The following is a 140234-nucleotide window of genomic DNA, read 5'->3' as shown; positions in this document are numbered from 1 at the left end:
TGTTGCAGAGTGCCGTTCCACTGTATAGATAGATCACAACACGTTTATCCATTTACCAGTTGATGGACATCTCAGTTGTTGCCAGTGTTTGGCCACTGTACATAAAGCTGCTGAGGGGAGCCTGGGTGGCTCAGTAGGTTGAGCGCCCCACTCTTGATTTTGGCTCAGGTCGTAATCCCAGGGTCGTGGGATTGAGCCCTGCATCGCCTTGTGTGCTGGATGTGGAGCCTACTTGGGATTTTCTCTCCCTCTCTTTGCTTCTCCCTCCATCTCTCTCTCTCTCTCCCTCTCTCTCTCTCTCTCTCTCTCTCTCTCTCACAAAGAAAAAAAAAATACCCAAACTGCTGAGAACGATCTTATACACATGTTCTGGTGGATATGGGTGCTGAACAGCCGCAGTTTCTAAAGCAGGAAACCTTGAGAACCACCGACTTCAAGGAATCTATAAACTCCTTTTGCTGTTGCGAAAGATGGAAGTCAGAGTCGGGGTCCCCTGAGCCCCCGGGGGCTCCAGGTTTGACAGGGCTAAACTGTGGCTTGTAAAAATCTTTTGGTTGCAGTTCCTTTCCTTTTGAGGTTCTGGAGCCTTTAGTAGAATCTGTGTCACGGCAGAAATGGAGGGAGACCTGGGGAGCAGCGCCCCCTATGGCCGGCGCGGTGGCCTCTATTTCTGAGTCTTTGGAAACAGGGTGCACAATGCCCTTTCATGGCCCAGGTAAGGTGATGCACAGGCTGTAATAGCAGTGAATCACACGTCGCCTTCGGACACCTTGGGCCTCACCGGTTCCCTGCATCTCCCTCCGCCGCATCTAAAATAGTTTTCTGATCCTGTAGCCTGTTACCTCCTCCCACTCCTGAAGAAACCTCCTCAAAAGAGCCATCTGTGCTGCAAAGCTTCATTTATAGCTCCCACAGCATATGTGAGTTTGTGATATGTAGGTGGATGGCTGCGAATGCTTTCCCGGACACACACACACACATATACATGCATGTGCATACACGAGTTACCCACATCTGGCGCCATGGGGCTGACGGTGGGATTTCTCCTCTAAGTGGGGCCTGACCGTGTGCTTCATGTGTGCATTAGGGACAACCTCCCCCTCAGTGACTGTCACCCCTTTGCCTGTCATTGTTTGGGGCAGCTCCTCTGACCTCACCTGCGTGGAGCAGCCGTGATTACTTTCCCAAATTATTTGATAGTGATCAGTGTTGAGACAAAAACAGTAGGCTGAGTTCAAGGAATGCCACTTACAGCCTGTTGGATCTGTGGCCGGTCGTCTCTCTCTTGTTGCTGCCGCAGAGATGATCCACGTTGCAGTCAAGTTCTGGCTCCTCCGCTGCCACCTGTAAACCTCTGAGCCTTTCTCGTATTCCCTTGTTTTCTTTCAAACTGCCTCATTATACGTACCTGTTTACCTGTTTACGTCAGGAAAAACTGCTGCTTGGGAAGCTTTGGAATGTCAGGTGAGGATGGCAGGGATTCCCGCCAGCAGCACTCAGAGCTGGGGAGCTGGTGTCCCAGCAGCCTGGACAGGACCCGGCACCCGGGAGGGGCTCAGTAAAGATTTCTTAATAAACAAAGCTTGTGGTGTATTCTGTTTTTGGAACTCCTGGCTCAGTATCCTCTCCTACTGACCTTCCCTCCTCGGCTCAGTCCAGCCAGACAAGCAAGGTAGCTACTCCCCCCTCTCGAGAGCTCCCCCCCCGCCCCCGCCTGGAGCCTCTGTTTCCCTCTACTTGGTCTGCTGCACATCTTGGGTCTGCCACTGTCGCTGTAGGGCCTTGGGCAGATCCCTTAGCCTTTCTGTGCCTCAGTTTCCTCCTCTCCTTTGTGGGAATAACAGTATTACCAACCATGTGGAGTTGTGGGAAGGATTATGAGTTCACCCAAGTGATGCATTTGGAGCAGTGCCTCACACATCGCATGCACTCAAGAGATGTTAGTTATTAGTATTTTAAATATTTTTAAATTTATTTTTTACTATTTCATTATAAAATAAAACCATACAGGAAAGCACAAAAAATAAAGGTACAGTTTCATGAATTTTAAGAAAAGATTATTTATGGGGCACCTGGGTGGCTTAGTCGGTTAAGCGTCTGACTTTCGCTTGGGTCATGATCTCGCGGTTCGTGGGTTCGAGCCCCGCGTCGGGCTCTGTGCTGACTGCCAGCTCGGAGCCTGGAGCCTGTTTCAGAGTCTGTCAATCCCTCTCTCTCTGACCCTCCCCTGCTCACGCTGTCTCTCTCTCTCTCCTAGAAATAAATAAAACATTAAAAATAACTTAAAAAAAGAAAATATTATTTATTTGAGAGAGAGAGAGTGGCAGGGAGAGAGAGAGAGAGAGAGAGAGAGAGAGAATCTCAAGCAGGCCCGCTGTGGTCAGTGTGGAGCCTGATGTGGGGCTCAAACCCACAAACCCTGATATGATCTGAGCTCAAACCAAGAGTCAGATACTTAACCGACAAAGCCATCCAGGCGCCCCTAGTTTCATGAACTTTTTTTTAATGTTTATTTATTTGAGAGAGAGAGAGAGAGAGAGAGAGAGACTGTGTGTGTGTGTGTGTGTGTGTGTGTGTGTGTGTGTGAGCAGGGGAAGGACAGAGAGGGAAGGATACACAGAATCAGAAGCAGGCTCCAGGCTCTGAGCTGTCAGCACAGAGCCCCACATGGGGCTCAAACTCACAAACCGTGAAATCATGCCCTGAGCTGAAGTTGGACACTTAACCAACTGAGCCACCCAGGCATCCCATCATGAATTTTTATAAGGCAAATGCTCTTGTAACCACCATCCTTGTCAGGAACTAGAACTTTGCTCTGCCCCTCCCCCATCAAGAAGCCTCTCCTTCCCTTATGCCAAGTACAGCCCCTGGCTCTCTCCAGTAGTGCCCACCAGCCCGGCTCATAGTGTTCACTTCCATAGAGCATTATCACCTATGTGTGCATCCCTAGAAGCTGTAGTTCACTGCCCCGTTTAAAAATTAACTTTATGGAGGTGTAATTTATACCCAATAACATTCAACTAATTTTAAATGTGCAGTCCAATGAGTTTTGACAAATATATACTGACATATAACCATCAATCACAATATAAGAACATTTCCATCACCTGAAAAATTCCCTTGTGTCCCTTTGCACTCCACCCTCCTCCCCACTCCTGGGTCCAGGCAACTACTGATCTGCTTTGTCACAATAGATTAAATTTCCCTTTTCTAAAATTTTGACAAAAAAATAAAACTTTGTAGACATGAAGTCATATACGGTATATTCATTTTTGTGAATGGCTTCCTTCATTCAATGTAATGGTTTTAAAATTTATTCGCTTGTGGGGACACCTGGGTGGCTCAGTCGGTTAAGCATCCAACTTCAGCTCAAGTCATGATTTCGCAGCTTGTGGGTTCAAGCCCCGCATCTGGCTCTGAGCTATCAGCTCAGAGCCTGCAGCCTGCTTCAGATTCTGTATCTCCCTCTCTTTCTGCCCCCTTCCCCACTCACACTCTCTCTCAAAAATAAATAAACCATTAACAAATTTAAAAAACTTATTCACATTATAGCCTGCATCAATATTTCCTTCCTTATTGTTACTATGTAGTATTCCACTGAACAAATACATTGAATATGTTTATACATTTCTCTTTGATGGACACCATCAAAACACCAGTTTTTGTCATCTGAAGAAAGCTGCCGTGAACATGCATGTACAGGTTTTGGTACAGACATAAGCTTTTCATTCTCTTGGCTACATACCCAGGAGTGGGATGGCCAAGTTGCCTAAGAAGTGTGTGTTAAAATTTGTGTGAAATTGCCAGATTATTCTCCAAAGCGGAGAAGGTCTCATCAGCAATATATGAGAGTTTCAGTTACTTTGCATCCTTGCTAGCGTTTAGAACTGTCAGAGTTCTTTTTCAATCTGTTGGTTTCTGTTTTTTTGTTTTGTTTTGTTTTGTTTTGTTTTGTTTTACCCACTCTACGGTATGTAGGTTATAGAGCAGTATCTCAGGATAGTTTTAATTTGCATTTCCCTAAGGACCAATAATGTTAAGTGTCTTTTCATTTGCTTATTAATCATTCATCCATCTTTTTCTTTTCCCTCCTGGCTTCACTGAGGTATGATTGACAAATAAACATTGTCTATATTTAAGGCATACACCCTGGTGTTTTGGTACCTTATTTTCTGAAAGGTCTTTTTATCTTTTGCCCATTAACATTTCCTTAAATTGTGGTAAAATATACATAACTTACCATCATAACCATTTTTAAGCATGTGGCCAGTCTTTTGCCTGTTTCTAAACCTGGATAATTTTTCCTCTTATTGAATTGTAGGAGTTATTTATATAATCTGGATACCAGTCCTTTTTTCAGATGTATGTGCTATGAATATTTTCTCCCATTTTGTGGCTTGTCTTTCCATTTTCTTAACATTGTCTTTTGAAGACCAGAAGTTTTAAGTTAATTAATTAATTATTAATAGTCTGTTATTAATTTTTAACAACGCTGCTTTTTGTGTCCTATCTCAGAAATCTTTGTCTACCTGCACAAGGATTGGCTCCTATGTCTTTCTTTAGAAGTTTTGTCGTTTTAACTTGTACACTTGCATCTCTGATCTATTTCAAATTAAATGTTGGGTGTGTGTGTGAGGATTGAATTCTTTTTGTTTCCAACAGTCATCTAGTTCTTCCAGTGTGTTGAAAAGATTATTCCTTCCACACTGAATAGCTTTGGCACCTTTGTCAAAAATCAATAGACCATAAATTTGTGGATCTACTTCTGGACTCTCTTTTCTCTTCCACTGTTACCTAGGGCTGTCCTTACACCAGCACTGTCCTTCCTGGATGCTGTTGCTTTACGGAAAGTCTTGAAATCAGGTAGTATAGGTTTTCTAACTTTGTTCTTTCTTTCTTTCTTTCTTTCTTTCTTTCTTTCTTTCTTTCTTTCTTTCTTTCTTTCTTTCATTTTTAATATTAAAGATGTGCTTTAATTTATTATTTTTGAGAGAAAGCACATGAGCAGGGAAGGGGCAGAGGGAGAGAGAGAGGGAGAGAGGATCGGAAGCAGGCTCTGTGCTGACAGCAGAAAGCCTGATGCGGGGCTCAAACTCATGAGCCATGAGATCATGAGCTGGGCAGAAGCCAGATGTTTAACCAACTGAGCCACTCAGGTGCCCCACTTTGTCCTTTAAAAAAAATTTTTTTTTGTTTTTGTCTCCTTATTAACAAAATGTTTTTGAGAAGCATCTTAAAGACCAGGAAAGACTTACAGATTAAAGGAAGATGAAGGAAAAATCACAACTAACTGCAGTGTGGGATCCTGGATCAGATCATGGAAACAAAACGGGACATTAGTGAAAAATTCATGAAATTAAAGTTCCGTCTGTAGTTTAATTAGTGCTGTACCTGTGTTGCCTTCCTACACAGAGTAGGTGACACAGAGTAACACTAAGAGAAGTTGGTGGAGGATATAAGACAACTCTGGGTACTATTTTTGCAACTTTTCTCTAGGTCTACAATTAGTTCAGAATGAAAAGGTGTTTAAAAAATTTTTTTTAACATTTACTCATTTGTGAGAGAGAGAGAGAAAGAGAGAGAGAGGGAGAATGCAAGCAGGGGAGGGGCAGAGAGAGAGACACACAGAATTGGAAGCAGGCTCCATGCTCCAAGCTGTCTGCACAGAGCCTGACACGTGGCTCGAACCAACAGACCACCGTGGGATCATGACCTGAGCAGAAGTTGGGTGCTTAACCAACTGAGCCACTCAGGCACCCCTAAAAACGTTTTTTAAATGTACAAAAACTGGGGGTGCCTGGTGACTCAGTCAGTTAAGTATCTGACTCTTGATTTGGGTTCTGGTCATGATCTCACAGTTTTAGGAGTTCGAACCGCACAGTCCGGGCTCTGTGTGGACAGTGCAGAGCCTGCTTGGGATTCTTCCCCTCGTTCTGCCCCTCCCCTGCTTGTGTACTCTCTCTGTCTCTCAGAATAAATAAATGTAAAAAAAAAATTAACTGTACAAATACTGATTATAACAACTGTACCGGGGCACTTGGGTGGCTCAGTTGGTTAAGCGTCCGACTTCGGCTCAGGTCATGATCTCATGGTTCATAGGTTCGAGCTCCGTGTCAGGTTCTGTGCTGACAGCCAGCTCAGAGCCTGGAGCCTGTTTCAGATTCTGTGTCTCCTTCTCTCTCTGACCCTCCCCTGCTCACACTATCTCTCTCTCTCTCTCAGAAATAAATAAAACATTAAAAAATTTTTTTAATAAAAAAACCAAAACAAACAAAAAAACCCAACTGTACCAATCTGGTTGGGGAGGCAGGGGCTACATGAGAACTCTACTTTCTGCTCAATTTAACTGTAAATCTAAAACTGCTCTGGGGCACCTGGCTGGCTCAGTCAGTAGTGTGCACCTTTTGATCTCAAGGTTGTAAGTTTGAGCCCCACATTGGGTGAAGAGTACTTAAAATTAAAATATTTATTTTTAAAAATGTTTATTTATTTATCTTGAGCGAGAGAGCTAGAGAGCAAGTGGGGGGGGGTGCAGAGAGAGGGAGACAGAGAATCTCAAGCAGGCTCTGCGCTGGCTTCACAGAGCCTGATGTGGGGCTTGAACGTACAAACTGCAAGGTCATGACCTGAGCTGAAACCAAGAGTTGGATGCTTAACCAGCTTAGCCACCTAGGGGCCCCTAAAAATAAAACCTTAAGAAAAAACTGCTCTAAAAACCAAGGTCTGTTAGAAAAAAAGAGGGGAAAAGGTGCAAATAGAAAAGAATGAGAGAGGAAAAAAACTTGGTAAGACTTTTTGGGGAGCAGGTATTTTTCTCCCAATTTTTTTGTTGTGGTAAAATAGACGTCACATAAAATTTCCTGTCCGAACCATTTTTCAGTGTGCAGTTCAAGGGTCTACAGTACACTCTTTGTTGGGCAATGGTGGCCACCATCCATCTCCAGAACTCTCCTCATCTTACAAAACTGAAACTCTGTACCATTGAACGTTAACCCCCCATTGCCCCCTCCGTCCAGCCTCTGGCAACCACCATTTATTTTCTGTCTATATGTTTTCGACTACTCTAAATATCTAATATAAGTGGAGTCATACTATATTTGTCTGCCTGTGGCTGGTTTATTTCACTCATCATAATGTCCTCACTGTTACAGCACACACACATGCTTATGCCCATGCACACACAACAAGCACTAATAAAATGAATGAGAAAGAAAAAAATTGATATGTCTTTAATCTCTCTTTTAATCTATAGGCTCTCTCTGTATTAGGTTTTTTTTTTTAAGGTTTATTTTTGAGAGAGACAGAGAATGAGCGAGGAGTGGCAGAGAGAGAGGGAGAAACTGAAGAAGGCTCCAGATTCCGAGCTGTCAGTGCAGAGCCTGAAGCGGGACTCAAACCCATAAACCGCAAGATCACAACCGAACAGAAGTCGGAGGCTTAACCAATTGAGCTACTCAGGCGTCCCTGTATTCGTTTTTCTATGCCATGCAACAAATTGTCACAAATTTAGTGAGTTAAAAGAATGCACATTTAAAAAGTTATTACCTTCCCTCTTAAAAAAAATAAAAAAAACAAAAAAAAAATAAAATAAAAAGTTATTACTTTACGATGATTTAATTTAATTTTATATATTTATTTTGAGAGAGTGAGTGAGCAAGCTGTGCACGTGCAAGCAGGGGAGGACAGAGAGAGAATCCCAAGCAGGCTCCTCACTGTCAGTGCAGATCCTGACTTGGGGCTTGATCCCACAAACTGTGACATCATGACCTGAGTCAAAATGAAGAATTGGAGGCTAAACTCACTGAGCCATGTAGGTGCCCCAAAATGTTTTAATTCAAGTGTTGTTAACATACAGTGTTTTTATATTACTTTAAGTGTATAAAATAATGATTCAAAAATTCTGTACATTTCTCAGCGCTCATCAAGGTAAATGTACTTTTTTTCTCATCATAAGTACATTCTTTAATCCTCACCTCCTATTTCTCCCGTCCTTTGTACCACCTCCCCTCTGGTAACCATCAGTTTGTCCTCTACAGTTAAGAGTCTGTTTCTTGGCTTCTCTCTCTCTCTCTCCCTCTCTCTCTCTCTCTCTCTCTCCCCCTCTCTTTCATTTGCTTGTTTGTTTTGTTTCTTAAATTCCACATATGAGTGAAATCCTATGGTATTGGTCTTTTTCTGATGGATATTTCGCTTAGCATTATGCCCTCCAAGCCCATCCATGTCATTGCAAATGGCAAGATTCCATTCTTTTGTGATGCTGAGTAATATTCCATTGCATATACGTACCACATCTTCTTTCTCCATTCATCTGTCTGTGGATACTTGGGTTGCCTCCATATCTTGGCTAATATCCTGCAATAAATATAGGGGTGCAGACATCTTTTCAAACTAGTGTTTTCATTTTCCTTGGGTAAGTACCCAGTAGTGTGATTACCAGATCATACTGTATTTCTAGTTCTAATTTTTTGAGGAACCTCCATACTGTTGTGCATAGTGACTGCACCGATTGCATTCCCACCAACAGTGCAAGAGGGTTCCTTTTTATCCACACCCTCGCCATATTTGTTATTTCCTATGTTTTCTATTTTAGCCATTCTGATAGGTGTAAAGTGATATCTCGTTGTTTTAACTTGAACACACAGTTATTATCCCACAGCTTCTGTGGGTCAAAAGGCTAGGCTTTTTGTGTTGGGTCCTCTGCTCAGGGTCTCCTAGGCTGCAATGCTGTTCTTGTCTTGTCTGGTTGTTTGACTAGGGAAGAATCCATGGCCAACCTCATTGCAGGTTGTTAGCAGAACTTATTTCCTTATGGTTGCATAACTGTGAGCCCCAGCTCTTTGCTGGATGTTGAATGAAGCCGCCTTTAGGTTTTAAGAGCTGCCAGAAATTTCTTACCATGTGATCCTTTCCATTGGCTATTATTCTTAGCATGGCTGTTTTCTTATTCGAAACAAATAAGTTTCTCTCTCTCTCCTCTTAAGGTGGAGTCTCCTATAACAAAACAGTCATGGTAGTGGCATTCCATCACCTTTGCCATATTCTCTTGGGGAGGAGCGAGCCACAGGTCATGCTCATACTTAAGAGAAAGTGAGACAGGACTCATTGGGGTTCACTTGGAGTATGTGGGCCACATTCTTCACTCATTTTCCCCCCTTAACACATAATTTGTTGAAGCATTGGGTTGTTACTGTGGAGTTTCCCAGGCCAGATGTTCTGACTGATGCACAGTGCAATTCAACACGTTCCTCTGTCTCCTGTGTTTACGGCAAATCGGCAGCTGGACCCAGAGGATTGATCTGAGAAGGACTCTTTTGCCAACATTTGGGTGGAGGCGTGATACTCCCTCAGGAGGCGCCTGATGTCTGGCTGTCTCCCTTTTTGTGACATTTTTGCCATTGATGCTCAATGCTTACATTCATTCACAGGGTGTAGCAAAATGGTGATGTTGAATTTCTGTGATTTCATGTATTGGTTGTAATACTTTTATAAAGAGATGCTTCCCCTTATCTATTACCTGGCTACCCAGTGGCATAGTGCATCTGGGGAAGGCAGGATAAATGCTTGAGTCATTTCTTCTATTTACCAATTTCCAAGACAATGAATAGGTTCTGTCCCAAGGAGGCCAATGATTGCGGGGGTGAGGGGCACTCCGCTTTTATTCCCAGAGCCATGGCCACTCAGTGATTTTGTGTGCCAACCCTGTAAAGGACAAAAACCCAACATCTTTTTGGAGTAAACCTTCAAAAGAAGTGGAACTGCACGTTTTCAGACTTTCCCAATCTGGCTGGCAACATGCAAGGTCAGGTCGTTCCGAGAATCAGGGCACAGCCAATTATTTTTTAATAGCATTGTGAACCCATGGATTTAAACATATTTGATTTGAATCTGTTGTATTTCTTCTCCTTATTAAAGCTCACAGGGTCTAGTGGGAGCCTCTTCAAACTGGTTACTGAGTCCTTTTGACACAATCCTATTAGTCTTTTTTTTAATTTTAAAAAACGTTTATTTATTTTTAATAGAGAGAGAGCAGGAGAGGGGGAGAGAGAGGGAGACACAGAATCAAGAGCAGGGTCGTGACTCTGAGCTGTCAGCACAGAGCCTACATGGGGCTTGAACACACGAGCCATGAGATGAAGACCTGAGCTGAAGTGGGACGCTCAACCGACTGAGCCACCCGGGCACCCCTGACACGATCCTATTAGACTTTGAGAGCTTCTGGCCAGTTGTTCCATTGAGGCTCATCACCTAACTCGCACTTACTACCTTCCTGCTTGAAACTGAAGAACCAAACCAGCGCCATGACAGGCTTCAGAAGGCCCCAGAAATTAAAAGGCCCAAGTTTCTGAGGCATGACTCAGCAGGCTTAAGCAACCGTCCTTCCCCCTGCTGGAACCAATCACCGGAGGTTGGGAAAGTACCGGACGGTCCCGCCACTTTTCTGGCCCGCGTTGTTTTAAACCCACCAATCCCTCCGCGCCGCATCAACCTCTGCCGTCGCCCTGTCCTATCACATTGTAGGCTCCGCCCATCACCCCTTTCCCCGCCCTAACTGTGATAAAAACCCTACTCCTCCATTGTTCCGGGCTCTCAGCACGGATCCACTGCGTTGGTGAGGTCTGGGAGCCCGAGCTTAAGCCCGAATAAACGCCCTTTGCTTTTGCATATGTGACTCGGACTCCGTGGCGGTCTTGGGATTTTGGGGAGATCGCGATCTGGGCATAACAAAACCAGGCATTTCTCCCATTTTCTCGGGAAATGATATTTCAAGACCACAGTCTGGGCTTTCAGGAAGCCTGTAGCTGTTGGGTTGATCCCTGCATCTAGCTTTTTCGGTGGAAAGACTAGGAAATCTATGCGCTTCCGTGTGACCTCATCTGATACGGAGAAGAAACGAGGTGTCAGAGCTGAGAGGCAAATAAACTCATGACCGGCAGACCCACTTTTTATCTGGCCCTTCTCTTTCCTCCATTACTGTGGTCCTTGTCCGGCAAGTCAATTTTATCCCATGACCAGCGGTTTCTCCCCAGTGTGAGGTCCTGTCCCACCGGGCAGGGAGCCTTGGATGGTCTCCCCAGGAGTTTATAAGAAGTACAGCCTTCCAGCCTCTTCAATCACCTTGTGTTTGGTCACGCTCCAGCGTCAGCTGCTCTTCTCAAATTGGCTGCCGTGCTTTCTGTGAATATCTGTTGCTTATTTTGGGGGGTCTCCTGTTTTCAGGTCACCAGATGCTACTCTGTTGCTTCCCTCTGCTTCTTCCCACAGATGCAAGTCTTGTAGCTGTCTGCGATTTGTCCTCATCCGCTTGCATTTTAGGCTTCGTGGAGGCAGCTTGTCACCTGTTGTGTCGTGAGCACTTGTCTGTGGTTTTGGGTCACAGCTAGGGTCCCTCATTCAGCTGATAGCTGGGTCAGGTTGGAAGAAGCTCCAGGAAGCCTCGCTCAGCTTTTCCCTTCGTGGCCTCTCTCCCTTCGTGGCCTCTCTCCCCACATGGCGGCTCTGCATCTTGTCACCAAAGCATCTTTGACGCACGGTGGTGGCTTCCCATGGAGCAGAGAGCAGAAGCTACTAGCTCTCCTAAGGGGCACCCGCACTGCGTCCGTTGGTCCAAGCAAGTCACAAGTCCCGCCCGGATTCGAGGAGAGGGACACAGACTCCCGTCCTGAAGGGAGCAGCGGGTGCATGCAGAGGGAGATGGATGGGGCCATCTTTGGAATCCCAGTGCCGGCTTGTCTGACCCAGGGCCCAAGCAAGTACCATCCCCAAACCTTGCAAAGCTCACCTGGGGCTGACAGCAGCCTGTACCCGTCACTGTCACTAAGGGCTAAAGCAAGGAGGGAGGATTGGGTGGCTCTCGGCCTCTAGTCCCAGAAGGGAATTCTTCTGATCCAGCCCCACCGTACTCCCCCCATCCCGTCCACTTGGGACTTTCTACCTGGGGCTCTGGGGAGCACCGGGACGGGCGGGCCCTCCTCCCGCGGGCCAGCACAGTGACAAGGGAAGGAAAATTAGCTCTCATCTTCCTCCCCGCCCCTGGTACTCACAGGCCCCCCTGAAGGCTGGTAGGACAGATGGCCCTGCCGGTGGTAAGTCAAGCCGGGAGCCCTGCCAGGGAGGGCCAGATGGAGCAGTAGGAAGGAAGGCACAAATCAGCCGGCCTGGCCGGCACCACAGATAACACTGCTGGGCGCGGTGGCTGCTCTGCAGGCCCATTTCAGCGGCCCTGGAGCATCCTGGAGGTGCCCTCCCTGGCCTCCGGCACCAAAGCTCCTTGCAGCCTAGGGGAGGGGCGAGGCCAGATGAAGGGGAAGGCAGAGCAGTTGAGGCCTCAGGGCCACTCCAGAAGCCACCATTTTGTTCCTGCCTTGCTGCCCCTCCAAGTGTGGGCGAGGCCGCCTGGCTAAGTTTGGAGACAGTCGCCTCCTGGAGCCCTGGCGTTGGGATGGATGAAATGGCAGGTCATGCCCCTCTCTGATGCCTCAGCTTTTGTTCTGGGGCCGGCTGTTGGGGGAGGGGGCGACAAGGCTGATGCCATATGGCGGGTCCACTTCCTCAGCGACAGAAGTGGGTTTTTGCAAATTGGAGAGCAGGCGCTGAGCCGCGTCCCAGCTGCCTTCTGTGCCTGGCTTTTCCCTTCAAGGTGAAGATTTGACTTTCTGCCTCCAGTCAAATTCTTTGATGGGAGCCTTTCATCCTTAAGAATCAGAAACAGGGAGGGGCGCCTGGGTAGCTCAGTCGGTTAAGTGTCTGACTTCAGCTCAGGTCATGATCTCACAGTTCATGAGTTCCGAGCCCCGCGTCGGGCTCTATGCTGACAGCTCAGAGCCTGGAGCCTGTTTCACATCTGTGTCTCCCTCTCTCTCTGTCTCTCCCCCACTCACATGGTCTTTCTCAAAAATAAATGTTAAAAACACTAAAAAAAAAAAAAAAAAACACCCAAAAGAATAAGAAACAGGTAGAGTTCCTTCCGGAACTCCCCGAATACCTTTGCTGTCAGGCTCAGGGCAGCTGTGGTGTCTGGAGGACCAGAGGGGATAAAGATGAGCCAGGCTGAGCGTGGCGCCCCTACAGGCTGCGAGGCTGTGAGCCTCCCCCCTACTGTCAGTCGTCTCCTGGTGCTTGCTGTCCCGCCCGCCCCCCCTCCCGTGCTTCATGTCACTGGGATTTTTGAACTGGGAAACATCGTAGCGCTCAGATTCTCAGAGTGTCGCCTGGTCCGTGTGGGAGTCACCTGGGGAGCTTTAGAAAATCTCAGGTCCCAAGTAGAAATGCAATGAAATATCACTTCATGGACACGAGCATGGCAACGATCCCCAAACCCAGAAGACAGCAGGTGCTGGCAAGCGCGTGAAGGGGTTGGAACCTTGCACGCCGTTGGCGGGAGTGGGAGGTGGTGCAACCACTGTCGAAAATAATATGGAGGTTCCGCAAGAAAATGAAAAGTAGGATTGCTATTGGTTCAGCGATCCCACTTCCAGTATGTAACCAGAAGGATTGAAAGCAGGGTCTCCGAGAGATATTTGCACATGTCGTGCTCATTGCAGCCATCATTCCGAGGAGCCAAGAGGCAGAAGTAACCCAAATGTCCATGGTTCAAAGAATAGGTGGAGAAAAGGTGGCATCCACACGCGAGGCAATATTACGTGGCCTTAAAGAAGGAGGAAATCCTGTCCTGTGCTACAACGTGGATGAAACTCAAGGACACTATGGCTATATTCCCAGTGCCCAGAACGGTGCCTGGGACACAACAGGCCCTCAGTACTTGGAATGAATGAAGAAATGAAGCATGGCTTGGATAGAATACTGCTGGTCTGTATTTGTTTCTCGGTGAGCCCATGAGTAAAACCACACAGAACCTATTAGACAGAGAGGCAGAGAGTGAGAGGGAAACAACACAAGACAGAGAAGGGTCCAGGGCCCAGATGATGGGACCAAGCCATCCCAGTCCACACTGAGGATGAGCCACGCTCCAAAGAGCTCCCAATTTGGCCAGGGGGACCGATAACCAACAGAGCAGCCTGTGTCCCACTGTGTGATTGAGCGGTGACACGTGGCTTAGGGGCAGCAGGGCACATTGTCAGCACGACCACTGCTGGCGCCTCCCAGACCATCAGGGCAAAAGGAGAGACGGAGAGAGACAAGGAGGTGGAGCTTCGACCACCCTGGGGCCGTGATGGCTGTTGTCGCTGGAGGCTGTGCTGAGGAGCCTTCCAGGGTCTCTGCCTCTCTCCTGCCATCTGCCAATTGAACACCATGGTGCAACGGCACCACAGCCAAGGGCTGGGCCCCGCGAAGAGCAATCACCTTAGGGCCTCCATCTTGGTTCTCCGTTGCTGGATAACAAGCCACGCCAAGGCTCAGTGGCTTCGACCAAAACTGTTATTTCATCTTCTGATGCTGTGGGTTGACTCTGCTCAGCTGGGTGGTTTTCTCACTTGCGATCTCTTGTGTGTCTGTAGTCAGCCTGCTGCTGGGGCTGGGGTCTGCTGAAGGCCTGACTGGTCTGGAAGTCCAGGACCACTCTCTCTCTCTCTCCTGGCTGCTGGCTGTCAGCCGCAGCAGCGACAGGTAGCAGGGAGCCGAAGATGCAGGCTGGTTCGGGGCTGCCCTGGGAACGAACGGAGCCTCACTCTTGCCACATCATCTTGGTCCAAGTAGTCACTGGGCACCCGGATGGAAGGCTGGTGGGGAAACAGACCCCACCTCTTCCTGGGGAGACAGGCAGAAGGGCCTGTGGGTGGGAGTTACCGTGGGGCCGTCTTCGGGAAGTACGCAAAGTCACAGCTTCAGGACGCATTGCGGTGCGGTTCTGCCAAGACCAGCAGAGGTTTCCCACTTTTCAGGGCACTGTCAGCTTTTTTTTTTTTTTAATTTTTAATGTTTTATTTCTTTCTGAGACAGAGAGAGAAAACCAGTGTGAGCAGGGGAGGGTCAGAGAGAGAGGGAGACACAAAATCTGAAACAGGCTCCAGGCTCTGAGCTGTCAGCACAGAGCCTGACGCGGGGCTTGAACCCACGAATGGTGAGATCATGACCTGAGCCGAAGTCGGACGCTTAACCGACTGAGCCACCGAGGCGCCCCAGGGCACTGTCAACTCTTAGGGAGTTGGTGTGCCCACATCCATCACAATTCCTGCGGGGGATGTGGACCAGCAGTGCACGAAGAGGTGGTACCGCAGTGGACAGCCAGCCCACCTGGCTCTGCGTCCAAGTGCCACTGCTTTCTTCCTGCCTTCCTTCACCTCTAGAAGCCTCGGTTTTCTCATCTGCAAAATGGGATAATGAGGATGCCTCCTTGCAGCTTCATTGTGACAAGAGAGGTATCGGCCATGGGGCACTTGTGAGTGGTGATTATGATTATTACACCTTCCCCGCTCTACTTATGCCTATCTTTAGGGTGTCTGGGTGGCTCACTCCGTAAAGCATCTGATTCTTGGTTTCAGCTCAGGTCATGATCCCACAGTTCACAGGTTCAAGCCCCATGTCGGGCTCAGCACTGCTGGTGCAGAACCTGCTTGGAATTGCCTCTCTCTCTGCCCCTTCCCTGCTGGTGCTCTTTCTCTCTCTCTCTCTGTCTCTCTCTCTATCACAATGAATAAATAAGCTTTAAAATATGTGATTTAATTTTTTGGTATTAAATTAAATGCTTGCATAGTTCACATATCAAAGGGGGAATAGGAGGGTCCAGAAGGCAGAGGCTTCCTGCCTGCCCCTCGCTTTTCTTCCCAGGAGGCAGTTCCTCTTTCTAGGTCCTGTGTCCTGCCAGAAATACCCTCTGTGTTTACAAGCAAACATGAGTATATATTCTTCCACCACCACTTAAAATATATATGGTAGTGACTATACTCACTGCTTTGCACCTTTTTCCCCTTAAAGTAGATATTTGGTGTTTGTTTCATATCAGAACATCAAGAGCTGCCTCGTTCGAGTTTTTTTAAGTAATCTCCTTACCCAACGTGGGGCTCAAACCCACAACCCTGAGATCAACGGTCACATGCTACACGGACTGAACCCAGCCAGGAGCCCCAGCTCTATTCATTTTTATCGGCTCCATCATACATACTCCATTGTTTGAGGGATGCCTGGCTGGCTCCGTTGGTAGAGCATGCGACTCTTGATCTCGGGGTTGTGAGTTCAAGCCCCACGTTGGATGTGGAGCTTACCTTAAAAAGGTAAAAAAGAGGGATGCCTGGGTGGCTCAGTTGGTTAAGCATCCAGCTCTTGATCTCAGCTCAGGTCTTGATCTCAGGGTCATGAGTTCAAGCCTCACATTGGGCTCTGCGCTGGCACGAAGCCTACTTAGAACAAAATAAAATAGCTTTCCTTTAAAAAGGAAAAATACTCCATCGGTTGGCCGTGCCGTGGTGTTTCTAATACATCCCGTGTGGAGGGGCACTTGGGTGGTTTGCAGTCTACAGCTCTAACACACTACTCTGTGCTCCATACCCATTGTGTTGGCAAGGAGACTGAGGTTTGAGAGGTCACGTGGAGAGTTGGTGGCAGAACCAGGATCAGATTCCAGCCCCCAGGCTCTACATGCCATGAGCGTATTTTCACCTTGGCTTGGGCTTCCTGGCTCTGGGGTGGGGGGACCAGCGTGAAAGGGGACAGGTGGCAGGAGGGTGGGGGTGGCGAGCAGACAAATCTACAGTGTCATTTTTTTCTCTTCCTTGGCCTAGCACTGGCTGAATGAAGAAGGAGAACCATTTGGAAGGAAGACCTCAGACCCCCAGACTGGAAAGCAGCAAAGCAGAGACCATGGGCTGAAGGGGGTGTTTTGCAGCAGTGATGAAGCCTTTGCATAAACCTTGGTTTTCCTTCTGGTAGGATTTGCTTTGGAAGCTAAACCACAGTCCAGGATTGGAAAGGAACTCAGCCTTATAATTCAGGAGACTGTGATCCAGACCCAGGCCTACCACTGACTCATGAGATCCTTGGGCAAGTCATCTAACCTCTCTGGGCTTGGAAGGTGGGAGTTTGACCCAATGGGGCCTCTCCAATCACAAGATACAGGCTCTGGAGCCACTAGGATTTGGTTGCAATGACAACTCAATCAAGGTTCCCTTGACAAACCTCATTTCCTCATTAAAAATAGTAGGAGTCAAGGGGCACCTGGGTGGATCAGCCAGTTAAGCATCTGACTTCACTCAGGTCATGCATGATCTCATGGTTCATGGGTTCAAGCCTTGCATTGGGCTCTCTGCTTCAAAACAGAGCCTGCTGCAAAAATTGTCCCCCTCTGTCTCTCAAAAATAAACATTTTATTTTATTCCCTGGGGTATTTTTATTATTATTATTTTAAGGTTTTATTTATTTCTGAGAGAGAGAGAGAGAGAGGGAGGGTCAGAGAGAGAGGGAGACACAGAATCTGAAACAGTCTTCAGGCTCTGAGCTCGCTGTCAGCACAGTGCCCGACATGGGGCTCAAACCCACAAACTGTGAGATCATGACCTGAGCCGAAGTTGGACACTTAACCGACTGAGCCACCCAGGCGACCTGAAAATAAGCATTTTAAAAAATAGTAGGAGTCAAAGTAGTACCAGATGTGGTAAGAGTCAAAGGAGATAACGTATACCAAAGTCTTTGGATAACTAAAAAATCAAAACACCATGTAAATTCCTCTCCCCTAGGTATTAATTTTAAAGCTGATATTACACATGGTGAACTCTGCCCATTACCGCGTCTTCAATATAAATGATTATTAGGGAACCACATCTCTCTGTTGTTCAGGATGCAAATTAAAACCCAAAGCCGAGGGGCGCCTGGGTGGCTTAGTCGGTTAAGCGTCTGACTTTCACTTAGGTCATGATCTCGCGGTTCGTGGGTTCGAGCCCCGCGTCGGGCTCTGTGCTGACTGCCAGCTCAGAGCCTGGAGCCTGTTTCAGAGTCTGTGACTCCCTCTCTCTCTGACCCTCCCCTGCTCACGCTGTCTCTCTCTCTCCTAGAAATAAATAAAATATTTAAAAAAAAAAAAAACCAAAGCCGAAACACAAAATCTTTGTTGGGTGTTGAACTTGATAACCCAGCATCTGCTTCGGTAGTCTGCTGCATTTAAGGTACAGTGCCACTAGGTGGCGATGGTGTCCAGGCCACTGTCGTGTGTCTTTGACCGTGTCAAAGATCTCCTTTCTTATACTTTGTGAGAGGCCTCTTCAAAGGAACTGGCGAAACCTCAGTTTCCTCATCTGTAAATTGAGGGTAATCGTACTAAATGAGATCCTGTAAAATCCTCCGGTGCACAGTAAGACCCTCAGAATAAGTGTTTGCTCCTCTCCTAAGAGCTAAGTGACTAAGAGCCTGGCTTTTGGAACCAGACTGCCTGGGTCTGAATCTCAGCTCTGTTGCTTACCCGCTGTGTGACCTTGGGCAAGTTACCTAACCTCTCTGGGCCTTTGTTTCCATGTCTGTAGTAATCGTACCTATCCTCACAGTTAATACGTGTAGAGTGCTTACAAGGTTCCTGGTCTAAGAAAAGTGCTCTGACTTTGCCATTGTTTCTGTATGTCCTAGGGCGAGCCCTCGCTCATGCATAGTGTGGGTCCTAGCTCTGGGCACCTCCCAAGACTGAGTGGCTTGTCGAGAGAATAGGTCTTCAGAACATTTTTTACCCCCCTGGCATGAGTCACGGACAGAGAACGCTACAATTCCAAGACTCCCGACACTTCCGTCTCCAGATTCAGGGCACAGCTGGCAACAGCCTCTGTCCACCGGCAGGTGATGGAAACCAATTTGCAAGTGTGAAGCCAGCTGGTGCGAAGGTACAGAGAGGGCAGAAGGGGCCGTGAGGCTGTTTTTAAAGTACTTTTGTCCCTTGGGAGTGTCTTGCTCACCTATGTGCCTGCCGTTGGGAGGCAGCTCAGAAAATAAAACACCATGGGCTCCTGGGCCAATGGCTTTCCCCCTCTGTCCTGCCCCACCTCCGTACAGGTTTGCGGGGGAGGTAGAGGAATCTGGTGACGACAGCACCCGACCGAAAGTCAGGAGATCTGTTTTTAGCCCAGCTCTGTCACCGATGCACTGTGTGACCTTGACGAGTCGCTTTTCCTCTCTGGGCTTCAGAGTCCTGCACTGCCAAAATTGGGACACACTTCCTGCTCTTCCTTTCCAACCAGAGATGTGGTGATTACAGAGAAACTCCTCAAACGTCATCTCCTCCTCGAAGCCTTCCATATTGGATGGAACGAAAGGGAATCCAAATCTTTCCCGTCTCCCCTCCACTGCTCCCAGGCTAACCGTGTGATATTGATCACTACTCCATTATTCGCTCATTGGTTGATTCCACAGGTTTGTTCACTGCTGGTCTGAACATGTCCTTTTTGTCTTGTCCGTGTTGGAAACTTATCTGGGGAGGGCTGTGCCTGCCTCCTTGCTCAGTAGGGCACGCAGACTCTAGCAGAAGAGGCTAGGGTGACCAAGGCATGGCTTGGGGCTCTCAGCAGGGAGAAGGGTCCCATTGAATCCCAGAAGTATCCGGAACTTAATGGGACTGAGAAAAGTGAATTGTTGGGGAAACAAGAGATGTGAAAAGTGCCTTGAAGAGTGAAACAGATGAATGCTCTGGATGGGGCACAGAACAGTAAGAGTGGGGGAGAGAGATGGGGGTGGTCAGCTCTGATAAGCGTAAGTTTTACAATCAGAAAACTGAGTAGGAAGCCAGTTCAATTTGAAGAAGCATGGAAATTCTGTGTCAATTTCCAAAATAAAATGTTATTTATTTACGCATGGGCAGGCGCGTGCGCGTGTGTGTGTGTGTGTGTGTGTGTGTGTTCCACTCTCTCTCTCTTTTTTTTTTTTCCAGGGCTTGGGCCGCTAGCGTCTTAATTCTAGGCTGGGCATACCTCAGCTTCAAAGGGAGTAAGCCCAGCCTGTCTGCTTCCTCACTTCCCTACCCTTCTCTCCATCATCTGCCTAATCAGGTCTGCGCCTTTATTCTCCTCCCCACAACTGCCCTAACTGGTCCAGCTTCCATCAACCTCCGGCCCCCCAGCTCTTCTTAGCCTCAGCATTATGACCCATCCCCTGGGAACGCCCACACCCTTCCCACTCTTGCCATCCTCCACCAAATGCCTGGCTGCCAAGGGACACTGAGCGTCTTTTATCGGTCAGTGTCCCATGCTCTGGACTTTACTACCTTTTTAAAACATACCCGTCTTGGGCTGCATTCCATCTACATCAAAGCCCCCTGATGACACACTGGGCAGGCTAACGTAGCGGAGGGGCAGGTGTTGTAGTCTAACCATCCCAGATTGCACTTTAAGAGCTCTGGGGGGCAATAGCCTCTTCACCTTAAGAAAATTCTGTCTAACGGGAACTTCACAGCACCATGGTAGACCAAAAGCGGAGAGATTGGGGGGGACGTGTAGTTTATGGTAACAATAGCCACAATTTGTTGTACACCTGTTGTGTTTCAGGCACTTAGCTAGGTGCCTTACATCCTTCGTCTAATTCCAACAACCCTGTGAGGCAAATGTAATTATCATGATAACAATAACAGCAAAACTCTCCGAGTACTTATGTGCTAAGCAATTCATCTTTATTGTCTTGTGTAACGTTCACAGGACCTATGTCGCAGGTGCTGTTGCCTTGTCCGTTTTCCAAACAAGGGCACCAAGGCATAGATCAATTAAATAAGTTGTCACATAGCTTATTAAGATAAGGAAGTCGAACTGCAGAGGGGTTAAGTAATATGTCCTTTTTTACCCAGCAAACAAGCAACTGAGTGAAGTCCACGATTTCCCCTCTACATGCTCAACACATCTCCTGGCAATGGGAAATTCCAGGTAGACGAGAGGATAACTGGGGGCAGGAACTGCTAGGGTGTGGGAGATGGTGGGATTTCTTCAGCTCCAGACAGGAACATTTCCCTTACATGGTGTCCAGGACACGCTGGGACCCCAGCCCAGTCCCCTGCCAATGTCTCCTGGCTTTGCAGGCCTGTCTCAATGACCCTCTGCTGCCTCTTGCCCCATCCGGCTCATCAGAATCCCAGCACACTCATCGGAATGATGCCTCCTTCAGGAAGCCTTCCTGGATGGCCCTAAAGCAGAGCCTTTGGACCTTCTCTGGGACACTGTCCACTCCCCTGGCTCTCCTCTTCATCCTTGGGGTAGGCACCGTCATCTGGCCTCCCTAACAAGGTGTTGAGTTCCTCCAGGTTCTCACACCTAACAGGAAGTCAGTACTCAGAGAATTCTCATTGAATGAATAAATGCTGCACATGGGCATTCCCCTGGGTCACTGGGGTCATGAATTTGAGTGCCTTTGGTGAGGGCGGATGGGAGAGGGATGGCAGGAAACACCTGTGATCAGCCCAGGGACAGACACTAGGGAGTGGTGAGGTCTGTGGCAAAGGAGGGTTTGCAGGACCACCTGAGGGACTTACAATCAAATTCAGCCAATGCTGAATAAATGGCCGGGACCTAATGGCCCTGCGGACACTCCCATTACCTTCCCCTTCCCTAGCTTTATTTTCCCACTTTGTGCATACAATCTTAAAATATCTTCTTTATTCTATATATTTATTATATTCAGCATTTTCCCCCCTCACAAATGCTCTGCCTGAGGGCAGGGACTTGGTCTGTTTTGCACTGGGGGTGGGTTGGGGGGCATCCCCAGCGGTGCCTGGCACACGATAGGCTCTCCAGAGATTGGTATGGAATAAATCATCAGCCCCTGCCTCTACCTACAGTGAAGAGAGCTGCCCCAGTCTCCCTGCAGTGGCCACGCTCCCGGAAACATTCCTGGTTCAGGGCCAGAAGAGTGAGGGGTCAAGGCAAAGCCGGAGGGGGTTACAACAAGCCCCGCCCCCCAGCCCAGCCCCGAGGAGATGCCGAGGGTCTATCCTGGTGACAGCAGGTCCAGCAGGAACTAGGGTACGATGTTTAATGGCTGCCCCGTGGGGTCAATGGGGCACTTCTGGGCGAAGGTATGTGGGGGCAGGGACGGAGGGGATGGGGAGGAGCGGCCGTCCCTCACGCGCGCGCGCGCGCACACACACACACACACTCACCGTACAGGCACTCGCTTGTACCAGAACACGTAGGATTAGGAGAGGCCAGAAACCAACAGACAGACGGACGGTCAGGGCCGGAAGAATGTCCCAGAAGGTGTGGGAAGGGCAATGAGGGGGAGCGGCGCGACGCCCCCGGCTCCGGAGAGCCCTTGCAGGGGGACTGGGGGGACGAGGGTTGGGGGGGTGCTCCCGGCGCCCGCTGGTCCTCCGAAGAGACCCGGTGCGCCAGCCGGGAGCAGCCCCTGGCGGCAGGCGCGGGACGAGGACCTGGGGGAGCCGCCCCCCTCGAGAACTGGGGGAGCCGCACCCCCCCCTCCCGCGCCTGCTAAGCCTGGAGCTGCCTCCTCAGCAGCCGCGGCGCTGCCACCTGCGCAGGCACCGCGCCGCCCTGCGCCGAGCTGCCATTGGCTCGCTAAAAATGCCTCTCTAATCTGCGCCCATCTGTGCACGCCTCCTCCTTCCTCCCCCCGCCTCCTCGGCTCTGACCTTCCTCCTTCCCCGCAGCCCGGCGCGGTCCGGACAGACGCGGCGGCGGCGGCGCAGCCTCCTCTTCCCCCGGGAAGCCGTCCGGGCTTGAGGACGGGCCCAGACGCCCCGCTCTGCCCGGTGGCGCCGCCGATGGTGCCGGGCGCTCCAGCCCCCAGGTAGGGGGTCTAGCCCTGGGATAGAGGGTGCGGAGGGAGGGGGCCAGTTAGGGATGCGGGTCTGTGGTGGGCGCAGAGGCTGATACCTCGGGGGTTGGGCAGTTCACCTGGAGGGAGGGGGGCGCGCGCGGAGGCTGCTTGGCAGGCACCGGGGCTGGCGGGCATCACCCCGGCAATGCCAGGATGCCCCTGCGCCCGGCTCGTTGGGAAAGGCAGCTGGCAGCGGAGGCCTTTACCCTGGGGAAAAGGCAGGGATTAGGTTCCTTGGGAAAAGCTGGGAGCCGGGCCCGGGGATTCCGAGTCTCTGGCCTGGGGCGGTCTGGTACCAGCAGGGCGGGTGGGCTCGTGCCCGCGTGGTGCTAAGCTATTTATGGATCAGAGTGGGCAGGGAGAAACACAGCAGTTGATGCGCCCTATGCTGTGCCTGGTTTACAATGAGAGATATTTTCTTCTCTCTATCCCTTCCCCCATAGCTGGGATTGGGGGGCGGGGGGGGAGAGGAGAAGGAGGTGATGCTAAATAGCCCGCAAATACAGCTGAAGCCGAAGCCTTGGTCTTTCTGACACTGCTCTCCTCCCCACCCCCCAGGCCACTTGCTGCCTGTTGGAACCCTCTCCCTCTTATGTTTGCCTTAGGAGGGCATGAAAGGATTAAAAGGTCGTCAGGGTGTGAGGGACCCAGTGGCAAACCCCAGAGCTTGGCCAGACCCAGCTTCAAGCCCCACCTGCCCCCTACCTGCCCCCCCAGCCCAGCACCCCACGTGTAGTCGCACATGTGGCCGCTTTTCTCTGGGCACGACCATAAATAACCTACATTGGCCTGGCTCTGGCACAGCCGGGGGGCAAAGAGAACTGTCTGTCAATGATTTTGGAGGTTCTGTGCCTTACCCACCTGACCTTCGCATCACACGCACATCCCCGCTCACAACCCACCCCCCTCCAGGAAGCTCCCTGCTACCGCAGGTGAGATCCTTGCCTCCCTCCTGCATTCCTCACCTAGTCTGCCTTGTGCTTTAGTTATTTACGTCTAGTCTGTTGCCCTCTAGACCAGAAGTGCCTTCAGGGTAGGAATCTGATTCACTTCTGTCACTGACCCTGAACCTGACCAGGGTCTGGCACCAAGTAAGCGTGTGTAGATGAGTGAATGGATGAATTTGGACTGTGGGAAGTAGCCCGCAACCTGAAGCTGGGGAGTGAGCCTCCGCTTGGGCTTCCTTCCCATCCTCCAGGACCAAGAGCCACCAAAATCAGTCCCATTCTGGCCCTTCCTGGCCCTGCAACTGATGGGCAGTGATGACCTTTGGAGATGAATGTCACAGTCCTGATGGCTTCAGAGGGTCATTTTGGGCCCCTGCTTTGAGTGCCCTGGCCTAATCTAGGCTCGGTAGAAGGCCCGGTGCAGGTGTGACTTTCCTCAGGCCCCTGGGTTGGCATTTTCTTCCTGGGGTGCTCAGCCCAGACCAGGGGTCTCTGTCTCAGCCCTTGGGAGAGTCCTGGTCAGCATCAGGGAGTTTGGGAAGCCCCAAGCCAGGCCATCTTTAGCTTCTGTGGTCCTCCTAGCAGGCTCAGAGCAAATCTCATGACTCCATTGTGTGGAGGAGGAAACCCAGGCCAGAAGAAGAGGCCAAGGGTTTGGGGGTCTGTGATCGATGTGAACATTTGCAGAGTTTTTTTCTGGCCCTTGTTGCTCCTTGGACAGCCAAGCCGTCTGCAAGATGTTCTTGTTCTGGCCTTGCAGGGGGGGAGACTGAGGTCCAGAGAAGGTCAGCAGCAGAGCCTATGGCACTCAGTTCCTAGCTCCAAGTCCAGTGCTGTCTCCACTGGGCTCTAGGGAGCTGGGGTGAGCCCCCAGATGCAGGTCAGAGAGTGATTGTTCTAGAACCCAAAGGTTTGCTCTCCCTGACTATCTTGGCCCCTAGTAATGGAGAGAGTAAGGGAGCGTGGAGGGGTGCGGTGCTGCAGGGATACAGGGAGGCGAGTGGGGGGGGTGTTGGTGCCATCAAGGGGTTGGCCCTGGGGAGTTCTTGAGAAGAGGGGTGCAGTAATAACAGTAGAAACTAACAGCACACAGCCTCCATCGTGTGCCAGGCCTTTTCCAACTATTAACTAATTCAGTCCTCTCCGTAGCCCAATGAAGTGGGTACCTTATTATCCCCATTTTACAGAAGGGGAGACTGAGGCACAGAGAAGTGATCTGTCCAAGAGCACCCAGTTTGGAAGTGGAGGAGCTCGGATTTGAACGCTGGCCCCAGTGTCCCTGTTCTTAACCCGTATTGCCTCCTGCAAGGCAGGAGGGCTGTGGAGCTGGCTGCTGGGGGCTTGCTGTCTCCATGGAGATGTAGGTTTCAGGTACTCAGTGGCTAAAGTTCACGCCTGGTGGGTGGGAGGCGCATGATCTGATTAAGTGTGACTGTGGGGTGTGGCTGCTGAGAATACTAACGAATCTCAAGGAGCAGGAGCACCACCTTTGTAGGATGCACCTGCTGACCCTGCTCCTCATCCCTTGAGGGCTCTCCATTGCCCTGAGGATAGAGGGCAGTGTCCTAAAAGTGACCCCGTCGCCCTCCCCGAGCCTGTGTTTCCTCTTTCTTTTCACCCTCCCTGTACCCTCCAGCTGCTCTGAACTGCCGGCAGTTCCTCAAATAAGTCATGCTTCTCTCACCTGCAGGCCTGTGCACAGGCTGTTCCCCCACCAGAACACTCTCCCTCCTCCTCCCTACACATTCCTTCTCACCCTGGGGTGGCTGAGACTTCTGTTCATCCCAGAAGCTTCTCTCCCTGGGCCTGCTGCTCAGCACCCCCTCCCCCACAGGCCCCTGGGGTCATTTGGTTGTTGCCCCTCCTCCCACCCCCAAAGGCTATGAAGTCCAAGGGGGCAGGGCCTGTGTCCTGTTCCCAGTGTCCCCAGTGCCTGGCACCCGGTGGCCCTAGCTCCTTTGTAGAATGAGTGAATGTGGCCCCAATACGTACAGGCATTTTTCTTCCTCCCCTCTGGAGTTGAGGAAACCACTCATAAATTTGCATATAGCCCCACAGCAAGGATCAGCTGGTGGTAGAAAGCCTTTGGGAGACGTGAAAGGGCCTGTGGACCTGGTGGGACAGGGGAGAGAGCATTTGGGGTGGGGGAGTTCACCGATTTGGGGGAAGGCTTCCTAGGGAAACAGGTGCTTGGTTTGGTTTTCCATTTTTCTTAAATTAAAAAAAAAAAAGCTTTTATTTTCTTATCCCCAAAATAATATTTGCTTGTTGTGGACAGTGTAGAATGTACTGGAAAGACAAGTAAACTCCATTAGCCAGCACCAGAGCCGCCCGATGTAGGCAGTTTGGGGCTGGTTTCCTGCCAGGGGGCAGCGGACTGGGGCAGGGGTGGGAGGAAGTGGGGACTGAGGACTGGAAGGGTAGAAAGTGAGGGGGATTAGCGTGGGGGGGGGGCGCACGTTTGGTCCCTGAGCGGCAGGGAAGGAAGCAGGCAGGATGGGGTGAAGGTAGAGGGGAGCTCCGATGCAGGCCCGATGGACAACCTCAGGGACCCACCGTGAGCTCTGGAGCTGGAATGGCCCTTTCGAGCAGAACTCTACGGTCCCTAGACCTCAGCACCCATCAGGCGCTGGGGGAGGCAGGGCTTGCCTTTAGGCAGGGGGCTCTGGCACCCCCATTCCCCCTGCAGCGGGGGCCAGAGATGGAGTTTACCACCAGAAAGGATGGGTGGGAAGGAACCTGCGTGATGGGCAAGGGGAGACCAGCAGGAACCTGGCTCTGAGGGGGACAGAACTCCGATGCCAGGGAGGTTGGTGGGGCCGTCTCCAGGTGGGGAGGGGTGGTCGTGGGAGGGGGTGCCTCCCAAGACCTCTTGGCTGTGAGGGCCAGCTGGCCTCCTGATAGCTGGGAGGCCAAAGGAAGCCTCGGCTCCTATTTAAAAATCACTTGATATTGGGGCGCCTGGGTGGCTCCATCGGTTTGCCGCAACTCTTGATTTCAGCTCAGGTCATAATCTCACAGTTTCATGAGATGGAGCCCCCGCCCCGCCCATTGGGCTCTGTGCTGACAGTGAGGGTCCTGCTTGGGATTCCCTCTCTCTCTGCCTCTCCCCTGCTCTCTCGCTCACACACTCTCTCTCCAAGTAAATACATAAACATTAAAAAAATAAATAAAATTTAAAAATCACTTCATATTAAAATGCTGGGTGGGAGCTGTAGTAGACTCACCGGTAGGATGCCCCGTTACTTTTGACCTTCAGATAAACCACAGATTTGTTCAGTACCAGCATGTCCTAAATATTGGGGGGAATGCACTTGCACTAAGAATTTTATTTGCCGTTTATCTGAAAGGCAAATTTAAGTAGGTGCCTGTATTTTTAGTTGCTACCTCTGGCTCCCCCACACAGGGAAGGGAGAGACGTATAGAGAAAGAGAGAGGGAGGGGGGGGGGTCCTAGTTTTCTCTTCTTTTGTACCGTTGGAGGGGTCAGTGGCTATTTGTTTGAAGTTGACAGTTAAAAAAAAAATGAAAGTGTCTCTTGCTTGAAATTGACAAGGTGTTTCAAATTTTGTGTCTGTAAACTGTGGATTTTGGTTCTCTGGCATGGCTCAGAAGTACTAAAGGGCACTGCTCTCATTTATTCAGAAGGGACAGAAGGAGATTGGATGATCCAGGGCAGAGTCACTATAATTATGTTGATCCATTCGAGAAATAAACGGGTCCTCATCATAATCAAGCTCTTATGTGGCAGAGGGTGTGGAAACGGAACTCTCACATCAGCCACATCAGCTGGGCAGAATAGGTGGGCAGTGCCTTTCGGGCAGTAGTGATCAAAGCTTTGATCTGGCAGCTTCTCCCACAGGTGCCGGCTTAGAGGTGCAAAGACAGCTGGGTGGAGATGGCCAGTGCAGCAGAGCCAAATAGCCATCAGGAGGGCCAGTGGTGTAATTAGGACCTCTGCAGCCCGTGTGATTTTAGGCAGCTGTTGGGTCCTTTTATTTGGTCAGTGAATATCCACCGCATGTCTCCTGGGTGCTGGGCACTGTTTTAGGTGCCTGGGGATGCTGACCGGAAAGAACAGATGGTCACAAGGTATAGCAAGTTAAGGCAAGTGACTTCTAGAATAGCCTATTTCGTATGAGCCCATTTAAAATATATATACTTATGTATCTCTGTGTTCCTACTGCATAGAAATGTCTGGAAGGCTGCGTACCCAATTATTAGAGCTTACCTGTGAGGGCCGGTGTCAGGAGGCTCTGTGCCAAGCAAAATGGGGAACATTTCCTTTTTATTTCCATGCTGTGCTGTTTGGATTTTCTGACAGCAAATGTCATTACTCATAAAAACATAATTAAAATTATGCTTGATAATATCTGGGATTTTTCTTAGAAATCTTAAAAAGTGAGCATTTAAATTGCTTTCCTCTCAGTTGGACAGCATTTTTGTCAGATGCTGCCACTTGGGTTTAAATTTTTATCTGTGGCTGGTTTTGAACCGGCCTTCTCATGGGCCTCTTTCTCTCATTTCCTTCCTCATGTTCCTGAGGTGGATGAAACCTGGTGGGATGGGCAAGGGGCTGAGGTTAGTCTGGGTGCTGGGAAGGCAGAAGGGGCATTGCAGAGGCCAAGTCTCCATGAAAGTGGTGTTGAGCACCCGCCGTGTGTGTGGTACTGGGGTGTCCTGGGGGGAGACGAAGGAGGGAGGCAGGCCCTGGACAGCAGTGCCAGGGGGCCCCGGGGGGAGGGGGGGCTGAGGTCCACTGACACGTGCCAGGCAGTTACATTAACCATATTTATTAACTCATTTAGTTTTCCTTGGTAACCTTATGAGGTTATACCCATTTTACAGGTGTGGAAACTGAGGCTAAATGACTTGCCTGAGGTCACATTGCAAGTAAGTGGCCGAGGCAGGATTCGCACCCACGCTGTCTAGATCCAGAGGCTCTGCCCTTAACCTCTATGCCCTGGCACCTGTTGTTAGGGGGTGAAGAAGAGGAATGCTCATGAAACCAGTGAGTCTTCTGTAGGAGGTAGATCTGAAAGGAAAAGATGGTAGCTTCACAGAGGTGGAAGGTGCCTTCCAGGCAAAATGATAAGGGGACAAAGTTGCAGAGGCTGGAGAGGCGGGCTGGAGGGCTTTGGGGAAGAAATCAGAACCTGAGGGAGGAGGTGGGAGATGAGGCTGGTGGGGAATATGCCAAGTATTTGAAGCCATTGGTCTCATTGGACTTTCAGGGACGGGTGGCCCAGAACCCCTCAGCCCCCTTCTGTCCCACCTGGCCCCTCCCCAGGGCTCACACACCCTGTCCCTGTCCCGCCTGGGTGCAGCCTTGACCAACCACTGGAGGAGAAGAGAGACAGCTGAGGCCAGGCAGGAGCATGGGCTGGGGCAGGAGTGGGGGCAGGGTGAGGTCCTGGCCCTTCTACTGACTCACGCAGTGGCCTTGTGCTATTCAGCACCTTGCCTGGGACTCAATTTCCTTTTCTGTGCTCTATTTTTAAACTTTTTATTATGGGAAAATATAAGCATTTACAAAAGCAGAGAGAATAGTATCACAAGCCGCCATGTACCCATTGCTCAGCTACAACTGTTATCACTTCATGGCCAGTCTTGTTTCATTTCTGCCCCCCCCCCCATTTCCCCTTTCTCCTAATAATTCAAACCCGGTGGGATCACTCCGAGGCATCATTTCATTACAGATGCATCAAGATGCATCTCTAAATGATAAGGACTTTTCCTAACACAATCACAATACTATATTGTACCTAAGAAGAAACCTTCCTTTATATTGTCGCATATCCATTGAGTACTCATGTTCCCAGTTATTGCAGACATGTCTGTCTGTCTGTCTTTCTTCCTTAAACTCATTTGACTCCAGATCCACATAAGATCCACATATTGTTGGGGCGCCTGGGTGGCTTAGTCGGTTAAGCATGCGACTTTCACTTGGGTCGTGATCTCACGGTTCGTGGGTTCGAGCCCCGCGTCGGGCTCTGTGCTGACTGCCAGCTCAGAGCCTGGAGCCTGTTTCAGTCTGTGACTCCCTCTCTCTCTGACCCTCCCCTGTTCACGCTGTCTCTCTCTCTCTCTCCTAGAAATAAATTAAAAAACATTAAAAAAAAATCCACATATTGTTATTGGTTGATACACGTGTTAGTCTTTTTTCCCTTTTTAAAAATGTTTATTTATTTATTTTTGAGAGAGAGCGCGTCAGAGAGGGGCAGAGAGAATCTCAAGCAGGTTCTGCGCTGTCAGCACAGAGTCCAGTGCGGGGCTCGAACTCTCAAACTGTGAGATCATGACCGGAGCTGAAATCCAGAGTCAGATGCTTAGCCGACTGAGCCCCCCAGGCAGCCCCCGTCTCAGTCTCTTTTAATCCACAGTCTCCCTGTCCACCTTTTCCTTCCTCCTCGGCAATTTATCTGTGGGAGAAACCGGGTTATTCGTCCTCTGGAAATTTCCCGCAGTCGGATTTTGTCGGTTGTGTCCCTGTGGTATAGTTTACCATGTTCCTCTGTTCCCCCTGTAACATGGGTGGTTGGATTCGCCTGCCTCTGACTCGCCTTGCAGCTGCCTGCAGGGAACCCTCCTGCCTCTACCTTCACGACGCCCAGAATCTGATGACTTCTCACCCCGTCACCCATTGCTGCCTCCCTTCCGAACCTCCACGGTCGCTTTCCTGGATCAGTACAGCAGCCGCTGCCTGGTCTCCCTTGCCTCCCTCCTTGCCCTTACAGCCAAAGAGACCCTTTTAAAACCTAAATCAGGTCACATCCCTCCTCTGTTCAAAACTTCAGTGGCTTCCTCTTATTTGGAATAAAACCCAAAGTCCTATAACAAGTCCTCCAACAGCCTACAGGCCCCTGCGTGATCTGACTACTCAGTACTGCTGACCTCATCTCATGCCAACTCCTTCCTCACTGGGCTCCCGGTTATTTTTTGGATGTATCAGATATCCTCCTGCCTCAGGGCCTTTGCACTGCTGTCCCCTGTGCCTGGCTGCAGAGGTCGGCATGGCTTACGACGTTCACATCTCTGCCCATGTCACCTCCTTCGAGAGGCCTTCCCTGGGCATCTCATTTGAATAGGTGCCATTGTTCTCCACCCCCTGCCCCTGCTTTAGTTCCCCTCATAGCCCCTACCCATCCCTGATGTTTCCATGTTGTTGGTTCCTGCCTGTCTGGGAGCTCGTGAGGACAGGGCAGCACGACTGCCCACCGAGCAGACCTCCTCTTCCCCTTACGTGGTTCTTGGCCAGCTCCTCTCTTTTCAGCATTTCCTGGAGCATAAAACAGTGCTTCAGAGTTTTACAGAATACTTCCTGTCCTAGGTCAGACACAGGAAGCAAAACCAGAGACAGGGATTCCTGGGCCAGTGACTTCTTGCCAGCTGCTCATAGAAGGGAGGGAGGGAGCCTGCAGAGCGCACGAGAAGGGTGTAGCAAGCGCCAGGGATGAGGTCCTCCTGTCTCGGGGCAAGCAGGGGGCCAGGCCTCCGTGTCCCCTCTCACCAGGCAGTCATTGGCTGCTCCCCCGGGAGGGCATGCTCTCTTGGGCATCTGGGGCGAGGCTGCTCACCCAGAAGCCCCGGGCAACTCCCCGGGGGGAGGTGGGGAACGGTCAAGGGCATCCTGCACACCTCCTCTTCTACATCCAAACCCATTTGTGGCTCTGAGCCTGGCCGTCAACGGTGAAGGGGGGTATCTATTAGTGACTGTTATTCCTGCGTGATAGATGAGAAGTCGAGGTCCTGGGGGCGGGAGGGTGGATGGCACAGCCAGGAAGGGCAGACCTGGGACTGGAGCTCGGATTCTTTCTGGGGACCCTCTGACTGGCTGATCAGTCATCTTAGTGGCTGCGGGTTCCTGGTCTTCCTCTCACACGTTTGTTCCGCAAGCAGGTGCCCAGCAAGCAGGTGCCCAGTGCCGTGTGCCCTGCTGAACCGGGTGCCGGCCAGTCACTGGCGGGTGAAGCCCCCCACCCCGTTGTCCACACCCTGCGCTCCCCCAAGGAACCCCGAGCCCTGGCCTCTGCAGTGATGACATGGACAACACGCGGGGCCCCTTGAGCACTTGCTGTGCTGGGCACTGTGCTGGGCTCCCCCAGCGCCCCACTTCAGTGTCCCGGCACCCCACTTCACATGGGCACGCTGGGGCTGCAGAGGGGCCTCGGGCCAGGGTCCCTAGCGACTCCGTGATAGAGCTGGGATTCCAACAGGGTCTGAACACGACTCTCTCACTCCCGCCTCCCCTCCCTCAGCTCAGCCCACAGCGGGATATCCGGTGTCATCTCTATCATCAGCTCCATCGGACACCAGCCGCTACCCCTGCCTGCTCCCCAAGTGTTGGGTGACCAGCTGCCGGCTCACCTGCCCCACTTGGCTGGGCCCCAGCCAGGGCACGTCTGACGGGACGTCTCTCGGACCCTACAGGGCCTAGGGTTCCTGCATCCGCCCCGCACCGCCTCCCTGACCCTTTGTCGCCGGTCCTGAGGTCCTGACAGTCCTGACAGTCCTGACGGGCTGGGTGGGCCCTTGGGCTAGTCCCCAGCAGGCCTGGGCATTGGGGGCCCCTCCTCCTCACACCAGCTGGCCTGGTAAGCTGCAAAGCTGGCTTGGCCTGGCTGCCCCTGGACAGGGCTGGGGGCGGGGCAGCAAATCACAGGCTCCCTTCACGCCTCACCACCCCCCAAACAAGGTCAAGGGGAGCCCAATAGGGAGAAACTGAGTCAATGCCTGAGGGATGTAAGGGCGGGGAGGGACCCCATGCTACCTTGGTGATGGGGGTCTGTGAAGCAGTAGGATGGGGGTGGGGTGCTCCGACCTGCATCAGCCCCAGATCCTTGAGACCCCTGCTCCCGCAAGGACCCTCTTGTACCCCATCCCCAAGCTGCTTGATTGCTCAGCTGAGCTGGGGACTGGAGGCCAGGCTCTGTCCCAGCCTTAGGCCTAGAGGCTCCCTTGGGGCAGGGGCTGTGCCCTTCCCAATCCCCACCCCGGCAGAGCTCCAGGCATATTTGTGCAAAGCTGGACATGAAATAGCATGGAGAGCACATGCAGATTAGTCTGTCCCCTGGTTGGTGCAGCCAGTGGCCTGCATGGCTGGGGTGCTACGGTCTGCAGGCTGGTGAGGTCCCCCCACCGCAGCTGGAGGGGCGCAGGGGCGGTGAGCGCCCCCAGAGCCGTGACTGCCCCGCCTTTACTGCAAGTTAACGTCTGATTTCTATCACATTTTTCCTCCTCACCAGATGGCGATTTTCTAATTTGATCATTTTGTTTGCATCAGCTAGACTTCTGTAAAGAACCTTGCCTCTTCCTTTATTTCGTTCTTCTGAAATATGGTATGTAAATTAGGATAAAGGCTTGATTCTTCCCCTTTATCAGTTATAAAGTCAATGAGTTGGTGTTCTAGCAACCTCCAAAGGAGACCAGTGAGTATTTTCCCCATTTTAAAATATAAAAGTATGTAAAATAGATTACTCATTTTAACAGAATACGAAGCCAACATCTAAGTCACTACCATGTAGGTAAAAAAAAAAAAAAAATTGCTATAGTTCCAAGAGACCCACCCCGTTCTCCCTTCTCCAATGGGACCCTCTCCCCCTCTCTGGGAGAGGGGCCTACCATTCTAAATAGTGTTATTAGCTGCTTGGTTTTTGGTTTTACCATATAAGTGTGCATCCAAAACCAAATAGTTGTGTCTCTCTGAATTTTAATTAATGGAGGGGCGCCTGGATGGCTCAGTCAGTGAACAGTCCAACTCTTGATTTTGCCTCCGGTCATGATCTCACAGTTTGTGGGTTCAAGCCCCGCCTTGGGCTCTCTGCTGGGGAGCCCACTTTGGATCTTCTGTCCCCCACTCTCTCTGCCTCTCCCCACTTGTATTCTCTCTCAAAAAATTTAAAAAACTAAAAATGAAAAATGAATTTTAATTAATGGAATTATTCTTTCACGGCTGTTTTTTTCTCAGCATTTTCTTTTTACTGTGCATCTAGAGTGTTCTTTGTAGTAGTAATCCTTTCATTTCTGTATAGTGTTCCAATACGTGGATAGACTGAGATTTTCTTATCTAGGCTAGTGTTTACATGCATCAGGGCTGCTTCTGATTTGTGGCTATGGTGAAAAATGCCACTCCAAACATTCTTTTTTCTTTTTTTAATGTTTATTTCACTTTTGAAAGAGAGAGAGAGAGAGAGGGAGGGAGCAAGCGGGGGAGGGGCGGAGAGAGAGGGAGACACAGAATCCGAAGTGGGTTCCAGCTGTCAGCACAGAGCCTGACGCGGGGCTCGAACTCATGAACCACGAGATGAGCCGAAGTTGGACGCTCAGCCGACGGAGCCACCCAGGCACCCCACCACTCCGAACATTCTTGCATAAACACGTTCGTGCTTTCCAGCAGGGCTCATACCTAGGAGTGGAACCGATGGCTTTTCACACTGGATGGTGCTAACCTGTCATCCAGAGTGGTTGTAGCGGTACACGCACCTGCAGGCAGCGTGCGCTGGGTCCCAGAGCTCTGTTTTCCCGCAGAAGGCCATTGGCCGACTTGGAAAGGTCTTTAGGTGCTGGTTTTTATTATCGTTGTGGGTGTTCGTAAACGTGAGGAGAGTCAGCCCTTGTGTTCATTGGTCTTGTTGTAATGCCTAAGTTATCCCGTCTTTGGCCAGTGGGAGCCTCTTCACGCTGACCCTGGCATCCTCTTCACACAAACACACTGGTGTTTGTAAGTGGCCTTGCTTTCTGGAACGAAGATGTTCTAGGTGCCACTGAGCTGCAACCAGCCATTTCTTTGAAGATATATATACGTATGTACATATACATATACATATCTCCTAATTATATACGTACATATATATGTATATATATCTCCTAATTAACTGATATATAATTATTTAAAAATTTTTAATGTTTATTTTTGAGAGAGACAGAGTGTGAGTGGGGGAGGGGCAGAGAGAGAGGGAGACACAGAATCTGAAGCAGGCTCCAGGCTCCGAGCTGTCAGCACAGAGCCTGACATGGGGCTCGAACCCATGAACCATGAGGTCATGACCTAAGCTGAAGTCAGACGCTTAACTGACTGAGCCACCCAGGTGGCCCTGAGATATCATTCTATACCATAATTTTATCCCCTTTAAAACATAGAATCCAGTGGCTTTTAGCACACGCACAAGAGTTGTGCAATGCCCCACTATCTAATTCCAAAACGTTTCCATCACTCCAGAAAGAAACCCCAGACCCTTGAGCAGTTAACTCCTCAGTTCCTCTTCTTCAAGCTCCTGGTAATCACCAGTCTCCTCTCTGTCTCTATAAACTCACCTTTTCTGGATAATTCTTATGCGGACTCCTACTGGTCTTTTCTGGCTGGCTGCTTTCACGTAGCGGGATGTGTTTAAGGGTCACCTGTGTCGTAGCAGGGAGCTGCTTTGTTCCTTCCTATGACTGAATAATATTCCGTCGCATGGATACACATTCTTCCATTACTGGACATTTGTGTTGTTTTTACTTTTGGCTGTAATGAGTAATGCCTCTATGAGCATGTACGTGTAAGCTTTTGTGTGGACTAACGCTTTCGTTTTACTTGGACATAAACACGGGGTCACATGGTAAATCGACTTTTTACGGTTTTGAGGAAACTACCAGGCTGTTTCCCAGACTTACATTTCCACCAGCAGCGTGTGAAAGTTCCAGTTCCTCCTCATCCTCACTAGCGCTTTTTATCATCTGTCTTTTTTTTTTTAATGTTTTTATTTATTTTTGAGAGAGAGACAGAGCATAAGCAGGGAAGGGGCAGAGAGGGAGGGAGACACAGAATCTGAAGCAGGCTCCAGGCTCTGAGCTGTGAGCACAGGGCCTGACGTGAGGCTTGAACTCACTGACTGCAAGATCATGACCTGAGCCGAAGTCGGACGCTCAACCGACTGAGCCACCCAGGCGCCCCAGCCTACTATTGCTTATTTTGAATGTCAGTTGTCAAAACTTAGAGGTAACCAAGATGTCCTATAATAGGCAAATGTATAAATTAGCTGGTATGCCCAGACAGTGGAATATTAATCAGGACTCAAAAGAAATGAGCCATGAAGCCATGAGAGGCTTGGAGAAACTTCAAAGACATAATCAGTGAGAGAAGCCAGTCAGAAAAGGCTACATACTATATGATCCCAACTATATGACCTTCTGGAAAAGGCAGAGTTCACAGGAACATGACCTCCATGTCCCCATGAGCTCCATAAAAGGGTCATGGTTGCCAAGGCTTTGGGGAAAGGGAGGGTGGGTGAGAGGGATGGAGGGGTGAATGAGTAGGTGACTTTTAGGGCAATGAAACGATTCTGTTTGATACCGTAGTGGTGGACACACGTCATTATACGTTCGTCAAAATCTCTAGAATGTACAGTACCCATCGTGAATGCTCATGGGATCTCTGGACTGTGCTTGGTAATGATGTGTCCGTGTTGGTCCTGGATGGTAACAAATGTGGCACATTGATGGGATGTTGATGGTAGGGGAAACTGGGGGTGGGGGGTGGGTAAGTGGAGTATGTAGGGATCCTCCATATTTTCTACTCGGTTTTGCCATGAACCTAAACTGCCCTAAAAATAAAGTCTGTTAATTAAAAAAATAACATCAGGGAGGGATGAGTGTTACAAAGGGAAAAAAAACGGAAGTAAGGGGCTTGGGAGTGACAGAGGTGGGCTGGCTGTTTCAGATGGGTTGGAGGTCAGAGACATGGATTGGAGACCTGACAAGGCAGGGAAATGAGCCTTGTGGACACACCAGGGGAGGAGCATCCCAGCACAGGGAGTGGCACATTCAAAGGCCCTGGGGCAGGCAAGAGCCTGGTGTGTGTGAGGGATGCGGAAAGGACAAAGTGCCTGGCAGGGAGTAGGGCATGGGGGAGTGGATGGAGGTGGGGGTGAGCAAACAGGTTGGGGCGCTGCGTGTGCCTCCTGCAGGCCAGGCAAGCCCTGGGATCCTTCTCAGCGGGATGGTGAGTCGCTGGAGGGCTTCAGCAGGGGTGCGACATGTCAAAATTGTATTTGCGATTTCCCCGGAGGAGTGTCTGGCAAACAGATGGTAGGGAGCAAGGGGTGGGCGGGAGAGCTGCGAGGGGGCCACACAGCCCTCCAGGCGAGCAATGAGGGTGCTGACACGCCGTCCCTGGCAGAAGGGGTGCTGAGTAGCTGCGCTCTGCGTGTATTTTGAAGGGAGAGGCTGTGGGATGTGGCGAGACAGGGAGTGGAATCGGTATCGTTGGTTCGAGCATTCGGGTGAGCAGTGGTGCCATTTTCTGGGATGGAGATGCCCCAGTTGGAGCTGACCCCAGAGTTCCGTTGTGGCGGTGCCTGTGGCTCAGTTGGTGGAGCGTCTGACTCTTGATTTCAGCTCAGGTATGGTCCCAGGGTCCTGGGATCGAGCCCTGGTTGGGCTCCATGCTGAGCATGGAGCCTGCTTGGGATTCTCTCTCTCTCTCTCTCTCTCTCTCTCTCTCTCTCTCTCTCTCTCTCCCCCTCTCCCTCCCTCCCCTCTCTCTCATGGAGCCTGCTTGGGATTCTCTCTCTCCCTCTCTCTCTCTCTCTCCCTCTCTCCCTCCCTCCCTCCCTTCCTCCCTCTCTCTCTCTCTCCCTCTGCTGCCTTCCCTGCTTGTGCATGCTCTCTCTCTCTCTAAAAAAGGAGTTCTGTTGGGGTCAGGTCAACCTGTTAGACATCCAGATGGGATGTTGAGGAGGTGGTTGGATTTATGAGACTGGAGTTCAGTGCCAGAGTTGCGGCCTGGGGTATAAGTAGGGTTGGGGGGGCATTTATAGCCACGGGCCTGGAGGAGATCACTTGCAGAGTGGGTGCACCCGAGGAAGAGAAGAGGCCCCAGGGCAGAGCCCTGGGTGTGGGGGCACATGGAGGTGGGGGAGCCAAGGAGAGATCGAAGTAGGAGTGTGACGTCAGAAGCAGGAAGGCCACAGATGTGAGGGCTCATGGGGTGACAGCCCTGTGGCTGTGGGAGGGGGTGAGGGAGGGGCTGGAGCTTTGGCCTGTGGGAGCCAGTGGTGGCCGGTGAGGGCCGGAGCCTGGCTGGAGGGGCTTTGGGAAGGAGTGGGGAAGGGGTGTCCAGACCACCTTCCCAAGAGCATCCTCCGCGGGCTTACAGGGTAGGAACTGAGGGCGGTGTGCAGTTCTGGAGGGGGGGGGCTTTTTGTTTTATTTTTTTATTTTTTATAAATTTTAAAAAGTGTTTTATTTATTTTTGAGAGAGAAAGAGAGTGTGCAAGCGGGGAGGGACAGGCAGAGAGGGAGACACAGAATCTGAAGCAGGATCCAGGCTCCAAGCTGTCAGCACAGAGCCCTACGCGGGGCTTGAACCCACGAACTCAGAGATCCTGACCTGAGCTGAAGCCGGACGCTTAACGGACTGAGCCACCCAGGCGCCCTCCCCCCTTTTCTTTTTAAGTGAGAGGAACAGCACCCTGTTCCTCCCTTTATGGGAAGGATTCTGGATGGAGGGAAGCCCTGAGCCCGTGGTAGAGCAGGGTCATTGCAGCTGGAGAGCCACCAGGGCAGGGGCTGGTACCCCGTGTGGTGCGAGGGACTCAGAGCTGGGGTGGGCAGGCGCCGAGCGAGTGCGGGGGTGCTGCCTGTAGACTGCTCGCTCCCATTTTCTCCCGACTGCACAGGCGTCAGCTGGGGGCGAGGAAGCGGGAGGTGTCAGGAAACATTGGTGTTGGTGGCGGTTCTCACGGCCGCCGTGCGAAGTAGGTGCCGTCAGCCCTGCTTTTGCAGAAGATGAGAAATGAGACGGTGGGCCCAAGGGTGACTTGCCAGGAAAGGGCGGGACTGAGATTTGAGCAGAGCCAAGTGGATTCCCAGGGCGCCTCTCCGGGTGTGGACATCACCATGTGAGTCTACACCCTGCTCTTCAGCCTCTCGGCCTGTCCGGCCCTTCACCTGCAGCGTGGACAGCGGGGCCCATGGGGGGAGGGCGACCGCCCCCAGGTCATACAGGGTGACACAGGGTGGGAATCTCTTTGTCATCTGGCTCCCATAGGTTCCCCCCGAACAGGGGCCCATGATGACCATTTGGGTCCCTGGGACTGATACCTAGCTGGACCCTGTATCGAAAGGTCCCCGAAATGCCTGGGTATTCCTCGTTCTCCAGAGCTGCTTAGCCGAATAAATGGCCGTGTAAGCCCCTCTGGGGAGGGATTGGTAAAGTCAGTACCGCATACGTTTGTTCTGGACCCCGTCTCAGCTTGAGTCACTTGGATCTGAAACCTTGCTCAGGTCTGGAAACTGGGCAGAGGATCACGACCTCTGTTGACCCCCATACCTTGGTTTCTTTCGATTGTACAGAACGGGCAGTGTCCTTGTTGGCCGCCCTGCGGCCTGTCCTGGGGCCACTAGGTTCCGTGAACCATTTCCATAGCTCTGCGGGTTGGGCATCCGGCTGCAGCAACCGCACCCACCTTACTGGTGACGACTGCGTGCTGCCCCCCTCCCCAGCCTCTTATTTGGGGGTCCTTTCATCTCATCGCTGTCAGGGCGCCTAGTTCTGTATCAGCAGCTCCTGGGGTTGGGTCTCCAGAGGACACTCACCGCCGAGCTGGTCAGGCTGCTGGGACCCCTCCCAGCGCTGCTTTCCTATGGCTTCCAAGTCCTGCTCTTGCCCAGGCCTGGCCTTGATGCCACAGACTCATCGTGGGCTGAGAATTCAACCTTCTCTGACATTCTGCCCCCCTTATAATTAAGCTGTATGTCTAGTCCTCAGCTCTTCCCTCCCCTCCAGCTGCGGGGGAGAATTTACATGCAGCTAAGGAGGCCCTTGGCTTTCACACTTGGCCTTGAATTAGTGATTACTCGCTCTCAGTCCTTCACTGTCTTTCTCTGGGCACGAGCGCCCCCAGGAACAGCCGCCCCCTTCCGTGGGCTTTATAACGAACTACTACTCCCCCAGCCTCTTAGATTCCGGAGGTACTGTGTGCTCCCTTCCACTTCCAGCCTGGGAAGGTGTTGGCACTTCTCTGCCCACCCAGCCCTGGTCCTCACTGCCGGCCCCCAGGGGGGACCCAGCGCCCGGTCCCAGCCTTCAGGGGCTGCTTCCTAGACCCACTCTTGACCCCGCTGGCCGGGTTGGGTTTCTGGAGAAACAGACTCTGAAATGATCTGTGGCCGGTCACTGGGAAATGTTCTCAGGAACACCCCTTGTAGGCGGCGAGGAGAGTGGGACTGGGCAAAGAGGAAGAGGCTGAACTCGGGTCTTCCTTGATCCCAGGGTGGGGTGGGGGTGGGGGGCCTCTGAGGCCGTGGTGGCACATCACGCGTCCTGCATAAAGGCAAAGGATCCGGGTCTGGTGGCCACAAATCAGCTATTAGGCGTGAGCGCCTGCCAGGAGGGGTCTGTAAGATGGAGGGCAGTTCTTGAGGAGGGACTGAGAATTCAACAGTAAATACTCCCCGCAGCTGGGGGAGGGGACCTTTGTACCGAAGCAGAGCTCTGGGCAGCGTAGCACATGCCGCTGCACACAATCCATTTATTCTTTCCACCGTTGATAGACATTGGGTGGATTGGAGCTAATATGAGCAGCACCAGTGTGAGCATTCGTGCACGAGTCTGTGGTGGCCATGCGCACCCATTACTGTTGGGTGGGTACCCAGGTGCGGAAGTGTTGGTCTAGGGCAAGCGTGTGGTGGGCTTTGGTAGACACTGCCAAACAGTTTCCCGGAGTGGCCTTTTCCACCCCCACCAACAGCATTTGCCAGTTCTGGTCGCATCCTTGCCAACACCTGATATTGTCTGTCTTTTTATTTTAGCCATGGTGGTGGTCCGGACAGCACCGATTCTTTTTCTTTTCTAAAAATATTTTTTTAATGTTTGTTTATTTTTTGAGAGAGAGAGAGCGCAAGCAGGGGAGGGGCAGGGAGAGAGGGAGACAGGGAATCCAAAGCAGGCTTCAGGCTCCGAGCTATCAGCACAGAACCCGATGCGGGGCTTGAACTCACAAACCATGAGATCATGACCTGAGCCGAAGTTGGACGCTTAGCTGACTGAGCCACCCAGGCGCCCCAGGACAGCACTGATTCTGATGTGCAGTCAGGGTGGGAGGCTGCTGCTCCCTGGCAGGTGGGTGGGTGTGAGATTTGGGGAGCCTGGGCCACCCCCACCTGACTGTCCCTGGTATCCCTTCCTAAGCATCTTTTTCGAATCCTGGCAGATGCATTAAAACAGTGTCAGAAAATAAATAACACCCTCATGAGACTCTGGTTGGTCCAATCCCTGGGAGCCTGAGAGCCCAGCTTTCCCCATTTTAGGGTGATGGGAAGGAAACAGGTGAGCCAGGCTTACATGGGGTCCCCTGAGGCCGCCAGGACACAGTGGTGGTGACTCACTGTTTAGTGCTTCACCATTTCCAAAATGCGTTTTCATCGCAGCTCCTTCGGGCCTCACCACCGCCCTCTAGTTAGTGGCAAAGTGAGCCACGCACCCAGCGATGGATCCCAAGTCAAGGGCCCCAGCGTAACTTCTTCATCTTACTGGCCCATGGCCCTCCCCCTTCCTTTAGAAAGCAGCTCAGTGAGGTGTGACCCCTTCTTCCCTGTTCTGCATTACCTCCACTTGTTTTATGAGGTGGCCCTGCCCGTTGCCCATTACTGTTCTCTTAGAAGCGGGTAATTCCCAAAGGTCTCCGGGGCTAAGTGCTAATTGGATCAGAGCATCTCCAACCTTGATGTGCTCAGGAGTCTCCTGGGAACTTTGCTAGAAGATTCAGAGTCAGGAGGTCTGGTGGGCCCAAGATGCCGCGTTTCACACAAACTCTCAGGCAATGCCAGTGCTACTGGCCCATGGACCACACTTTGAGCTGAAGTTAGACCCCGCCCTAGCTGTGGGCTGTGTAGGTCCATCCTCATGCTGTGTCTGGCGTCGCCCGGGAAGCTCAGGCAGACCCTGGTTACTTCCTGCCTGGACTCTGGCCTGAGCGTCAGTTATTACAAAGCTGTCTCTGGTTTTCCCATTATGAGATGTACCCGTCAAGCCATTTGGCTCAGTTCAAAGCCTGTTACTCTTGGTATTTTTCTTGGGAGCCTCTCTATTTCCTCCCTCTTTCTACTCTCTTCTCTTGTCTCAACACTCCTAATTCCCATCCCCCTCTTGCCCCAAATGGGCAGAATCTCAGCTAGACATTAGGTAGAAAGCTGGCTGAGTAAACTTATTTATACTAAAGTATGAATGACTCACATCTCTTCCCTTAACTGTTCTAGGGGTTAGTTGGATGTGAAAGAGAAGGAGATTTTGGTTGTTAGAGAAGTTGACAGTGAGGGAAGGAGCAGAAAATATTCAGGAATTCTTTCCTGCACCCCTGAACATTTTCCAAGCTTGGGATTATTATTGAAATCATATATGGGAATTTAAAACAAAACAAGACGGGACACTTGGGTCTCACCCCAGAGCCACAGACTCCAGAGTCTCCAGGGTGGGGACCAGTAATATGCATTTTCTTTGAAAGAAATTTTGTTTCTCATCCAGGTTTAGAAATGATTTCCCTAAATTATACCATGGGTGCAACTCGTGATTCCATTTCCCCTCTGTTCCTAGAGGAGAACTGCTCAGAGGGTCCTTTTGTCTCACCCAGGAAACTGTTGGGGGTGGGGCCCAGATGACATGTTCAGGGCTAGCATCCGCCAGAACTCAGCTGCCTACGGGCCACTCGTCCCCAGTGAGGAAGAGCCTCTGTCTCCTCATCTCTGCAGTGGGGACAAACCCAGCCCACTCCTGTGGTTGCAGTGGGGGAGCAGAGATGCAGTAGATGTTGGCACAGGATGGAAGGCAGGCTGGGGGTTGGGGAGGCAGGAGCCAGGGCATGTTGGGGAGCCCAGCACCTGCGCTGAAGCCGGGTCACAGTGGCTCATCGGGAGTAATTGCTGTGGTAATTATGAAGATTGTACAGGCAAATGGATCCCACGTTGCGTTCTGCTCCCTGGCAGAGGTCGTCTATGATCGTCTGACTTCCTCCCCTGGGTGGGTGGGGGCGGGTAGGCGACTGCGGTGGGGGCCTGCCAGGGGTCTCTGGGATGCAGGCCCAAGCTGAAGGGAAGGGGGCCTGGGAGCCTCTGCTAGGCTGGGGTGGGAGGCAGGCCCGTGAGCTCCCGGTGCAGAGCTGCTCTGCCCCCTCCTCCAGGAAGACACCTGGCTCCCTACTGCACTCTTAGTTGAGCTGGCCTCGGTTTGGGGCACTTGGTGCTTACTGACTCATGGGGAGACTGAGGCCGACGTGGTGATCTGTCCTACCCATCAGTCCATCTGGAAGGCCCAGCCCCAGACGCCCCTCAGCCTGACACACTCTGGGGCTTCGCACCGTCACCAGCCTTCTCTGGCTGCCTTTCTCTACAAAGTGAAGGAGACGCAATGGCTTTGGGAGGCTCTTTCCAGGTCTGGGTTCTAGGACTCTAGCATTTGTCCCCAGGTTCTGTGGAAGATTCGTGCACGGCTTTGGAGTCAGACAGAACAGAGTTTCAACCCTGGCCCATTCCTGCTGTGTGCCATTGGGGCACTGACTTGACTTCTCTGATCCCCCGTTTCCTCTTTGAAAAGATAGAGAGAATAGTGTACATCGCTTAGGGTTGCCGTTGAGATAAAGGAGGTGATGATAAGGAAATATCTAGTTGGCGCTGTTGACCTCTGCTTCTGGGTCGAGCGTGGTTCCCGGGGCTTTTACTGTCCCAGGTCATGTAATCCTCCCAGCCGCCCTGTGGGCCACATGCTGCTCCTCTCCCCAGTTAAAGAAAAATTTTTTAAATGTTTATTTATTTTTGAGAGACAGAGACAAAGCATGAACGGTGGAGGGGGAGAGAGAGACACACACAGAACTCATAGCAGGCTTCAGGCTGTGAGCTGTCAGCACAGAGCCTGATGCGGGGCTCGAACCCACGAACTGTGAGATCATGCCCTGAGCCGAAGTCAGATGCTTAACCAACTGAGCCCCCAGGCGCCCCTGCTCTCCCCAGTTTAAAGATGAGGAAACAAAACAATGGAAAGCACGGGCCGACGGGGCTCCCAGCAGAGGTCAGCGCTCGTACGGCTACTTCTGTCCTCTTCCGGAAGCTTCTCCCGCAAGCCTTCCCCATCTGCTCCAGGTGTTCTCACCCATATGCCTCTGTGGAGCTCCCCCTCCTATGTGCTCCCCCTCTTCTCCAGCCCTCCCCCAGCAGCCAGCCCTCCCTGACTCTGTGGTGTGGACAGCTTGGCCACGCTGTGTGGTGCCCTGGTGCCGTCTGACTCAGTGGTCTTTCCCGAGTCTCCTACCCACCTCTCCCTGGAGCTGACCCGTGGCCAGTTCTTGTTTATCTCCTTAGACGCGCCTGGCATAGCGTGGAAGGTACTGGAGAGCTGTGTGTTTGGAAGGTTCCAGGGCCAGAAGCGTCCACAGTCCCCCAAGGGCTGGCATAAACCCCACTGAATACCTCCGTGGGCCACACCCGTACTAGAAACTGGGCCAAGACCAGTACCAGATGACTTGGGACCAAGATTTCAGGGCCATAACACAGAGGTTCTGCGCCCAGCACATGCTTGGGAATCACCCGAGGGGCTTTGCTCTCACGGATGCCTGGGCCCCACCACAGAGAGGGGTGAGCCTGGCCTGGAGGGATTTTAAAAGTGTCCTAGATAAGAAAATTGGATATCCACATGCAAAAGAATGAAATTCAACCTCATATCCTATACGAAAACTCACTCAAACAGATCAATGACCTAAGTGTTAAGAACTAAAACTTCTAGAAGCAAGCACGGGGCAGCGAAAGTCTTCACGGCAGTGAATTTGGCAATGATTTCTTGGAAATGTACCAAAAGCGCAGGCAACAACAACAAATTACATAAATTGTACTTCATCAAAATTTAGACTTTTACACATCAAAGGACACTATCAAGAAAGTGAAAAGAAAACGTACAGAATGGGAGAAAATGTTTGCAAATTATTTATCTGATATGGGGTTAATATTCAAACTATATAAAGAGCTCCTACAACTTGGGGGCACCTGGGTGGCTCCATCAGTTAAGCGTCCAACTCTTGATTTCAGCTCAGGTCATGATCTCATGGTTCATGAGATCGAGCCCCGAATTGGGTTCTGTGCTGACAGTGTGGAGTCTGCTTGGGATTCTCAGTCTTGCTCTCTGTCCCTCCCCCACTCGTGTGCTCTCCCAATCTCTCTCTCTCTCTCTCTCTCAAAATAAATATTTTTTTTATAAGTTAAAAAAAAAAGAACACCAACTCAAAACAAAGAATCAAGGACTGGTCAAAAACAAGCAAAGTAGGGGTGCTTGGGTGGCTCAGTTAAGCTTCCGACTCTTGATCTCAGCTCAGGTTTTGATCTCAGCGTTGTGAGTTCAAGCCCTGAGTTGGGCCCCACTGTGGACATGGAGCCTACTAAAAAAAATAATAAAAATAAAAAATAAGCAAGCAAGCCAAGGACTTGATATTTCTTCAGAAATGAGATGCAGGTGGCTAATATGCACTTGAAAAGGTGTTCAACCTCCTTAATCATTAGGGAAGTGCAAATCAAAACTACAATGAGATACCACTTCACACCCATTAGGATGGCTATTATAAAAAACAAAACAAAACCCAGAAGTAATGAGTGAGGATGTAGAGAAATTGAAACCCTTCTGCATTGCTGATGGGAATGTAAAATGGTGCAGCTGCTGTAGAAAACGGTTTGGCAGTTCTTCAAAAAAGTTAAACATAGAATATGCTAAAGATTTCTACTTCTAGGCATCTACCCAAAAGAAACGAAAGCGTGAACTCGCACCGATTCTGAAACACAACGTTCACAGCAGCATTGTTCTCAATAGCCAAAATGTGAAAATCAACCCACTGTCCTTTGGTGGGTGAATGGATAAAGAAAATGCGGCGTATACATTACGGTGAAATATTATTCAGCTTTGAAAAGGAGAAAATTCTGACACGTGCTTCAACATGGGTGAGCCTTGAAAACATGCTGGGTGAAAGAAACCAGACACCAAAAAAATGTATATTGGGGCATGAAAGAAACCAGACACCAAAAGTATATTGGGGCACCTGGGTGACTCAGTCAGTTAAGCGTCTGGACTTTGGCTCAGGTCATGATCTCGCAGTTCATAGGTTCAAGCCCCACAGTGGGCTCTGTGCTGTTAGTGCCGAGCCTGCTTCAGATTCTCTGTCCTCCCACTCTGTCCTTCTCCTGCTCTCTTTCTCTCTCTCAAAAATAAACATAAAAGGAAGAACGTATATTGTGTGACTCCACTTAAAATGAGGTCCCTAGATTAGGCAAATTCATAGGTCTAGAAAGTAGAATGGTAATCACCAGGGGCTGGTCGAAGAGGGGCCATGGACAGAGTTTCAGTTTGGGATGATGAAAAAGTTCTCGAGATGGAGGGGCGCCTGGGTGGCTCATCGGTTAAGCGTCCGACTTTTGCTCAGGTCACAATCTCATATTCCGTGGGTTCGAGCCCCACATCCGGACTCTGCTGACAGCTCAGAGCCTGGAGCCGGCTTTGGATTCTGAGTCTCCCTTTCTCTTCGTCCCTCCCCTGCTCACATCTCTGTCTCTTTCTCTTTCTCTCTCTCAAAAGTAAATACACATTAAAAACATTTTTAAAAAGCTCTAGAGATGGATTGTATGTAGTGATGGCTGCATAGCAATGTGAACATACTTAATTGTATACTTACAAATGCTTAAAATGGTAAATTTTTTGTTATATGTATTTCTCCACAATTAAAAAAAGTGTTCCAGATAATTCTTATGTGCATCTGGATTGAACAGCACTTGAAAGGGGCCAGCAAATTGGCATGAAAATGATAGTTACAGTTAAATCTTACGGGTGCTTTGATAGATAGGAGTATGTATGTGGAAAGAATGAGGAGCTCTGTGCGGAAAGGTCAGGGGGCCAGGGAAGATTTGTGTCCCCAGGAGGCAGCCTGCTGTAATGATTAAGAGGTCGGTTCTAGGCCAGACTGTTTGTTTTCAAATCCCCCGTGGCTCAGTGAGTTTTGTGCAGTAACTTGGGCAAGTTACAGCTGTGAATCTCAGTTTCCCCATCTATAAAATGGGAATAATAATAAAGAGGCAAGCTGTGAGGTTAAACAAGGTAATTCACGTAAAGCATTTAAGGCGGTGTCTGCTCAACAAATGTTAGCTAATGTCATTGTAACCTGATTATACCATAATTTATCGGTTTCGCCAACAATGGACTTTCAGGTTTTCTTCATTTTCCAATGTAACGATTGCAAAGGACATTCTTGTGTTTGTTTTCTTGAGCATATATTAGTTTTCCCCAAGAGCCTATGCCATTAAGAGGGATTTCTAAATTGTAGGCATGGGCATGGTCAACTTAGGGGACATGGCCGCAGTGTTTTGCAGTGTTGGGAAGACTGTTGAATGATTTCAGTGCGATTTAAATATGTGAATCCTGTATTCAGGTGTGTTAGCCCTGTAGATGGTAACAGTTGGGATGCCAATAACAGAAAGACCAACTTGGGGCACCTGGGTGGCACCTGAGCCAGCCAGGTGCCCATGCACCTGTATTTTTGTTGGCACCTTCCAACGCTGTCGGGTTTGAATTTTCTGCAATGATGGGAATGTTCTGTATCTGCGCCGTCTAGTGTGGCAGCCACTGGTGGCTATGGAATACACGAAGTATGACTGAGGAATTCAGGAATTGAATTTTCAATTTTATTTAATTCCATTGAACTTAAATTTATATTAAAAAAATTTTAATGTGTAGTTTTGAGAGAGAGACAGAGCAGGAGCGGGGGAGGGGCAGAGAGTTGGAGACACAGAATCGGAAGCAGGTTCCAGGCTCTAAGCTGTGAGCACAGAGCCCCATGTGGGGCTTGAACTCACAAGCTGTGAGATCATAACCTGAGCTGAAGTCAGACTCAACCGACGGAGCCACCCGGGCGCCCCATGTTGACCTTCAATGTAAACAGTCAAATGATACTAATGACTTCTATAATGAATGGGCAGTGCATCCTTAGACACCCTGCATTCTTCCCAGGGTGCTCTGCAGGGTGCTGGCTTGCGGTAGGCCTGGAGAAGCACTCAGCACCCAGAGTACTCAGAACTAGATGGGTTCCTACTTAGTGGGTGCCCTGTGCAGTCCATGTCGGCCGGAGCCTTCTGAGATTCCAGAGGGGAACTCGGCCCTTTTGAATATTACCAAAACTGTACCCACAATGAGCATTTCCCAAACTGAGGCAGTCCAGTCTATCCAGGACCTCCGGGTGCTTTGCTTTTGGTAGGGATTTGATCAGCTCAGTGTAGAAATGTCAGTAATGCCGTGCTGATCAGAAACTCTATCTGGTAATTAATTGAGTAAAAAATAATTTGTTGCCTAGTTAAAAAAAAAAAAAACTTCCGGGGTGCCTGGGTGGCACAGTCAGTTGAGTTTAGTTGGTTGACTCTCGATTTCAGCTCAGATCATGATCCCAGGGTTATGGGATCGAGCCTTGTGAAGGCTGCTTAAGACTCTTTCCCTCTGGGGTGCCTGGGTGGCTTAGTCGGTTAAGCGTCCGACTTTTGCTTAGGTCATGATCTTGTGGTGGGTTCGAGCCCCGTGTCGGGCTCTGTGCTGATTGTCAGCCCAGAGCCTGGAGCCTGTTTCAGAGTCTGTGACTCCCTCTCTCTCTGACCCTCCCCTGCTCATGCTGTCTCTCTCTCTCCTAGAAATAAGTAAAACATTAAAAAAAAATTAAAAAAAAAAAGACTCTTTCCCTCTGCCTCTCCCGCACATATGCTCTCTTTCAAAAATGAAATGAAATGATAAAACCAAATAAAATATTTCTTAGCTCATGCAGTTTGTTTGGTAGACAAAAATCTTTCCAAACGCGGAGTTGGGTGAAGAAATATGTAAATGGCCCCCGGTGGTGCATAGGTTAGAGATAGTTAATCTGGCCCACCCCCCCTCACTTTGAGGAAGGCAAGCCAGCACCTAGAACGGGAGGGACCTGTGTGGGGCCACCTGGCTGGAATGGGGCTGAGTCAGGGCTAAAAGCCAGGGTCCCATGCTTTTTGGAGAAGCTAATATCTGAACATTGTTCTTGTGACCCCGTGTGTGTCTGCCCTGGGCTGTCTGCACCCCCAAGGCGGCGATTGTGTCTGTGACATTCCCTTTGATCGGTGATCGTAGTAGTACGTGGAGGTTTAAAAGCCTCTTTGATGTTGGGAGTTCTAGAATCGGTGTAGGAGTAGGATGGTCCCATCATAGTGGGGGCTACCCGGAAAGAAGGTCATGAAAATGCAAGTTTTGGGGCCCCACCGCTGACCTTACTGTGGTGGTCTGGTACAGTGCTGCTCCCTGCTGTCACCGTGAACCCCACCTCCTGCTATGCACACCCTGGTGTAGCACCCCCACCCCCCACCCCGCCATTGACCACTGACTCTGGACTTGCCACGTGACCTGCTCTGGGCAATGACACATCGGCCAGCATGGGAGAAGCAGAGAAGCAGAGATAAGATAACTTGAAAGACAAGTGACACATTGGAATTTGTCCTTTTGGAATGTTTGCTCTTGGAGCCTGAGCTACCAGCAAGTAGGTCTAGGGTACCTTGCTGGAGAGAGGACAGCCCAGGGGGAAAGACAGGGAGAGTCCCGGGAGGGGAGTGGCAGGCCAGCCCGCCCAGCAGAGGGCTCCGGCCCGTCGTGTGAATGGAGACGCCTTCGCCTTCTCGGGTGCTGCAGCCCCAGCTGAGGCCAGTGTGGAAGAGATGAATCACCCAGATAACCGCGGCCAACCCCTAGAATTGCCAAATATAATACATCATCATTGTTTTAAGTCACTAAATTCTGGGGAGCTTTGTTATGCGGCAACAGAGGACCAAAACCCCCTGCTGCATCAGAATTTCTGTGGGCCGTGGCCAGGCTCTCCACTGTATCCCAGCTGCCAGAGGATTCTGGCTCTGTGCTAATGTCATTCTTGAGCCCACAAACTGTGAGATCATGACCTAAGCCGATATCAAGATGTCTGATGCTCAACTGACTGAGCCACCCAGACGCCCCGCCCATTTTGGCCCCGCCCCTTTAAAAATCCATCCTTTCTCTGTCGTGCAGACTGGGTAGTTTTTATTGTTTTATCTTCAAGTTCACAAACTCTTTCCTCTCTGTCTCCACTCTGCTGCTGAGCCCATCCAATGACCTTTCAGTCCTAAATTTTCAGTTTGACTCTTTCTATCTTCTATTTCTTTGCCAAGGCTTCCTATTTTTTTTTCATTTGTTTCCAGGGTGTTCCTAATTGCTTGTTGAAGCATTTTTGAGCCTGCAGCTTTAACTTCCTTGTCGGATAATTCCAGTATCTGTGTCATCTTGCTGTTGGCCTATGTCGGTTGCGTTTTCTCCTGCAGAGTGAGATTTTTCTGGCTCTTGGTACGACAAATGATTTTTCTATTGTATCCTGGACATTGGCCTATTACGAGACCCTGGCTCTTATTCAAATCTCCTGCCTTAGCAGGTCTCCTCTAAGACTGCTTCTGCTGATGCCAGGTCAGGGTAGAAGTCCAGCTTCGCCGGGGGCTCCTGGGTGGCTTGGTCAGTTAAGCATCTGACTTTGGCTCAGGCCATGAACTCATGGTTCGTGAGTTTGAGCCCTGCGTCAGGCTCTGACAGCTCAGACGAGAAGGCTGCTTCCTCACTGCTGGGCAGGGGTGGCAGTTCTGGCTTCTCACCAGACAGACCGCAACTGATACCTCCCTGCCTGGGAAGGGAGGGGTAGTTCATTACTGCTCCCCATGTGGTCTCCACTGACCTGTTACTGCTAGGGATGGCGACAGTCCTAACTAGGCCTCCTAGGTCCCCACCCAGCCTGGAGGGGGACAGGTACCTTGATACCACTGGGTGGGGATGGAAGTCCCAGCTCCCCACCTGTTCTCTGTAACCACGTGGGGGGGCAGATGTGCGCCCCTGGTTACACCCACGCACAGCTCTCCACTAGGTTTCTGCTCATGCCAAGGGGACGGGGCTGCGGTTTTTTCCACGGTGTTCGGCTAGAGAAGGGCGTTTATTGTTTTAAAGATTTTGACTTGCTAGACAGTACCTTTCTTGGTCTTTCCGATAGGGAGAAGAGGCTTTTCTTGAGACTGTCTACACTCATTGGTATTTCTGGGTTGCTGACTTCTCCAGCTCCAAATCTGAGATATTTTGGGCAAAAAGAAAGTGCAGAGAACTCACTGCTGTGTTGTTCCTTGAGCCCTGAGATCCCTAGTCAGTCCGCCTTCTTCTCTCCCTTTTTAGAGTCTTTGTAGGTTTGTTTTATATATAATGTCCAGGATATTAGCTGTACTTTCTGGGAGGAGCAGGGAGAAGTATATCTATTCCATCTTGTGCAGGAACCAGAAGTCAAGATTTACCTGTTCTTTCTCTCTCTCTGAGCAAGCATGAGCAGGGGAAGGGGGAAAGAGAGGGTGGGAATATCAAGCAGGCTCCCTGCTCAGCATGGAACCTCACGTAGGGCTTGATCTCATGACGCTGGGATCATGACCTGAACCAAAATCAAGAGTTGGATGTTTAACCGACTGAGCCAGCCAGGCACCCCAACATTTACCTGTTCTTCTACTTCATATAAATAGAATCCACTACATATGTCCTTTTAAGTTTGGCTTCTCTCACTCAACATGATGTCTTCAGGTTATCCACGTGGTTGTGTATAGTCAGCTGTTTTTCATTGTTGTATAAGGTCTGGCTGCGTGAACAAGCCCTAGTGTGAATTTGCCCAGTGGAATCCTATAAAGCCACGAAAAAGCAGACCTCCCTCTCCTGTGTGCAGTAAACCACACAGTCTGCTCACAGGTCCTTCTGTGGATGCCATGTGCTTTGCTTCCAGTTTGCAGCTATTTTGAACAAAAGTGTTTGCAAGAGAATGTGCTGGTAGGGACAGCTATTCTCGGACATGTGTTTTAGCGACAACAGCACTCGCTTCCGTTGGGAGTAAATATTTCAAAAGCCTCTTAACTGGGCTGCGTCTTCAGCCCTTGCCTCCTTCTACTCACTTTTCCATAGAAAAGTTACAGCGATCTTTTGACAACATAAATTGCATCTCTTCTCCCCCTTGCTCAAAAATACCAACGGCTTGGGGCACCTGGGTGGCTCAGTCGGTTAAGCCTCCAACTTTGGCTCAGGTCATGATCTCACGGTTCGTGGGTTCGAGCCCCGCGTTGGGCTCTCTGCTGACAGCTATCTCAGAGCCTGGAGGCTGTTTCAGATTCTGTGTCTCCCTCTCTCTCTGACCGTCCCCTGTTCACACTGTCTCTCTCAGAAACAATTAAAAATATTAAAAAAAAAAAAAAACAAACCCAACCAATGGCTTTGGGGCATCTGGCTGGCTCAGGTGGTGGAGTGTGAGACACTTGACCTTGGGGTTGTGGGTTTGAGCCTCATGTTGGGTGTAGAAATTACTTAAAAAGAAAATCTTTTAAAAAAATACCAATGGCTTCTCTTCATCTTTAGAAGGTGGTAGAATCCTTCCCATGCCCTACAAGGCCCTGTACGATCTAGCCCCTGCCTGCCTCTTCTTTGTTCCTACCTAATTTACTACCTCTCTCTACTTGCCATTCCTCTATCTTCCCACCTGTTCATCCACCCAAACATCCATTCCATTTTGGGGTGCCTTCAGCGTGCCTCGCTTACTCCCGCCTCAGGACGTTTGCCCTTGCTGTTCCCTCTGCTCCAAAACACTGTTCCTGCAAATCATCACCTCTCCTTCCCCCTTTATTTAAGTGTCTGTTCAAATGTCATCTCTTCAAAGAGGGGTTCTAAAGTGTCTCCCCATTCATCCTCTGTCTTTACGCCACGTTCTTCTTCTTTTTATTTTATTTTATTTTTTATTTTTTTATTTATTTCTAGGAGAGAGAGAGAGAGACAGCATGAGCGGGGAGGGTCAGAGAGAGAGGAAGACACAGACTCCGAAATAGGCTCCAGGCTCTGAGCTGGCAGTCAGCACAGAGCCCGACGTGGGGCTTGAACCCACGAACTGTGAGATCATGACCTAAGCAAAAGTCGGACGCTTAACCGACTAAGCCACCCAGGCACCCCCGCCACATTATTCTTCTTGATAGCACTGATCACCCCTTGAACTGCTATTGTTTCTTTGTTGTGTGTCTCCGCTTTGGTGTGAAATGTCCAGGAGGTTATGGATATTGTGTGTCTGGTTATTTCCCGGGTATCACTCCCTAGAGCGATGCTGCGCATAGGAGGTACTCAGGAGAGATTTCAGGATTTGCTCAGACACACCCCAGTTCAGGCACCAGCGTCGTCTTCCGTCTTCCAGTTGTGTATGGAAGGGCGAGTCCCTTAACCAGTACCCCTCCCACTTTAGTCTCCTGGGATCTTGTGACATTGCAGATTCTGATTCAGGAGGTCTGGGTGGGACCCGAGATTCCGCCTTTTTCTCCCAGCTCCCACGCGGTCCAAGCTGCCGGTCCTGGGATTCAGGTGTTGAATAGCGATGCCTTCATAGCTCTGAGTCTCAGTTTCCACATCTATAAAATGATTCCTTGTGAAAAACAAGTGGGTACAGTGCATAAAGCACCGTGCACAGTGCCTGGACTTAGGAGGTACTTGGGACATACCTAGGTGCCCTTCTGCATCTGAGGCTCGAAGTTGCCTCCGTTTTCTCTTCCCCCATCCCTGTATGCTTAGCCCCTACAAAGACCCTCAGTGGAATTTTCTGAGCTGGCCAGCCCTGCCTGTTATGGGTAGGGGTTTGGGGAGGGTTCTGGCATTTTGACAGTCGTGGGAACATTATGCAAATGAGATGCAAAACAGCAGCTAATGAACCCTGATTGCATTGGCCCTGGTGCTGGGGAACTGTACCATAGCTGTGCTGGCCTGAGAAGAGGGGGTAGTGAATGTTTTCTGGGTTGGACGAGGAGGTGGTGACAGAAGGGTCCAGCCCCCTCCTCCTATGTTGAGTGGTCCTGCATGTGGGACTGGAATCTGGTTAAGGTCCAGGAATAGGGCTGAGGTCAGGCATGGTGTGTGTGTGTGTGTGTGTGTGTGTGTGTGTGTGTGTGTGTGTGTGGTGCAGGGTGTCCCTGAGCCTGTCTGAGACCTGCAGGTGGGAGGCTACAGGGCTGCACACCGGTGGCCGGGGGACCCTCTCAGTAGCAGAGGAGACCAGATCAGGCTGATAGTGGGGGGTGGCTCTGCAGGCAGAGAGGGAGCGACAGGGGGTCACCTCCTCCCACAGAGCCTGTATGAGCATGGGAGGGAAGAACTTGGGGGTCTGCCAGGCAGGAGGTGGGGCTGGATCAGGCTCACGGAGCAGGGGAGGTGGGGGGCAACTATGTTTGGAAACCCAGGATAGAGCTGGATCTTTAGGAGAAAGATGGTCCGGGGCTGGGGGCCTGGCAGGTGGGCAGGGGGCTCTGTTTACAGTGCCTGGGAACTCAATCCATCCTCGCCCTCAGCCAAGGTCTCCCCACTCTCCAGGGGGCCCCAGCTCTCAGGTGCCAGCCATCCCCACCCTCTGCCCTGGGCCTTGACTCGACCCTCTGTTGAGGAACTCCAGGCCTAGGGATGACTGTCAGGCTTCTGGCTCAAGGATGGTCAGGCTGGAAGTCACCTCTGAGGTCATTTGGGGGTTGTCTTCACTCATGCCCACTTCTTTTTAAAATTTTTAAAAAATTTTTTAAAATTTATTTCTAAGAGAGACAGAGAGAGAGAGTGCGAGCAGGGGAGGGTTGGAGAGAGAGGGAGACACAGAATCCGAAACAGGCTCCAGGCTCTGAACTGTGAGCACAGAGCCCGACACGGGGCTTGAACCCACGAACCGTGAGATCATGACCTGAGCCTAAGTCGAATGCTTAACCGACTGAGTCACCCAGGCGCCCCCACACATGCCCAGTACTTGACTGGCCCTTCAAATGCATATGACCCTGTCCTGCCTTTGATCTAAGGATGAGAAGCTCACTTGGCTGTGAAACTTCTAGAAAATGGGTCGCTGTTGCCAGGTGTCCTAATCAGATCTTAATGAAACCGATGGGGAGCATTGGGAAAAGCTTGGCAAAGCAGTGGGTTTGAATCCCAGCCCGGGGATTTACCGGCTCTATAACCTTGGGGAAATTGCTCAGTCTCTAGAACTTGTTTCCTGTCACTTCTGCGCCCTCAGGGCTGCCGTGACGGCCAGGGGCGCTGCAGGGGGACAGGAGCTAGCACATCCACAGGCTCAGCACCCTCGAGGGCAGACACTGTGTTTTGCCCCCGGCTGAGTCCCAGCCCCTAGAACAATCCCTGGTACACGGTGGGTGCCTAGTGAGTATCTGCTGACTGAAGGAGGTTCCCTATTTCATCTGGTCCCAAGATGATTTTCCCCCTCGCAGTGGACGGCTCTGATATTTGGATGCACCGGACAGCTTATAGCCTTGGTTTAACTGGCATCGGTCTCATCATTGAAGGGATCTCACATGGGATGAAGTGTGGAAGAGGCTATTATTTATTATTATTATTATTATTATTATTATTATTATTATTAACAGTTTTTCCTTGATTTTTGGTTGGCTTCTGGGTCTTTTTGATAGCCTCTGCCTTCCCTGGGCTGAGCGAGGTCCCTGAGAAGCACGCTGGGGGGCGTGGGCGCTGCACTGATCCTTGCCAGGGTCCTTCTGAGGCGATGCTGGGCTGGGGACAGTGCGTCTTGGGCCCCAGTCCCCGCTTGACGTCCTCACCTTGCCTTCACCAGATGCTGTCCCGTCCTCTCTCCACCCCCACCCCAGACCCCTCCTGCAGTAGGGCCGACACAAGGTGGGCAGATTAGTGTCTGATCTCTAGAGGTCAAGTGCAGAGCAGAAAGGTCCTCTCCTAGAAGTGGATTCTGGTTCAGTCTCCCAGTTGGGACACTTGACATTCTGATCCCCTCCCATGGGGCTGGGGGCTGGGGGCTTACATATATACCCATTGCTTTCGTGTAGAAAGGGTTTGTGTGTTGCATGTTCTGGGTCCATGTAGATGCGTGTACATGTGTCCTGAAGGTATGTAAGTGCTGATATTACTACTATGTCTGTCCCCTGTGCACATGGAGGGAGATGCACAGAGTGTCGAAATGCATGTGTGCAAATACATGTCATGAGTGTTTGTGTTTGGGGTGCTCATTTGCATCAGAGCATGTAGATCACACGTGCATGGCGTGAGCCTAGCTGTTTGCTCTGAAGGGTGTGTGATAGCCATGGCCCGTGGGAGTTGGATCACAAGGCATCACTCCTGGTGACCAGCCCAGGAGACTTGGATGCTCAGATGAGTTGTTTTACTACCGTGGGCCTCAGTTTCCAATCTGTAAAATGGGTATGGATTCTCAGGGGATGAGATTGTAGCCCAGCATCTCATACTTGGCCTGACCCAGAAAAGGCTCAAAATAAAATTGTGAGGAATGACTGAGTGAGAATGAACGATTAAGCACACAAATGTTTACAGAGCAGCAGGCAGTGAATTATAAAGGCCTGAGGCAAGTGCAAGGGCAGGTGCCGCTTACAACGTCATGCAGGGATGTTGGGAGGGAGGGTCTTGGGGAGAAAGAGGGGAGAGGCGCTGGAGCAGGGTCCCCCGCAGTCAAGGTGGCCTTGTGAGCCCCTCTGCTCACCAGCATCTCCTCGAAGGTGAAGTGTGCGCGCCCCGCCTGAGCTGACGTAGAAGGCGGGCGTCCCCTGGTGTAGGGGAGGGAGGGAGGGAGGGAGGCTGTGCAGCATTGCCTGGTTGCCATAGAAATGAGCAGAAGGAGGTGGGTGGCTGGTGAAGGAGGCGGGTCGGGATGAGGGAGGGGAGGAGGCAGCCGTGGGGGGCGGGGAGCTGGCTTCCGCAGTTCTGGCGCTGCTGCCTTCCTGAGCCAGCGGTGGAGGGAACCCGAGAGGACAGAGCCCCCTGCCCGGGCGCCAGGCCCCCTCCCTGCCCGCCACCACGGAGACGGAGGAGGACAGCCAGCCCCTCCGGCCCTGGCCCGGCCCAGCGGGGGCAGTGAGCTCCTACCTGCCCCTGGCTTGGAGCCCAGACAGGCCCAGGTAGGCATCCCGATGGGGACAGCTGGCAGAGGCCGTGTGGAGAGTGCCTCCCTCCCTCCCCGAGCTGCCCCTGCCTTCCTGCCAGCCGAGCCTGGCAGGAGGCATACGGGCAGGGCCAGGGGACCTGGGAGGGGGGTGGAGAGCAGCCTGGATCCCGGGAGGCCCTCTTCAGAATCAGCATCCCCCTCAACAGGAGGACCGTCCCCGCCGCTGTCTTCCTCTTCTGCACTGCTGTCCCTCGCCACCGCTGCCACAGGTCCTGACTGTAGAAGTGCTCCCCTCTCCAGGGGAAGCGGGCTGAGTGGGGCCAGGACTTCCGGGGACCCCCAGTGCTACCCCTCCCCAGGCTGAGGCGAGAGGGGTTGGGCAGGGAGAGGTGAGCATGCCCTCTGCCCCCCCACTCAGGGCACCGCTAAGCCCTGCCCATTGGGGAGCAGCAGACCCACGTCCCGTCCTCCACACCCCACACCAGCTGCCTCTGTGCTGGCCCAGATGCCCTCAGGCATTGGGCATAGAGCCCCCTGCTCAGGCCGGAGGCATCTGTCTTCTCCTCCTCCAAGCGCGGGCCGTGTCCCTTCCTTGCTCTCCCTGCTGACCTGGAGCCCTAGATCTTCCAAGGGACCCTCGTCCTATCCTCGCGAGCCCAGGGTCTCCATGCTGGGGGATCGGGTGGGGGTGCCCGTGGCTCTCCCTGCCCCCCTCTCTGTCCCTCTGCTGCGTTGCTCCTGGGGACAGGCTCCGCGCTGCCGGGGAGCCCGGGCACTGCGGAGGAGTCCGCTGCTCAGGAGGGGGCGGGGCTGGGCCCGGGAGGCCCTGCCGCTGGCGGGCCTGCGCTAGTGCAGTGCCTGAGTGGCCCCTGCTCCGGGTGTGCCCTGGGACAGAGCCGAAGGGCCTTGGCCGGCATGGGGAGGAGATCCTAGCCCGAGGAGGGCAGGGGATGCCTGAGTGCGACCCTGAAAGTGTGCTTCACGTGCCCGGGCAGCGAATGGTCAGCCTCCTGCCACCGCGAGAGCTTGTCTGGGTCCTTTGCCGGGACCACACTATGCGGCTTCCGGTTTCCCTGGGTCCCTGGGGGTCAGAGTAGCCCGTGCAGGGGCCGGGAAGAGATCTTGGGGCCTGCGACGGGGTGGGGAACGAATACTCACCAAGAAGCTGACGTGGCTCGTTCATTTCTGCAAACGTTAGTCGCACCTGCTGAATGCGAGGCACAGGGGGCTTCTGCTTTGGGGTGAAGGGCCCAGGAGGGAGAAGGCCAGACGAGGTGGGGGATGTAGATCTCCCCAGGAACCAGCAGCCAAGTGACCCGGATACACTGTGTCACTCTGCTCCCAGCTCCTCTGAACCCCACCACCCTTTCTGCTCATCTCTCTCCTTTAGGGGGAGCTAGAGACGCCCCCTCCCACCAGGGCCTGGGACAGGCATCTGTCCTGCCTCCATCCGGGCCAGCACAGGGGGCTGGTGAGGCCTGGAGGCCTGGAAGGAGCTGTTCCGTCCCCAGACCGTCCACACCTGAGGCCACAGATGCAGAGGGCTCACCACAGGCCCTCTCAGAGGAGCCCAGTGTGAGATGCCCGGCCTCCGGGAGAGAGAGGCACCCGGAACAGAGAGGGCAGGGGCCTGTTTACCAGCAGCTCCAGCTCCTGCCCTCTCGCCTGTGGGGTTTCAGCTTGCCCCCTCCCCAAGAAGCTGACCCTGAGATAGGATACGATGAGAGAGGCTCATTTGAGGGGCGGCCTTTGGAAATACTGAGAATATGTAGGCGAGACGGGGGGGCTGGTCCCTGCTGTGGGTGACTAGGGCTCAGTCCCGCTGGGGACCTCTGGAGCCACTGGAGGACCCACCCCAGGCTTAGCCCCCCGGGAGGGTGGGGGGCTGGTGCCTATATACACCATCCCCCTCCCCCCCATCCCGCCCCAGGATCTCTTGAGGCTGCTCCTTCCCCCCCCCCCATACCCTGCCTAACTTTTCCCTTAACTATTGTCACCACCTAGCGAGCGAGGTGATATTTGCACTCCCTGTGGAGGCTGCTGTGGGGCACAGGCACTGGATGGGTCCTAGAGGCTCCCTGGAGACAGACAGACTGATGGACAGGCCTAATGAGATGCTTCCTGCTCGCCACCTGGAGCGGGGTGGGGGGGTAGGGGAGGTAGGGGGTGAGGGGGATGCAGGGTGGGGACCGCCTTTAGGGATGATTTTCTAGAGGAGGGAGAGAGGGTCTGGGGCTGGAGGAAGAAGGAGAGGGTAGAGAGGGTAGGAGGGTAAAGGCCAAAAGCTGGGGTCTAGGGAAGGGGTGGGGGGGAGGAGAGGCCAGCCAGGATGGCCAAGGTGCAGTGGCTTTAACTATTGGCTTTAAGCATTTTCTGGCTAGGACGAGCCTACCTCGTCCCCTCTGCCCTGGGTCTCTCTGGGACCCCCAGAGTCAAGTGAGACCCAGGCTCTGTCTCCTCCGGTTTCCCAATTTGCGTTTCCATCTTCTTCTTTCCTTCCTACCTCGGGACTCCTTTCTGAAGGGGGGGCCCCCATGGGCCTTACCACAGAGGAGATGGAAATTGGGCGGTCTGGGTTTTATACCCAAAGAAAAAGGCAAGAGGAAGTCAGGCCTGGGGTCTTCTTTTCGCAGGTCACCTGGAGACCTGGGGGTCCCGGGTGAGTCATGGAAGGGTGCGAGCAAAGTGGCAGAACCTGGAATGAGGAAGGGGTACCCATCACGGGGAGGAGGGGGAGGACAGCATGTCACAGCTGACCCCGAGCCTTCCTGCTGCAGCTGAAGCCCCAAGAGAGGCTGGCAAGAGCCCCGTTGTGGCCCCAAGTCGGTGCGGCGCCCCCATCCGGCGCGGTGAGCCCGCCCATCTCGGGCTAACGTGAGGAGCAGGGCCACCGCTGGGAATGTTTGTGGGGCCCGAGACCCACCCTGGGTGAGGGGGAGGCGGCTCTGTCTTCCTGTGGCCCTGCCCGGGGTGGAGCTGAGCCGCTCCCTCGGGAGAATGTCTCAGGCCAGGGGGCCCGGGGTAGGGCTGGGCAGCTGGGGGGGGGGGGCAGGGGAAGGACTCACCCCCCGAGTCTGGATCTGACTGTGTCCTCCCTGCTGTGAGACCTTGGACAAGTCAGTTCGCCTCTCTGAGTGTCTGGGACGGCAGGGGAGTCACTGCCCCCTCAGTGGGCTGATGGGATGGGAGACGCGGTGTATGAGGAGGCTGGCATGTCGCAGGTACATGCCATGACGCAGTGATGGCGTCACAGTTGATATACAGGGAGAAGGAAGAGAGGGATAAGGGAACAGCCTCTTCTATCCGTGTACTGTGGGTCCCTGAGGAGGGAGTGCACCACCCTGAGGGCAGAGTCATTGTGGGGGATCAGGGAGGAAGAGACCCTGGAACTGGACCCTGAGGGTTGGCCCGGAGGACAGGAAGGGGATACCAAGAGAAGTACGGGGCCAGGGAACAGAGGACAGGTGGGATCCGGGAGCCCTCCTCGTGTGAGATTCTGGCTTTTGGTTGTGTCACCATCATTATCAACATATATTGAGCGCCTGCTGAATGCAGGGGATGACATTTGGCTCTGAGGTACAGAATCCAGTATTTCTGCCATTTAATGAATGAATAGAAGATGCTTGGCATTTACTCATTCATTCAACAAAAAAATACCGTATACCTAACTGTGTATCAGGCCCTGCTCTGGATGCTGGAAATATGGCAGAGAACCAGACAGACAAAAACCCTCCATCTTAGCAAGCCGATGTTACAGTGAAAGAGGAAGACACAAATATGATGAATACTGTAATGTTGGGAGCCTGGCATGTGTTAACATGTGCTGTGGAGAAAGAACAATAAAGAGAGAAAAGGGAGACAGGAGAATGCTGGGGGTAGGAAAAGAGTGTCAAGGTAAATAGGGGGAGGTCAGGACATTTGAGCAGACCTGGAAATGTTGGGGGGGGGCGGCATTCCTAGTAAGTGCAAAGGCCCTGGGGTTAGAACAGCAAGAGGTTGATGGAGCAGGCATTGCAGGGCCTCCTGGGAAGGAATTAGACTTTTACTTGGAGGAAACGGGGTCACAAGAGGATTCCGAGTAGGGCAGTGGTGGGATCTGACCTAGGTGTTACCAGGGATCCCCTGGCTGCTGTGGTGGGGGACAGACTGGAGTAGGAGTGGAGGTGAGGGACAGAAAGTCAGAGGCAGGAAGGCCAGTGAAGAGGCCACTGGGGACAGTGATGGGGCTGGGACCAGGGTGGTTGAGAGCAGAGCCCAGGATCTGCTGATGGGTTGGCTGGGGGTGGGAAGTGAAAAGGGGTGGGGTGACTTCAAGCCCTGTGGCTGTTAGTGACTCACAGTGTAGGAAGCCTCATGCCATCTTTGTCCACAGCAGCCGTGCCCTCTCTGGGCTTAGGCTTTTAATCCCTCTGTCCCTCTTCAAGCGGGGGGCAGGCAGAATGTGACCAAGGCCCCCACCCTCCAGGGTCTTGTAGAGGCAGCTGGGGCCTGATGAGGGACCCCTATCTCCTTGGGGCTCCTTTCCCCCTAAAGGAAAGGTCAAGGCCACCATTAAAACTTCACACTTCCATAATGGTCTGTATTCTTCAATAAGAGCTTACTACCCTTTTATCCCTTGTGTGTCCCACGAGACCTGAGTGTTGATTTTCCCATCCTGTGAGTTAGAAAAACAGACCCCGTGACAGGACTCGCCTGAGGTCCCATGGGTAAGTGATAGGGCCGGAACAGAGCCCACACCCCCCGTCCAGCATGCTGAGGGCGACACCATCTTTGTGGGCGAGAAAGACCTGGCCCCTTCGCTGGCTCTACCACAGCCGCCTCCCTCCCTTGCCGCGGGACTGCCGCCCCCACTCCAGCAATAGTGACAAATCCGTAATTAGAGTCGACAGGCTCTTTCAGATGCGTCCCAGCCTCTGGGCGCTGTCTGCAATGTGGGGTGATAGTAGCACCTGCTGAATAGGGTGCTGGCAGGATCTGATGCGTTAAGACACACGAACGGTCCTTGGCACCAAGTACGTGCTCCATAAATGCCAGTTATCATTATCAATGATAAAGGGCTGCCAGGGCCGCAATAGCTTTACAGCCGCTGGAGAGAAAAGTCAGACAGGCATCGTGCCCATTTGATAGGTTCTTCTAAGAGCATGTCGGGCTTGACCACGGGCACCACGGATGCTGGCCACACTGCCTTCCGGACTCTGGGAGATGCAGTGTTTTCAGCTACTGACCACCATTCAGGAGGGACATGGCATTTGACCAGAGCTACACCCCAGGGTGGGCATGTGAGGCTGACTTTCAGGAGGCAGGCGCAGGGTGGGGTGGGGTGTCTGGCCATGCGCTGCTGGGGGGCTCACATGCCTCCTCTTGCACCCTCTTCTGGGTCCTGCCTGCCTCTCTTCCTGAGCCCGCCTCCCTGCACCCTCCCCATTTCATCCATCCTTTGAGTTGGGTTGAATCAGCCTCATTTCCCAGCAGGGCCCAACAAAGTCACGTGAATTGCCTAAGGTCACACAGCAGTTGGGTGACAGAGCGGGGACCCCCCAAGGCTAGAGGTACGGCAGCTGGGAGCCCGGAGACCCGTGACTTGCCTGCACTGAGGGAGGGACCCCAGCAAGTCCTCCCCCCCCCCAACCCCAGGACCTGGACAAAGTGGAGATTGGTCTCCGCCATTGTGCATTCCCATCTAGCCTGACACGCCAGGTCTTAGCTGTACCGTTCCCTTGCTCCGTATTTCCAGTGCTCTCTGGGTCCTGGCTCCCAGCTCCCTCAGCTCTCCTCCGACAGGGGCTGGAGGGTTTAAAAAAATGTGCAGTTTATGCACACAAGGCAAAATTTAAACGGCATAAAGGACCAACAGTGAAAAATCACCTTCCCATCATGGCCCCCAGCTGCCCAGTTCCCCGAGGTCAGCCACCACTGCCAGCTTCCCGTTTCTTGCTTCAGTATTTCCTCCTATACAAATGGAAGCGTCCGCAGGCCCACTGCTCTGCACCCTGCTGGGCTTGTTGCAGAGCCACAGCTTGGGGAGGGTTCCCTGGGCGCCTGCACCATCATTTACCTACACAGTCCCCTGGACGCGCATCTGGGATGTGTCCGGCCTTTGGTTTTTACAAGTAGGGCTGCAGCTCATGGAATTAGGCGTCCTCAGTTTGCCCCGCTGGCTGGAAGGTAAATTCCTGGGAGCAGCATTGTGGGGCAAGGAGGTGTGCCTCTGTAGTGGGGAGAGGGGACGCTGTCCCAACCCCCCATCCTCCAGTCAAGGCTAATCCAGTCACTTCCCCACACCAGGGGTGGGCTCCACCTTCACTCTCTTGCGGCTCGCCCGCCCCCTCCACCCCGCCTGCCCCCACCGCCAACCTGCTGACAGCCGTGCGTTATTTGGATCCCGAAGAACACAGTTCTGGAGGACTTCACCGGTTCTAGATGGGGCTCTGGCCCCAGAGATACTTACCTAACCTGGCTGAGAGTCCTTCATTAAATATCCCCACCTCTTGCTTTCCCTTGTCTGTATGCAGTCCTCTTCATGAAGGGAGTGCTGCTCTATAAGTGAGCAGGGTCCGATGCATAAGGAAAAGAACGCAGACATGTTTCTTGGTCCCTTGATGAATTCTAGCCACCTTTCCTCCTACCCATCCCCACCGTGCACAGGTTTGGGGGGAAGTTTGAGGTTTTGCTAAGGGGCAAGGAACCAAAACTCTTTAGTGCCTGGGGGGAGCAAGGAGGAGGCGGTGCTGGGTTATTACTGGGAACAGGGCCCTGGACAGATAGGGAGACTGAGGCCCGAGAGGGGAGGGCCATCCTTGACCAAGGATCCACACGTGTTGGTGCCACCTGCCCCGGGCCTGAAGGTTAGCTGCTATAAGGGCCGGGCGTCCCTGGATCCCCAGGTGGGACTGAATTTTCCAGAGGCTGGCCCTCCCCAGTGTGCTCATTGCATAGGGCACACAGCCCCTGAGACGGCAGTGCAGAGTCAGGGAGGCATCCCCCGGACGTCCCCTGCCTGAGGCGGGCACCTCCCAGCGGGGTCGGTCCTGCCCTGGCCTCCCTGCCCCTTTGAAGACCAGGTGCCTGGCCCTTTGGGTCCTGTCTCCTGACCGCTGAGCTATTCTTGTGTGGGGTGGCAGTGAGGCCTGGGTGAGGGTAGGGAATCGGGCAGCGTCGCCAGCCCTGGGGCAGCACATGGCCTAGATTGGACAGCTGTGATGCCTGCCGACAGATCCAGGCCACACGGAGCCGCTGCGCTGCACGCACAGATCACAGTGGTCTGACCTGTAGGGCAGGAAGCCACATGCCTGGGACTCTTATAAGGGGACACGTAAGTGGCTGATGGAGGCTCTGGAGGCTGGGCATCAGGGCAGCCAAAAGGGCGATTTACAGGGGCCCAGCCCCGGCCAGAGATGGGAGGGGGCTGTGCTGCCAGCTTCCCAGGGCACTTGGGCCCAGGCGGGGGATTTGCAGAGGTTCTAGGGGCTGAGACCAGGGTCTCTGCTGAGGGCGGCGGGGCTATTGGGTGCCAGGATTCGGGTGGATCAGAGTGGGGGCAGTGCCAACGGGGGGTAGATTGAGAAGCCAGCTGGGGTTCGCTGAGCCTCAGTTGGCCCCACAGGGTGCCCGGCCCTGGGGAGGGGGAGCAGGACATGCATAAAGATTAGCCTGATTGCTGGCTTTGTGTGTGTCTGTGAGGCAAACAGCAGGTTTATGTAAAGCAACTATATATAATCATGGGGCTATAACTTTTAGCCCTGAGTCCAGGAGCACAGAAGCAGTTGTGTGAGCGCCTTGGGTCTGGTGGTTGGGGCAGGCTTTTGAGAAGAGGTGCCACACTGGAGCTGGAGGCTGGATTTGGGGGAGAGGGAGGCGAGGATATGGAGCCGCGGGCCTGTGGAGGAGAGGTTCGAGGGGTGCGCACGAAGGGTGCTACAGGCTGACTCTTGGGGTTACCCTAGGGCTGGTGAGCCAGTCCCCGGGCAGGGAGTCCCCATCCTGGTGCAAGGCTTACACCTATGGAGTTGGGGCCCCAAGCCTAGATGGGGCTCGTGGGGCGCCTCGCCCCTCTGCAGGGATCTCTCTCCGCCCTCCCAGCGCATGAACAACCCAGCCTGCTGACCGCCACTGCACACCCACCCGTCCCCCTCGGCTACACCATGTCTGGCTCCTACGACGAGGCCTCGCTAGCTCCGGAGGAGACCACGGACAGCTTCTGGGAGGTGAGGCTCTGATGCTCCCCAGGTCCTGGGGACCAGACAGCTGGCCTTGTGGCAGCCCAGGCTCCCACCCACCCACAACCTCAGGCCTTGCTCCTCAGCCCCTCGGATCCCTCCCGAGCCCTTGGTGTTCAGCAGGCCGGCTGGAGGCATGAAGTGGGGTAAGACTACTGCCCACTCGGCCCAGAGCCCCTCTGCCCCACACCTGCACCCAGAGAGATCTATCGCATTTCATGATGTGGACTGTCATCTCTGGGGGCCTCGATCAGAGGCATGGCCTTTCACAAAGGCAGGTACAGAGCTTTACAGCGTACATAGCCTTTTACAGCTGCCCCCAGCCCCCTACCCTGTGGCATGAGTTCCTGAAGCCCCCACCCCCACCCCGGGCAACAAAGAGGGGGAGACAAGACTAGAGCCAGCATTTCAAGAGCCTCCCAAACTATTTGAGACCCAAAAAATAAAATGTTTCGATGGGCTTCCAAAACCCAAAGTGAACTGCCAAACCTAAATTAATAAGTGTTTAATGAGATGTCTATACAACATAATATTATGTCAAGAAGCTGCAGCTCGACTCAACACTTACATGCCTCTATAAATATGATACATTCAGCTCACAAGAACAAAATGAATAATTCATTCTAGTCTGGGTCCAAATGATCAAAATCCCACACTCTGTGGCAGCGAGGAAAATTATGTTGAAAGTGGGGTGAAGGAGTGTCAGGTATGATGCAGGGTGCTGAGGCGCCTCGGACATGTGAGGGTGGGGAGCCCCCAGTGCTTTCCGCCAGGCGGCAAGGCGATCAAGGTGGGAAGATGGGTGTGTCGGGCGCCCCCTGCAGGACGCGGGGACTCTGCAGCCTCGGCGGACGGGGGGAGGCGGGGAGCCCGCGGGAGTCGTGCTCGCTCCTTGGCCGCCAGGTGGGGAACTACAAGCGGACAGTGAAGCGCATCGATGACGGACACCGCCTGTGCAACGACCTGATGAACTGCGTGCAGGAGCGCGCTAAGATCGAGAAGGCATACGCACAGCAGCTCACCGACTGGGCCAAGCGCTGGCGCCAGCTCATCGAGAAAGGTGCCCCCATGCCCACCCCGTGCGCATCGCCCAGGCCCTGACCGGGTCCCCACCGCCTGGGTTCTGGGAGCGCTCAGCCACCTAGATGCACCTGCAGCCTCAGGCCACCGGCCCTTGGAGGGCACCGTCCCCACACTGTACTCTGACCCTCCCAAACCAAGCCAGGTCTCCCTGTCCCTGCTCAACTCGACTTTGTGCAATGTCAGGTTGGATTAAACAAAATGGAAACCAAACCAAAACAACCTTTTTCTTTCAAAATAATTTTAACTTAGGGAGAAGTTGCAAGACTAATAGAGAGAGCTACATAGTCTCCAACCCGATTCGCCAGTTAACATTTCACAATGATTGTTTGTTCCTCTTTCTTCTGTGCATACTTGCTCTGAACCGTTTCAATGGGAGACGGGCCACCTCACTCTAAGTCCTTCATGTATCTCCCAAGAATAAATTTGCTTACATAACCATGGTTCAACTATCAAATTCAGGACATTTAATACGGTGCGTATGCAAATTTGTTTGTGTCTGGGAGCCAATCCAGAATCACATACTGCATTTAGTTGTCCTGGCTCTCAGTGCCTTCAATCTAGAACAATTTCAGCTTAGGCTTTACATGTGATCATTAATGGGTTTTTTTTTTTTTCTCTTCCACGAGACTCTAAACCCCATGAGGGCTGAGTCCGTACTGCCCGGCACAGTGCCTGGCACAGAATTGATCCCCATACACAGAGGAACAAATGACTGGAATGACTGGTCCCAGTGGCCTCCTGGCTTCTGTCACCGGCTGGTAACAGTCAACATTCCTGGAGCACCTACTGTGTGCCCGGTGCTGTGCTGGGCTTGTGAGAACTCACGGAGTGCAGGCTGACCCCATGGGGCTCACAAGCTGACAGAGGAGATAGAGAGTCGGCACAGAGGCAGATGCTATAAGAAGCGTTCCGTGAGGGCTGCAGGCAGAAGCCTGTGAGAATAGAGCAGTCAGAGAAGTCTTCTTGGAGGAGGTAGTCGGGCCCTGAAGGATGGACAGAACTATAAACAGGGTGGAGGAGGGCATTTCTGCGCCCACGGCGTGTATAGGGAAAGCCTCAGAGAGAGGAGGCATGAGGGAGGTCTCTGGGCAGGGGGTGCTGAGGGCCTCGTGACCCCATGACCGTTTCCTCAGGCCCACAGTATGGCAGCCTGGAGCGGGCCTGGGGGGCCATAATGACGGAGGCGGACAAGGTGAGCGAACTGCACCAGGAAGTGAAGAACAACTTGCTGAACGAGGACCTGGAGAAGGTCAAGAACTGGCAGAAGGATGCCTACCACAAGCAGATCATGGGCGGCTTCAAGGAGACCAAGGAGGCTGAGGACGGCTTCCGCAAGGCCCAGAAGCCCTGGGCCAAGAAGATGAAGGAGGTGCCCAGTGGGTGGCTCTGCAGATGGGGCATGGGTGGGCAGCTGAGCTCAGCGGGGCCATCTGGTCAGAGGGAGAGAGTTTACAGATGGGGCGGGCCTTGCAGGGCCCAACTGAGGGGTGTCCGCAGAGGCAGCAGGCAGTGCCGGGGGGCATACACCCACACACGGCTGGGCACGGCTCCCAGATACCTGGAGCTGGGCCTGTACCCCTTCTGCCTCGTAGGAACGTGTGCTCACTGCCCCCGGCAGGTGGGAGGGCTTGATGAGCGACTCATTGGTTCCTGCTTTACAAGCAGGAGCTGTGCCTCCCCTTCCCCCGTCCCCGCAGCTAGAGGCAGCAAAGAAGGCTTACCATCTGGCCTGCAAAGAGGAGAAGTTGGCCATGACCCGGGAGATGAATAGCAAGACGGAGCAGTCGGTCACGCCCGAGCAGCAGAAAAAGCTGCAGGACAAAGTGGACAAGTGCAAGCAGGATGTACAGAAGGTGCTAATGGGCTGGGGTGCAAGGGGGTGAGGTGTGGGGTGGGGGTGGCTGGGAGCTGCAGGCTTGGTCTCACCCTTCCTTTACCCTGGTGTCTGTAGACGCAGGAGAAGTATGAGAAGGTGCTGGACGACGTGGGCAAGACCACACCCCAGTACATGGAGAGCATGGAGCAGGTGTTTGAGCAGTGCCAGCAGTTTGAGGAGAAGCGCCTGGTCTTCCTCAAGGAGGTGCTGCTAGACATCAAACGTCACCTCAACCTTGCTGAGAACAGCAGGTAGCTGGGCGTGGCAGCGTGGTGGGCACAGGTGCCCACAGCGGGGGGGGGGTGGTGTGGGGGGCGTCCTGGGCCCCCTGTTATTGGGACAGGAAGGGTGGCCAGAGCCGCAGGGGCAAGAAGGAAGGGGCTCCAAATACAGCGGCTGCCCGGGTGCAAGGCGACACGATGAGGCACTCGAGAAATGTGCTCGGATGATGGATTTGTGGCCAAGGTGACGACAGGGGAGGGTACCTGCTAGAGCTGACCACAGGGAGATTGCTCTTTGGCAAGCCCACCTGATTCCTAGCTGGGGGCACGCCAGCACCCTGGTCCCCTGAACGGGCTCCTTCTGGCCCTCACCGAGGATGAGAAGGGGCCGTGGTGCATCTTGCCCCCAGCCCCTGATCTCCCCTGTGCACAGCTATGTCCACGTGTACCGGGAGCTGGAGCAGGCCATTCGGGGGGCCGACGCCCAGGATGACCTCAGATGGTTCCGCAGCACCAGCGGCCCAGGCATGCCCATGAACTGGCCCCAGTTTGAGGTGAGGAGGTGTGGGGACGGGGAAGGGAAGACAGAGGAGGCTGGAAGGGGCCTCGGGGGGCAGCCCCCCTGCCTCCCGCTCCCCTGGTGCCCACCAGGAGTGGAACCCAGACCTCCCTCACACCGCCACCAAGAAAGAAAAACAGCCCAAGAAGGCAGAGGGGGTGACGCTGACCAATGCCACTGGAGCGGTGGAGTCCACATCCCAGGCTGGGGACCGTGGCAGGTGAGTGCCTCCCAGGGGGCTTCCTGGGGGCCAGAGGGGCCCACAAACTGGGGCACATGAGTTTGACCTCAGGAGACCAGAAATGATCTGCATCACAGCAACCTCGTGGTCCTCTCAAAGGTAGTGGTGGGTCATCCTTTGGGAGCACCCATTGTGTGCCAGGCACTGTTGTAAGCATGTTCCATATAGTAAGCCACTGAAGCCTCCCAACACTCTGAAAAGTGCGTGAAGAGTCCCATTTTGCAGATGGAGAAACTGAAACCTCGAGAGATTAAGTGACTTGCCCAAGGACACATAGCTAGTTAGTAAGCCTCAGAGCTGGGGTATGATGGATGTCCCAGAGGCCACGCTCCTTAACTGCTAGGTGCCCTTCTAAGATGACAGGTCTGGGGCGCCTGGGTGGCTTAGTCGGTTAAGCGTCCGACTTTCGCTTAGGTCATGATCTCACGGCTCGTGGGTTCGAGCCCCGCGTCGGGCTCTGTGCTGACTGCCAGCTCAGAGCCTGGAGCCTGTTTCAGTCTGTGACTCCCTCTCTCTCTGACTCTCCCCTACTCACGCTGTCTCTCTCTCTCTCTCCTAGAAATAAATAAAAATATTAAAAAAAAAAAACTTTAAGATGACAGGTCAGATATTCTCAGGGGACCCCTTCAGCACCCCCTCACTCAAAGGCTGGGTAATAATGCTAACAGTCCAGCCTCACATTGGTCGAAAGAGCTGTCAGTGAGGGTCACTGGCTTGGGAGCCCCTCTTACAAGGCCCGTGCCTGTTCCAGCCTTCGTGAAATTTGGGGCCAGGGCTCTGATTGGAGGAGGCGGCAGCCCTAGGGAGAAGAGTAGAGGCAATTCACGCTGGGTCCTCTCGCTGTGTTTCAGCGTTAGCAGCTACGACAGGGGCCAGCCTTATGCCACCGAGTGGTCGGATGACGAGAGCGGCAACCCATTTGGGGGCAATGAGGCCAATGGGGGCTCCAACCCCTTCGAGGACGACGCCAAGGGTGTGCGTGTGCGGGCACTCTACGACTACGACGGCCAGGAGCAGGATGAGCTCAGCTTCAAGGCTGGTATGATGGGCTGCGCTGGGGCGGCGGGGCGGGACGTGCAGGCAGGGGACGCCGGGATTTGCTGGGAACGCGGCTGGGGGCGGGGCCTAGTGCATGGGCGGGGCCAACCCGGAGTGTGACCCTGCCCCCTGGGCTAAGACTTGAATTAGAGTGCAAGGGCAAGGCCTGAGAGTAGCAAATGGGTGCCAGGCGGGCGGAATAGGGCGGAATCGGGACCTGAGAATAGGGTGGGGGCGGGGCCTAAAGGCTGGGGCTGCCTGGAGCAGGGACAGGATTAGAAAAAGGGAGCCAGAGGCGGGGCCTGGGTTTGGGAGGCAGGACTGAGACCCGGATTAGGTGTTCAGGTGGGGTGCAGCACGTGGGTGTGGGGGTGTGGCTGCGGCTGGTCTCCAGGGCCAGCTTGGGGCAGTCATGGGAGGGCACTGGGCTGGGCCTAGACTAATAGTATAGGAGGGCTAGGAGGGCTTCCCTAGCAGTGTGAGACTAGGTGGAGCTCTCTCTGAGCCCCCATCAATGAGCTCCTCTGTGTCCCCTTCCTAGGAGACGAACTCACCAAGCTGGGCGAGGAGGACGAGCAGGGATGGTGCCGCGGGCGGCTGGACAGTGGGCAGCTGGGCCTCTATCCCGCGAACTACGTGGAGGCCATCTAGATGCCCTGCTCCCCTCCACACTACCCCTCACTCCTCGCCCACTGCCTCCCCTCCCCTCTCTCTCTCTCTCTCTCTCTCTCTCTCTCTCTCTCTCTCGTCCCTCCTCCCTCGCCATAGAGTTCCAGACATATTTTCCGATCAAGCTTTTATTTTTTTAAAAGTCAAAACAGAACAAAACAAAAAATACAGAGACGGAAGCATTTGCAGGGCCGCCTGGAGGCCAGGGCGGTGGTGGGACTCGGGGTGACGGCCCCAGGGTAGGCGAGGGTCCTAGTACTTAGCCCGACAGAGACGTTACAACATCTGTTCTTCAGATCCCACCAAAGAGTCTCCTGAGCCCTGAGGGATGTCTCCCGGACCCTTCTCTCCTGCCTCGCTCCCCCAGACTACACCCCCCAGCCTCCACCCCCACCCCCACCCCAGGCTGCCAGCACCCGTCCCCCGGCTCTTCTCTGGGCTCACCTTTCTGACCTCTTCCTCTGCCTCACCATGCTCCCCTCCCTCCACCCTGCTCTCAAAGGCCTCCCCTCCAGATCCCAGGGAAGGGGGGCCTCCCAGTCTTTAGTCTTCCACTTTGCCCTGGGGAGTGCCCTCCTCCTGGCCTCACCCCTAATGACTGGTGGGGCTGGAGGAGGGGCAGTCACTCTCCTCTCCCATAGATGTTTCCCAGGACCCCTGGACTCCCCCAGACATGACGAGGGGTGAGCTGGAGTTGGAGGCCGTGTCACCGGGGTGTAGGAGGGTGAGCAAAGGGGGCGCAACCCCAGGCTCAGCTGAAGGACCGAGACCCTGCTGGGGCCCTTCTTTCCGGCTGTTAGCAATCTGGGTGCAGGCTCTCAGAGCCATACCTCTGGGTCACTTGGTTACTTGCGGAGACCCTGGCCCCCTCTCATAAGTCCTCAGGCCGAGAGAGGGGCCTCACCCAGGGCAAAGCCAGCAACAGTAGCAGCCTCCTCCCACTTTCTGGGGGGGGAGGGCACCTTGCCCACCGCCTCCCTCCCTCCATGCCCATCTGCAGCCCTAGATGCCCTAGGCTCCGCCAGCCTGCAGGAGACTAAGCCTTGCGGCCTCCCCTCCTGCTCCCCCCTTCTCTCGCCTGTCTGGGAAGACGCTGGGAGGTCCGAGGGACCTTCTAGCCTGGCACCAGCAGGGGCACTGCAGCCAACGGGAAAGACAGGGGTGTGGCAGGAGGGAGGAGCCCAGGCCCTCAGGAGCAGGACAGTCACCCTTTCTTCCTTGTCCCCTCAGCCGGCCCTTACCCCCGAAGCGGCATCCCCCCTGCTAGCATCCCCTCCGGATCTCTCTCCCGGCCTGGGTACCAGATACAGGGTGTTGAGGGTGGGAGGAGGCAGAGGGCCTGCCCAGAGCCCGAGCGTGTCCTGCGGTGGGTGAGGGAGAGCCGTGGTGGCTTACGAAGCACTAGTACCGGCTACCAGCCTCTCCCATACGTGTGGGCTGGGGGCGCTTGGGAAGCAGACAGGGCAGGACAAAGCCGCAAGGTGTGAGGACACGGCTGGAAGAGGAGGCTCTTGGGAACCTCAGAGGTGAGGCCCCCGGACTTCTGGTAGCACCAGGAGGGGCCTGTGTCTGGGCCTCAGCGCTGCAGACACCCACCCCCTTCCACAGCACCTGGCCCCCTGGCCTCCAGGTAAAGACAGTAGGATACCCCAGCCCTCTGGCACCCCTCAGTCCTCTTTGGCTCCCTGCTTCTTCTCCCGACAGCGTACTCTTAGGTCGTGGACCCCAGCCTCCAGGCCCTGACCTTGTTCACAGCGCAGAGGGTCCCAGGAGATCTGGTAGGGGCCTGAACGGGGCCAGGCCTCCCTCAGGGCTAGGGGAGTTGGAGGGCGGGGATGAGGGCACCCCCAGGGACAAGCAGACTCCCCCCGCCCCAGCGCCCCATTTCCTGTCACTATCTGCTCTCTGGGCATCTGCTGCAGCCTGAGATGTGCCCTCGGCCGCTCAGAGCCCGAAGCCAGATTCTGGAAGCTCTCTGCCCTCCCAGCTCCATTCAAGAGCCTCTGCAGTCTCTCCTCCCGGTGGGATTGCCGTTGGAGGCCTCCGCCCCTCACCATGTACCCTTGGAAGGCAGGAATCTGGCACATCTGCGCCTTGGGGTCTGGGCTCCCCCTCTCTGTGCCAGTGGCTTTCTAGCACCTGGGGAGGGTCTGCGGTCCTGGCTGGACCCCAGGCCTGTCCCCTTTAGCACTCTAGCTGTCCACCCCCGTGGGGCAGGGACTTGAAATCCCATCCTTTCTGAGCAACCACCTCCATGGCCCAGTTTGGGACCACTCTCCCTCAGTCCCCAGACTCCTCAGGACCCTGGAGTGGGAAGGTCTCCCACCTGGCGGTCCCCCCCGCCCCCCGCCCTGAGCTCTGGGGGCCCAGCCCCGCCTGCCAGTGCTGGTGTCAGGGCACTCAACCACGGAGCGCGTGGGGGCCGCGCCCACCACCTCCTGTAGCCCCCTACCCGCCCCCTTGATGCTGCACGGGCCCACCCTGTGGGGCTCGGCGACTAATGTGTTTCGTCCCCAGTTAACCACCGTCGTGCAGCCCGGCTCTGCAAGGGGCCAGGGCTGCCCTGCCGCCCGCCATCTGCTGCCCTAGGCTTCCTGGCTCCATTAGTCCGACACTTGTGAAACTCCGAGAAGTGCTGTGGTCTCAGCAATGCACCTGTTTTTGTACATGATTGTGTAATTTAAAGGTATATAAATACAAATATATATATATCAGTTGTGATCGTATGACTGTGGATAAAATCCAGAACTGTGTCAACCTGGCTGGGCGTGGTCCTCTCGAGTCTTGTGTGTCTCTCCAGCTCTCTGAGAGTTCTCTGCGGCAGGGACATCTGTCTGGGAGGTGGTGCCCAGCGTGCTCTGGGCTGTCCCGGCTGACCGCCAATGGGCTGGTGGCAGGCCTCCTAACCTTCCGGGACCCTAGGTCCTGCACAGGGAGGGTGACAGATGGTCTCTGAGGCCCTACTGTTCTGCGTGCCTGGTGATGAGCACTGGCCCAAGAGCACTGGGGCGTTTGGGGTCCCAAATCACAGTTCAAGGGTGACCCCTAAATAGATTTGAACTTTTTTAAAAAAGTTTTTTATTTTGAGAGAGAGTGCATGAGGAGGGGAGGGAGACAGAGAGATGGAGAGAGAATTCCAAGTAGGCTCGGTGCTATCGGCACACAGCCTGACATGGGGCCCAGTCCCACGAACCCATGAGATCGTGACCTGAGTAGAAACCAAGAGTCAGATGCTTAACTGACTGAGCCACCCAGGCACCCCCAGGTTTTAATTAATTAATTAATTAATTAATTATGAGAGACAGAACATGAGCAGGGGAGGGGCAGAGAGAGAGGGAGGCATAGAATCTGAAGCAGGCTCCAGGCTCCAGGCTCCGAGCTGTCAGCACAGAGCCCGATACGGGGCTCGAACTCACAGATCGCCAGATCGTGACCTGAGCTGAAGTCAGACACTCAACTGACTGAGCCACCCAGGCGCCCCGTTTTTTTAAAATTCCTGCCTGGGCCCTGCCCCAGCCTCCCCACCCCCGGTTAGGTCCTCTTGGCCAGGGTGAGAGTGCCGTTCCGGGGCCAGTTCTGCCTCCAGTTTGCCACATCCTTACCCGCGCCCCGGCCTTGGCTTCCCCCAGTCGGGTCAGATGCCTCTCTGAGGCCCCCCTGGCCCCAGCAGCCTTGAACGGCCCTGACACAGACCCATTATTCAAGGAAAATACACTGCAGCCCCCACCCCGCCCTGCTGCTGTCCCCTGGCCTCGGACGGGGAGAAAAGGTCAAGGTGGGGGGTGATCTGTTCTCCACCTTGTGTCCTTTATCCCCCAGATCCACCTGCAGTGACAAGCCCCTGGCTTTAGCCCAACGGAAGAGGCTTCAGATAAAGACAAGGGGTTGCTTTATCCTACTTGTACAGCCTCTTCCGTGCAGCGGTGGGGAGCACTACAGGCAGAGTCCCGCGAGTAGGGTCAGGGACCAGGCTGGATGGAGTGCCGGGCAGGTGTGTGGAGGAGGAAGAAGAGGACTCTGAAGTTTGCCGTCAGCAGACAAGTGTCACTGGATGGCTGTGTGCCTGCCGAGGGGATGTGTCCCTGGCCACGCGGCAGGGACCTGCCTCACCCGGCCCCCCACAGCTCTCCTTTCTGGAGTAGCTCCTGCTCCCCATTCCTAGCCCCCAACCCCCCTCTTTTCCTCCCTCCCAGCCCCAGCCTGAGACCCCAAGCCGCCCCAGGTTCGGGTCAAGCTGGGGACCTGCAAGCAGGTGGCTCCAGGGACTCCCCTGGGGCAGGGCAGGAAGGCTGGAGAGCGGAGGGGAGTTCTCGCCAGCGTCCCAGGGGGCCCCCTCCCTGGGAAGAGGCAGACAGCCGAGACTCAGGCCCGGGGCAGGGCCCCCTCCTCCTGCCCGTCCAATCCCAACTGACAGATGCCAAGGTGGTGTTTGCTCACCGCCAGAAGTAAACTTTCTTCTAGAGACAATAAAATTGCTGAGGGCAGAAGGCAGCAGAGCAGGGCAGCATTTAACCCTCAGTGGTCTGGGCCGCGCTGACTGCCTCCCAGCCCCGGTCCCCCGGGAGCCTGTCATCAGAACCTGCGGGTTATGGAGGCTAAGGGTGCCAACCAGTCACAAAGCAGGGAGCGTGGAGGGGCAGAGAGCGGGCTGTCCTTGTGGGTCCCGCTCCTGGTTCTGCCACTGACTGGCTGTGTGACTCCGAGTAAGTTGCTTCACTGCTCTGAGCCTTAGTTTCATTGTCTGTAGAACAGGGGAGGAACGCCCACCTCACAGTTTTGTCCGGAGGGTTAATGACAAAAAAGCCATAGAAATGCCTAGGCATGTTGAGGAAGCTGAGACAGTTGCTGCCCCCAGGAGAGTAGGTGGTGGGTCCCCTCTCCCCCCAAGCACACACACAGACACTCTGACCCCCACCGGTGACCATCACGTGGCATTGCAGAGGTCTGTGACCCTCTAAGAGAGACACCGCAAACAAATCCACCTCCCTTCCAACCCGTTTGCTGCAGAGCCAGGGTCCCATAATGGGGGCTGACGTGCCCCTGCACCCCTGCTGCCCCTCCCAGAGCTATTCTGATTGGCCAAGCAGAGACCAGGGCTCAGGGCTCAGGGGCCCCTCCCAACCCCCCCAAAAGAGGGTTAGCACCCTGGTCATTTCATCCAGAAAGCCCCGATCTATAGCACGGCAAGAGGGCACAGGGGATGCCACCTTTTTTCCATGCCTAAGTAGGTAGACCCTCTTCAGCCCCAGCCCCGTGCCTTCCCACCGGCCCCCACGTGGGTGAGCAGAGATGAGGGCCATTCTAGCCCCTCCTAGGCCTTGAGGACTCACTGTCTCTCTCCCACAGCTTCTACCAATCAATTATCCCTTTCCTTTTAGACTCAGCTCAATGCCACCTCCCCCAGGAAGCCCCCCGTGATCACCCCAAGGCCAATGTGACCACAACCACTTTGAGCACTGGTGGCCTCAGGGTTGTGCCACTCACTTGCTGCACAGACACTGGGGCCATGGTAGTTCTCTAGCATCTTTATTATCCGTTCCCAGGAGCACCCCAGGCTCCCCGACTCGGGGTTGCGGATGTCTCCTAGCACCACGCCAAGCATGGTGCAGGATGGGCGGCAGGGAGGGCTGGACTGCTAGCGGCCATGGCTAAGTCACTGTCATTCCAGGCTCGGCTCTGGAAATTCTGGGGTCAGAGGCTGGGGTCGGGGGACGGCCTTCCCCGGGGAGCCGTGAACACGGAGGACGGCCCAGGCTTCTAACATCCTCCAGCGGACTGAGCGCCTGAGCAGTCAGCCCCGAGCAGGAAGCTCTCCCACCCTGGGGTCCCCTGGGCCCGGGAGAGCTCATTTATGCCCCTGGAAGCAGTGGGCCGTGCCCTCCCGGACCTTACACTCCGTTGCCAGGAGACGGCGCTCTCTCTCAGCTCAGGGACTGCGGGAGACGGGGTGGGCAGGAGGGGGCCTGCCGAGGGCGGCCCGCAGCCCTCAGATGGGGTGCACAAACTGGTAGACTAGGCGCTGGGAGATGTCTGGTTTCCGGATGATGCCCTTCTTGTAATACTGGCGGATGGAGCGGCTCAGCTTGTCGTAGTTCATGGCCGGCCGGTTCTTGCGGAGGCCCCACAGCCGGGCCACCTGAGCCGAGTCCTCAATTTTGAAGATGCCTGGGGGGGACGGGAGGGGGGTGCCCAGAGAGCGCCAGCGGTGGGAGGCGGGGGCGTGGCAGGAGAGAGAAAGACCAAAGCCAGCAGGTCAGTGTCAGTGGTGGGGGGGAGCAAGGGCCAGGATGGGGGGGAGGGGCATAAGGCGGGGGAGGGGGGCGGGGCATACTGTCCACTCCCAAGGTTGCGGCGAGGGTTAAAGAACTGTGCAGTGTGTCCCAGGCCCCGGTAAGTGATAAATGAGACTAGGGAGCCACAAACTGCCTGAGTGCAGGGGGAGCCTGTGTACTTTAGTGGGTTATTTGGGGCCCGAGGGCCCGGCCCCTACCAGCCTCTGCTCCCATTATCGGGTTTGCACACCCTGCACAGAAGCCCTGTGGGGCTCTGCAGCTCATGTGTCAAGGTCATCCCCACCTCCACCCCTACCACCTTGACCAGCAGTTCCCAGGCCTGAAAGACCTCTCTGCAGGCCTCAGACGCTGAAGCCCAACACAGCCCTTTCTGGTAGGATTAATTCAGAGCAGGTGGGGGAAAGTGTGGATTTGGAGCCTGTCCCTGCCATATTCTGCCTTTAGAAGCAGTGTGAGGCCCCTTCCTCCTGGGGGTGGAGGGGGTTGTAGTGGTAAAAGAAAGTGTTCACAGCGGGAAGTCCCCCTTGGGAGGAACTATTACATTGTTAACAATCTCAGATCTCCTAACCCTCTGGCAAAACCCAGGCCAGCACACTCCCTCCAGGAAGTCTTCCCAGACCACCTTGCCTTCCCTGATCTCCTCTCCCTAGAAGTCTATCATGGAACCGCCTTCTCAGGACGGGGCTCGCATTAAGTCTCAAATATACATGAGGGTTACTGTGCCTTGTGCAGGAACTTCTCTCCACCCCCTCGGCCCCATTCGTCCTTCACACTCAGCCCAAGTCACCTCTCCCAAGAAGTCTTCCTGAACAAGGCGCAGCTGCCCCCCACCCCCCCAGCACCCTGTCGCAGTGCCTGCAGACTCTGTACACCAGCTCATCTCACTGCTGGTTCTCCTATAAACGTCAGGTCCCTCGAGGACAGGGTGCAGCTGAGTCCTCCTTGCACCAGAGGGACACTTACTCTCTGTAAATGTTGGCTGGGCAAATGTAGAACCAGAGGACGTGCTCAGCGAAGCTTTGTTGGGGGAATGAATCCAGCCCATTTTATAGATCAGAAGACTGAGGTCCCAATACCCATAGCTACTAATGAGAGGATGGGGCCTAGAACCCAGGTTTCTTGGCTCTGAGTTTTTTCCAAAACACACACGCGCGAGCGGACACCATCTAGTCCTGCACTGTATAGTGAGGTAGCCGCTAGCCATACATGGCCCTTGAACACTTGAAATGTGGCTAGTCCAAATTGAGATGTACTACAAGTGTCAATTACATGCCAGAGTTTGAAGACTTAGTAAAACTATCTCATCAGTAATTTTACATGGATTATGTGTTGAAAATTTAATAATCTCTAATATTAGATTAAATAAAAACATTATTAAAATTAAACTCATCTGTTAAAGGGCACCTGAGTGGCTCAGTCGATTAAGCGTCTGACTCTGGATTTCGGCTCAAGTCATGATCTCACGGTTTCATGAGTTCGAGCCCCACATGGGCTCTGTGCCAATGGCACAGACCTGCTTGGGATTCTCCCTCTCCCCCTCCCCCTCCCCTACTTGAACTCTCTCTGTCTCTGAAAATAAATAAATAAACTTTAGAAGTAAAATTCACCTGTTATAGTTTGTTTTTTTAACATGGCCTCTTGGAAATCTATTACTGCGTATGTGGCCACGTGGTGTTTCTCACTGGGCACATCAGGCTCCCTGATGAAGCTATGGTGTTTTGAAGGCAAAGACTGTGTCCAGTTCCCAGCAGAGTACTAAGCCCTTAGTGTGTCCCAGGCCCTGGTGGAGCTGCGTGCCCTACAGAGGACAGAGCTTGGCCGGAGACACGGCGGCTCACAGACCCCGGGCCGGCCCAACGATGGCAGCATGTCTGGCGTTCAGGGCAAAAGCAGGGGGGCAGCTCTCCCACCCCCCCACCATCCCTGTGCCTGGCAGGAGGCCAGCGGTGGGGAGCAGCTGCGTGGGGAGCCTGGCTCACCCTTCTCCTTGTTGAGCCACCGGATGAAGCGGCCGTAGCTGTGCGGCTTCAACAGCAGCTCCTTGAGGAACTGCCACAGGTGGATGGGCTGCCCGGAGCACGAGGAGTCCGCCTCGCTGTCGGTCCAGCCGTCCTCGCTGGCGGAGGCTGGACAGCCAGGGAGGGTGGCGGTGAGCGGGGGCAGCCACCCCTCAGCCCCGCACCCCCGCCCCTCCCTGCCGCCCGGGCTCACCGCAGCAGTGAATCGCCCCAGGAGAAGTCCTCTCTTTCATCCAGGCCGCTGCGGGGCAAGGAGAGAAGGTTGAGACCCAGGGCAGACCTCAAAGGCGGAAGAAGGTGCTTTGGGGGGGGCTGCGGCTAAGGCCAAGTGATGGGGGCAGAAGCTAGCCGCCTCCACCCACATCATCACCGCCTGGCTCATTAGCCGGGCGCTTGCTGGCTGGTGGGCGGGGGCAGGACCCGGGTTCTACTGGTCACACATACGAGTGGGTCCCGTGCCTTTACTCATCCCAGGCCCCGAAGGGCAGGGCCCTTCACTCACTGGGCAACCACTGCCTCCCCCAAAGCTCCGGGTGGGGCACACAGTGGGATACGGGACGACTTGGGCATTGAGGGGCTGGCGCACAGCCATTAGAAGTAGGGCAGCTGTGGAGACGCTGTTGGGGAGCCAGATGCAAGATGAACCAAGAGCAGCACAGTGTGAGACTCTGGCACTACCCGGGTTCCAAACGGGTGAAAACCACACATGCACATTTGCTCGGTGCATGCCCAGACTCTCGCCAGCAAGGTACCCAAGAACCCCATAACCGGGGTTGCCTCCACAGAGGGGGACTGGAAGACGGGGGTCGGGGGCGAGCGGGAAAATTCCTTTCCTCGGTACTGTTTTCCCTATGGCCTTTTTAGGTCATTCACGAGTACCTCATTACTCCTTTAATGAGAAACAACACAGAACAAGCAAATGCAGTTTCAAAAGGACAAAGGAGGACATTGTGGTCCCCACAGTCCCCATCAACGATGCAGTCCACGCCCTCACAGCCTGACTCCTGCCTTTTAACTTCCCACACGTTCTGCCCTAAGAGCTGTGGGTTTGCCCAGGGCTGGGGCAGGTCGGGGCTGGTGAGGTGGATCCGGGGCTGCAAGTGGGGCTGAGATTTAGAGCAGAGCCCAGCAGAGAGAGACCCTGGTGGGGGTCCCGGCCTAGCCGTCCCCCTCGGGGTCCCTGGTGTGGAGCTTGGGAGGTGCCTCTCTCACCCATGCCATGTCCCACCTGATTTCCAGATGTCCAGGTGGGCGTGCAGCACGTCCCCACCCAGAGGTGAGCGCTGGCGGAACTGCTCCTCCGACAGGGCGCACAGTTCCTTGCCCCCCAGCTCCTGGAAGGCCTTGCCCACGGGGGGCAGCCGGTACTGGTGCTCCGTCCACAGGAGCCACTTCTGCACGTTGCCAGGGCTCCAGTCCATGGGGTCTGGACAAGACATACTCCCTCAGTTCCACAGGCTACTTGAGGCCACCGCGCCGAATGTGGCTGGCTGTGCTCTGGCGCGGCACCCGTGGGACATGGAAGCTTGTGGCCTGGACCGCGTGCTCTTGGGGTAAGAACAGGCCGGGCCAGACAGGTCTTGAGGGGCCCCGTGGAGGGGCACCCGAGAAGAGAGGGGAGTGAGGGGCAGGGACCAGGGCCCTAAAAACAAACTTGGCTCCGGGCAGGGTAGCCTGGGGTCTCTGCACCCCCTGCCTCGCCCAGACCTCAGGTCCTCCCAACCCCTCCAGTCCCTCCAAAAGGCCTTTCAGGAAGCCCCTGCCCTGGAGGGGACAGTGACATCAAACCAGAGACCCCTGAGCTTCTCACTCAGCTGTCTCTTGCCTTCCCCAAGCCCTTCAAGGAACCAGGATAAAAAACCCAACTGGGAATTAGTCCTGCAGCCCGAACCCTAATCCCCACCGCATTTTACAGATGAGGAAACTGAGGCACAGAGAGTTGAAGCCCCTCATCCGACACCTAACAAAGGGCGGGGTACGTACTAGCAAGAGCATTGAACGGATAAATGGTGGTTATGGGGCAGCTCTCTAGGCCTCAGAGGCTAGGAAGAGAGTCACTGGCTAGGTCCCAGATGTCCCCCGGGGGCTGCTCTGGGGCGAGACTGGCGGGGCCCTCAGGTGGAGGCCAGGCTGGAGGCAGTCACAATGGGACCCCCAAGTGAACACTGTGGTCTAAGCTGGTGCCCTAGCTGGGTGACCTGCAGGCCAGGCTGCCCCCACTTACTTAATAAGCCCATTTTCCTTCCCAGGGTCAAGGCCATTTGTTCCTGTCCCCATTGTTCAGAGGGTAGGCCCCTCCCCAGCCCGGGGTGAGTGAGGAAGCAGGATGGGAAAACCTCCAGGGGCGGGGACAGCAGGGGCATTGGGCACCTGGGGGACTGGGGTGGTGCACCAGCTGGGCCGGTTGGGGGCGGGGCCGGGCCTGGATGACTGAGGAGGAGGGGCTGGGTCTGAGGGCCACCCGAAGGCTTTTTGTGCGAGTGGGACGCTCAAACGCCAGGATCCCGGGACCAAGGAGATGGGCAGGCCTGCCTGAAGCTGGAGAGATGATGCGGGAACAGGAGGCTGGAGACCCAGCAGCCCCTCAAGCCACAGCGGCAGCCCTGCAACCGCACCTTCCAGGCGCTGGCTGACACACGTATGCCCGAACTCCTAATGCCCCCTCCTCCTCAGAGCCCTCCTCACCATCAACGGGGCCACACGTTTATCTATTTATCTATGAGCCGTTTCCCTCTCTGTGATGTCAGCTCAGCGGATAAAGGGGCTTTTGAGTGGTGCTCACCACTACATTCCCCCAGTGCTGGAACAGAGCCTGCCACATTCAGAAGCTACTGTTTATTGAGCATCTATTTATGCGAGCTGTCATTCTAGAAACTGGGGAGATAGCAGTGAACCAAACAAATGAAAATCCCTGCCCTTGGGGTGTGTACATTCCAGTGGGGGAGACAGACAGGGAATGAAATGGATAAATAAAATACGCAGGGTATGAGACCATACACGTGATGAAAGAAATAAAGCAGGTAAGGAGGAATAAGAGACGGTGGTGTGGACAGTGATTTCAAGAGCGGGGCCAGGGAAAGCCTTATCAAGAGAGTGCCATCGGAGTCAAGATCTGAAGGAGGCAAGGGGCGAGCCAAGGGAATATTTGGGGGAAGGGCGTTTTAGATGGAGAAACCAGGAGATGCAAAGGTCCTGAGGTGTGAGGGTCGTGGGCACACCAAAGAGCAGGTGTAGCGGGGGGAAGGGTAAATGAGAGCGTGGAGATGAGTCCGAGGGGAGGGGGAGGGCCAGGTGGAGAAGAGCCTGATTTCATTGCCTCCAGCAGTTGGGGCACAGAGAGGGCAGGAGCCTTCCCCTGCTCACAGCTGCTGTGTGCCGTGGGCTGACCGCTCATGCAAGATCACCAGCGTGTCTGGGGTTGCAGAGGCAGGGCCGGGGGTGGCCAGAGTGTGCCCTTACCCCCCCCACCCCCGCCCCCGGCGACCTCAGCCCTACCTGGGACCCGCCTTACGGAGGTGGGCGTGCAGAAAAGCTCACCCGCTGTGATGTTGAGCAGCTTACAGGCCGTCTCGATGTCCTTAAGCACTTCGCCCACCACCATGCTCTGCACCTGTTCCAGCGAGTGCTCCTCCAGGGTCAGCCCCCCCGGTGCCAAGTCCAGGCTGCCCCCGGGGGCTTGGCTGTCGATGACCGGGCACTGCTCGGGCTCGTCCGGTGTCTCCTCCCGAGCACCGGCCCCGGGGCCCTTGGTGGCCCAGGTGCCGTCCTCAGGGTACAGCATGTCAAAGTAGGAGAGGTAGAAGGCAGACAGGCCCTGGTCGGGCGTGGCAGGGGGGCTGGGGCTCCAGTCCCGTCTCTCAGGCCCCACGGCCCCCGCTGCCACCTTTTCCAGGCCCGTCCGCAGCACAGCGTCTGGGGGCAGCAGGAGGCGGCTGGGGGCCACGCTGCTCAGGCCCGGGCTGGTGCTGCCCATGCTGCCGTTGCTGGGGCTGGTGGCTGTGTCTGCAGAAATAAGAGAGGAAGGCAAATCAGGGTCTGGCTGCTTCCCCATCCCTGTGGGGGCCACTAAGCTGGTTATTGGGATGAGGGGCCCACTGGGCCTGGGAGAGAGTTGGGGCTTCCGGGTCACTGGGCAGTTAAAGGACAGGGCTGGGCAGATAGGCCTCTGGCTGGGAAGGAAAGGGAGATGTCAACAGCTTCCCCCTCCCCAAGAAAGCCGGGTTGGCTGAGAGCAGTACATCTTCACATGAGCTGAGCCGTGTGCTTACAAGCTTCTGAGGTTCTCGACCTTATTTAGTCCTCACGATGGAGGACATGAGTAGCCCCATTTGGTAGATGAGCAAACTGAGGTCCGGACAAGGAAACTTTCATGTCCAGGCCTCTTTCCCCGGGGCCAGCCCAGGCCCAGATCACCAGTCCACTGTCCTGTGGAGGAAGTTCCTTTTGAGAGCTAGCCTAAATCTCTCTTGCTATAGCAAAGCTTGTTTTCTTTTATTCTTCCCCTAAAGACTGTGGCAGGGAAGGGAGGTCACCGTCTCCTTCACCTGGCAGGTGAGGGAGCAAGAAGCACGTGGGGGGGGGGTTGATTCCCCTCACAAGTCAGGGAGGCGGGCCCTCTTCCCTTCCACAGCCATTTAGGGGGTGTGGATAAATTAACACTGCTGAGGCAGTCACGGAACACCACGGCTCGGCTCGGGACTCGTTCCTGGCACCCACCCAGCGCATCCTCCTCAAAGGCACCGCCCCCCGCCCCTCCCAGTGCCCAGGGCCCTCTCCTTTCCCCTGGCCCTGGAGGAGTGTGGGCTGAGGAAGGGCAGACCTCCAGGCCCAGCAGGGGAGGGGCGTGGGGAGGCGGAGAGGGGCAGAAGGAGAGTAGGGGGTGTGGTGAGAAGGCCCACGCTCTGGGGAATGGCTGAGGCCTGCAGAAATTCAGACCCATATTCCTCCTGCGCCCCAAGGTCCCCCCAGGGGGCTAACAATTGTACTAAAAACAGGAGCTAGAGGTCTCTTTCCACATGGGTCATGCAGGCTCTGCTTTGCTGGGGGCCCTTTTCCTCTGCGCCCCAAATTGGAGCAGGCGGCCTGGGTGAGGCAGGGGCCTCTGGAGAAGTGCAATACCAAAACACCAGGGTTCCGGGGCTATTTCTGCGATCTGGGGGCCTGGGACCCCAGCATGAGTCAGGAGCGAGGTGGAAGGTTAGCAGCAAAGATAGGCTCCTAATGCGAGTCCGCAGGGGGGAAAGGAGCAGATAAACCTGCTAAGGGCCAGTTGATGTGTGTGCATGTGTTTCTTACAACGTGATGCCTGAGGCGGCGGCAGCAGCGCACCTGGGAGCTTGGTAAAAATGCAGCTTCTCAGGCCGACCTCAGAGCTACTGAATCTGAAGCTCCGGGAAAACCCAGCAAAGCGTTTCAACAGGGCCGCTGGGTAATTCTGACACATTCCCAGGTGAGAATTGCCACTTTAAAGGCATCTGGCCAGTCAGAGGGAGAGGCAGCCATCAAAGGACTGTTACTGGTGGCATTTGCTGTGCCGCAGTGGGACAGTGGGGGCCCCCCGGCCCACCGTGGGTCACTGCGGGGGACTGACCGCTTAGCCTTGGTGTGCAGCGGCATTTACCCCTGGAGGGGGCACGGGGAAAGAACCCAGTGGGGAAGATCCTCTGGCTCCTCTGGGCTTGCCGCTGGCCCATCCCACACCTTCAAATATCTCAGAAACGAGCATTCTTGCTCTCCCGATGGCGGAGCTCGGGGAATGGAGCCCAGGACGAATTTCAGCTCCCTCTCGCCCCCTCCCTTGTGCAGTGCCCAACCTTCCCAGCTTCAACATGGCAGCCGTACAATTTCCTGTGGTGGGGAGAATGCCAGCGAGCGAGAAGGGTGTTCCCTTTGATTTCGACTCTCCCTTTCAAGAGCTCCTTTAAGTGACAAGGAAGGAAAGGTCAGGGTGGGGTGGGGTCGCGGGGGACAGAGGGCAGGCCTGGAATGATTTCAAGGCCTTCTGTGCAAACATACGTGTGTGCTGTGGGCCCAACATTATTTACCCAGGCAGTGCCAACAGGCCGCTCTGCTCCTGGGTCCCCACCCCGGCCTCTGCCCACGCCCTACCCCCAGGAGGCCCCACCCCTGGAGAGCCCCTCTCGGCCCCCCACCTCGTCACCCCTGCCTGCCTCCTGCCCTGTCCACGTCCCCAGAACTCCCGTGCCTGCCACGTTAGGACCGACTCTGCCAGCACCCTGGGCCATGTGCCAGCGAGACGGAAAGCTTTTCCAAGAAGCAGGAGAACTTGCTTTCCTCATGGTCCTCCTGTTTGCGTGGCCGCAGCCACAGGCAGGATGGGAGGCACAGCTGCCGCGTTTCGGGGCGCAGGGGCACGAGGGGTCAGTGAGCGTGAATGGGTGGGGCGGGCGGCAGCATTTGCTAAGTAGGGATGTGATGACACAGGCCTGACGCATTGAGCGAGGGCCCCTTGAATCCATCCTTCCCTGGAGAGAGGCTGCCCAGGCCTTAGTCTCACTCCCATTTTGTGGATGGGCAAGTGAAGGTGCAGAGATAAGTGACTTGCCTCCAGGTCTTTGGACTGCGGGCCCAGTCGAGTTCCCGCCTCCTCCCCACCCTGCCTGTCAGCTCCCCCTCACCTGCTCCTAAATGCCAGGGAACCTGCTCTAAACCAAGGCTCGGTCCCAGCTCCCAATACCTCCCTGGTGCAAAATAAGTTAATAATTAACCGTGCAGGGGGAGGAAAGATCTGACTCCCCACAGGTGGGGAGGTGGTGGGGAATGCTCTGACCCCCGCAGCTCAGATCTGGGGGGACCTTGGTTTTCTGGTCAGGGAGCCGGGGGTGAGGGGTTGTGTCCGGCCTGCAACTCTGGTGTCTGGCTCCAGGGCCAGACTCGGGAGGGAAGAGAGAACTGCTCAGTGAGCACGTCCCCAGAGCGTTCACACCCGTCACAGCCTTTACGACCCGCAGCCCCAGGGGACGTGGGCTCAAGAGCCCTGTTTTATGGAGGTGGACAGGGGGACACAGAGATCTTAATGCAGCTTGCCAGAAGTCCCCAGCTGGCCACGTGCAGGCTGTGCTCACTGTGACACATTCCCTCTGAGGCTGGCCGGTCCATTTTCCCAGGGTCCTGTCCACCTCCTGATTGGGCAACTTGATCCTCCAAAGTCCATTCCCACATCCTGACTGCTCACTCCACCCCTCTGTCTAGCTCATTTCCCTTCAATACCCCTTCACCGGGCACCCCTGTGCTCCCCATTGCCACCCTTATGCAATTCCAACGGCCGGTGCCCATGTCTGAGCCCACCTCCTACCCAGCCCAGGTGATCAGAGTTGGAAGGGACCATATGTTATGCGAATGTTTTATAGATCGCATACGGGGAAGGGATTCATTTGCTGGTCAGTGGCAGGGTCTGTGGCAGGGTCTGGACCAGAACCAGGGATGGAGCGACGTGGCGGCCGTGTCCGGGCTCTAATGACAATGGCGTTTCTCCCCTGGCCACAGTGCTGTGGGCACACCATGGCTATTTTCTCTTGGCTTGCCATCCCCCTGCCCAATATGCCACTTCGCTTTGATCACAGATTCACATTCAGCCCAAAGCCCCTCCTCCCCCCAAAAGCCCTCCTCAACAGGCTCCTCCTCTGACTTCCCACCTCTTCCCACCTGTGCCGTGCCATTCAACCAGGATTATGTCCACAGGTGATTGTTCGCCTGTGGAGACGCCTGTGCACCAGGAAAAACAGGGCTCAGAGAGTGGCAGGGAAGTGCCCATAGTCATGGCAGAGTGAGGACCAAACCTGAGGCCTGCTGACCCTCGGGCTACAGCTCCTCAGGCCAGGGTCCGGGGACAAGCCCCTCACTGGCCAAGTCCAGGTCCCTGGGAAGGCCAGCCCAGCCCTCTCACCGGCCTGCGCAGGCCGGGCCCAAGGGCTGCCCGTCTCCCGAGCGATGCCTCCAGCTCCCAAACCTCGAGCTGATCTTTTCTGGATTAAACCACATGTCTGGATTAAGGCTCAGCATGTCCTGGCTCCCTCCTGCCCCAGAGCCTCTGGCTCAGAGTCCAGACAAAGGAAATTTGGTAACAGCTGGTAGAGGCCAAGGACCAGTTATGGGGCCGGACCGGTGGGGCCGCGGCCAGATGGATTAGCCACCTCAGGGGCCCTTCTCTCGGCACCTCCCACTCCCTCAGGAAAGCAGATCAGGGAGAGCGGGCAAAGGGACCCAGAGCTGGAGATTTATAGCCACCGTTTCCCGCCACTCCTCGGCCTCCCAGGCTCTCGCTGCCACCCCGACCTGGCACCCAGCAAAAGATCGCCTGATACCCCTGAAGCCGCATCCGCAGCCTCAGGAAAACGGAGTTCCCAGCGAGGTCTTTGCGAAGGCTCCGGGCCCTCACGGGGTTGGTGCCTGTCTCCCCGTCCTGCTCGGTGCAGGCTCCCAGATTGTACCCCTAGGGGGATTGTGGGTGGGATAAATGTTCTTGAGCCCCTACCTCAGTCGTGAGACCCAGCCTCAGGCTGCCCAGAGCCTAGGACCCCGGCAGCAGACCCCAGAGAAGAGCGCCAAGGGAGAGTGGGCGGGGCAGGGTGACAGAGCCTGCCACTGAGCTCTGAGTTGGCCTCTTTCCACCGGCTGGGGCAGACCTTCTCCGGCTTCCTCCCTGCGGCCCACGGTCCTGGCTGTCAGCCTCTCTCTCCCTCCATGCAAGGCCTTCCTTCAATGGGTTGGCGTCGAGAGACCGTGGGGGTGTGACTAGGGCCCAGCCAGGGGACATGCAGAGTGGGTAGGGGCCACATGAGCCTGCCTGCCAGTCAGCTGGTCAGCACCTTGGAGAGAAGCTGGGCCTGGCCAGGATGCAGGGAAACTGAGGCTGGTGCCCGACCCTCCCGCCTCTGGACCCAGCCTCTCCCTGTTCCTTTCTCACTCTTCCACTCTTCCTCCGGCCCCCTCACTTCTCAGATGCTCCTGCCCTCCATGGAACCTCAGCTCCCTTCAAACACACTGGACCCAAGAAAAGGACCCAGCCTCCTCCTTACCGACCACCCTTCCCTGCCTAGAGTGCCGCCTCTCCCTACTGGACAGGTTGCCTTCTCACCCAGCATGGTGAGAAGCTGAGGTCGGCCGCTTCCAGGCAGCTCTGGCCTTCCTCAGGCGCCCCAGGTGCCTGCTGCCCCTGGGGTTTCCAAGGGCAGAAAGTAGGGAGGTGGGTCCATCGGGGTGACCGGGGGAGGACTTGTCTATCTGGGCCTCAGCGTGAGAACAGGGTGTAGGTTTCTTTGAGGCCTCCTGGCTTCCTCCCACCTCCTCAGGTCCCAGTCCCGGGCAGAGCCAGCCAGTGGGCCCAGGAAGTGTGTATGGAGACTGGGGGTGTGTGTGTGCAGCGAGGCTATTGGAATCAGAGGCTGAGTAGGGAGTTGGGGATGCAGGGCCAGCAAATAGAGTCAAGGGAACATCAAGGCATCTGGTCTAATCTGCCTTTCCCACAGTTGCCTCGGGCAGCCAGGAGCCCAAAGGCAGTTTTGTACCAGCGACGCCTCCCAGCTGGTTCCGCTGCACGGGTACTGGCGTCCATACATGCAGCCTCACTGACACTGCTGGCGACACCGTCTGGGACAAGGTGAAGGCCAACTAAACAAGCCACTTCATGGGCTCTCACAGCGACCCCAGGGGGCAGCCGCGGTTGCTCACGCCCGACAGACACGGGCGCCATGACCTCTACCAGGCACCTGTCTGTGGTGACCAAGCAGGGACTGGAGCTCGAGACTGGACACTCCCCTCTTCTCACAGAGTGCTGTGGCTTGGCGCCTCCCAGCCGCTAGGGTCCCCCTGCTGCCCACCCCTTTCACCTTTGCTTAGGCCTCCCGCTGCCCCCACCCCTGGAAATGCCCCACAGAGGAGCGCTGGGTGGCACGGACGCCAGCAGCCTGGAGATGCCGACACCCACCTCAGCCCCAAGCGCTCCCCTGTATTTGAGTTTGCTCCAGAGGCAGGGGGGAGGGGGGCGGTGTGGCCTGGGAAGACCTGGAGGCGGCGGCATCTGGAAATGTGGGTCCTTGTCCTGTGCTGTTCGCACTGTATGTTAGGCCCTGGGCAGCCCCTGGTCCCCTCTGGGTCCCAGTGTCCTTTTCTGTTCCCTGAAGGGATAAGCCACTTCTAAGGGCCTTTCTAGCCCAGACACCGTCTGGCTTCTATGATCCCACGCCCCCATCTTGCCCCTCCACCTGACTAGGAAGGTGGATGGTGGATATACAGAGGTGGACACTAGCCTCTCCCCCCCTCCCCCGGCAAGGAGAAACATAATTCAGGGTGTACATTTGGCAGAATAAGGGGTGTGGCTGCGTCTCCTCCCTGCCCCCCTCCTCGGGAGCAGGTGGTGTCCAGAGCCTCTGAAAACCCCGGCCCCGCCTTCTGACCAAGCAGGGACCCCACCAGGCTGCCTCTGGCCTCACACATGGTGCATCAGACCGAGGCCCAACCCCTGCAGCATCCCCTCCCCCGCCCTCTTGGCGGGCGGCCAAGACCCCAGCCAGGTTAAGGGGTGGTCAGGCCACAGCCCCGATTTCCAGCCGTATCAAGTTCAAGTCTTGCCTGACTTTCAGGGCTTCACAAAACTGCAGGTCACGTCTTCATTCAGCCCTTGTCGAGACAGGCCAGGTCTCAGTACCCCATGGGGCTCCTGTGCCCTCTCTCAGCCACCTGAATACCACCTTTGTCACCCAGCGCCCCCGGGGCTGTCCCGCCTCCCTCTGGCACAATTTCCCCTGGACCCCACACATCGTCCCTCCTCCCTGTGCTCCTCCAGCACCTGGGCCCCGTGCTACCCCCAGCACCTCCTGCAGGATGCTGGCTTCAAAGTTTCATGGGCGTCTTGTTCCCAGCTGGGCAGCCGAGTCCCTGAGAGTGACAGAACACATGGCTTCACCCGGCTCCTACCTGTGGTGCCTTGGCCGGTCCCCTTGGCTTCTGCTTCCTCACTGGCGACACATGGACTCAAAAACAACTGTGTCTCTGGGGTTTGGCCGGCCTTTGCAGTCTCCCAGAGGCGTGTGCACACGTGTGTCACCCCATCTCTAGCCTCACGTGTCTCAGCGGCCTCCCCCAGGCCAGGCACAGCACTCAAAAGGCAGCCCCACAGACGGGTTGGTGAATCTATGAAGTCTTGATGGGGCTGAGGGAGAAAACGTGCCCCGAGCCCCAATCACAGGGCGGGGGCACACCCTGAGGTTTCAGGACTAAGCGAAGGCACTCCAGCACTACAGGAAATGACAAAAGTCCAGAATAAACTGTCCTGAGAGGCAAAGAACAGAAATTGCCTCAAAAGAGGTTTCGGTGGGCAGGCATGGGTTCCTAGGGGGTTACTGGGGCCCAGATCCCATCTCTGACGTGTTAGCGGAGTCACATTGCCCTTCTGTCCTTGAGCCCTGTGGAGGGGGGTGGGAGTTGGAGGCAGGAAGAACTCGGTGCCCACGAGCAGACGCTTAGGCCCCCACCAGTGTCATAAGTCCCTGGGGGCTGATACCCTGGCTGGCCAGTCGCCCCCAGGCCCCTCTCCTGAATCCAGAGCTGGAGGGAGAAGGGAGGTCTCCTCAGTGCTGGGGGTGCCCAGGGAGACCTCTCTAAGGTCTATCTGGTCCCCAGCAGAGTCACCAGGTCCCTGGCAGGGGAGGAGCTGTGTGGAGGGATGAGGGGGCTCCTCCTCCCCCGGTATGGGGGCCCCACCCAGCTGCCAGAGAGGAGAATCTGGCAGGGGGCACCTCCTTAGGCGGGAGCATGCAAACGAGGCAGGGGAAGGAGCCCAGCATTAAATGTCAGGAAGAGCCCAGGGCAACTCGCCCTGTGCAAAGTTTGCTTTGGGAAGAGTTGTTCTACCTGACAGGCTGCTCCCTTGGCTAGGAGTGTGGGGGTGGGGTGAAGAATGGGATGGGGGTAGAAGGGGGCAGGGGGAGGGTCCCAGACCAGGCAGGAGCCTCATCTCCCTTGCTCTCCAGCTCTGGGACTGGGCTTCCTTGGAGACTCAGTGATCTTGTCTGTTAAATGGGCTGTCAAGAATATGCCGTAAGGGTTATGAAGATTGAGGGAAGGTGGATGGAATTCCTTGCCAAAGGAGATGGGCTGAACCTTCAGGAAGGTGGCACCCGGGAGCAGGTGAGGGGATGGGGCTGGAGAAGAGGGGAGGGAAAGGTAATGGGGTGAGGAATGAGGGGAACAGAGGAAGAAGGAGGTGGTGATGGTGGGTGGAGTCTGGGAAGAGTTGAGGTTGGTGATGAGGGAGGCCTGGGCCTTACCTGAGGTCATTCTGCTCTCTAGACCAGTCTGGGGCAGCTGCTGGCCTCGCTCATTCCTCCCTGGCCTCTAGGAGGAGCCAGAGCCACCCGCCTCTCCTGACCCCAGCCTAGGGCACAGGCCTGGGAAAGCGCACACCTTAGAAAGCTGGCAAATCCAGCCAGCTAGCCTGCCTCCACCAACTTCTATACAGCCTGCAAAACCCAGCTCCAGAATGTCCCTTCCACGAAGACTCCTTTAACAGAGGAGGCCACCTTGCCTAACCTTCTCATTCACAGACAAGGAGCTACAAGTACAGGGAGGAAAAGTGACTTGCCCAAGGTCACACAGTGGGCCCTAACCCATCCTTTCCTGCCCTCCACCCAAAGCGTCTTTGTCCCCAGGTCAGTCTGAGCTGACTTCCCCAGGTTACATTCAAGCTGCACCAAGCCGGTTAAGCACAAAATGGTGCTCTAATTGTTTCAAGGGTATTAACTTTGTATCTGCAATGACCTCAGTGGTAGAAAGTGGGTTCTCCCGTTTTTTTCTGCTTATTGCCATGATTTCTGACCAATTGAACACCTACTGAGTGTCCGTCCACCCTGTTCCCTCAGGCTTGGTGGACAGAGATGCTCTATGGAATTCAGAGGGTCCTTGCGAAGATCAAATGGCATCACATTTTACAATGGGTGTTAATGATTGATAGCTCACAACAAACAAGTCTAGGAGGGACTGAGTTTTCGGCTCCGGGTCCTCTCATAGTGCCTCTTTTGTGTCTAAAAGGGGAGGGTAGTCCTTGCCCTCAGAGAGCATCTCCTCCATTCCTCAACCTCCCCAAGAGCCCTGCGGGGACTCCCTCTCCCCACATTTCTGTGAGTTCAGAGGGGGGGGATGAAACTCCAAGCTGGGAGTCTTTGGCTCTGGCCCCACCCCCAGCTGGGCTGGGCCGTCGGGGGGGGGCCACCTGTAGGCTGGGGAGTCTCCTGCCCATTCCGTCCGCCACCTCGGGCCTGGGGAAGCCCGATGCCTGTTTGTTCTGTTACTCAGCCGAGCAGCTGGTGCTGGGGAAGTGTGGCTTTATTGGGGGTTGCCGTGAGGCTGTTTCCTGGGGAGGCGGCCGCAGGAAATGAGGCCGAGTCCTAGACTTGACCAAGGAGAAGCGGAAAGGCTGTTACTGCCATACAGGGAATGGGCCGCTTGAGGCCTGTGGCCTGGGCATGGGCTGCTGGGTGGGTGGGCGAGGGCATCGGGGGCGGGCTCCCGACATGCACACACGTGCACACACGCGCACAAACGCCCACGCGCACACATGCACACCTTGTCCAGCCTCAGGGGAGCCCCCAGACATCCAGACATTTCGGCGTTCTACCCCGTCCTCTCCACCATCACTTCCTTCTCTCCCCACAGGTGACATCTGGCAAATCTCTCCTAGTGTGCCCGGACGGAGGCCAGCCGGTGCTCTGCTTCTTTGCGTGCTCGAGCCTTGGGAGTTTGCTCTGCAGCCCCCCAGGCCCCCTGAGTCCTGTGCCCACCACCCTTCCCCCTGCTTCCCCCGGGCTCTGGGCCTGTCCCTCCCGCTCCGACCTGGCGCCCGGCCCTGGGCCTCCAGGCCTCAGCACGCCCCTGCCCCCTGCGGCCTGGCCCCAGGCAGACCCTTCCCCTGGCGGAGCAGCTGTGGCTGGGAGCAGCAGAAACGTCGTCTGTGTTTCGCTGGCCAAGCAGAACTGGCCGTGTCTCGGGGACCAAGGCTCTGCACCCGCAGGGCTGCCTCTCTTCAGGCTGAGCCCGGAGGGGGGCTGTCATAGGCCAGGGGGCTCACCCAGCCTCTGGGGTCAGCCCCGAGGCACAGATGGGCAGCATGAGGAGGATCAGGGGATCCTGAGGGTGAAGGACCCAGAGCACAGGCCAACAATGCCTGCGGGATCAGCCCTGTCTCCACATCTTGCCCCCCGGTCACCCACCCTTGCACGGCTGGGAGGGGGAAGCCCCCATCGCAAAGCACTCTGTATCCCCCCAGACTTACCCGTTGTCTGTCTGGTGCCCAGGGAGCCGTCCACTGCAGCGCCAACCTCGGGGGCCAGGGGAAGGCGTGGGCAGCTTGGGCCACTGCGGGCTCTCAGCCAGGCATCTGCGGGGGCAGTGGGGCCAGGGGCCAGAAGGGCTGGGGGCAGAGAGGGTACTCGGGTGGGCCTCTGGGGGCCTGGCCACCCTTGAGGGGTGGCCCTCTGAGGTCTCAGGGCTGTGTGCCCTGTAAGGGAGCTGTCTGCTCCCAGCCCGGGGCCACCTGCTGGCACGGTGGCGAGACCTAGCCGGAGGGGCTTACATGGACGCTGTGGTGGGCTGGGGGTCCGGGCCCGCAGGGCAGTGCGGACACGAGCGGAGTGCAGGAATGTGCAGGGAGGAAGTCAAGCAGCCGTGAGATGAAGTGTTGGCCAGGCCTGATTTCCCATTATAAGTAATCCTTCCTTATTTACCTGAACAAATACGCTCCCTGCTTACCTCAGACCACAGGCGGGCTCCTGGTTAACCCTTGCAGGCCTTCGTCTCCTTGATGGGGGATCCATATTCCGGCAGCTAGAAAACCCATCCATCCATTCATTCATTCATTCATTCATTCATTCATTCATTCACTTATGCATTCACTTACCCACTCAGGTTCAGTCGCTGAGGCATAGCTACTGAGCATATAGTATGTGCAAGGGCACAAGACATACATCTAGAGAGACATGGGGTAGGACACTAAGAGGGAGCAGCCAAGACTGGGGACACAGACAAGCAAGCTCAGTGGAAATTCAGAGCCACCCAGGCTCCCAGGGGAGGGCTGCGGAAGCACCCAGCAAGACAGGTCGGAGAGGGCTTCCTGGAGGAGGCGCTGTCTGGCTCTCCAGGCCAGGGATGGAGGGAGCTTCACTGAACCCCATGGAAAAGGACCTGAGGCCTGTGGGCCCACCCACCACGTGCAGGACGCCTGCACTCTGTGCCCCACCGGGCCTGTGCAGGCCTATCGTGCAGTGTGTCGGGAATGATCGGGAGCTCAGTTTCCCTGGCCTGGAGTGGCATCCGGCAGCAGCTGCTCTCCCACAGTCTCTGAGGACGGAGGCGATGAGGTACCCAGGCCTGGCCCCTCTACCCGCATGAGCTCCAGGAGGACCACACGGCCGAGCTCACAGACCCCTCCCCATTATGCCGGGTGGGTTGAGGGATGTTGCCGGGGGTGAGGGGGCGGCTCTTCCTTTCTCTGGATCACCTTGGAGAGGCACCAAGCACCTGCTCCCTCCATTCTGTCAGATGAGGGCATTTTAGATAATGTCCGTCGTTGTCTGCCAATCACAAATGGACCTATGTGACTGCCCCCAGTGAGAAGGCTTCGGGAAGGCTCTCAGGCCTGAACTCACCTTAACTGATGCCCGGAGTCTCCAACCTACAGCTGGACTTTTCGCCCCGGAGAGCCCCGCGCTTGGCTGTTATCGTCCCCGGCACGTTGGTAAGGATGAGTTTCTACGGCGATTCCCTGGAAAAAGTGGACGTCGGATGGGATGGAGGTCGGGGGGAGAGAGCACAAAGTCCTCAAAAGGCGACAGCCGACCATCCCAGCCCCCAGCGGTCCACACGTCCCCGACAGGTCCTCCTCCAGAAAGCGTTTTCATAGCCCACTTCCCTGCCTGGCAGGCGGCCTCCCCTCCACTCTCACGGAATCCATGCTTACGTCAGTGCTCTGACACACTCGCAGCGGTGGCCGCTGCTCAGTGAGCACCTACCGTGTGACAGGGCACTGTTCCACACTCGCAAGATAAGGTATCGATCATATTATTAGTACTGTAACAGGGTGAGTACAAGCAGCCCCCAATGCATGCTTATTCGATGGATAGGGTGTTGGAGATGGTCACCCCCCCTGTGTCTGCTCTCCCTATTTCCTTAGTAAACAAGCCCTTAATTTTTAGCTGGGAACTTAGCTGCCTGGAATTAAGACTATCCAGACTCTGTGACCAAGTGGAAGTGTTATGTGTCAATTTCCAAGAATATCTCTTTTCTTTTTTAAAAAAATGGTGATTTCTTTTTTTAAGGTTTATTTATTTATTTTGAGTGAGAGAGTGCGTGAGCAGGGGAGGGGCAGAAAGAGAGGGAGAGAGAATCCCAAGCAGGCTCCGTGTAGTCAGCACAGAGCCTGATGCAGGGCGTGTTCCCACCAACTGGGAGATGGCAGTCTGAGCCAAAATCAGGAGTCGGATGCTTAATGGACTGAGCCCCCCACGTGGCCCTAAGAATATTTCTTAAAGATAAACTGGCATGTACCATTTGCCCCCTTCTTCTTTATCCTCTCTTCATCCTGCTGCCTGGAATGCAGCTGTGATGGCTGGAATTCTGGTTGCCATATTGGACCATGAGGACAAGATGGGGGATCAGGGAGCTGGAAGGAGCCCAGGTCTCTGAGGACTGCAGAAAACCTCCATGCTGGCTCTGCACTGCCTGTCTCGGGACTTTGATGAGAGAAACAGACCTTTCACTTTCGCTAAGTGTGGTCTTTAATATTCAAAGTCTAATCCTAGCTGAGACAGACCAGAAGACAAGCAGATGAAGATAGAGTAGCCAGAGTTGTTTATATACACAAAAAACCTTGGCCTTGAGAATGCTGCCCCCTGAATGTTGGGGATAGCCTGTCTTTGGTGCCAGGGAGCACTCCATAGGGCTCTCCAGGGATGGGTGGACTTGAATGGACGGACCAGGCAAAGCTGTGCTGAGCATGGACAGTGATTCTGTCTGCCCAAGCCTAGAGTAGGTGCTTCTGGAAGCTGGGAAGCTCCAAGAGGGAGAAAGGAGAGGACTTTCCATCCACTCAGCTGGAGCTATCATGGGTTAAGGTGCTGGGAGCTGTTTGGAGTGACATCAGTGGTGGGCTCAAGGCAGATGTGGTGCCCAGGACACTCTGTGGGGTTCCAGGGGAGGGGGGGCAAGTAGAAACTATCGTTAATGTGTGAAGGGACTCTGGGGGACATGCCCCAGCCAACACCTTGACACACTGAGTGCAGCGTTACGGCGTCAGCTCAGGATTTGACCCAAATACACAACCAAGTTCTGTCACCTTCCAGTTTCGTGACTTGGGCCAAGGGTCTGAAGCCTGCTGAAAGTCCCCTCTCTCCATCCCCAGGGAGCTTTCAGAGCTGCAGCGAGGAGCGAGGCAATGCTGGCGAAAGGGTTCTGGGAGCCCAGGCACCCTGTCCTGATGCCTTCCTGACCACCCACCACATGCCACCTGTTTGACATGTGTCATCTAACTCCCCACAGCAACCTCTTCAGGCAGATATTATTACTATGCCCACTTTTCTTTTTTTTCCCCTTTTTTAAACATGTATTTATTTTTTTTCTTAATAGTTTATTGTCAAGTTGGTTTCCATATAACACCCAGTGCTCATCCCCACAAGTGCCCTCCTCCATGCCCATCCCCCGCTCCCTCTCACATCCATCTGTCATCAGTTTTTGTCAGCATTCAAGAGTCTCTCATGGTTTGCCTCTCTCCCTCTCCCCCCCATTTCCCCCCTTCTTCTCCCCCACAGTCCTTCGTTAAGTTCCTCCTAATCCTCCTATATGTGCAAACATAGGATATTTGTCCTTCTCTGCCTGACTTATTTCGCTCAGCATAACACCCTCAAGGCCCATCCAAGTTGCTACACATGGCCAGATTTCATTGTTTCTCATTGCCATGTAGTATTCCATGGTATAGATAAACCACATCTTCTTGATCCATTCGTCTGTTGATGGACACTTAGGCTCTTTCCATGTTTTAGCTATTGTGGAGAGTGCTGCTATGAACACTGGGGTCCATGTGCTCCTATGCATCAGCACTTCTGTATCCCTTGGGTAAATTCCTAGCAGTGCTATTGCTGGGTCATAGGGGAGTTCTATTGTTAATTTTCTGAGGAACCTCCACACTGTTTTCCAGAGGGTACTATGCCCATTTTTCAGGTGAAGAAATTGAGGCCAGAAGGTTTAAGATGGTTTTGCCCAAGGTCATGGCTGGGAAGCAGATGCAGACTCAAATCTGGCATTTCCTTGATTGCCCCCTGCCTGCTAGGACCCTGTTACTACCCCTTGTCCCCTCAGGGTCAAGTCTCAAGTGTCTGGCATGGGTCACTGGGTCCACTAGACCTCCTGCCCACACCCCTACCTGCCCACCCCACACCCCCGCCCAGGCTAGTCTCCCCAACCCTCCCCTGGCTGCTCCCGTCAGGTGAAATGTGCCTCTTCTTTCTCTCCCTCTATCCACACAGCACCCATCTGTTGTGGGCACCCTCCAGGCCCGGGGACACGCCACCCACGTTGGCCCGACATCACTTCATCCTGGAATTTTTCTCTGGCCCACTGAGGTAGCACGTTGTCTCTCTCCACGCGGGATTCTGCGCCCCAGCCCAGAGAGAGTGTGCTGTGATAGCCCAGGAACGTTCTCTATTGTTCAAATGGATCTGAGCTGACTTTCTTCTACTTGGGTTTACTCCTCGTCCTTCAAGCCGCATCTCAAGAGTCATGTCCTCCAGAAAGCTTTCTCGTGTCCCCTCTGGCCCTTACTGACCCCCCATTTCCCAGTTCTTTGTGCTCAATTATTCTCCCCCCCCCCCCCCCCCACCACAAGATGCTAACTTGTTGAGGGCAGGAAGCCCTGGAGCTGGGGCCGCGTGGGAGCCAGCACACAGATTCTGAGTTCTGGTGCCGGCGGCCCAACCCCTCCCCCAGTGCTCCAGTGAGAGCGCTGGATGGGGCCCATATACTGGTGGGGTGACTGCAAGGCGGCTCAGGGCCCCCTCCAGGCCTCCCTCAGCTCCTCTGTGGAATGGAGATAATATTTACCCTGCTTACCTTGGGGAGAGGGTGCTGTGATGAGTGAATGTCAACTGACAATGGCAGTTGGAGGTACTTTGGAAAGGACAGGCGGCCTTGGCCTGTCCTTGGTCAGACTGCCACCTTCCTAGCTTTCTTTCTGTCTCCCCACCCCCGCTCTGTTCCTGCATGCTCCCACTTGGGTCCTGCAGCCTCAGGGTAATGGAAGGGACAAGGCTGGGCTTCATGCCAGCCACAGAGAGATGGGGCGGCCCCCACCCAGGGACCACAAGGCCCTGCCCTCTGTTGCAGGCTCCAGCGCTGAGAAGGTGGGAACAGCTCGGGAGGACTCCCCGGCAGAGGTGTGAGGAGCCAGAGGCTGGTTACCCAGATGGGACCATAGGGGCAGGAAGCCTGGTCTGTGGAAACCCAGACACCATGCAGCCTTCATGGCATGGAAGACCCTGAGACCAGAGAGGTAAGGGAGCAGACCCAAGGGCACACAGCAGGACTGGGATGTGAATCACCCCCCACCCGGTGTTCCTGTGTGGCAGATGCTATCTCTCTGATCTTTTTTTTTTTTTTCTTTCTTTAAAACAAAGGCTTAGAAGTTCCACAGAAATCCATTTAGGAGTTTTTTTTAATGTTTATTTATTTTTGTGAGAGAGAGAATGAATGGGGGAGGGGCAGAGAGAGCCGGGGACAGAGAATCTGAAGTGGGCTCTGCACTGACAGCAGAGAGCCCGATCTGGGGCTAGAACTCATGAACTGTGAGATCATGATGTGAGCCAAAGTTAGACACTTAATGGACTCAGTCACCCAGGTGCCCCATATCTCCTCTAATCTTTTTTTAAAGTTTTATTTATTTTGAGAGAGAGAGAGAGAGAGAGAGAGAGCGAGCGAGCATGAGCAGGGGAGGGGCAGAGAGAGGGAAAGAGAGAATTCTAAGCAGGCTCCACACGGTCAGTGCAGAGCCTGATGTGGGGCTCGAACTCATGAATTGTGAGATCATGACCTGAGCTGAAATTGGGAGTCAGATGCTCAGCCGACTGAGCCACCCAGGCGCCCCATCCTCTAATCTTCATGAGTCCAGCACCTGTGGGTGAGGTGAGAGGATGAGGACCAGAAGCTCCTTAAACGTTCTCAAAGTCAAGGCTAGAAAGTGGCAGAGGCAGGATTCAGGCGGGGTCTGTTGGGGTCTCTCCAGGACACGATGTCTAGCAGCCAAGTGGTGGACAGGGAGACCAGGAATAGCCTATGGGTGGAGCTGTGTCCTCAGGGACCACATGAATGCCAGGTGGCATTTCCACCGACTGGAGCATGCAGGGTGCCGCTTGGGTCCAGGGGTGGGCCTTGGGCACCCTGAGCCATGACCTGTGGCTCTGCTCAGACCAGCATGCACTTCTCGAGCACCTACTCTGGGCCAGATCCTGTATGAGTGGGGAGTGGGGGGCGGGATGGCCAGAAATGGTCACCACGGCCACTCAGTGCAGGTCTCCGTAGTGGGCACAGATGACCCCCAGCCTCCCTCCCTCCCTCCACAATCTGGCTTCACAAATCTCTGTTCTACTCAGTCAGCTATGGTGTGTCACCCTCTAGGAGCCGAAGGCCTCCCCAGCTTGGGACTTGGTTTCCCCAGGGCCCCCCCCCCCCAACACCTTCTCCTGTTTGTTTTCAGACCCCTCAGAAAGAGATCCCAAACCCCTAAGCAGGGAGCTGAGGAGACAGGCAAGCATTCTCCATGTTGAACGCCTAGTTGTACACCACCCCCTTCCCTGTGGCCTCACCCCCCCCATCACCGATTCACACCTAGGACACCATCTGAGGAGGCCTCACCCCTTCCCAGGGCCTCAGCAGAGCCCTCAGGGTCCCCAAGGTTTCCCTGGGAACTAAGCCAGAGTGAGCTCTTGCCAGAGGTGGCCTCCAAGCCTGAGGAACAAGCTTGCCAGCCTGTCTGGGGGGCACACAGGACACACACACACACACACACACACACACACACACACACCATCCTCCATACTGGTTCCAGGCACCTGTGACAGTAGAGCAGGGTGGCATCCCAAGGTGCAACCTCAATTTGGCCCGGTCTCTGCCACGTGAATCCATTTACTCCACAAATATGTGGCCTCCTGGCCCGCAGTGGGCCACGCGTGGTTCGCTGGGAAACAGCACTGGATTTCCCCGGCTTCACACTCCGGAGGGGAAAGAAGAGTCAACAGTAAACGTAATAAATGAGTAAATGATATAGTAGGCGAGAAGGTGACGAATGCCATGAAACACAGGGCGAAGCATGTCAGGAGTGCTGGGCGGGGTGTGGGAAGCAGCGTTAAAGTCAGTGGTCGGGGCAGGTCCCCTTGAGAAGGTGGGATTCGAGCAAAAACATGAAGGAGATGAAGGCATGCGTGCTGTGGTTATCTGTAAGCAGTCTAGGCACCAAAGCTTGAGCAAAGGCCCTGAGGTGGGCTTGTGCCCCATGTGCTTGTGGAATAGGGAGGGGGCCAGCATGGCTGCGGCAGAAAGAGAAGGCAGTGGAGGGAGATGAGGCCTGGAAAGCAGTGTGGACGGAGCCAGACTTCAGGGCCTCGCAGCCCTGGTCCCTGCATCTCCTGGGTCCTCTGTGCCAAGCACGTCACTCACTGAGGCACATGTGAGCCAGATGCCACACCGATGGCTTTATGGAGTTCATCTATCTGTTTCATCGTCTTCACAGCCCTCTGAGGTAGCACCCCTATCATTAGCACGCCCATGGGAACCTCAGGGAGGAAACTGAGGCACAGAGAGGGAAGCGGCCTCTGCGGTAAGGCGTGGCTTTGAAGCAAACGGCTCTTAGCTGCTGTGGGCCCCCCCTCCCCTGGCTGGTGCAGTGCGTCAGTCAGCCGGTCCCTCCTGCCGCTCAGGGGTGCCAGGTCCCCCACTGCTGGGGGTGGGGACAGAGGGGCTGCGTCACCGCCCACACCTGCGGCCGCCTTTCCCCCCGTTAGCGCAGAGCCAGCAGGGCCTCACGAAACCGCAGGCCCAGATAAGAGCACAATCGGAAACTGTTCTGCTCTCTGGCGGCCTGCGGGGCTGGGCCGTGGGCCGTGGGGTGCAGGGGGAGGCCGCTGGCAGCACCCCGGCCCTGCTATCAGCAGCCCTGCCCACCCCCTTCCCCATTAGCCCCTTTGAAATTTACCCACCTTATCGGGGCACGAGCTTTCCGAGGGACAACTGTTAGGCCTTTGTGTCCGGCCGCGGAAAGCCGCCTTCCGCCCGGCCTCTGCCCGGACACCGCATGGGGGGACCCAGGCTGGGAGGGGGACCCTGCCTTCAGACACCCAGGGGGCCTCCTGGTGCACACGCAGACCACTAGTCTGCTGGGTGGGTGCCTCCCTGGCGCTGCCACCCCCTGGCCTCCCCACGCGACCCCCTGCACCAGCCTCCTGGACACAGTGCCCTCATCCCTTCCCTCAGATGTCTCAGCCAGCGGTTCCTATTCGATGCCAGGGGGGCAGGCACGGCCGCCGCCTCCTCCTCCTCCTGGCCCAGACCGGCTTTCCTCGGCAACCCATGCCTCCAGTCACACCCTCAGCAAATGTTTATTGAGCACCTACTACGGCCAGGCACTGGGGCGCAGCTGCTCAGACTGACCAATGTCACTCTCCTACGGGGCTGACGTTTGTGGGCTGGGGAGAGATGATAAATAAACACAAATAAGTAGGAAATGGAGTGTGTCAGAGGTGTCACCGCTGCCACGGGGCAAAAATAAAGCAAAGACACAGGTGTGTTGGGGCAGTTTTAGGTGTGTGTGAGGGGGCTGACGGTCCGGGGAAGGCCTGCCTGAAAGGGCAGTGCTTGAATCAAGATCCAAAGGAGACTCCCCTGCTCCCTCTCTGTGGGGTTAGAATCACCAACACAGAATGCAGAGCCAGGAGGGGGATAGAGATCAACCAGTCCTACAGACTCCTTTTTTACTGTGGTTCAGAGGGGGCAGTGAAGTGCCTAAGGTCACACAGCACACAGCAGCAGAGCCCAATGGAGTTAGAGCCCAGTCAGGACACTCACGTGCCCCTCCCCATTCCAGCTGCCCCTCACCTGGGGTGCTGCCAGGGCCCTGGGCACGACAGTATGGCCATTGCTGGGCAGCTCTGGGAAGTGGGCTAAGCCTGGAGGGCAGATGCTCATGGCCATTTGACTCTGCCTTTTGCAGCCAAGGGGCCTGCCGGGTCTTTTCTGAGGCTGAGAGTCTCACCCCTGCCCAGCATCATGGTCCTCGCGCTCCCTCACCCACCCCACATAGTCTCTGTCTTTCTCTGGATGTCCAGTCTCTACTGGTTGCCTGACCTTAAGGGCATGTTCTTCTAGAAGAGGCTCCTCTCTGCCCTCTACCCCTTCACTCCCAACACACACCTGCTTTCTGCCAAGGGGCAAGTGGCTTGGAAGGGAGGAGGGAACAGCAGCTGTCTCTGCGGGCAGGTAGCAGGCAGAGTCCCGGGGCTGGGATGGGCACACATGTGCCCGATGGGCTTTGAGGAGACAGGAGACAGGATGCACGTAGCAGGTGGCTCAAGCTAGCGGGCTGTTGGGTGGGCCTTCTCCTTGGGTCGTGGGGTTGTGGCGTCGGGACCCTCGGCACCATTTCCACGTAGCTGAAGAAGCCGCAGGGAGCTGGGCTGCTGGGAAAGACACTGAGTCTCAAGGCCAAGTTCAAATTCCAACTCTGCAGCGTTCTCGCTGCATGACCTTGGGCAAATCACTTCCCCTCTCGGCCTGATTCTCTGCTCAGTAAAAAGGAAATGAGGATCCCTTCTTTGAAGGGATGTCATAAAGAGCAGAGGACAGGAGCAAAGGAGAGGCTTATCCCCAGAGGGCTCTGTCCCCTGTGGGGACTTCTGGGTCACTCAAGGAGACTATGGCCAGAGTTTAGGGAACAGTCTGCATGTGCCAAGTACTTCAGAAGCTTTTCTTTTAGGACCCACGTTAGTCGGATTTACCACAATCCTGGGTTTATGACCCCCACTCACCATGCATGCACGGCCCTCTCTTAATTTTTAATAATATATTGAACACGGTGAAGGCACTGCCAATCCAAGATGAAGGTTATCAACAGCAATGCTACACATGTTAACTCACTTATTTCTCACATTGGTCCTATAGTTGAGCTCTGAATTGTCCCCATTTGACAGATGAGGAAACCGAGGCACAATTGAGGGTTTAGGGCACCTTCTCCCCTGGGCGGCGATGGAGATGCACTGGGTATATTCTTCAAGGTGATGTCCCCTTCTGGGCTCCAGGAAGACGGAGCTCTGACAGTGAGATTCACCTTGCTCCTGCCAGGTTGAGTAGCTCGGTTGAGAGGACTCCAGCCACCGGCCAGCACTCTCCCTATGCGGGGCCTCGTCTTCCACCTGGGGGGGGGGGGGCTGTGGGGAGCAGCCTGCCTAGTCCAGGGCTCCCTGCCTTATGGGCCTCCTCTGGCCCCGTTTAGCCCTCCAAGGCTCCCCTTAGCCGAGCACAACGACACAAGAGCCCTGTGTTCCTAAACTTTCTCCTATCCTTGGTGCCCAAGAACAGATGAAACACATTAAGCATATGAACGAAGAGGGAACAGGGTATTGAAAAGAAACGGAGCATTTCTTTTTTTTTTTTTTTATTTTTTTTGTAATGTTTTATTTATTTCTAGGAGAGAGAGACAGCGTGAGCAGGGGAGGGTCAGAGAGAGAGGGAGTCACAGACTGAAACAGGCTCCAGGCTCTGAGCTGGCAGTCAGCACAGAGCCCGACGCGGGGCTCGAACCCACGAACCGTGAGATCATGACCTAAGCGAAAGTCGGACGCTTAACCGACTAAGCCACCCAGGCGCCCCGAAACGGAGCATTTCTGGGAGCTAGGGAGTGGGAGGGGAGGGGCGGGCAAGGTGGGACGCAGCCCCTCTGCCGGCTGCCTCACTCAGGGAGCCCCTTTGGCCGTGTGGATCTGACTGCAGATGCTACTGCCTGAGCCCTGCTCCCCGCCTCCCCCCACCTCCCATGGTGACTTCCCAGATACAGCGATAGCCAGCCACGGTGCTCCCAGGAACCTCCTAAAACGAATACGCCCGAGGTTGCTCCAGGGGCCTGGGCAGGGGGCGGGGCAGCGGCACCGCCAGCCAGGAAGCGCTTGGCACCCTCGCCTGCTGCCAGGAATGGCCAGCCCCTGACATAGGGTGGAGGAGGATTTGGCAGAGCCAAGGCTGGGCTAAGACTGCAAAGTTCGGGGGCCTGGACTTTTCTAGATGCAATGTCAGGGGCAGGACCTTTCTGCCTCACACCTGTGGGTCTTGACCTATATGAGGAAGCGATGATTCCTGAGAAATCTACTAAAGCTGTGGACTCCCCACCTCTGAACTCTCTCCCTCCCTCTACCCACCCCGCCCCCACACACACACACACACACACATGCATGCACGCACGCACACACCAGTTCCAGGGGCTCACAGACCCCCTGAAACCTCTCCATGAACTCCGGATTAAGAGTCCTCCCCCTGGATCAAGGGTAATTGCCGGCAGGATGGCCTGATTCACCTCCAGCTCACAGCAAAACATTTGGCATGTAGTAAGTGCTTGATATGTGCTTATTGCCACAAATGCACAGACACTGACTTGCTGGATGGAGGAAAGGGGAGCTGCGGGAACACACACTGGATCAGAGTCAGAGGAGGGGAGGGGAGAGGAAGGAAGGAAGGTGCTGTGAGGGCTGTCACTCCACCGTTTACAATCCTCGCATGGCTCCCCATGGCCCTCGGAGCAATCAGAAGGCATACGTGGGGCCCGGGAGGCTCAGAGGGACCAGCCCCGGTGGTCCCATAATGCTTCCGCTTGCGACCACACGTGCAGCCCTAGAAGCTGCTGGAAGCTCTCCCTAAACAAGTGCTCTTTCTCGCACATACTGAGCATCAGTTGCATGTCACATTGTTCTAGACACGGGGACACGGGGACGAATGAAACGGACCCCGCCCTGGTGGGGTTGACAGCGGCTCGTTTCCCAACTTGCTCTGTGGATGCATCTGTTGTCTTCAGCCTCCGTGAGCATCATCTCTGAGAAGCACTCCCCGATGCTGCCATTCTTGGGGCCCTGAGATGACAGCAATATCCCACCTTAGCCAATAATCCCTCTCTGGTCTCTCTCTGGCACGGGGCTAGGGGTCCACAGAGACAGGGCTTTGGCCTGTAAGTGCAGTGCCTGGCAAACAGCTGTGCATGGAGCAAAGGGGTGGGTGGGTGGGTGGATGGATGGATGGACGGACGGACGGACAGACGGACGGACGGATAGACGGACTGGGGCTGGGGCTATCACAGGAAGTGGGGGGTGGGGAACGGCGGATGGGCTGAGGTAGGCCTGGGAATGTCCCTGGGGAGGACAGAGGGTGTCGGGAGGGTGCAGGGCTGGGTTCCCTCCTCTTGGTTCCCGTGTGAGGCCTAATTGCTCTGGACAACAATGGCCACAGGCGTGTGGGAAGGAAGGTCAGGGAAGGGGTGACCGAGAGTAGGATTTGTTTCCTTGTCTGGGGTTTCCAGACACTCTCACCCCACCCTCGTCTGGGGTTTCCAATCCCTCTCACCCTTCCTCTGAAGTGACTTCAGCCTTGCCAAGCAGGGCAGGCCGTAGGAGAGGGGGGCAATACAAGCCACCTGTGCAGGGCCTCTGAGGGGCAGGGGACACTAGCTCTTACCTCCCCGGGTTGTGACCTCCATGTCGCCAGCTCCAGGAGGGGCTGAGACATTGTCTGCCCCGCACTCAGAACTCAAGACAGCCTCTGAGAGAATAGGAGGGCCGCCCGGGTCCCACAGCGGACCAGGGCTTGACGCGTGGCCTCTGCTGTCTTCATTCTCAGGTGGGGCCTACCCCGCTCTGCCAAGCCAAGGAGGGTCCCCTCTCCTAATGGAGGGGTGAGCCAGGCCTGCCTCTGGGGTCCCCAACCCAGCTGGAGACGAGCCGGGGCTGGAGCCCATCCTTGGGACACCAGTGACAGAAACAGGACGGAGGGCTGGAGGGGAGGAATCTATCGCTCTTCTTCCCACCAGCCCAACACTGTGACTCCTCCCTACTTCCCTCACCACTAAGGCTGCTTCTCTCCTTTGGCTGCCATCCTGGAGGAGGGGGAAGGAGAGGGAGAGAGAACAGATGCTGGGGAGGGGTCTTGTCCTCAAGTGGGCAAGGACGGCAAGAAGGGAGAGAGCGTGGGGTTCTTGGGTGGCTCGGTCTGTTAAGCGTCCGACTTTGGCTCAGGTCACGGTCTCATGGTCTGTGTGTTTGGGCCTCTCGTTGGGCTCTGTGCCAACGGCTCAGAGCCTGGAGCCTGCTTCCGAGTCTGCGTCTCCTTCTCTCTGTGTCCCTGCTCCCCTCATACTTTGTCTCTGTCTCTGAAAAATGAATAAAATTTTAAAAATTTTTTAAAAAAAAGGGAGAGGGTGTTATGTAAACACAGAACTAGAAGGAGCCTCCAGCTGAACTAGTCTAATTTGTTTTGCAGGGATGTAGCAGAGGCCCAGAGAGGAAAGGGACTTGCTCAAGGTCACACAGCACTCTAACTGATCAGCTTATGAAGTGCTTCCTCTGGTACCACCAGGCATCCTTCCATGCTCTTTACACGTATTTTTTAAAAAAATTTTAATGTTTATTTATTTTTGAGAGAAGAGAACAACAGAGTATGAGCAGGGGAGGGGCAGAGAGAGAGGGGGACACAGAATCCGCAGCAGGCTCCAGGCTCTGAGCTGTCAGCACAGAGCCTGATGCGGGGCTTGAACTCAAGAACCGTGAGATCATGACCTGAGCCAAAGTTGGACGCTCAACCAACTGAGCCACCCAGGCGCCCCTTGCCCTCTACACATATTAACTGTTGCATCCTTCCAGCACCCTTATGAGGCAGGTACATTATATATTATATCCCCATTTCACAGATGGAGAAACAGAGGAACAGAGAGGTTAGGAAGGCTGCCTGGAGTCAACCGCTTGAGTGGCAGAGCTGGTCTGTGAGCCCAGGCAGCCTGCCCTGGTGCTAATGCACAATCCCAGGCTTTGCTGTCTTGCTGCAGTTACTAAGCAGGAGTCTCTGGTCTCTCTTTGGCTCTGCCTGCTGTGTGGCTTCAAGTCAGTCTCATGATCTCTGTGCATTTATACCAATAAATATAATAATAACATTGCTGTTTGCACTTCCTGAACATTTTCAATGATCTAGGCACTGTGAGCAAATGCCTTTTCCACATAATGTCCCCCACTCTCACAATAATCCTGTGGGGCAGGTATGAGAACCTCCATCCGCAGAGGAGGGCACCAAAGCCCAGAGAAGCTAATTAACCCGCCAGGACACACAGCCAGTAAGAAACAGTAGGATGTAGAGGCAGCCAAGCCCAAGCGGATCGCTGCTCTGTCCCGCCTGCACCTGGGCTGGGCTGCGCCAGGGGTCACCGTCAGTCCCACGGAGGTTGTTCTGACCAGCCCCTCCCTCCACCTTTGGACACTCTTGTGCCCGTCACCGGACCCAGCGGCCTGGTGGCCCGCGATCTGCCCTACCCCTCGCTGGTGACCCTTGCCCCTTGTGCCGCCTGACGCCACTCCTGCGTCAGGGGAAGCCGGTGTCCCGCGCCCAGTCTGGGACGTGGTTGGCAGCAGCTGCAGGAAGCAGGGATCACCGGGCATCTCGGGTGTCACCCAGAAGCCCTCACCCCGCTGTCCTTGCTTGTGCCTAGCGCCTTGCCCCCAGGGGAGCTGCGAGCAGCAGCCCCATGTGAACAGGAAGGACTCTGGGAGAAGGAAGGGGCGCCTGGGAGGCTGGGCTAGCATTGCGGAGGGGGGCGGGGGGCAGGGGCCAGGCCCTGAGGGATGGGCTGGGATTGGAGAGGTGCGAGGAAGAGGAGGGGACACACACACACACACACACACACACACACACACACAAACACACACACGTGCTCCATGCCCCACACGGGTGCTGGGCTCAGAGCCCCTCACGTGTGAGGTTCGCACGGGAGCGGAGGGGTGGACAGACGACTTCAGTGGCCTTCCCTGGGGTCTCAGTGCTGCCCTCGCTAACTCAGGGAAGGTGCGGAAGGCGTAGTAAGTGCTGTAAGGGGGCCCTGGGTCACCGCTGGCCCCTCCTAACAATGCTGTCTGGGTTTCTCTTCTGATCCCATTTCAGAGATGAACAAGCTGGGGCAGGGCAGGATTGAGGTGAGCTGCCTGTAGCTGCCTGTAGAGGAGCTAATCAGAGTGAGGGCTTGCCTACCCATGAATCTCAGAGCCCGAGGCAGGGGTGGGTGGGAAGTCGGGGGGCTGGAGGGAGGCTGAGGCTGGAGACTGTTCACAGCCCCAAGGCTGGTGGGCCAGCGGCCTGCACCAGGGAGCTCAAGACCCAGCTCTGCCTCTGCCTCTGCCTTGCTGTGCAACCTCCACAAGTTCCTTTCCCTCTCCGGTCTCCTGAAAGCCCAGAGGCTGACAGCCCAGACTGTCACTGGGGTCCTTTGTGGTCCCACAAAGCCCTGTCTTGGTGGGGAGGGACTCCCAGTGTCCCCCTCGCTGAAGGTACACTCCATCGCCAACCCCAACACTGTCACATTGACCGGGCAGGCTCTTTACATACGCTGTTTCATTTCATCAGCACACCCTTGTGAGGAAGCCTTCATCTCCAGTTTACCGGTGAAGAAACTGAGGCCCAGGGAAGGCAAGTGGGTAAGAACGAGGAGCCTAAATCCCCATGCCCCTGCCTCTCCTTCCCAGGTTAGGTGGTCACCTGGCCTAGTGCACACCGGGACTGGCTTGTCTTCCAGCCCAGAAGACCCGGGGAAGCAGCGTTTAGGACGGGGTGCCTCTCACCCGGCCCTCAGGCTGCTCAGGCCTCAGCCAGGTTCCTGGGAGCTGCGCCCTTCCATGTTCCAGGGCTGGCGGCGTGCAGCGTGCTGAGCTGCAATTACTGCTCCTCTGCGTTGCCCCGTCTGGGAGCTTCCCCGGGTGCCTCGGGGAGGCCCCGTTCTCAAAAGGCAGACAAGACCACACACAGACCCTCGAAATTCTCAGCACGTTACACGTTTTAACTGTTGAAGCCACACATCGCCCTGTTATCAACCCCATTTGACAGACGCGGGAACCGAGGCAGAATAGAATAGAGGCTACGTTACTTCCCAGGGAGCGGCGCTGGCAGACCCAGAGTGAGGACTTAAGACCTGGCAGTGTGGCCCGAGAGCCACTGTGCTCAACTCCCTCCCAGCACACGTGACACAAAGGGAAACAATAGTGGACAGGCAGTCTGTAATTACCGATTTCACTGTACAGGACAGACTCTCTGTGCCCGAGGGAAGCTGAGTGTGGAGGCAGATCAAAGTTTCCGAGAAGGAAGCCCGAGTCCCGGTGATCAAGGTGTTGGAAGAGGTGGGTGGGGGTGGAGGCGCAGGTCTGACAAGGGTGTTTGATTTGTTTGAGATACGGGGTCCCCAGCCATAGGTGCCAGGTCTTTTACCAGCCCACCTCTCCATCCCTACACCCACCTCAACACTTCCATTGCACAGAAGGGAAAACTGAGGCCTGAGCTCTTTCCAACAGGGCCTTCTGATTCTCAGAGGACGGAGGGTATCAGCTAAAGGGATGAGTTTCTGGGGGCGCAAGGGGAGGGGCTGTGGGCCTTGAACCTCTGAACCTCAGTGCTCCAGGCTTCCTTTCCCAGGCCACGTGGGGAAGGATCCCCCCTCCTCCTCTCCCCATCTCCCTGGCCTCTGCCACATCAGTAGGCCACAGGAGGGGCCTAGGCAGATGGGAGGCCAGCATCTTTCAGCCTCCACAGCCAGCCCAGGAAGGGGGCCATTTCACAGAGGGAAACATTTAGAGCTCAGTGAGTTTTGGTCTTGCCCAAGGTCACAACAGCTGACTGGAAGGGGGTCGGTTTGTGTCTCTTGAGAAGGGAGAGGGAGCGCAGAGAACAGAGAGGAGAGGAGAGAGGAAGGGAAAGGGGAAGGGTGGTCTCAGGTGTCCTGAGTCCAGTTTTCACAGGTCCCTGCCCTGGCCTCAGTCTCCCCAGTTGGCTTCCCTCCCCCTTCCCAGAAAGGACAGAGCATAGCCTCGGCCCCAGGCACAAGGCATCCTGGGAGGGAACGTGTGGATGAGGGCTCTGGTGGGGTGTGGGTCCTGGGAGGGGCTGGGGAGGGACTGTTTGTTCCCGGGTGGCCCACGTTTGGGGACGGCTTTATGGTGCCATCTGGAAGATGTGGCCTGGGCGGGACTAGCTGGCACGGGGCCAGGGCGGGGAAGGGGGCACGGGGCACAGTGGGGAGCTGCCCCCCAGCTGTTGCCTGGCCCTGAAAGGAGGGTGGAGTCCCCTGGTGAGCATGAGCCCAGTGTAGTGTGACGAAGATTCTGCGAAGCGGGGAACTAGTCCCATTTTGTGGGTGGGGACACTGAGGCCCAGCCGATCAGTGAACCGCCCCAGGTGACACCTGGCCAGGTTTGAATGACATTGAAGCTCACGTCCTACCTTCGTACCCACCTCCCAGCACTGCCACACGGGCGTTGGGCACCAATGGCAAGCCTGGAACGAGAGGACCAGGCCTGGATGCTCTGAAACCTTGGGCAAGTGTCTCTACCTCCTTAGGGCTCAGTTTCCTATACTGTAAAATGGGAGAGTATATACTTTCTGGGTCGACCAACAGGAGAAACCGCTGAGAGAGCATTCGTGAACGTGGTCAGGAGGATCAAAGGACAGTGGTTCCAGGGGTGGATGAGGGTGTGCTTTTTTTTATCGTGGAGGTTTACAGCTGACAGACCCACGGCGCTCACCCTGCTGCCACGGGGGGAAGTCCTTACCTGGCATCCAAGACCCTTGACTGCCCCCCCCTTAGTCATTGCTGCCTGGCCTTCTCTCTGAGCCTCAGTCTTGTCATGGATAGGACAAGATAGGAGGCTCCAGGAAGCCCCTGCATGAGAAAATGTACCACATAGACACATAAGGTATTGTCACTCAGTAACACTGACACCGCAAGCAGATCGGTCCTCAGCTCCTCAGGGAGGAGTTTTTGATCTTCCTAAGGCCTCAGAGACATCAGGGTGAGAGACAAGGTCTCCGGCAGCAGGACCGTGGAGGGAGACAATTTGGGGCACTAGCCCATTCTTACTCCTTCCCTAGCACCCCGAGGCAGCTTTCTCCACGAGGGCATGTGCTCAGGGCTTAGGGTCCCTGCGCTTCGGGGTGAAATTGACTTCTCCCATACGGTTGGTTTGGGGACAGCACTGGCTCCCTTCCAGGTCCAGTGAGAGGCCAGAAGGGGCTGCCTGGGGAGGGAGGCCCTGTCTTCCTCGTCAGGTGCCCACCACTCAACCCCACGCACGGGACCCAACCCACCAGAGGGGACCACCTAGAGGATCCACTCAGGCCAGCCTTGGAGCTTCAGCATTTGCTAAGCAGCCCCTCTGAATAACTGCGGTACTGATACACAAGCCCCTCCCCACACCTCCTTGTGAGTTTCCCTTTTGTCGCTTCTCCAGGCTGGGGCCAGCCCCTGGGCCGAGGGCTCTCACACCTGACATCTGACCTGGGGCCTTCCGTCTGGAGCTGTGTTCTATCACCTGCCTCTCCAGGGTCTACAGTTTTTGGATTCTGGGGGTCTACAGCCACTTCCCTGGGGGCTACATACATTTATCACACACATTTTTTAAAAAGTTTACTTATTTATTTTGAGAGAGAGAGCGAGCAAGTGGGGAAGTGGCAGAAAGGGAGAGACAGAATCCCAAGCAGGCTCCGCTCTGTCAGCGCAGGGCCTGACGTGGGGCTTAAACTCACGAACCACAAGATCATGACCCTGGCCGAGATCAAGAGTCAGACACTCAACCACCTGAGCCACCCAGGTGCCCCCTTCACACACATTTACTGAGTGCCAGCTGTGTACCTGGTGCCTCTTGACCACCTGGTTAATCACATCTACCACCTTTTCCCTGGTTTATCTTCCTGGTACTTAGAGGAGCCTGGAAACACCTTCTTTAGGTCTTGGTCTGTGCGATGCTGTCTCTCCCCATCAGATGTCAGCTCCTTGCAGGCAGGGGGTAGATCTGGAGTGTCCACTGCTGTCTCCAGTTCTGGAGTGGGGGGTCCTGCACTGCCCCACTGAGGGACACCATAGGCTGATGTTATGCATACCTTTCTCTTGAGCAGCCCTGGGGGGTTTCTGTTACTGGAAACCCCAACAGGTTCAGAAAATGCACTGCGGTCTCCTTACGAGAGAATAGAAGGGTGGGGGTGAGGACAGAGGGCCCCATGGGTGGAGGGAACACCGAGACGGAAGAATGCAGGCATGCATACGGAAGAGAGTGCTAGTTGTCTTCCCAGTACCCACTCTCTCCTTCTTTCTTACTAATGGAACCCTAATTTTCCTGGATAAAGTAATGCCAGCATTCCTCGCAGACAGAAGGAATAGTTAACCAAGTTCTATCTAATGGGAGATTCGTGAAGTTGTTAGGTAGGGATTCCGGGGCAGTTCCTTAAAAAGAGGACTGATTCAGTCTTTCCTCCTTTCTGCCTGGAACTGGGGTGTGATGGCTAGAGCCATGGTGGCTACATTATGACCATGAAGAGGCCTTGAGGATGAAAAGCCAGCCCTGTAATTGCCTTCAGACTTTATATATAAGAGAAAATAAATCCCCATCTTGTTTAAGCCACTGTCTTTCAGGACTATGGTACTTGCAGCCAAATGTAATTCCTAAATGACTCAAGAGGGTCTGTCAATATCTTCTTCTTTGCCATCTCCTTTGTCTAGGCGGTCTTGGGTGACCATTTCCTTTAAGGAGGCCTTTGAGAAGCAAAGGGGATGAAGCCAATTCATTGGATGTGGAGCCAATCCTGGGAGATCAGGGCATATCCAGGAGAGAGTCCCTGTAGAGGTAAGCCATGCTTGGGAGTGTCCAGGGAGGGTAGAGTTTGAAGGGACCCTGAACTCAGTTCTCATCCACTGTCCCCCTCACCAGTAAGTTTGCAGATAAATATACGATATCCACGGCACATACAAATCTCCAGTAACAACACCCCTTCTCCCAAATACACAGAGCCAGTATTAGAAAATGCTCTAATATCTAGGAACTTTGCCAAGGTCTCCCTTATGGGAGCCCTGCCCACTGCATCCAGAGGAGTCAGGACCATGGACTGAGGCTGTGGCCAGCCCAGGAGTGAGGGCGGCCGGGCCAGAGGCACTGCTGTGGAACTCTGCTAGGCCCAGTGACCAGAGCTGGGGGAGACCACGGATGCTTCTCTGCTGGTTAGAACAGGCCCTTGAGGGCACAGTGCTGAGGCGGGCACTGCAGCTCACTGTCTAAGCCTCGCATCATGTGGGTGAGAGACAGAGCCCAGAGATGGGGATTGTTTCCCTCCAAGTCACACAGGTCTAACGGTGGGGCAAGGTGAAACGCCAGCCAGAATCTCCATTTCACAAAATCCACAACTGGCTCAAAAATACAACAGGCACCTTTCCCCCTTTTTTGGCTGTTCGCCTTTTCTGGAATGCTCTTTTCCCAGACATCATAATGATCATTCCCTCGGTTGCTTCACATCTTTTCTTCATATATCACCTTCTCAGTGGGGGCCTCCCCTGACCTCCTATTTAAAGCTGAACTTCATCAGGGTGCCTGGGTGGCTCAGTTGGTTAAGCATCCGACTTCAGCTCAGCTCATGACCTCATGGTTCATGAGTTTGAGTCCCATGTTGGGCTCTGTGCTGACAGCTGCTTCAGATTCTGTGTCTCCCTCTCTCTCTGCCCCTCTCTGGCTCACGCTCTCTCTCTCTCCTTTCTCAAAAATAAATATTAAAAAAAATAAAGTGGCACTTCACCTTCCCTTTGCTACGCCGTTTCTCCATATCCCTTCTCATCATCCAACATACCACATACTTCACACATGTTGGCTCCATGATGCAGGGTATTTTTTTTGTCTGTTTCACCACTGCATCCTCAAGACCTAGGACAAGGCTCAGTCCAAGGTAGGTAACTGCTCAGTATTTATTTCTTAACAGGATGGATAAGAGAAGAATGTCCAGCTTCAGCCACAGTGCTTCCGCACATGGAGGGCGTGAGGAAAACGCTTGAGTGGCCGCTGCTTCCCGGTGCACGGACGTCGCCGCAGCCATAGCCCCGAGGGCACCAGAGTTGGCGGATCTGCGGGAGCCAAGACGCGCCCTTTTAAGGGCAGACTGAAAACAAAGCTTAAATTGTCTCCGCTGCTTTCCTCATGGAAAAAACAAACTAGGCCTTCCCAGCTCTTTTGTGACCGTGGCTCTGTATGAACGTGAGGGTGTGCACATGCACATCGCTGGGTATTTATGCAGTGTCATGGCCATCTGGCCACATCATCCCACCCACAGTGTGGGACTGTGGGTCTGAGCCTCAGTTTCCTCACCTCTTAAGTGGGAATTATAAGGGTGCTTACCCTAACTGAATATTGGTTCTTGCGAGGGCCATTGAATGGGAAGGCACCCGTGGGAGCCTGCTGGAGCACTGGACATGATCTAGACCTTGATGTGGGTGACGGGGATGTGGGTGTTGTTTGGAAAGAGGTCCTCAAGCTGAACCTGTCTGTTTTGGGCTCTTTATGTATGTAAAGTATACAACAACAGAATTAACAGTGAGGCTGAAATGTAAAAGTTTCAAATACATGTGATTTATGGCAAAAACTAAAACACAAAACACTACCGGCTATTATTAAGTATGCATAAGGGTGTGAATGTTTTGCGGGCACATGGTGGTGTGAGACTACAGGACCCTAAGGGTGTGGTGGTGTGTCCGGGCAGGACCTAAGCTAATGAGCGCACACCTGTGTCAGCAGGTGGGCGTACCTGTGCAGTGTGAACAAGTGCTCCTGGTGTGAGTGGAGCACCGCACGTGTACACTGGGTCACACGCTTGTGCATGTGCTTGGGCACATGCGGGTGTGGAGGGCTCTGTTCTTCCGACCCTGAATCCTGAGCCAGTGGGGCTGGGACACAGCTCGCACCACGTAAGGTGGGGGCTGGCTGGCACTGGGCCTGCTCCCCTGTTCCCACCCCTCGCAGGGGAGGCAGGAGACTCCCAGGTGGAGGGCTCCCAGGCCCCCTTCTCTTCCCATAGCTGTAACTTCGTGAGGATGCAAATTCCTCTTCACTCCATGCAAAAGAGGGCTGAGAGCCAAGGCTGCCTCCCCTCGGGCCCAACCACCACCGCAATTGGGCCCCACCAGACACCTGGCTGTGCGGCTCGGGGATTGGAGCCAGCTGGAGTCGGTCCTTGTGTGCCAGTCACTGATTCTCTCTCCCCTGGAGGACCGTGGCTCTCCCCCTGGCTTAGGTGTCCTGGAGAGAGCCTGGGCCAGGAGTGACCCACATGCTGTGGGACTCTGGGGAAGGCAGTGTCTTCTCTGGTCTCTCAGGCTCTTCCTGGTCTCGTGTTTGGGGATGCTGGGGAATGGTCACTGTCCCCACCCCGGGCTGCAGGGGAGACGCCTTACTGTCCCAGACCCTCCTGCGTGGCACATTTACTGCGGGCCCCCTCCCAGGACATAGCCAAGCCAGTGCCCCACTGCTGCTCACTTCTCCCATCTCCTAAGTCCTGTCTTCCCACAGGGACGTGTCTTCATCAGCCCTGGATGACCCACATGGCTGGGCGGGGGGAGCTTGGGAGAGGCAGGATACATACACGACTGCCCTTCTGACCTATCTTGGTAACAACTGCCCCCAGCCCCAAGCCTTCACCCCCATGGCTTCCGGTTAAAATGTGCTCAACTATCGGGAAGCCAGGAGGTGTGAGAGGAGAGAACTCAGCGACGGATGCAGCAGAAGCAAGAGCTGGAGATGTCGGGAGGATGGCTGTGCTCTTTGACACCAGCACCTGCCGTGAGGGTGGGGTGCCATCGTGGTGCCCACTTGTGGCCTGGCCTCCATCCCTGGCCCTGGTTCTGCTCTGGGCCCTTGAGGGCAGCTGGAAGCAAACGTGTCAGCTCCACTGCTCCACCCTCGGAAGTGGTAAACCACAGCGGCCAAACCAGTTCCCAGGCCTGGGTTTCAGGCTGCCATCTCAACGTCAGGCGCACCTGTGCTGCCCCCTCCCTCCAGGAGCCCCGCCGCCGTCCGGGTCTGAGCTGGGCTGGGCAGTGTCTGCCTCCAGGAACCAGGCCAGCCCCCCACAAGGCCACCTCTCCTACACATCTGTTTCTCCACTCAGCAAACGTGTGTTGGGAGCCTATTGCCCGCACGACCGACACGGCCTCTTCCCCTGAGAGCCTCTTAGAGGGAATTAGGATCTCCAAGACTTCCTTCTACAACGGTCCTTTCTTGCCAATCCAACTCCCACCCAAGAAATACCCGCAAGGATTTGCTTGAAATAAAGGCTGTGGTGCAGGGGGAGACTCCCAACCAGGCTATGGATATTTTTGGACTCTGCCCCCCAGATGCCCAGTGTCCCAGTCCCCGGTCCTCAGGAGCCTGGGCCTCCCACACCCAGCAGGCCACACAAATAGAACAACAGCTCACCTCATACTGGACACTTACCATGTGCCAGGTGTATGGTGCTAAACTTTTACGATGGGTTTTAATTCTCATGCAATCTGTGGAACTGTCCTCATTTATAGAGCAGGACAGTGAGGTTCCGGGCACATAACCTGACCTGTCACACCATGGAAAAGCAGCAGGGCCTAGATACAAACTGGAGCTCACCTACCTGGCGTGGAGAGCAGGGGCAGCATCCCCTGCAGCGGTGGGGATCTGGAAAACCTACTTGCAGGGGGAGCCAGGCCAGGGCAGGGTCCTTCCTTTCCAGACAGGCCCTGGGCCACAGGGCGCCCTCTGCCGGCCTCAGGCCCACCCGGCACCAGCTCCGAGGCGGCCATGCTCCAGGCACCCCCAAGGGACAGATCCTGCCCCCCACCCCCCCCGCCATCCTTCTGGAAAGGTATCCCTTCACAGCTCAGCTGAGGTCCCTCCCAGGCCCCTGCTGCCTCACCGCCTTCTAACTGTATGGGGTGGGGGGTGGATGGCCCTGGGTGCTTAGAGACCCCAAGCAGCGACAGCCCAGCCTTTCAGGGATCTTGGGGGTCTTGGTTGTTTGGCCAGGGCTGGGGGCTTCCACTCAGACATAGCCCCCATCTTCTCTCGGGCTTCCTTCTCCCACAGCCCAGCAGGAGGAATTCCTAGAACTTGGCTCCAGGGCCCCTAGACTGTCACTAAATTAGAACCTACTGGGGCCCTGGCTTCACTCCTCCCTGCCCCGGTCACCTGACTCGCGGGCGGAACCACTCCTGGCCTGGACAGCCTCTGGCCACCGTACACTCTATATCCATCCACAGAGAGGGCTGGGACAGAAGGGTCTAGGGACGGGACAGGGATTGCCAGGACAAGAGAGGTCAACTGCCATCACCAGAGCTCTGACTCCATCTTCTTGGTCAGAGAAGATTATCACAAGGGAGCCAGAGCAACAAGCAGGCTTTGAGAGAGTGCGCTGACAGAGGAGGTCAAATCTGCGGGCACTCCTTCCATGGGCGGCTCCTCCGGTCCTGAGGATTTAAATTCCGCCTAATGGCTGATGACTCCCACACTGTATCCCGCTCCCCCTTCCCTGGGCACCGCAGACTTGCAAGTCCACCTGGCTGCCCGGCACCTCCCACAGATGCAAACAGGCATCTCACACGGTGCAGGTCTGGACGGGATTCCTGATAGTACCCACGAGGATCACGCTGTCCTATCTGTCCTGGGGAGCAGCAACGCCTCCATCCAGTAGGGAGGTCCCGGCTGTTCAGGCCTCCATCTCACACACTGTCCTCTCCTCGCACTGGGCGTCTTACCCATCGGCAAATACCAGTGGCTCCACTTTCTTCTTCTTTTTTAATGTTTATTCATTTTTGAGAGTGTGAGCTGGTAAGGGGCAGAGAGGGAGGAAGACAGAGGATCTGAAGCGGGCTCTGCACTGACAGCAACGAGCCTGATGTGGGGCTTGCACTCACGAACCACGAGATCATGACCTGAGCTGAAGTTGGACACTCAACCGACTGAGCCACCCAGGTGCTCAAAGTGTTCTACAGATCTAGCTACTTCTCACCATCCCAATGACAGCACCCAGTCAACACTGGGTCTTCCTGCTTCTGCCCTCGTAACCTAGTGTTGAGACTTCAACACAGCAGCCAGAGAAATCTTTTAAAGGACGTCAGATGTGTCCCTCCCTGTGCTCACAATGCTTCAATGGCTCCTGTCTCCCCCAGAGTGAAAGCTAAAGCCATTCCAATCACCTCAAGGCCCTTGACCACCCTTACCCCCTCACCCCACCCCCACCGCCCCAGCCCCTGCTCTGACCTTGTTTCTTACTACTGTTGTTCGCTCTGCAATAGCCCACATTCCTGCCTCAGGGCCTCTGCATCTGCTGCTCTGCCTAGAACCTTCTTACACCACGTATCCACAAGGTGTTCTTCATGCACGTCAGCGAAGGCTCCTCTGGCCATCCTGTATACAACAGCAATCCTCTCCCTCACCAGCGCTCCCTACCTTTTGTTTTCTCTCCATAGCACCTGTCACCTCTTGACATACTACATCTTTGTTACTTGCCTGTCCACCCTGACTAGAGCATCAGCTCTATGAGCACAGGGGTTTGTCTCTTTTGGTCACTGCTCTATCTCCAGCACCTAGAACAGTGCTTGGCATGTAAATAATGCTTAATAAGAGAGTGCACGAACTGCCAAGGGACAAGGGCAGCAGAACTCTCCCGAATGGCTACTGGGAAGGCCATTCTTCTACCTCTTCCCCAGATACTGACAGAAACAGGACCACAGGAAGAGTCCTCATAGAGGTGCTGACCTCCTTTCTGGGACTTGGTACACCAGCCGCTCTCCCACCTTCCTGCAGATGGTTTCCTCCACCCCCTTCCCATGTCTTCAGGTTCAGCCAAAGCGCCCCTTCCTCCCAGATGGTCTCGGAATAAGGCTGCACGCTCCACAGGACCTGCACTTCCAGGGTCACAAGTTGTGAGGAGTTACCTGTTCACAGACGGAGCGCCACACTGTCTCATGGTTGTGAGGATTGAACAGGGGGAATTCACGGAAACAGTTGGATAGGGGCTGGTCAACAGCGGCCAACTGATAGAACCACAGTTAGAGCAGGCACCCAGACATTTGTTGTTTGTGCAGAAAGGCAGTATGCCAGTAGTGGTGTTTAAGGCAGAAATCACAGCCTGGGAAACCCTGGGAAATTGTTCACATTTTGAATATTACTGTTCTAGACACTGAGTATTACTGTTCAACTCCCTCCAATTCTAGTGGGCCTGACCAACACAGCACTGGCTACATCTGGCTTGGTCTCACAGGCCCAGCGGCGGCGGTGGGGGCGGGGGGGGGAAGGTTGCACCCCTTCGGGCCATCCTCTACTGTCTCCATGCAAAATGCAGTCCCAGGACCAACAGCGCCCGCTTGCCTGGGAGCTCGTTAAACACACAGAACCTTGCCCTCCTCCCCAAGACTTACTACATCAGAAATCGCATTGTAACACACACAAGTTTGAGGAGTACTGCCCCACATCACAGCACTGCAGACTTAGTTGGGCTAAAAAGGAGGTTAACTCCCCCGGCCTCCTTCCCGGAGTTCCACCTCCGGCCCAGTTTTTAAACACGTCCTGTGCGTTCTATAGAGGAGGCATCTGAGACCCGTCAGTCATGCTAGCCTGTCAGAAACCGTTCTCTGGGCCCGCTGACCCCCAAACTCAAACACACTTTCCCGTCTCAAAGCAGTCGTGCCTGCTCCCTGCTCCACTCCCATGAGTGCCCTGGGTGCCTGTTCTCTTGGCCGCCAGCCAGGGCTGGACACCAGGTGGTGTCAGAGAAAGTGGCCGGGTCACAGCAAGCAGGTGAGCAGGTGCGGGAGGGGCCTTCTAGAGAACAGGGTGGGAGGCACCCTGGTAAAACCTCAGCTGGGGCAGGGAAGTGGCTTGAGGAGTTGTTTGCTCTACCAGGAGGGCTGGGCCTCGGCCACTCTGACTGCCTCCCCCACGCCACCCACCAAGGCAAGAGAGCCCCCTCCCTGTCACCTAGCCCCCGTGGGAATGGCTTGATCCAGGAGCTACCCTCAAACCTGCTCCCCTCTCCCAGGGCCGGGTGACTTCTTGACAGGTTACAGCCCCAAAGACAAACAGATTCTGCCAGGCAAATAAGTGTCCAGCCGTAGGGGTGCTGAGGAAGGCCTGGGAGGGGTCTGAGCTGCCAGAAGACCCAGGTGACAGGGTGGGGGCACCTCTCCTGCAGAGAACAAACAGCCCAGGGCACCTGGAAGGAAGCAGGATGCTGGTGTGCTCACCACTGGGGTCTCGGGGCCAGTCTCCCACACCCTGGGCTCTGGTTATCAGGCTAAACAGAGAAACCAGAGTCCTGCATTTAGGCCCTTAGGGGAGAGACCAGTTCTTATGCGGTGCCTCCATTTCTCTCCTGAATCTGTGGTCACTGGTTCCCGCAGTGGGCGGCCGACAGGGAGATGGCCAGGACATCCCCTCCTTGGCTCCCATCCAGGGCCACCATCATTTAGAACACACAGCTTTGCCAGCCAGGATGAAGGCCCAATTTGGGTCTGCAATGAGGTGACACTAATGCCCACATATGGGAGATGAGGCTATTGAGCCTGTACCACTCAAGCCAACTCCCTTCCTCTCTGATCTTTCTCTTCAACACAGGGGTGATCATGTGACTTGAGTCCTGCACTCTTAAAAGTGCTTTAGACACGAGGAGATGGATCCGGCGAAACCACCATTTGCCATGATGCCAACTATGTTTTTTTCATGCTATCTGACCATCATGTAACCTTCCTCCCCATCTCCTGGCCAAGGTCACAAGCTTATCTCACAAAAGTACATGGGACAGGTTCAAATTTGTTTGCCAACTGCCTAGAACATGGTCCCTACCTGACTCTCAGGTTCCCAGGCCAGTCCACAAAAATTTACCTAATCCATAAGATGCCAGAAGGAGCGCCTGGAGCATCCAAGAACTATACTCAACGACCACAGGAGACATGTAAGGGAAGATGCATTCCCTCTTTCATCTAAATCCAGGATGCTACGGGCCCAGCTGGGACTGAGAAGGAGAACCCCAACTCAACCCTTTCTTCACAGGAGGAAAGGCGCCCGTGATGCTGTGCCTTCTCCCTGTGCTGTTCCTCTACCTGTGCTCTGGACCTGCCACACAGTAAATGCCCAAATGGTGCCTACTGGCTGGTTGAGACTAACTTGGCTGGCTCTTCCTATGCACTGGGAAATGCATAGGGAAATGCAAAGCGCTCCACAGATGCTCAGTACCTGGTGGCCCTTGGGTACTGTTTCCTCATCTTTTTGAACACTGAGCCAGGAAGGGCAGCAGATCGAATTATAACCCTGGGACTAATTTCCCAAATGCAATGAGCCTCAGTGTCTCTGTTTTCCCATCTGCAAAATGAAGACCCAGAGATCAGAAAGTGCACATCAGTGGGGGAAAGCTGGTACACAGGGTGCCTGAAGGTACAATAAAACTCACCGACACACGTGAAAATAGTATTTTTTTTTTTTTTGGTGTGTGTGTTAATTTAATCATACAAATATTCATTTATACAGTAAGGAAAAGCCTCCCCATCTTCGTCTCCTCCCAGGCACCACGAGGCCCAACCACACACACCCGCCAGCGTGCTTGCTCCACACCACTGTCCAGGTGGAGAGGCAGCCACTGCTGCTCCAGCACTCACCCAAGGAAATGAAGGAAAGGCAAGGCAGGGCGGGGTGGGAAATCAGCCTGCACTTCTGAGCCCGGGCGACCCCACCGTCCTCTCTTGCTGGGGCTCCGACTGAATTTGGGGATCCCATCCTGGCCACCCTCAAGTCACACTAGCTGTTTTGGTGAGGTTCTATGATGAGCTTAAGGTTACAGCCAATCCTAACTGGGGGAGAGAAGGCTGTTTCTTGTAGAAAAATACCCCAAATTCAACTGTCCCCATGGCAAAAAGAAAAAAAAAAAAAAAAAAAGCATGCACGCGTACACACATCCACACACACCTCACTCCATGCACACAATAGGTTCTTCCAGGCCTGAACCCTTCTGCCTCCCTCGCTGGGCCCAGGCACCTAAGGATGCTGTCTGCCTCATCTCATGGGGGCCAGACATCAGTGGTCCTGCCTAGGAGGCAGCCTGCCTTTTGCAGAAGAGGCCCAGAGGAGCAGAGCCTACTGGGGCTGAGAGGGGCACCCCTACCACCACTCTAGGCAGGGGGGAAGAGGGGAACTCTAGGCACTGCTCAGAACCCAAACCAGCGAGAGGGAGCAGAATGAATGGGACTCCCTCAACCCTACTCCATGGCTTGTGCTTGCTTTGGCCCTCTGTAAGAAGTCCCCTTTCCAAGGGTGTGTACAGCAACGGTTTGTTCTTGGGAGGGAAGTCAATGTGCTGGGGAAAGTCACGTTGCCTGCAAGCAAGAGAAGGAACAGGATGCCTCTGTAGGGCCAGACCCACTCAATGGTGACATATGAAAACCCCTGCTGAATAAAGGCAGGTACCTCCTCCTGGGAAATGGGGAGGGGGCACCTGGCGCAGGGCAGATGAGAAAGCCAGGAAGCCAGGCGATGTAAGACCTCCACGATCCTGCCCGGAGCAGCTGGAGGTGTGCTGTTTTGAGGGTTATCAAACCAGCAAAATGGCTGGGCATGTGTGGGCTCCAGGGTGGCAGTGTCCCAGGAGGTTGGCACCAACAGTAGTGGCGATCTAGGCCTAACAGGCCCCTCAGACAAAAAGGTATCGTGAGCCCCTGGCTTGGGCCAGTGATGGCCTGAGCACCCATCAGGGACCCCGACACCCCTCCCCGCCCCCCGCTCTGCTCAGGAATGGAGCACTCACATGCACTACAAATGGGTGCTCCAGGGTGAGCCCTATCAGTCTAGCCCCAGACCCAGAGGCACGGCCCTTCTCAGTGGGCAGGCTCCACCTTCCCCAGCGCTTCTCCCGTGGACCAAAGTTTATCCTGCCTTTTATTTTTTGGGAGGTGGGGAGGTGAAGGGGGAAATTTCATACAAGCTTTTCTCCCACAATCAAGCTTTAAAAAACAACAGTCTCAGAAGAGGATGAGGAGGAACAAACACCACACGTTTTTGGAACTGAGACACCCCGACAGAGACAGACGGGCAGGCAGACCCTCACCCACACCCAGGCTATATGACCCCTTGCAGCCACTCATCACCTGGTCTCCCTGCTTGTCTCACACCCCCTGTGTGGGTGGGGGGTGGTAACATGCAGGTGACCCTACAATCACACCCTAGATCCATATCCCCGGCTATCAAACCAACCAAGACTCAAAGGAAGGAGGGGGTGAGAAGAAAAGAGAAGAGGAGGGACTTTGCATATTCTTGTATCTTTGGCAGACAGCTGTTCTAGCCTGGTTCAAGCTTCCCACGGAGAGATCCACATCTCAACCTGCTTGGAATCCATAGGATGCTGGTGGGGCCACGTGCCCATGTGGGCAGCCGGCCAATTAGCCTCTGCTCTGGCTGGGCTGCCCCTTACCCACCTCCTCCCAGTAACCAAGCCCCCAGCTCAGGGAGGGGTGCTCTCGTTTCACCAAAATGTGGTCTCTCAAGTCACACGGTCAGTAACTGTGGCCCGTTCCCGTGGCCAATTCCCCACTTGGGGCTGTATTTTCATACCTTATAACAGCTCAGCCTCCACTAACAGGCTATGAAAATACCACAAAGGACAATGGGAGGGAAACACAGGGAAGGGAGCTGTGTGACAATAGAGAAGCCTGGACACCCTTCCACCCGCCTGCTGCACACCTGCTGGTGAGTGGCACCAACACCCAGTGTGTGTGTGCATGTGGCACACACATGTACGCAGCACAGAGGCACTGTTCCCAGAGTGAATGGGGAGCCACTGTGTATGAAGAACCCAAAAAAGCATTAAGTGTGATGGCAGTCCTCTCTGCCAAGAGAAACCTGGAAGAAAAGCAATCTGAACTGTTAAGTGTGTGCAGAAGGACACCTTTTGGGCCCGAAAACTCCCATGTCACCAGAGAGCTGTCCTCAAGGCTTACTCTGCTGGCCATGCAGGGAGGTTTGGGCTTCAGAGAGGTTCTGTTGGTAACAAGCCACAGGGGTTGACGAATACAAATGTTAAAGGTGTAAATCAACAGAAGATTAAAGAGAAAAGAAGAAAAGGGTGAGAATTCATTGGCTGATGCCATTAAAAACAAATGGGGTCAGAAGCTTCTGGAGTCATGTGGCCCAGGAGATGTCCTCCTGTAGCACTGACCCGGAGAGCCCCCACACATGCCACACCAGCTTTGAACCTGAATCGCTTCCAGAGCAAGCAGCTAATCTATAAAGGGCACATTATCCCTTATCTAAAAACAAAAGTGGGGCAAGAGGGCAAAAAATTAACATGTGCTCAAAACTACAACCTGTCTGTAGGCAAAATAATTTTTGTTTAAAAAGATGGCTTTTTTCCCCCATTTAAAAATTTTTTCCTTCCCGAGTGACCTAATGACTCGTTAGACTTGACGCCCATTAAACAAAACCCAAGGTGGCTGCATGGATTTCTTCTTAGTAGCCTCAACACCATTCCCGCGGTTCAGCACTCACACATGCGCACTGAGTTTACTCAAAACTAGTCTGTTCTGCTTCTTCCTCTTCTTCCAGGATGGGGGGGTCGAGCCAGGGGTCCATGCGATGTGGTCTGCAATCCAGAGGAACCCCGTGCCCTCCCCCCCACCCAAAGTCAGGCCTTCTGTCTTTTGTTAACTTTTCTTCTTGGCGACACCCGTTTAAGACTGGCCGAAGGGGTAAGGCCCGTGGAGCCCCTGGAAGAGAGTGAACATAGTCAGTGATGGTAAACAAAGCAGGTACCATTTGACAATCAAACCAAGTGAAAGAATCTCTGGTTCCCAGTGAGCCAAAAGCAGAGCCCAAGGCACAAAGCCCATGGGGTGTCCTCGCCAGGCAAAATCTCAAGAGGCCAACCATCAGCGTTCCAAGGTGCTAAGTAAGTGTTCTCTCTCCAGCACAGCATCCAAAGAGAGGGGAGGCCATGGGGACAATCCTCATCATCTTTCAGCTTCTAGATCAATCAGTGCCATCGTTCCTCCACCCAGCTCACAAAGCCTTCTCCCTTTTGGACAACAATGTCTCAACCTTTCTGCTAAAGATCCCTGTACACCATTTTCAGCACCTTAACTGCAGATGTAGGCTCCTTCTGGCTCGTGACCCTTATACCAACAATACTGTAGCATAAACACCAAGTGTCTACTGGGCACCTAGAAAATAGGCATGGTACAGGACCTTTGCATACACTGTCTCTAAGTCTCACCCCGAAAGCCAGGTTAAGTATAGGTGTGCTCACTTAACTCATGCCCACTGGACTGCAGAGACTAAAAGACCTGTTCGAAGCCACAGGGGTAGTAAAAGGCAGAACCAAGGTTCTTTTTTTTTTTTTTTTTTTAATGTTTTATTTATTTCTGAGAGAGAGAGAGAGAGAGACAGAGACAGCATGAGCAGGGGAGGATCAGAGAGAGGGGGAGATACAGAATCTGAAGCAGGCTCCAGGTGCTGAGCTAGCTGTCAGCACAGAGCCCGACGTGGGGCTCGAACCCGCGAAGCATGAGATCATGACCTGAGCCACCCAGGCGCCCTCCGAGTTTCTAACCCAGGTCCGATTTCTATTCTCCCCACGTTGCCTCTCCCCTTGCCACATGATATGGCTTCTTCTCAATTCCCAAAGGTATTTTCTGTTTTCTGTGCTGCTTGACTGGGTGGAAAAGGCTTCAGTCTCATTTTCCCCTCATGTTAAGAATGAGACACCAAGATGTGCCAACACCAAAGCAACTGCATAAACTTGCTGGAGGATGACCTGTGTCTCCCTCCACCTTCCCACCCTCCTCCCAGAGCATGCTCCCTGGGAAGACCAGTCAATGCCAAGACTGAGAAGGGCAAAAGTTAACTGGTGACCAGCCTCACTAGGGTCCTCCTCCCCAAAGTGGCCTAGAAGCAGCAGGGCCATTGGACCAAAGGGACCAAATGGGTATCACGAGCAGGTGCCTCAGCCATAACCATGACAAATGACCAGAAGATATTTCCTAATGCGTGACAACCAGTTAAAAATCCTGAATCTAGGCACAATCTGAGGCGAGAAGGCATAAAAATGACAAATACCACATTTTCTATTAGCCTGATGGGATGCGGGCAGTCAGAATTTGATTCTTTTTTTAAATGACATTTTTAAAAACATTTTTAAACATTTATTTTGAGAGAGAGAGAGAGAGAGAGACATAGCGAGCATGAGCAGGGCAGAGGCAGAGAGGGAGGGAGAGACAAAGAATCCCAAGCAGGCTCCATACCATCAGTGTAGAGCCTAAGGCAGGGCTTGAACTCAGGAAACATGAGATCATGACCCGAACGGAAATCAGGAGTTGGATGGCTTAACTGACTGCTCCACCCAGGCGCCCCCTGCCTCCCATGACACATTTCTTTATGGAGGGAAAACAGTGAGTGCTCTGTTGCACGGTTGCCAGTTACTAGAATCCTTTTCAGTGTGACTTTGTTTTGTTTGCTTCCACGTCTCAGCCAACAGGTTCTCAGTAAGCACTTGGTGACTTAATAACTAAAAGAGGACAGGGGTGCCTGGGTGGCTCAGTTGGTTAAGCATCTGACTTTGGCTCAGGTCATGATCTCAAGGTTCGTGGGTTTGAGCCCCGCGTCGGGCTCTGTGCTGACAGCCAGCTCAGAGCCTGGAGCCTGTTTCAGATTCTGTATCTCCCTCTCTCTCTGACCCTGCTCACGCTCTCTCTCTCTCTCTCTGAAATAGATAAAACATTAAAACAAAACAAAAAAAAGAGGACAGGTATTTCCCAGACTACTGCCTGGGGTGTCTGTCGGACACCCCAAAGTCACAGGAGTATTGGCTCTTCCAAAACCTGGTTCTAAAACAGCTGCTTAGGCCTCGGGACACATGTGTCCGGGTCATGCCATCCATCTGGTCACAGCCTCCCAGGTCCCAGGTCCTAGGAGGGGCTGGGCTCTCTGGAGGTGGTTAGGCTAGAGATGTAAGACCCTCTCTGTTTCTACTGCAGTGGGAATAGGTCGTGCAGAACTGAGAGAGGGGGATCTGGGTTCTACTCCCAGCTTTGCACCAGCTCACCAACTAACCTTGGTTAAGGTCCCTTCCCCTCACAGGACCTCAGGTTCCTCTCTAAATCTCCCCAGGACTTAAAAGTTCTAGGAGTCAACATAGTGCCTGACTCAGGAGGCTGAAAAACAGGAGTCCACAAAAGAATGGAAAGAATGCCCTTTGGTCATGCTTAGGCCAGAGGTCAAAGCTGCCAAGAACAGGGAACATGAGATTAAAGTTTCTATGGTGATCTCAGTGGAAGGTACTGAAATTGCTTTTTCTTTTTCCCCTTCTCCACACAAAGCCTCAGAAGACCAGAAGTATGTGTCTAGCTGCTTGGCGGCTGGCATCACTGAACCAAAAATCCCGATGAGGATGGGGCGCCTGGGTGGCTTAGTCGCTTAAGCGTCCGACTTTTGCTTAGGTCATGATCTCGCGGTTCGTGGGTTCGAGCCCCGCGTCGGGCTCTGTGCTGACTGCCAGCTCAGAGCCTGGAGCCTGTTTCAGTCTGTGACTCCCTCTCTCTCTGACCCTCCCCTGCTCATGCGCTCTCTCTCTCCCTCTCCTAGGAAAAAAAAAAAAATCCCGATGAGGTGATTTGGAGGTGGGCAGGCCAACACGACGGAGCACCAACTCCAGGCCAGGTGCTGCTGTGCCACTAGAACATATTCTCTGTAATTCTCACAAAGATCCAAGACAAGCCAGACTCAGAGAGGTAACCGAATCAAGGACACAGAACTGGTTAGAGCAGTGGTGTTTAAAACAGCCACATGTCGGGGTGCTTGGGTGGCTCAGTTGGTTAAGCATCAACTTCAGCTCAGGACATGATCTCACAAACTGTGAGATCTGGGCCTGCGCTGGGCTCTGTGCTGACAGCTGGAAGCCTGGAGCCTGCTGAGTCTCCCTCTATCTGTCCCTCCCCCACTCGTGTTCTGTCGGTCTCTGTCTCTCTCAAAAATAAACATTTTTTGTTTTTTAAAAAAGGTGTTTAAAATGGCCACATGTCTGCCAGCCGTTAGGCGAACCACACCTCCAGCAGGCAAGCCGAGGCTGTAACCATCTCAGGGGCCATGGTACCACCCGATTGACAAGGGTGGGCTGGGGGAGCGAAGGGTTCTCAGACTCTACAGGGCATGGTCGGAGGTCACACACACCAGAGGTAGAAAGTACGGAAGCTTAAAACAAGCTGTGCTCAGTACTTCCCAACATTTATTCATCTGAAACAACCCAAAGAAAGCAATAAAGGCCCAGGTCCCCACAAGATGTAGAACTAATACAATGCTTACACATCTCTGTGCAGAAAAAATGCACAGAGAAAAGAAAACCTGAAAAACAAACAGCATTTCTTGTCTACGAAGTATTTTTTCCTAAATGTAACTGTCTTCCAGACCAAAGCTCCACACACTTCACACGGGCCTTTCTAAAGCAAGTACTAGTCTTGAGACTTGTATAGAGTGCATTAGGGAAGGGAGTTCGTGCCTTTGCCAAGGAGATGCAGCACATTCCCATTTTACAGGTAAATAAATGGGTCCTGTGTAACTGGCAGAGAGAGGAAAAAAGACATAATGGGCAACTTCAGAGTTCTAACAGAGTGTCCTGGCCCTCGAACATCTGGTGTGGCATGTAACTAGCTTAGATCATGGACCTGTTGACCCTCTACTTAGTAGCTGAGCTTCCGTGGCCTTTTTAGGGAAAAAAAAATGCTATCCAATTCCCTTTCACCCAAAGAATGGCATATTGGAAGTTGTTGATGTTTTAATTGGTGCAGAAAGGTGGCCTGAGGAACAAACTCTATTCTCACCCGCCCCACACCCTGCCAAATGAACTACCATCACTTCAAGGAAGGGAGAGGAAGCCAATTCTATTTCAAAACCACTCTATCATCTAGACTCCCCACATGCAGGATTATAGGTGTCACAAATGGATCACAGAACACAGGCAATGCAACACCAGTTGTGGAGGAAAAGCCTGACAGAGATGCCAAGAACAGCTTGTCCAGGGCACCCGATGGCAGGAGGCCAAGCAGGAAGTGTCTTTCCTAACAGTGGGATGGAGGTATATTCGAAACGGGAGGCCCATCCACATTTCAGGTTGCACTGGAGTTCCAAGACCCAGTGTAACAGGTTCTGGTGGCTAATGTCTCCTACCCCAGCCTACAAGCAGGGTTTGGCAACAGAGATAATGTTCATTCTCCTCTGGGGCCTAGCAACTCTTCAAATTCTATCCATTGGAAAAGCAAATGCCAAATATTTTAACTAACCTGGCATCAATGAACACCTCTCCTAGAAGAGTTGTGCCTCTACTAATAAGGAAAACAGGGATAGATGCATCAGATGGCAATTACCACAGAGCCCTGAATTAAAAGGACTCAAGTGAAGTGAGGCCATTGGCATGATTATAAAGCTCAGGAATCTGATGTAGAAGGCTACCCTTCTCTCTCACCACACAGGGACTAGCAGCAAGGCTGGACTTATCCATGCTAACAGAGGCTATGAACAATCAAATCCTGAAAAGTAGTCCTGCATCCGACTCCAGGTCTAAAGGAAAGCTCCCCAGGGCCCATCTAACTTGCAGTTTTCAAGGCTTTCAAAGGCTATGTCTACTGGGGGACAAGAAGGTGGTCCCGGCAAAGGAGAGATGGCCTTTAGGTCCATAAGGACTGAGGCGTTGCCTGTGTGCGTCAGACTTCCCTAAGCTTTTCACCAAATAGCTGCAGTAGCTCTGAGGCCTGGGACCTAAGTTCTACTTGGCTACAGGGCAGGCGAGCCCTCTCAAAGCACAGAAGTGCCATCCCCTCCAGCTGTGACAGAGTGGCCTCTCTGCTGGTGTCTGGGAGAAGACCTCGGCCTTAAGCCAGATCATCACAGTAGCTGGGCTAGGTCCGGAACTCTAGTTCCACTATGGAAAAACTACAGAGAGCCCTAATTTGGCTAATTTTCTAACATATTTTGAAGTATTTTCAAAAGACAACATTTACAGACATGAAACATAAGCTCAGTCCCATTCCCCACAATCTCCTAAACAGACAATTAAGATCCAGTACTTGTGATCCTGTTCTCAAGCAAACCTAAAAGTTCTCTCTCTCTCTCTCTCTCTCTCTCTCTCTCTCTCTCTCTCTCTCTCTCTGATTTGTTTTTCACAATAGTTTACTGTGGCTCCTGTGGAAAAGCAAAGTCACTCCCAGCCAGTGATCTGGTTATCACTGATCCTATGTGCACTGAACTTGTGTACCTGCAAAAGTTCTCCTAAAATTAGAGAGAAATCAAATTAACTTTTCCAAAAAAGAGTACTAAAAACTGTCACTGAGGGAAAACATTAACTGTGTATCAGCACCAGTAAGACCAAGGTACTACTGGTTCTGTTTCAGCTAGAATATTTTTTTAAAAGTTTCTTCATCAATTTTCAACAGTAGGAAGTACAGGGATATCAGGAGAGCAAGATGCCCTTGAAGAGGGTGGAAACCGTTTCTGCCAATTCTTTATGCCTTAACGTATGGTGAAACTCAAGTATCAGTACAACAAATGAGTGGATGAACAGTGAACCACTCTGCACTGGCGAGTCATCTGGTTTTTAACACTCCGGCAGGGGAATAAAGGGAGCTGAAATGTCTAATGAAACAAGGATGCCTTATAAGGGCTGTCTAGGTTACACTTTTGCTGTTTGAAAGCTAGCTGTTTAGATAAAGCACCACAACATGGAGACTTTCACATGCCTGTCTTTATTTTGTTTTTGTTTTTTTTTAATTTGTGATTTAAATAAATAAAAAGGTTCACACAGGTTAATAAAAAGACAGGACGTATGCTGCAGGGCTGTGAAATAACATGCTGTCCCGGTGTATACTGACGGCAGCATCAGGTAACACCGCGAGGGCCCTCCTCCTCCTCCTCAATTCCCAGGCCAATTCTGGTCAGTGCTGCGTCCACCTAGTGCTCCTCTTGTATCACTAAGTACACTGAATGCAAACACAGAAGAATACAGGGTTTAGTACTAAGTTCTGTCCTGATCCTGTATTGCAAACATGGTGTGCTGAGGTCCTGCAAACAGGGCTGGCTTGGCTGGAAAGGGCCAGAGACAGAGGAAGCCCTGACTAAACATGTTCGTCTCTTCATTAATTAGAAATAAAATAAAGCTGGGGTGCATCCGGCTCTTGATTTCAGCTTGGGTCATGATCTTAGGATTGTGAGATTGAGCCCCACGTTGGGCTCTGCTAAACATGGAGCCTGCTTGGGATTTTCTCTCCCCCTCTCTCTCTCAAATAAGTAAATAAATAATAAACATTAAAAGAAATAGTCTCTATTGGAGTAATGGGCGGGGCAATGAGGACTGTCTCAAGAGTATTCAAGCCAGGACCCTTCCCTCAACGGCTGGCTGCCAATGGCTCGAGGAGGCTCCCTAGTGGTATAGGAGGGCCAAGTCAGCATGACAGGGACTTCTGTAGATGGTTTAACACTGGTGTTCAAGCCTCTTTTGTGTGACAGTCCTCAAAATGTCCAAGGTACATTTTATGGACTGGCTGAGCACGAGTAGGAGAATCAGCCAAAGAAAAGCAAATAAACCAGGGCATGGCTCAGTCAGTTAAGTGTCCAACTCCTGATTTCAGCTCAGGTCATGATCCTCATGATCATGTGACTGAGCCCCAAGTTGGGCTCCATCTCAGCGTGGAGCCTGCTTGGGATTCTCTCTCTCCCTCTGCCCCTCCCTGCTTGTACACTTTGTCTCTCAAATAAACAAACTTTAAAAAGAAAAGAAACCTATTTTTATGCATGAGGGCTGATCATGGGGCAGGCTCAGTTCATAGTCTTCTCGCTGTGCCAAAACTGCTCCAAAGCTTGACTCAGTTGTAACTGTGATGGATTTTTTTTTTTTAAAGCCCTGTAAAACCATTTTTATACTTACCTCTCTGGACAGTTTTTCTGCTGCTCTTAACGGACTTCTGTACCCATGCTGGGACGTCCTCATCTATCCATCCATCCTCCCCCCTACCCACCCATCCAATCCTTCATCATGCAGCCTTCATTCTTCCTCCCTTTACCATCCATCTTCCCACCCTCCTTCCATTCTTCCTCCCATCCATCCAAAGCTTCCCATGGCCAAAGGCAACTCCCAGAGCCTTCACCTACCCCATGGCGAATGAAGAAAATCACCATAAAGAATAAAACTCAAACATAATTGTGAATGACAACATGTTATTTAAAGTTCTACAGGAGATGAAGGATGCTGGCTGGGTCTGACCTCCCCTTTCAGTAAAGACTTCAGAACAAGTTATTGGAATGTGGAATTCTAGCTCCCAAATCCCATGTAACAGCAAGTGTGCTAGGTGATAAGCTGGCAGACAGAGCTCTCTCATGGCCACCTCCTAGGGTAGAGGAGATTCCTAAAAAGGAAGAAAGAACTGATAAGGGCCTCACTGGGGAGGATGCCCAAAAGGAGAGAAGCTTATCCAAGTTCCCAGCCCTGTCACCACTGGGGCTGGCTGCTCTGTTGGGGTCCTGCTGAAGCACTGGGTGAGGCTGTTGGTCCTATTTCCTCTCAGAAGTTCCATCCAAACTCCTGTAGCCTGGTGTCAATTACCCTTTCCTTACAAGCTACCGTATTCTCCCGTCTCTCTTACAATTAATTCGTAGCATCGCCCCCTGTCCCCCAGTGTCTGACCGCTTGAGGAAAGAGAATAAATGGTCTCTCCTTGGCCTCATTCAGCTATATTTGCTTTCATCTTTTCATAACAGAGTATTGCTGTTACTCTGCTTCCTTTCACATTAAACACTGACTCTCCTTTGCTTGGCTTTCAAAGGTCTTCCTCCAAAATTCGCCCCACCCTCTTTAAGCACACCTCACTCCACAGCCAGGCTGGCCAGTGTCCCATGAACACACCCTGCCTGTCTGTGGATACCTCTGGGCCTTCCTGCATGTGGTTCCTCTTCCCTCCAATTCAGTTTGAGCCTATCATCTACCAAGGTATCACTTTCCTGCTACTCTACACCTCACTGCTTTCTCTTTCCTCCAAATACATTGGTACATTTCCTTAAAAGTCAACTGGAACTCAATACACTCTTTACTGGCCATTCTTTCCTATGAGCTAGTCACATGTATGTCATCAGACAGTAAAGTGTTTGAAGATAAGGATAAGAAACTAGAAGGCCTCACTTATTAACTACATAATATCAAACTATCTCTGTGTAAGGCAAACAGTTTTAACTGGCCATTGGGTAATGAAATCACGGCAAAGAGCCCAAGACCCTCAGGCCTTGAAAGTGAACATCCACAGCTTTGTAAGAGGTCTCGCTTCCAGTTGAGCTCTAAGGAAGCACACATTTTCCCTGAGTCCCCACAGCTCTCCATCTTCCAGTCAACACTCATCCTGCTAGGACACAGTCATGGCGGACTTGAGTGAGGACACGTCATCCGAAACCTAAGCATCTATACCAGGAGACAGGTTCTCACACTTGTGAATTTCACTTCTCTGTCTGAATCTGTAATTTCACTAGTCCTACTTTGAGCACTTCCATCAGAAATTAAAATGCTAAATTCAGAATATAGGAAAGAAAATGCACCCTTCCAACCAAAAAAAACCCACTCTGGCAATCCTGGGAACACTGGCTCTGTTTCAGCTACAGGACTGCCCGACATCAGACCAGTCTTAAACAATGCTCAGAGCCCCAAAGCAAATAAAATGGAGCTGAACAGCTTTGAAGCTGTTGAGGTACAAAAGGGAGAGTTCTTGGAGATACTTTTTATTCTCAGTTGGATAGTAATGTTACAAATAACAAAAGACATTTTCTAAGGCTCATGGTGTTTGCTTAATTTATTTTTAAAACGCACACATGACCCTTGCCAACGCAAACACCAGCAAGGCTGGGAGGACTTTCCTGGCTCCTCTGGGTTTTCAAAAGAGAGTCATGGTAATATCATTAAACCAGAGTTTCCTGACAATCCCCTTCTGGTACACAATGTACTAAATGGCCAGCCAACAAGGACAGGTTCCTCTGTGCTGCAGTGCTTCCTCCCTGATCACAAATTCTTTTGGAGCTCCTAATGATGAATGAGGAAGTCTCTACAACCTGACATGAAGGGTATAAACTACCTCCAGAGAGGGGCGCCTGGGTGGCTCAGTTGGTGAAGCATCTGACTTTGGTTCAGGTCATGATCTCACAGTTTGTGGGTTTAAGCCCTACGTCAGGCTCTGTGCTGACAGCTCAGAGCCTGGAGCCTGCTTCAGATTCTGTGTCTCCCTCTCTCTCTGCCCCTCCCCTGCTAATGCTCTGACTCCCTCTCTCTCAAAAATAAATAAACATTAAAGAAAAAAAAAATACCTTCAGAGAACAACCAACAGACTTTGCTTCTGCCAGCAAACCTCATCACAGCGTGATCTGGAAGAACATTAGACTCAAACTGGGTCCCTGGGTTCCAGCCCATGGCCCACCCCCAAGTTTCTTTTTTTTTTTTTTTTTTTAAATATTTTATTTATTTCTAGGAGAGAGAGAGAGAGAGAGACAGCGGGAGCAGGGGAGGGTCAGAGAGAGAGGAAATCACAGACTGAAACAGGCTCCAGGCTCCGAGCTGGCAGTCAGCACAGAGCCCGACGCGGGGCTCGAACCCACGAACCGCGAGATCATGACCTAAGCGAAAGTCGGACGCTTAACCGACTAAGCCACCCAGGCGCCCCCACCCCCAAGTTTCTATACAAATGTCAGCAAGTCAATTACAACTTCTTTACTATTTTGTCAAATGAAGAGTATAACTACAGAAGTCACAAGCCTGTTATGAATTAAGAATACATGCAATAAATGTGCTTTGGTTAACACAAAGTTTGTTTACCTGTTAGATGGACAGTATTAAGTGCAGTTCAGTCTGTGAACCTCCTCTCTATCTATACCAGTGGCTCACAAGTAGGGCAATTTTGTCATCCCTCCATCCAGAGGATGGCTGACAATGTCTGGAGATATTTTTGGTTGTTAAACTTGGGAATGGGGAGGTACTACTGGCATGTACTGGGTAAAGGCCAGGACTGCTGCTAGACAGCCCCCGTTCCCCACCTCAAGACATATCTGGCCTAAAATGTCAATAATCTTAGTACTTTGGCTGAGAAACCGTGCTCTACACTCATCGCTTAGTGGACTGCAGCCAGTCTCAGAGCATTAGAGATATAATCCATATGTCATAATTCCCAAATTTGAATCTCCACCCAGACCTCTCTACTAAGCTCTAGATGCCACTTGGATATACAGCAGCCCACCTGACATCTCTGTTTGGATATCTAAAGAAAGTGCCAATGTGCTGAAAATGGAACTCTTGACCTCTCCCCATCTCTACCTCAGTCTTTTCCTTCTCCATTGATGGCAATTCCATCCTTTTAGTGGCTCTGGCCAAAAACACCTTGGTTTTTTACTCTTTACTCCTTTTACTCTTCACATCTTTACTCCATTGTCTTTTATATCCACTTTCCAAAGCAGGGGTTTTATTTATCACCTCTCTGCTCAAAACCCTTTAACGGTTTCCTTCGTCCCTCAGAGTGAAAAGCCCAAAGCTTTACAGAGGGGCCCACAAAGCCCTCCATGATCTGGTTTCCATCCTCTGATTTCACCTTTTTCTACTCTTCTTCACTCTGTTCCTTAAACAACCAAAATAAACTTCAACCACAGGGCTTGTACTGGCTGTCCCTTTGCCTAAAATATTCTTTCTCTAGATAGCTTTTGAAGAAATAAAATCTGCCTTTAAAGGGAATAAGATAGGGGCGCCTGGGTGGCTTAGTCGGTTAAGCGTCCGACTTTCGCTTAGGTCATGATCTCGCGGTTCGTGGGTTTGAGCCCCGCATCGGGCTCTGTGCTGACTGCCAGCTCAGAGCCTGGAGCCTGTTTCAGTCTGTGACTCCCTCTCTCTCTGACCCTCTCCTGCTCACTCTGTCTCTCTCTCTCTCTCTCTCTCTCCTAGAAATAAATAAAAAAAATATTAAAAAAAAAAAAAAGGGAATAAGATAGCCCCTAAGTATGTTCTAGGTCTAAAATACTAAACATGTTCAAAGGGAGGTTTTAAATTCATTTGAGAAAAGTAAAACTTCAGACTGTTTCTTTTGACCATAATAAAGGTCTATAGACGGGTTTTGTGACTTCAAGAGGTATAGATGCTGCTGTTACAAGAGTGACTTAATGCAAATACCAATTTTAACAAAAATCTAAACCCACATAACTATGGAGGTTCTCGGGAATCTTTTCCCTTGGGAGGCTAGAGAGAAAGGCTGGTTTCTGTAGTTTATGACGGGAGGCGGTTTAGTAGTAGAGAAGTCACATAGTATCAGTCAATAATTGGCTTGATCCTCATGTGAAAGGCAGCAACATGTTATAGAAAGCACCCTCTCCCGAACCCACAGCTGTTAGCTCAGCTAACAGTATGTGCTCGAACACTATATGTGATCGGGAGTCAATGTAGTACACTGTTAAAGCAGGCTCGGGAGTAAATAACAATTGTTTTTCTTCATATCCTAGTTTTACCATTTCCTAGCTGCATAACCTAGGGCAAATCATGGAACCTGTGCACCTCAAGTCTCAGCAACTATAAAGGAAGGAAAAAAGTGGTGCCTGCACTGTGGTACTGCTGTGTGCACCAAAGGAAATACTGCACGTCAAATGCTGAGCCTGCTGCCTCTGAGGAACACACAGTGAGGGGACGGGAAGTGACTGGGGGTTTGCAGTAAGCTTTGTAGAACTACACGGCTCCTTAAACTATGTACACACTAATAATATTCACAATAAAAATTAAATTTAAAAAGTTCTTGGCACAGTGCCTGGTACATAACAAGTATTCAATAAATGGTAGCTTCATAGATCTAATTACTGCATTCTGATCAGCCTCTGGCTGGCTGTCGTGGGCCTTTGCTACCTGTCCCTTGCCAGAGGAAAACACAAGCTGGAAAAAAATACCAAGTGACACAAGTTTTCCTTCTAGCTTTGCTTTGAACCATCTTTAAACCTTTCATGAAAGGGTCTGTGTCTGAGAACGGAAACTCAAGTTTCATGGCAGTGAGAGGGTTACACTGCTATCACCTCGCACCAATTAGCACAGCTGTGGACACCACCTACCTGCCTTCCGGTCAAATTCGGTGCCTTCTGAACTGGGCAAATGTTGAATCCAATTCCGTTATGTCACCCCAAACCCATCCCTTATTATTATGTGAAACTCACTGGCTACTTCAAATAGATAATAAGATCCGTTAGCCATATATCCTCAGGCCCACAGAGCAAAAGATTTGCCTTTTCCAAACCTTCCCTGGGAATTTCTACTCTGATTTCTGAACTCTCCCTTAAACAGAGAGAAGATAATTCCTCTGTGCCTTGGTCAACACAGAAAGCAGCAGGTTAGGAGAGAGTGGACTTCTGATGCAATAAAAGCAGATTGATTCCTGCTCTAGCTCCAGATCCAAAACGGACTAAAGGGTGGCTGTCAGAGACACAGGAAGGGAAGCAGGTGGGAATGTGGGCAGGCAGGGCAGATGGCACTCGGCAGTGGCTGACGCTGGAGGAGTACAATGAACCTCCCCACAAAGATAATAACCAGTTTCTCCTTCTGAACCAGCATTTGGCGGAAGTAATAACAGTGGCTCAGACTGTAATCCAGTTTAAAGGAGGAGTATATGACATATACCAGTTCCAAACATTTTTTTAAAGTAAGAATAAACACAAAATAAAAGCTATGGGCCATGTAACAAAATAAATGAATTGGGATTATTTTCAGCTCCCCCAGTGTAAATTATTACTCTTTTTTTGGGGGGAGGGAAGGAAGTGAAGCGTTTGGCCTTCCTCAAGAACAGCAGCCCCTTGGTTTTTGACAGCCGCACTCTCCTTGCCATCTGTCCTGAATCAGATTGTTTGGCTGGTCTTTTTTCCCCTCTGTAAGGCCTTCTTAGAAAACATTTAGACATTGAATAAAAATTATTGGCAAATAAGAAAAAGAAGCATCTAATTTTAACAGGACTTATCTTCTTCCACACCTCTATAATTTTTTTTTTTTTACTATTCTCACACTGTCCAAACAGAAGCTATCCTCGTCTCCAGAGATGAGCCAAAGAGCTAGAATTCATGGTGAGACTAGCCTGGAGTCTAAAGAGTGAGCACCTATCCTCTGTCCTCTGAGGCTCCTGAGCTAATCACATAGAAGGGCTCATTAAAATAGCTCCTACACTTCACCAATACTTGATCTGACTGTTCACATGGGACAGGTCAACCACAACTGAGCTGACAATGAGGCCAGCCAATTTCTAACAAAAGCAAGGAGTCAGATTTATGAATCTTTGGAGCAGGTCAGCATATACTTACTTTCCTGACTCCCTCTGACAGCTCTCACACAGGGAGGGGCCAGGGCCTCTGGGTTGTGGGATGGAGCTAGAGCAGGCATTCCCACCCAGAGTTTCCCCTGGGACATGGAGCACTGAGTACAGAGAGCTTATGGCTATTCAAGCGCAGCTGGGGAAGGGCTCCAGAGGTGTCCAGTTCCTGGCACTGACATCTGTGCCATTATGTTGACATATCCACACAGCCCTCGTGGAGCAGGTGCATGAAGCAATCTTTTCATTTCATCCTACCAACCTTAGCAAGTTAAACTGTAACTATGGAAGCAGCAGGAAATTATATCTACCTACTATAACCATGGTCATGGGCTTCTAAGAGCATCATGTTGTTTCTCAGCTTTAACGGTAGGTAGGGAATTTCTTTAGAATAAGTCAAAAATCTACTGCCAACTCTGATCCTGGACACCAGGGCATGAGGTACTCCTCCTACCCATCCAATAAAGATGGCACCCTGGAGTGAACTGAAAACACATGCCCCAACTCTAGAGCCCCAAGGGTCCCTTTCATCCTTTCCATTCATTTATAAATAAAAGGGTGCTAATTATCATAAATACCACAAGGTTTATGTACCCCAAGAGTTATAAAAATAGTTCTTATTTTTATCAACCAGGAAAAAAAGTCACTACTTTAAAGATTCAACAAACAAGGGCACTCTTCAAACACGCAATCTTCAGTTTACATTAGAGCGACTCATCTTATTTCAACTCTGCTTTCTTTTCACTCCTTGATGATACTGATCATCAATTCAGTAAATGCTTTCACTCAACACAGCCTCCAGCCCAAGAGGAGGATCCAGGGAGAGCCCAGGTTCACCTACTAATAATAAGTTTTGGTAATGTGGCACCTTGGATTTGAATCCCAGCTCTGCCTCTCAATAGCTATGTAATACTAGGTAGGTGACTAAGTCCCTTTGAGGTTTTGTTTTCTTGTCAAAAAATGAGATGATACACGTAAAGTACTTGGCAACACATCTGGCACATAGGAACAGCTAAAAAAATAACTCTGGTATATACCTGATCTCATCACTGTGTCAAGTATACCCTTCAAGTACACCCTTGAGCATACTTGAGCATGCCTGCCTTTAAAAATAAATAAATCTAGGGATGTCTTGGTGGCTCAGTTGGTTAAGTGAATTCAGCTCAGGTCATGATCTCACGGTTCATGAGTCTGAGCCCCATGCTGAGCTCTGTGCTGAAAGCTCAGAGCCTGGAGCCTGCTTTGGACTCTTGTGTCTCCCTCTCTCTCCGTCCCTCTTCTACTCGTGCATGCGTGCACTCTCTCTCTCTCAAAAATAAAAACATTAAAAGAATTTTTTAAAATTTAATAGTAAATAAGTAAATCTATATTCTCAAGCCAAACATGAATGTTTAGAATTATGAATAATCTGTGCTTTAAGATATCCATCTAAGTATAGTCCCAAATCTTTTCCAAGTCATTTGTTATTATTTCATCCACTGCTCCTTAAATGAAAGCAATGCAAACAATGGAACCCTTCTCTTGCTGTCCATCATCCACATCTCCTGACCACACGTCTCTTACCTATTGTGCCCTCAGCACTCAGACTGTTCCTCCACTGTCCTTCCTGTCTGTCTTTCCAAATCTATCCTCTGAAAAGCCTTTTCCATCAACCCATCTCTTCTTCTTCTCTGCCCTAACTTGAATCCACAGGCCATACACACAAATTACAACACACGTTTTGACTGCTGTTCTCATTCCATACTTCATCCTGACTAAATTGTTCTCTAACTGCTGTGTTCATATTTCACCTCCCCTACTGTACCGTAAGCTACTAGTTGGTAGGGGTAACTTCATTTATTCAAGTCTCCTACTGAACAATGTACACTGATCTAAACTGTACACGGATGTGTTAATAAATACTTACTGATGACTGTCTATATCCTACCCTGTTCCTAAGAGGCCTTAAA

General features: G+C 53.7%; 3 protein-coding genes across 8 annotated transcripts in view; 1 reads left to right on the top strand and 2 right to left on the bottom strand.

The window, feature by feature from the left end:
- The first annotated feature begins 22012 nt into the window (after positions 1 to 22012).
- On the top strand, positions 22013 to 73268 carry PACSIN1 (protein kinase C and casein kinase substrate in neurons 1). 3 transcript variants are annotated; one of them, XM_039241778.1, is made up of 13 exons: positions 22013 to 22103; positions 22514 to 22653; positions 28478 to 28640; positions 64684 to 64808; positions 65724 to 65880; positions 67037 to 67272; positions 67601 to 67756; positions 67855 to 68030; positions 68434 to 68554; positions 68652 to 68779; positions 69652 to 69839; positions 70380 to 70544; positions 70575 to 73268. In XM_039241778.1, exons 4-12 carry the CDS (start codon positions 64746 to 64748, stop codon positions 70487 to 70489), a joined length of 1335 nt encoding a protein of 444 aa, XP_039097709.1. In that variant the 5' UTR covers positions 22013 to 22103; positions 22514 to 22653; positions 28478 to 28640; positions 64684 to 64745; the 3' UTR covers positions 70490 to 70544; positions 70575 to 73268. The 3 variants fall into 3 exon arrangements, with proteins under 3 accessions (XP_039097709.1, XP_039097708.1, XP_039097710.1); XM_039241777.1 differs by lacking the exon at positions 28478 to 28640; XM_039241779.1 differs by lacking the exons at positions 22013 to 22103; positions 22514 to 22653; positions 28478 to 28640 and adding an exon at positions 56450 to 56617.
- Positions 73269 to 76017: 2749 nt separating this feature from the next.
- On the bottom strand, positions 76018 to 83131 carry SPDEF (SAM pointed domain containing ETS transcription factor). The gene is made up of 6 exons (XM_039241838.1): positions 83087 to 83131; positions 82356 to 82820; positions 80047 to 80244; positions 79012 to 79059; positions 78780 to 78926; positions 76018 to 76672 (listed from the first exon to the last, which is right to left on the bottom strand). Exons 2-6 carry the CDS (start codon positions 82789 to 82791, stop codon positions 76494 to 76496), a joined length of 1008 nt encoding a protein of 335 aa, XP_039097769.1. The 5' UTR covers positions 82792 to 82820; positions 83087 to 83131; the 3' UTR covers positions 76018 to 76493.
- A 38661-nt stretch (positions 83132 to 121792) lies between these two features.
- ILRUN (inflammation and lipid regulator with UBA-like and NBR1-like domains) overlaps positions 121793 to 140234 on the bottom strand; it is a 100216-nt gene continuing 81774 nt past the window's right edge. For 2 of the 4 annotated variants that reach the window (XM_039241764.1, XM_039241760.1), the window contains one exon: positions 121793 to 124668. In XM_039241764.1, the coding sequence (XP_039097695.1) occupies positions 124633 to 124668 (36 nt within the window). In that variant the 3' untranslated portion in view covers positions 121793 to 124632. Of the gene's footprint in view, positions 124669 to 130668; positions 130924 to 132148; positions 132346 to 140234 lie in introns of those variants that run through there. The other 2 variants (XM_039241763.1, XM_039241762.1) reach the window with 2 other exon arrangements.

The sequence above is a fragment of the Hyaena hyaena genome, unplaced genomic scaffold (assembly GCF_003009895.1).
Source record: "Hyaena hyaena isolate Hyena2069 unplaced genomic scaffold, ASM300989v1 scaffold_202, whole genome shotgun sequence".
In the NCBI taxonomy this organism is placed as follows: domain Eukaryota; kingdom Metazoa; phylum Chordata; class Mammalia; order Carnivora; family Hyaenidae; genus Hyaena; species Hyaena hyaena.
Note: the sequence above shows the minus strand (reverse complement) of the source record. Positions and strands in the feature narration are given on the sequence as shown.

Bases quoted from the DNA above. Each gene is read 5' to 3' on its own strand.
- PACSIN1 (XM_039241777.1), top strand. From the start codon at position 64,746: ATGTCTGGCTCCTACGACGAGGCCTCGCTAGCTCCGGAGGAGACCACG. The intron at 65,881-67,036 runs GTGCCCCCATGC...CCGTTTCCTCAG, and splicing joins GCGCCAGCTCATCGAGAAAG to GCCCACAGTATGGCAGCCTG. The intron at 67,273-67,600 runs GTGCCCAGTGGG...CCGTCCCCGCAG, and splicing joins GGGCCAAGAAGATGAAGGAG to CTAGAGGCAGCAAAGAAGGC.
- SPDEF (XM_039241838.1), bottom strand. From the start codon at position 82,791: ATGGGCAGCACCAGCCCGGGCCTGAGCAGCGTGGCCCCCAGCCGCCTC. The intron at 79,060-80,046 runs GTGGGACATGGC...CTTGCCCCGCAG, and splicing joins CCTGGACATCTGGAAATCAG to CGGCCTGGATGAAAGAGAGG. The intron at 78,927-79,011 runs GTGAGCCCGGGC...CTGGCTGTCCAG, and splicing joins TGGGGCGATTCACTGCTGCG to CCTCCGCCAGCGAGGACGGC.